The sequence below is a fragment of the Sciurus carolinensis genome, chromosome X (assembly GCF_902686445.1).
Source record: "Sciurus carolinensis chromosome X, mSciCar1.2, whole genome shotgun sequence".
Classification (NCBI taxonomy): Eukaryota; Metazoa; Chordata; class Mammalia; order Rodentia; family Sciuridae; genus Sciurus; species Sciurus carolinensis.
In genome coordinates, this window is record NC_062232.1 from 31038954 (window position 1) to 31183132 (window position 144179).

The 144179-nt window shown below is 39.6% G+C and overlaps 2 protein-coding genes and 3 pseudogenes across 2 annotated transcripts; 3 read left to right on the forward strand and 2 right to left on the reverse strand.

Annotated features, from left to right (window-relative positions):
• Positions 1-22378: 22378 nt before the first annotated feature.
• Positions 22379-22861, reverse strand: LOC124972583 (60S ribosomal protein L21-like; annotated as a pseudogene).
• A 19519-nt stretch (positions 22862-42380) lies between these two features.
• Positions 42381-42712, forward strand: LOC124972581 (anaphase-promoting complex subunit 16-like; annotated as a pseudogene).
• A 1186-nt stretch (positions 42713-43898) lies between these two features.
• On the forward strand, positions 43899-86428 carry LOC124972580 (cytochrome b-245 heavy chain). Its single transcript, XM_047537071.1, has 13 exons — positions 43899-44040; positions 46973-47068; positions 49222-49332; positions 59728-59812; positions 62370-62515; positions 64667-64857; positions 69632-69758; positions 72797-72889; positions 77389-77642; positions 78724-78886; positions 80766-80912; positions 84230-84354; positions 86173-86428. Exons 1-13 carry the CDS (start codon positions 43996-43998, stop codon positions 86297-86299), a joined length of 1710 nt encoding a protein of 569 aa, XP_047393027.1. The 5' UTR covers positions 43899-43995; the 3' UTR covers positions 86300-86428.
• On the forward strand, positions 45186-45279 carry LOC124972755 (uncharacterized; annotated as a pseudogene).
• A 15268-nt stretch (positions 86429-101696) lies between the features above and the next one.
• Dynlt3 (dynein light chain Tctex-type 3) lies at positions 101697-113653 on the reverse strand. Its single transcript, XM_047537183.1, has 5 exons — positions 113537-113653; positions 110949-110990; positions 105144-105267; positions 103912-103989; positions 101697-103573 (listed from the first exon to the last, which is right to left on the reverse strand). The coding sequence occupies exons 1-5, from the start codon at positions 113564-113566 to the stop codon at positions 103497-103499; spliced, it is 351 nt and encodes a 116-aa protein (XP_047393139.1). The 5' UTR covers positions 113567-113653; the 3' UTR covers positions 101697-103496.
• Between the last annotated feature and the right edge of the window lie 30526 nt (positions 113654-144179).

Genomic DNA, 144179 nt, shown 5'->3' on the forward strand with positions numbered 1-144179 from the left:
TCATAAGTGGCAGGATCTCCTTTTTTAGGGATGGATAATATTTCACTGTATGTTTATATCACATTTTATTCATCTGTTAGTGGACATTTGAATTCTCTTCATATCTTGGCTATTGTGAATAATGCTGCAATAAACATGTGAGTGCAGATGTCACTTAGAGGTCCTGATTTCATTTATTTGGAATACATGCCCAGAAGTAGGATTGCTGGATCAAATGGTAGTTGTATTTTTAATTTTTGAGGAGCCTCCATTATGTTTTCCATGCTGGGTACACCATTTTATATCCCTACCAACAACGTACAAGTGTTTCAACTTCTCCACATCCCCCCCAACACTTATATCTGGTTTGGGTTTTGGTTTTTCTAGTAGCCATCCTACCAGGTGTGAGGTGATATCTTGTGATTTTTTACTTGTATTTCCCTGATGACTGGTAATATTGAGCTCTTTTTCATATACTTGTTGGCTATTTGTATGTTAGTTATCTTTGGAGAAATGTCTATTTGAGTAATTTGCCCATCTTTTAATTGGGTTGTTGTTGTTTTTCTTTGCTATTAAATAGTAGGAGTTTCAATATATTTTGGAGATTAAACCCTTATCAAATGCATGGTTTGGAAATATTGTTTCCCATTCAGTAGATTATCTTTTCATCCTGTCAATTGTTCCCTTTTCTATGCAAAAGTCTTTTCAAAGAGATCTCTTGGTGGTAAGAAAACTGAATGTCAGCCTGGCAAGATGGCACACACCCATAATCCCAGCCACTGGGGAGACTGAAGCAGGAGGATCACAAGTTCAAATCAGCCTTGGCAACTTAGCCAGATACTGTCTCAAAATAAAAACATAAAAGTAAAAAGAAATGGAGATATAAGTCAATGATAGAGTGTCCCTGGGTTCCATCCCCAGTATCAGGGCAAAAAAAAAAGATTCAAATAAGAAAACTGAATGTCAACAGGTATATAGTTCAAGTAGGCCAGTCTGAAACTACGATTATGTTGGCAAATGTTTTATTTTGAAATAATTTCAAATGAGTAGAAGAGCCTCAGGAATAGTACAAGGATTTTTAAAACACTTTCATCCAGATTTATCTATTTTTAATGTTTTCCATGCCTGCTTGATCATTCTTACTTTTGTCTCTCATTCTTTCATGATCCATTTGAGATTATGCTACAGACATTACACCATATTTTATCCTGACCTCTTATTTACTTATTTATTTGTTGACATTATGCCCTTTTATTCCTAAATATTTTCATGATTTTTTCCTAAGAATAAAGGCTAAAGTGGCCACAGTACAATTATCACTCTGGGGACACTGGACATTGATATGATACTTGTATCTAATAGAGTCCATATTCCATTTAGCAACTGTGCCTTTCACACCATTTGTCTTTACAAAGTTTCTGCAACCACTTAAATCAACTTAGTTTTCCTCTGTGGGGTTCTCTTTATTTAAAATGATGAGTAAGGTTTAACTTCCCTATGAATACTTGAAAAATTACAGCAGACTTTGAAAAGTTACTTGAAGAAAATACATACATGATATCAGTACTGAACAATATCTTAAAACTATAGGTTTGAAATGTTTATAGGCAAACTGGATAATTCTTTCACAGCTACTTTTTAATTATTTATTTGTGTATTTATTTATTTATTTATTTGATACCAGGGATTGAACCCAGTGCTTAACCACTGAGCCCTATGCCCAGACCTTTTTATATTTATTTATGCATTTATTTATTTATTTTACTGTGAAACAAGATCTCTCTAAATTGCTTAAGGCTTTACTAAGTCGCTAAGGCTAACTTTGAACTCGAGATCCTCCTGCCTCAGCCTCTGTGTCACTGGGATTACAGGTATGAGCCACCGTGCCTGGCCACAGCTACCATTTTAGGCTGCACATATTTGCCACTGAATATATGAGTCTGGAATTCATTCCCACTGTGACAGCTCTGTAAAATAATGTTTTGTCCCAAATTTATAAATATCAGGAACAAGGTGAGGGAAGTAGATACTATTCTGCTATGATCATATTTCTCTGGGTGTCCCCCTCCTAGAAGAGTATATTTTTCTTTATATAAAATTATATAAAAATTTTTTAATTGGTGCCTAAGAATTATATGTATTTATGGGGTACCATGTAATGAATGTTCCAATACATGTATACACTGTTATGATCAAATCAGAGTAAACATGTCTCCTCAAACATTTATCCTTTGTGGTAAAAGCATTTAAAACCCTTTCTTATAGCTTTTTTGAAATACATAGTACATTACCATCATCCACAGTTACCCTGCTGTGCAATAGACTACTGGAATTTATTCCTCCTATCTAACATAACTCCAGGAGACTATGTTTTCTATGAACATCTTTTCAACTGAAAAAGAACTCAGAAATCTCAATTTTACATTGTCATTAAATGAATGACTTTTGGGGGGTGGTACTGGGTATTGAACTGAAGTTGCTCTCCTGCTGAGATACTACTGTTTTATTTTAAGACAGCACATTATTGCTGAGGCTGATCTTGAACTTGTGATTCTCCTGCCTCAGCTTCCCAAGTCACTGGAATTACAGGCATGTGCTACCACACCAGGCAAATGAATAACATTTTGGACATTTTCTCTTTTCAGGAGAAGGCACTTGGTAGCAGCAGAGATTTTTGGATAGAACTGGACATTCAGAAACCCCTAAGCCCTTCCTCCCTAGCTCACAACAAGCCCTGGTAGCCTAGGCCCTAGTGTGCTAACAAGGTGAGTCTGCTGCAGAAGCATGTTCTAGGGAATGCCTCCACCTCCTGTTACCATCTTGGCATGGTTGTTTCTCTGGAAATTACTACACCAAAGGGACTAAACCAGTGTTAGTTCAAGCAGATTTTGGAACCAAGAGCATCTTCAAGGAGTGTACAACAGCATGTAACAGCATCTCTCTTGCAGCACATTATCAGAAACCTTCCCACTCAGACCGTGCTGTGTGGCAACTCACCTCTGTGAGGGACTTGTAGGGTTTGCCTCCTCCTAAGGAGGATCCCCTCATTCAGACTGATTGGGAGATTCTGCCTGTGCTTTTGCTCTCTGCCACCCTCCCATCCTGAATTAATTTTCTCTCTCTGAATGATGAGTTCCTGATTGAAACCTGATTAGTCTGCTTCCTAGAGCCCTGGAAATATCATCCTCCTTAAACATCTGAATTATGCATCCTGGTTTAATTTCTTATCAGTTTGCTTCCAATCTTAATTACCTAAACTCTACAGTTAATGAGTCAAATTTTCAGGAGAGATAGCACTCAAGAAACAAAACAGGATTTCCAAATTCTATTTTGGAGTGGAGCTTCCAGACCATGACCACCACCAGCCCAGCAGAGAGGAGAAAGGCTCCCTGCTGTCACCTCCTAACAAAAGGACCTTCCTAAATGGAGTGGCAGAATTGTTTAAAACAGTAGTGCTCAGTGGTAGAGCAAAAGCAGTGCAAAGATACTGTCATCCTCTCCAGTAACTAGAAATGTCTGGCACGTGCTTGAGCAATTATTTTTCAAACCAGTGGGCATGCTGTTGTGATAGGACAGGACAACTGAAAACTCTCATTGTAGTCAAAGTAACTTTGTTATTATCCTCTCAACCTCCACCATGAGCCAATATTAAAAATTGAAAATTCAACCATTGTCATATGGGGGGGGTGACTCTAAAGATGTCCTTTGCAACTGAAACTCTTGGAAACAACTACCCTAGAAGGTTTTTCCTCTGTTGGAATAGTTTCTTTTCTGTACTTTTAGTTATACTCTTTTCCACACAAATCACTTGGCTTCTCTCATTTTCAGCTTGATACAAAAGATGAGGAGAGATTTGTGTTTTAAAAGTGGACGGTGAATGTGCACCAGGGTGCTCGGAGCTGCATTTTGTACTATATGTGGTTAAAAGTGGCTTAAACAATAGGACTGTTCTTTAACCTAACAAGAAGTTTGGAGAGAGGTGATTCTAGCAAGGCAAAAAGTGTTCAGGTGCCAGAGGCTTCCCCCTTATTCCTTTCTGCCATCCTCAACTTGTTGCTTCAACTTTGTGCTTGTCTCCTGATCTCAAAATAAGAACCTGAGCTCCAGCTATTACATACCCAACCTGAATTCAAAATCAGAAATGAGATTTCTCTCTAGGTATCTTTATTTCAGTGTGGGAAATCTTTCCTAGAAGCCTTCCACCATCCCTAGCAAAATTTCCTAAGATTTTTACTGGGCAAGTTTGGGTGACATTCCCACCCCTGAAGCTGCCTCTGGCAAGGAGAATGGAATTGACACAGCTTCCTTTGACTATGTGACATTTACTTCTTGAAGCTGGCAAAGGGGCCACCATCATCCCTGAGCACATGGAAGGAAGAACACCAGTAACATTAGGGGCCTACTGGCAATGAAGAATAGGGAAGTGGTCATTTGATGGGCAACCTGTAATGTCTTCCACTGACACTTTAGACAAATAAAGGCCCAGCTGAGCTGATAAATTGGGAAAGAATGTGAAAGCTCCCTATCCTCTCTTTCCAAGGAAAGAAAAAAAAATCCCATTACTTACCCCATCTCCTCTTGCATTATAAGTCTCTGGTTAATAATCCTAAGAAGTCATTCACTGAATAAATAGAGACAATTATACTTAATTATGGAAAAATACCTTCTAGTGGGGATTTTCTCTCTCTCTTTATTTTATTTTATTTTTGTACTGATGATTGAACCCAGGGGAGCTTTACCACTGAACTACATCTAACCCTTTTCATTTTTCATTTTGAAACAGGGTCTCATTAAATTGCTGAGGGTCTTACTGAGCCTGATCTTGAACTTGTGATCCTTCTGCCTCAGCCTCCCGAGTCCCTGGGATTACAGATGTACCCCACCACGCCCGTTCTAGTGGGATTTTTCTTAGTGTTTCAGGATTGATAGTATGGAGCTGTGGACATCTAGAAGGACCAGGGAGAATTCTAATTCTGGAGAATCAGGGATTCCAGAGGTTCAAATTGGAAAACCAATTATTTGCATTACTTCAACGGATATTTAGAGTCCTTCTGTAGGCCAGTTGCTAAACTAGGCACTGAAGGTAGACCGACAAATAAGAAACTGGCCCTACATTTCCAGAATTCATAGTCAATTTGAAAAGACAGACATCCAACCTGGAGATTTTGATGCACAGGGATAAGAGCTATGATGGTGGTATCCCAGGTCACAGAAGATTCACAGAGAAAGTGACTTATAGCTGGTTGTGGTGGCACACACATGTAACTGTAGCAACTTGGGAGGCTGAAGCAGGAGGATTTCAAGTCAGGACCAACCCAGGCAACTTAGCAAGATTCAGCAACTTAGTGAATCCCTATGTCAAAAAAAAACAAAAAAAAAATTTTTTTAAAGGGAGAGCTGGGGATGTAACTCAATGGTAAAGGGCCCCTAAGTTCAATCCACAGTATCAATAAATAAATAAATAAATAAGACTTCTAATCTTAGATCAGAGGCAAACTCACCCCAAAGTTTAAGCTTCAGGGCTCCCAGTGAAGGCTGAGGGGTGTAGCATGTTCCAGGTGGGAGGGAGAAGCCAGAATGCAATTGGGAAGCATGTCTAGTAAATGTTTCTACCATGTCACCTGAAAAGATTAGTGAAGGAAGGGAACTGAACCCCTAGTTTTTTAATAATCTCTTGTGATTTCCTTTTCATTGTGAATTGATGTCCTTTCATGTTGTAGCTAATTTTGAGTTCATGTTTTATTCTCATTTTTTCCAATACCTCTACCCAACCAAATTTCTAAGCTTCAAGTTCCATAAAACTTGGAACTTCCCTGCCCAAATCTTATGTATGAGTAGGCCTTGACCTTATGAAGGCCCTGGGTAGTGTGTTCCTGGCAAAGGGAACAGTATGTACAAAAGACTAGCTTAATAAGGAGGATATTTATATTCAGAGAACAGCCTGTGGTCAGTGTTGCTGGAACATGGGAGAAAGGTGATACTGGAGATGTGATCAGGGGCCACATTGTAAGGTGGAGCAGAAAGTGATGGACATTGTGTTAAACATCATATAAGCATGATCATTTTTATTCCTCACAATAACACTATGCAATAGTTACTGTAATTATTTCCATTATACAGAGAAGAAAGCTGAGGCTGAATAAATTCTACCATGGTTGCATTGTAAGTAGTAGGGTTGGGATTCAAGCCTAATGTTGTCTGATGCCAAAGCCCCAGTACTTATCACTAGACTCTCCTGACTCCCAAACTTTATCCAGTTTGCAGACGTGTCTGAGTATGGCAGATACTCAGGAAGAAGGGAAGAAGCACACCTGGTGGCACTGCCCTATTATGAAGAGGCAGGAACTCATACAGGGCAGCCCTTACTCCAAAGGGGGAGGTGGTTACTTTTAGAGAGTCAGATGGAGGAGAGGGGTGTCCTCTGTAGCTCCCAGAACTGTAGCTTTGCTCTGAAGAGCCACAGGGAGGCCACTGAACTGAAGGCACAAGGGTCACAAAGGAATAAACCCCAGGGCTTGAGATCCCATCATTGTACAACAATATTTGGTTCAGGGCCACTCTCTTCTTCCTGGGGGGAAAATTATAGGGCTTACCAAGGTCAAGTGGTGAGTTAGAGCCTAGAACCTGGCTTCTCATATCTTTTTTTAATTTTTTGGATCAAAAAATTAGTACAACTTTTTTTTTGTGTGGTGCTGGGATTTGAACTCAGGGACTTGTGCATGCAAGGCAAGCACTCTACCCACTGAGCTATATCCCCAGCCCAAGTTAGTACATCTTAAATACATAAAATAGAAAAATATTTTCCACTAACTGAAATTTTAGGGAGTGTCTATTAAGAACTCTCACTGTGTCTTGATTAAGGGACCACAGAATTACATGACATTTGATAGTGTCAGGTTAAGGGTCAAAAAAATACTTCAGATTCCACCCAGACTATCCATGTCTTCCTTCAATGTCCCCAAGGATGATGTTTGTTGAGAGAAAGAAGCAAGAAGTTTTATCATGTCCACCAACCCCTATGTGGGAACTCCAGTTACCTTCTCCAGTACTAGTAGAATGATTTTTTTTCCCCACTTTGGGAAGGTTTAAGTACTTTCAGTGTTTAAAAGCAGGCTATAAAAACTATCAGCAATGTGAAGGGAGAGCCTACAGAGTGGGAGAAAATGTTTGCCAACCATACTTCAGATAGAGCGCTAATTTCCGGAATCTATAAAGAACTCAAAAAACTCTACACGAAGAATACAAATGATCCAATCAACAAATGGGCTAAGGAAATGAACAGACACTTCACAGAAGAAGATGTACAAGTAATCAACAGATATATGAAAAAATGTTCAACATCCCTAGTAATAAGGGAAATGCAAATCAAAACTACCCTAAGATTTCATCTCACCCCAATTAGAATGGCGATTATCAAGAACACAAGCAACAATAGGTGTTGGCGAGGATGTGGTGAAAAAGGAACACTCATACATTGCTGGTGGGGTTGCAAATTAGTGCAGCCACTCTGGAAAGCAGTGTGGAGATTCCTCAGAAAGCTTGGAATGGAAACACCATTTGATCCAGCTATCCCACTCCTTGGCCTATACCCAAAGGACTTAAAATCAGCATACTACAGAGATACAGCCACATCAATGTTCATAGCTGCTCAATTCACCATAGCCAGATTGTGGAACCAACCTAGATGCCCTTCAGTTGATGAATGGAGAAAGAAACTGTGGCATATATATACAATGGAATATTACTCCGCAATGAAGAATGACAAAATTATGGCATTTACAGGCAAATGGATGAAATTGGAGAATATCATGCTAAGTGAGATAAGCCAATCTCAAAAAACTAAAGGACGAATGATGTCGCTGATAAGCGGATGAGGATATATAATGGGGGGTGGGAGGGGTTAGCATTAGGTTTAGGGTTAGGTTTAGGGTTAGGGATAAGGAGAGCGTTAAGAATGAAGGAAAGAAGGACTGTATAGAGGGGAAAGAGGGGTGGGAGGGGTGGGGGGGAAGGAAAAAAAAATAATCAAACATCATTGCCCTATGTAAACGTATGATTACACAAATGGTATGCCTTGACTCTATGTACAAATAGAGAAACAACATGTATCCCATTTGTATACAATAATAAAAAAATAAAAAAATAAAAAAAATTTAAAAAAATAATATGTAATTACAAAAAAAAAAAAAAAGCAGGCTATAAGACCTGCCCTTTTATAGATATTTTATTTATAGATATTTTCTATAAATATCTCGGTGATATTTGTCTTACCAAATACAAATATACATTTATATTTAGGTAAATATAAATATATATTTATATATAAATATATAAATAAATATAAATATAAATACATAAATGTAAATTAAAATAAAAAAATTTATATAAATATATTTATATTTAGGTAAATATAAATATATTTGTATGTATTTATATTTATATTTCTTCTCACTGCCAATATTCAACTCTTGAAATTAAAAAGATCAGTGGGGGCTGGGGTTGTGACTCGGTGGTAGAGTGCTTACCTAGCATGTGTGAGGCACTGGGTTCAATCCTCAGAACCACAAATAAATAAATTAATTAAGGTTCATCAACAACTAATAAAAAAAATCAATGGGAGCCAGGTGCATGCCTGTAATCCCAGTGGTTTAGGAGGCTGAGGCAGGAGGATCACAAGCTCAAGGTCAGCCTCAGCAACTTAGTGAGGCTCTGTCTCAAAAAAAAAAAATCTAAAAAGGACTGGGGATGTGGCTCTGTGTTCACCTCCAGTTTCAATCCCCATTACCAAAAACGAACAAATAAATAAAAGATCAGTGGGAGAGAAAGTTCAACCTCCTGTACATAAGGGCATATCTTTCACTTGTGAAGTGCCTAATGTGGACTAATCCTGGCTCTGAAATCTGACCAACTGGCCCCATACTTTTCCTTCTTAAGTATGCAAAGGATGCCAGAAGTTGTGTAAGCAGGCATAGTTGTCTTTGTTCAGCCTCCAGGGTCATACATTTTGTTAGGTAGAAGTTCAGGGATGCCAAGATGGTAAAGGCAGGGTATAAGAAAGATACCATTGGAGAACAATACAGGCAGATGAGTCCAGTCCCTGTTTATGGTAAGTCTAATTACCGTGACAACTCCTGACACTGAGGACTCATCACCATGACAACTCCTGCCACAGGTTCAATATTTTTAAATGACCAATGGAGGTACAGTGGGCAGTATTCTAATTAGGTTTTCCAAAGCAACAAGCATGTGGGGGAGTGGATTGGAGAATATTCTAATCAGGTATCATAAGGTAACCAATGGGAGAAAATGGGTAGTGTCTTCAATCAGGTCTCTACAGGAGAGAGAACACCTGACAGCTCAATTTATAAGACACTAGTTTCCAAACATGGAGGTCTTGACCCTCTCTCTCCCACTCAATCCACTCCCCTCAACCTTTTGGAGTGCTACCTTCACCTTCGGTAAATCTGTACTTTGCCTGTTACTTGTGTGTCTTGCTCAATGCTTTGTTCAGGACACCAAAGACCCAGACCCCAAGTGGACATCCTAATGATAACCATTTCACTCAGTACCATGGGTTACAGAAAAACAGTAATAATCCAGATTCCTCTGCCTGAACATTGACCTCATTTTCTAGGTCTTAGAACTCCTTGGCACTGCTCTACATTCCATTTTCCACCTCCCAGACTGAATTCACTCCCTCCTTTCTCTGGAGAAGGAAATTCTGAAGGAAAAAGATAACCAAGGTTTCCATTAAACCCCAAAGACCTACTCAGATATGGTAACGCTATGCATCCCTAACAGAGATACCTGGGATGACAGGAGAAAACAATATGATATTCTCAGAGCCCTGATAGAATCTACATGCTTCCAGAAAGAAAGAAATTTTATGGTAGAATGCCATCTACATAGATAGCACTTGCATTCAGGATCAAATTCAAATGAATGCCACCATGTCTACACCAGCACTGTCCAGGATGGCAGCTACTAGGCATGTGTGAATACTGAACACGGGAAATGTGGCTAGTCCAAATTGAAATGTGCTGTGAGTATAAAACTTGCAATAGATTTTGAAGACTTAGTACCCCCCAAACGGAAAATATGCTATTAATAATTTTTACATGTGATGACAATGCTAAAATGGTAATATTGGGGATATATTGGGATAAATGAAAGTTATTAAAATTAATTTCACCTCTTTCTATTTACTCTTTCACTGTGGCTACTGGGACATTTAGAGTTTCCCATGTGGCTACCATTTGTGGTCTATTAAAGCAGACAGAGATGCACCAGACCTTTGACCTGGTGGACACCCACATCTTTGTAAAGAGTGATGAATGTCAACTCATCTGAGATCTGCTCCTTGATGGCATTTTCCCTCTTCCAAGTCAGGAAAAGTGTTTACAGTAAGAAAAGACACTCTTCATCCTAATTTATCATTTGTGTGTTCAGAGAATATCCTGAGCAGTGGGGGAAATGTTATTCTGTGTGTGGTTCCCAAACTTGCAGGCCCATTAGCATGACCAGGGAGGAGGATTGGGCTTAAAAACCACTGATGACAGGCCACACCTCGGTCCGATTAACCCACCCATTAAGTCCCAAGTTTTTCAATTCTGCAACTATTTCAATGAAAAAAGACACAGGTGCATTGAGAGGTTGGAAATCATTATGTAGGGCTTATATATATTACTATATTATTCAATATTATATTATGATATAATTTTATTATATATTATATATCATTTAAGTTTTTATGGTTGGAAAACATAACATAGGGTTTATATAAATTATTATATTACTAATATAATAATATAATTTTATTATATATTATATATCATTTCAGTTTTTATAGGTGTACCACATCTGGGATAATGGATAAAGATGGGTTAAACCAGCATCTCCTGGGGTGAGACCTGAACATCAGGATTTGCACCATAGCTCTCTAGTGTTCTAGAAATCTTCCTTCATAAGCAAAGGCAGGTGCTTGGGGCTTAACAACAGTGGGCCATTCATCAGATGAAAGTGTGGAAAGGTAGAAGAATCACTGGTTTCCTCGCACTGTGCTCCGGTGTCCGATTAAGAACCCCTTCCTTGTACTCTACAGTGGATTCCAACCTCCTCCCATTTCCCCCCGCCTTGGTTCCAGGCTGCAGGAGGGTCCTCTCATTGCCAGCACAGGGTGGCCTCACCCCTCTAGGATTTGTTGGAAGGCTAAGGGAGAGCAAAGGGAACTTGAACAAGGTTTCTCCCTCCCAACAAAGCCTGGCTTTCAAGATGGGACTTCAACTCAAAATATCTTGCTTTTGCCACTCCGGAGTGGAAACACCACGTTCCTCTTTCCAGTTCCACCCATCTCATCCCTTTGTTCCTCCATCCCAGGCAGATGATGCCTCAGGGTGACCAGGGACAGGGACAAGCAAATGAGAAAGGAAAATCTCCCTCATCTGTGAGAAATAGGAAGTCTGGTGGTCCATTTTCAGAATACAGTATCCAGCCTAAATTGGAACAAATTATAGTCGTTTTAATTATAACCCTTCCCTTTGTCCGCCCCAATTTTAAACTTAGCCAATCACATAGATTGTATTCCTGGGCTCCTCCAATCACCACAAAGGGTACCGCTGAGTGAGGTATATAAACAGGCAGACTGCCCGACCATGCGTGCTTGCTAGCCAGGTTTTGTAGCATGCCCTTCTGTCAGAAGTAAAGGTTTGCCTTGCCCACCCACTTTCAAACCCATGTTTGCTTTCTTGGGGCACTTGGTATTTCTAACAATACACATCTTAAGAGGATTATTATAGGGACAGTTCACTGATTTCCAGGCTCTGATCTAGGGACTTTATAGGAGTCAAGGCCTCTTAATCCTGACCACAACCTAGTGGGAAAGTGAGCACAGAGAGGTTAAGTTACTTGCCCAAAGACACATAGCTGTCATATGCCAATCAGGGATTTGACTCCAGATGACTCCAAAGTCTGTGCTCTTAACCACTGAGCTCTTGTCTACCCATGTGGCCCTGTCCCCTCTTCTTTCTCCACGTCTCTCTTCTTGGGCTACGCAAAGATGAAGAAGCTATAAGAAAGCAATATTTTGATATGGGAAGTCCAGGACATTCACTCTGGTATGCTTTTTGGAAGCGGTCGAAGTACGATATTTGAAAAGTAAATAGGAGACTACTTCAACTGTGCTTCTCATCTGTCACTAAAGTCTCTCCCCTGACGGTATTCACTCAGTCACTGCCAAGTCCAGGTCCTTTCCATAGGCTCTCTGAAATTCCAGACACTTCCGTGGACCCAGTGTTGCTTCTGTCATCCCCCATCCCCTGCAACCTGGTCCCTGGCCTCACTCACCAGAGTCCTGGTTCCTTGCTCCTCTCCTCTCTACCCTGCAGCATATGACACGCCTCCGTGCAGTTCCATGGTGCCTTCTGACTGCTTCCACATGTGTGTTTGAGTGTTCCAACTTGACTGGCCTCCTTTAGGCCAGAGACTACATCCTGTAACTGGTTGACAGCCCCACAGTGTTTCATGTAGTAGGGGACACATAGTAGGTGCTCAGGAAATATTTGTGAATGGATTCACATGGAAAGGTAAGTTATATCCACATCTTCTCTACGAGTTCAGCTCTTTTCCTAACTTATTTGCCCTCCAAATCTTTGAAATTCACATTCAATCTCTTGTTTCCTTTATGTTGCACATGTGTGCATTGGGCTGTGAGCTCAGCTGCCTGGGTGAACATTTCAGCCCCGCCAGCCGCTTGCCTGAGGACTTTGGGCTAGGTGTATTCACCTTTCTGTGTTTGTTTCCACAATGTAAAAGTGTGTCTCAGGAAGTCACCATGAGAAGTAAATGGGACAGTACACGTGCAGCCGCCTGGGACACTGTCCAAACGTGCCAGCTATGAAAACGGAACGGGTTTGCAGGGTGCGGTGTCCTGGGCTACTCGGGAAGCTGGGGCGGGAAGATCCCTTGAGTCCAGGAGTTCCAGGACAGCCTGGGCCACATGGCGAGACCCAGTCTCAAAGCAACAACAAATGGATTCATGTTCTTCATTCGCCCTATGATCTCACGTCTGCTCCCTGGCTCCTGTTCCCCAAGGACCGATTTGCACACGCATGGTAAAGCGCTACATCGTCAGTATTTTGCTTTTTCAGTCTGTTCACCCATTTCATCACATTGTTCAAACATTTGTCCTTTCCAAAAGCACCCCTCGGCTGTCACGTTCTCCCTGGCCAGCAGGCGGCGCTGGCTGCTCAGCCAGGCTCAGACTACGTCCCCGCCTCCGCGCTAAGGCAAGCCAGGCTCTGTGGCTGTTCTGGAAGTTGCACGTGTTCTAATATTTTCTCGCGCGCTCTTTTCTTATTCTGTGACTGGATGTTTCCTCCTTCCACGTCTCCCCTCTGCTTCTGCCTCCCCTCTATACGCGTGTAACCCCTCCTCAAACGCGCTTCTTGTGGATTGTGGCTTTTCCTAAACGCAGTGACGCTTTCCCCCCACCTCCCACGCGCAACAGGTGACCAGAAACCATGCTTTTAAAAACAGCCATCTTCAAAGGTCTGCAGAAGTCCAAACCACTAAATATTAAAACCCGGAGAGGCAGGAAGGGCGAGCACCGAGCTGACCTCCAACGCTGTCCCCTGCAAACCCAGGCCAGGCCAGGGGGGTCAGGTCTGAAGCTGTGTCACCACATTGGGGCTTGCCCTGGCTTCAGAGCCCTTCTCAGCAGAGTCTTCCTCTGAGAGGCTTCCATAGAGTGACCAACAAGTAAGGTAGATGGAGGTTTTGGGTCAGTGTGTCTCCCAGATGCTCCGTGGTGCATTCAGTTGAGTCCCAGAGGCCACTGCCTAGGTCTGGTCACCAGGTCCTCCTCCCACATGTGCTAGTGACAGCAACATACTAATAACAGCAGCTATCATTAATGAGCCGAGCCACGTGCCAGCATTCTGGCATTCACATGCATCACCCTGATTGATCCTCAAAACAGACTGAGAAGTAGAAGTTTAGCTTGGGTGAAGTAATGGGTCACGTTCGTGCAGCAGCTCATTCAGGGGAAGAGCTGGGGTGGAGTTCAGGCCACCGACTTTCAACCCCTGGCCCTTACCCTTCCACTCCCTCGAGGGTCTCCTAGAGGTCACGTGTGGTTACTCCAGCAGCTGCAGGTGGAGCAGTGCCTTCCCACCATGGGTCCCAGAAGTCACTGCTCTTCACTACCCCAGCTCACAGCTCTGCAGAGAATCACACCTGGCCATGTGGTCTGCCACCCTGGGAAGACAGTGTCCTCTCCTTGGAGTCCATCTCCAGCCAGGTGGGAAGAGGCCCCACAGTACTCAGACAGGCACAGCAGCCCAGGGGCAAAGCACATGGCCTGGGAAATGACATTGTCTGCAGGGATGCAGAGCCCGGGTGGACTTGGGCACATGGGGGGACATGAAGCAAACAGGAACGGCCTGTCCCTTGATTTAGAGCTGGGGTTTGCTCCTCTGAATTCTGTTACCCTCCACACCGGGAGAAGGACCAGTTCTGCTGGACCCACAAAGAAGGAAAGAGAAGGGGTCAGCTCTCCTGCAGCCTGGGAGAGGGATAGAGAAGCCACTTCCAGGACCTGAGGTTCCCAGAAGGCTGGCCTGGTTCCCTGTGAGAGCACAGCCCACAGCCCATTCCTGCCACTTCACCTGGGGGCTGCCGTCCCAGTTCTGAGGAAGAGACAGGAGCAGATTGCCCTGATAGTTTTGGTTCACTGCATGGTTGACATTATAGGCCTGAAAAATGGGTAGTCATGGCAACTGTGGAAGCTTGTTCTGGAAGGGTCATACTTCCTAGCATTTGCATATTATTTGTAACTTATATTCCAGAATTCTTCCACTTCTAGGTTGCAAACCATTTATGGACCCCCCTATTGATTTAGTGGGGGAAAACATTCATTAAATAGAACTAGACTAAAACTGAGTATGAAGGAAAATAACAAAGTGTAATACACATTTTCAATGAAGTATTCTTTGGGAAAAATTTGTTTCAGTTCTATAGACTAGTGAGCGCCAAATATAAAATGTACTCTTTCTGTGGCCGTGGGCAAAAAACTTTGTAAATTGCCAGCAACCCTAGTTTTACTCATGGCCCATGAGGAAGGAAAAGCCTATTTTTCTTTGAGAGGAGGAAATGGTTTCTAACAGGTAAAAATAGGACACAACCAAATGATCATCAATAGCAGGACATAATTCACATTTTATGATTCAATTTATGTAAAATCTTACAAAGGCAAAACTAAATTCTATGGCTTACCCATGCACCCATTGGTGGCAAAATTATAAAGGAAAATCCTAATTACCTAAAGTCAGCAAAATGGTTATCCCTGAAGGGAAGAGGGGCAGTGACCAGGAAGGGATATTCTGAGTGGGGGACTCTAGAGGACAGGCAATGTTCTGTTTCTTAACTGGGCTAGTGCTTATGTGGGGATTCACTTTATAATGATTTGTTAAATTGTACATTCATGCTATATGCCCTCTACTGTAGGCATATTTCATAATAAAAAATTCTAAATAGCACATTTAAATAGTATATGCATCATACCACCCTGAACACACAATTCTGGCTCTATATCTATATAGACATATAGATATAGATAGATCATTTCTTGCAAAACATCTTGCTAATGAAAGATCCACAGAAGTGATTATGCAATTATCCAATTAAGCTAACATCAGGCCTACTTTTAGAGCAGCACTATCCAATAAAGCTTTCAGTGATAATGGAATATTCTATATCTTCAATGTTCAATACAATAGCCTCTGGTGACAAATTTGTCTATTAAGCAACTGAAATATGTCTAGTGCAATTGAGGAACTGAATTTTAAATTATGCTTAATTTTACCTAATTTAAATTGAAAGAGCTAATATGTGACCATTGGCTGCGATATTGGAAACACAAGTATAGGCCCATTTGGTGGTGTACTTAGAAGAACATATATGCCTTGCTGCTGAATTTGAATCCCAGATCTGTCACTATGAGCAAATGAGGTTTTAGGTGGGTTACTTGGCTTTTCTGATACTAATATACTCACCTATAAAACAGGGATGAAAAGAGATACTTCATAATCATGATGCGAGAACTGTAGAAAATTAATGTATAGAAAGGGACTAACTCAGCACCAGATAGTAATTAGTATTCAAGAAATGTGGTCTTGTTCCCCATACCTATGTGGTCATATCAAACCTCTGCAATCTCCTTCAGATAAGAACTGGGTGAAAAAATTCAGGTAGTTTTGTCTACCCTGCCTCCCCAACATCCGAAGGACACATCTGTAGGCCTGGAGCATCATCCCTACACCTCTAGGGCGGGGCTTTTTCCAGAATGAACTGTAAAGCACATTCATGCTCACATTTCCAGGGAGGAACACATGGAATCTGAAATAGAAAAAAGGACCATTTTCTCACATTATGTTGTTTTGTTTTATTGCAGTCAAGCTTATACATTTTACATTTAGTTAGCATGATGCAATACCTATGTTTTCCTTCAGTGAATAATTTTTTCAGTGTTTTCCCCCTTTCCAGTGAAGAGGCACCATCTCTTATATCACTGAAACAATTTACAGCACTTCTCAATTTTTTTTCCCACTTTTTCTTTCTAATGTGTGTTAAGATGTGATCAGAAGTTCTGAAAAAGTTTCCAGTGTGTGGAAAATGGAATTCTCATTCACTACCTTTCTTCACATGAAGCATGTCAATTTAAATAAATATATGTGTGTGTGTGTATGTAACATACCCTGCTAGTTATTTTTTTAATCAGTTGCCCTGACTCCGTTGCTATAGCTTATATAAAAATAAGAACTTCACTTCAGCAAAAGATATCATTTAGAGAGTGGAAATACAAGCTGTGGAACATGAGAATATATTTTAAGACATATACCCAACAGGGACTTTTACCCAAAACTTGTAGAGTCCTTCTGGTATGAGAAAGAAATTTTCAACTTTTAATGTAAGTGTCTTCATTGGTTGTTGCAAAACATCTTGTCAATGAAAGTTTCACAGAAGTGATTAAATGGTTAAATTCTAGCAAGGCCAGTTAGTTCCAGGTCAGTGCATTCCAATAAAACTGAATGGGGAGGGTGTGTTCTGTATCCACGCAGTGGAGTACATGAAATGTGCCCAGTGTGATTGAGGAACTGAATGTTAAATCGTATTTTATTTCAATTCATTAGAATTGAAAGAGTCACATATAGCCAGTGGACACCTAGTTGAACAATACTAGTGGAAAGTCATTTGGTAGATAGAATCGAAAGTACTGGTAGGTTGATAGGTTTTCTCTTTTTTCTTTTTTCTTTCTTTCTCTCACTCTCTATCCCTCCCTCCCTTCTTCTTTCTTTCTTCTTCTTCTTTTTTTTTTTTTTTTTTTTTTGGTACTGGAGATTGAACCCAGGGTTGCTCTACCACTGAGCTATATCCCAGCCCTTTATTTTTTATTTTTTTAGAGAAATCTAAATTTGAATTCTACCTGTTACCTCCGTGGTGAAACTTCAGGTGGGTCACTTGCATTTTCTAATCCTCAGCCAGTGACAGCTGCTCCATTAAAATGGAAACGTTTCCAGAAGACCCAGCCATTGTCCTGCTAACTAGCTCTTTATTTCTCCTTCTTAGCTTCCTATGGGCAATCATCTCCTGCTGAGAAGGGAAACTGGAGCGGGTAACGCCCCTCAAAACCGGGGTGCCTGGCGCCAGGAGGGTGCCCACAGGACCCGACAAACCAGGTCTGCAACCGCACACAGCCTGGGACGTATGCATATTCTGGGCCCCTGATTCCGTTCTTCCCCGTTTAATCCTAACGCATCTGTGGGGTGAAGGGAGGCAGATTAGTTGTCTTCTCTCCATTTGGCCAGCCTGCAAATAAATTCATTTTTTTAAATGTTGTTTTTCTCGCACTCCCAACGCGGGCGGGCCATCAAACCCAGCCTGTTGGGACCCAGGGCCGAGCCTCTGGCCGCCCCCACCCTCAGCAGAATCCCAGAATCCGGCCGAAGCGCCCCCTGGTGGCGACATTTGGATATGACGCCCCCAGGGGACGGGGAGCAACCCGGTGCCCAGGGGGCTTTGGAGGAGAGGAACACATAAGCTGGTCCTTGATAGTTTTGTTTTGTTTTGTTTGACTGGAAAATAGCTTCGTTTCAGGACCTTCATTTCTTTCTCTCCAGGCCAGTACTGACTGCCCTTGCCTCTTTTGATGAAACAGAAAGAAATTTTTTGGAATCATTTGTTTTCCTTACTCTGGATGTTGGTGGGTGCCTGAATCCAGCCTGTTGGGACCCCCAGCGCCAAGCCGCTGGCTGGGGTCCCAGTAACAAACATACCCATGTAAAATAGGGATGAGAAGAGATGCATCTTAATCAAGGGTGAATACTCTATTAAAACTCATGAATGCAAACCAACTATCACAGAGACTGCTAGCAGTTGATGTTCAAGAACTATTGGCTTTTCCTTCCCCTCCCAATGTGGCCTTGGCAGTGTGTGACTGGTGAGAGAATCCTGATGATTTAGTGCACTCGACCCAGCGTCTCTAACAGGAAGTGCCAGCACACATCTGCAGGGCGGCGGCAGCTCTGTGGCTCTGCAGCAGGGTTTCCTCCAGACACACACCCGCGCTCCTGTTCCTAAGGGGAAACGCACGGCCGAACACCCACCCAGCACCCAAATACACAAAGATCCCTCTCCCTATCATGGAGTTTTCTTTGTTTGTCTTGTTTTGTTTCTTAGGCTCAACAGTTTACACAGTCTATTCTTAGTAAAGAAGAGACATTATTTACTTCACTTGGTAACAAATCTTCAGAGTCTTCCTTTGGTATATAGAGGTCCAATCTCTTGTTACATGTTACTGAAATTCAGTTTGCATTCTCTCTCAGCTTTTAGATATCTTTGGGTCTTTCTAACATGTGTTAAAATGAGACAATAAGTCTTGACAAATTTGTAGCATTTGAGAAATGGAATTTTCATTCACAATTGTCAGGGTCTGAATCATTTCCCTATATTCATATGTTGAAATCTTAGCCTCCAGCACCTCAGAATGAGGCTGTATTTGGGAGTAGGTCTTGTTAGGTCCTTAGGCCAAAGTAACTCCATTTTGAAAATCAGCACCTACCCACTCAGGCATGACCTTCCGTTAGGCCTGCCCCCAAAGAGTCCCTAACTATAGAAACCACAACAAAGAAGTTAAGTAACAATCACAGGACCAGATGGGTTATTTTTCAACTACTCCGTGGTACATGACTATATAGTTAAGAAGGTTTTTTTAGCAGGCTGCTGTGCCTTGCAGAAGGGCAGCCTGGCAGACTTTCTCTGTCAATAAACCTTTGCTTGAACTCAGAGATGTTTCTCTCGTGGCTATTTGCGCCAGCTACCCTAACAGGTCTTTAAAGAGGCAGTTAAAATAAGTCTTGAAGGTGGGCTCTAATCCAATATGACTGGTGTCATTCATGAATCTAGTTTCATCTCATGGTCTTCGCATTTGAAAAAGGCCTTGATGGGGCCCACTGATATTTCTACAGGTTAGCCTCTTGGTGTGGTCTTTACATAAGAACAAGACCTTAATTGGGCCCATTACCCTGACTACCTGACCATTGGTTATTCTTATTCATTTATAAGTAGAGGAGGTTAGGATGCAGCCATGCACACACAGAAAAAATGCCCTGTGAAGATTAAGGAAGAAGACTATCATCTATAAACCAAGGAAAGAGGCCTAGGAGTTGAACCAGATCTGCTGAATGAAACCTTGATCTTTAACTCATAGACCCCAGAACTGTAAGAATAAAAATTTCTGTTGTTTGAGTCCCACAGACTGAAGAACTCAGGTAGGGTGACCCTGCAAACTAACAACAAAACTTCCTTCCATGAAGCTTTTCAATTTATATATACTTGGGCAGATAATTTTTGTCCATTATACCTATTCAATTGCTATAGTATATATAGAAAGTTCTGGTGGTTGTAGTTGATTGCACACTTCTCTATGAGCCAATGAAGGGAGGCAAGTCTTGAAAGGGTAGTACAGTAGATCTGTGGTTATACCATGGCCATGTGGTTTCCACAGAGGAAGTTGAAATCCTCCTTCACTCTTGACCACTCAGGTCTTACTTGGAACATTTTCTCAATTCTGTGTAGCAGTAGATAAGGAGATCAATCCATGCATTGTGCAGTGACCACGTGTGAAGTACTAGGGTCTGTGCATTGTGCATACTTAATCCCCTCTCCCATTCTTCAGATGAGGAGACCGAGACTAAGAGGGGCTAAGTAGGTTATACAGCTGGTAAGTGCAGGGTCAAGATTCAAACTCAGTGTAACTTCATCAAACCATTTTTACAACTAAAGGGAGACAAGAAAGACTTTGGAGCCACCTGGGAAGATTGAAAAGGTTTGCATGTTTGCTGAAATATGTTTTCAGGATTTTTGTGAGGAAATAGTATCAAGGGAGGTGAGATCTTCCATGAGCTCCTCTCTTCCAGTCTCCTAACATATCTGGGCTCCATGGATCTTCTGCTTCCCCATTCCCACAAAACCTTTATGCTGAACTCCTGTCTGTACTTCCTATCCCATGGTAAACAACACCCCCTTCATTCTCACCTCTTCTCTGAACATTTCTATTAGTTTATGGTGTTCTTTCCTCTTAAAGGACTGGTTGATCTGCAAACAGGCTAGCTACAGAAGTTGATTCTCTCACAGGCCATGGTTAAAGGAGTGGGAGGAGTGGGAGCTGGGGTTGCGTTGCCCTAGCAGCTCATTGTCATTTCTAGATTTTCATTCCTCCCCCTACATGCAAATTCCTGTGCTCCTTTGGTGTATGGGGGGAGCACTCAGTGGGACCTCCTCAGCACCTCTTCTTTGAGGTCATGAACTGACCTCCCAGTGCTTTCTTGAGAACACATGCCCTATGCAGCCCAACTCTCCATGCTAACACTTCTTTCTGTATAACTTTCAGAAAGTCTTCCTTGGCCTCCTCATTCCAAGATCTTCACCTTCCTCCACTTCAGCCACCCTCTCCCAGAGCCACTCACTGGACCCTGTCATCTGTCAGAAGTTTATCACCTCTGAAGTCTCCATCTCACATGTACCTTTCCACCGTCACCTCTCGCTCCTCTGACTTCCTCATTCAGTCATGCCCAGGACATGTCCAGTCTTCAACTTCATCATGACCTTTAGTTTCATTTTGGACTACTCAAATGTCTTTCCTTCTGAAGGACCGGGGTGGGACTCGAACCGGGGTCCTGCTGATTGCTAGGCGAGCGCTCTCCTAGAGCAGTCCGGGCTTCAGCTGTTAGTTTCATTTTGATCCCTTAGCTTTGCTTCCCTTTTGTGTTCTCTTGGTGTTCTACCCATCTTAAACTCTGTCATCTATCACTTCAGTCATTTTCCTGCAATTATCCTGAAGTCTCTCATGCTGGGTCCATCTGTCCCCTATGTCAGAAAAATGCAACTATGACCAACTCATCTTCCCTCCTGTATATTTGCACATGGGTTGGTAAGGAAAACTGCAAAAGTTACCCACAGACTCATACTACTATTAATTTATGCTCTCTAAGTTCACTCAAGTGGGTCTTTAACATGGCCTGGAAGCCATTTTGTATTTCTATAGTCAAGACTCCCCTTCTGAACAGCAAATACAGTATCAAAAAATATCACCGATTTCCTGAAATATCTGCTCACCTCTTCACTTTCAACAGATGGCCCTGCCCTCTCTTTCACAAAGAAAATGGAAACCACAAAGAGGAAGTCCCTCACTCTCCTGATACCAGTTCTTCAAACCCTCCTGCATCTGCACCCTCCTTCCCCCTTTCAAGAAAGAAGAGGCCCCTCTTCCTGTCTCATACTCAGTTGATTGTCTTCCTTCTCTGTGCTCAGAGAACTTGCTCTATCCAAGTTCTTACATATTTAGCTGCTCCCTTTGTCCAAATTCCTCTATAATATTTACAATTTCCTATTTTTGGAAAGCAAAACCAAATCTTCTGGTGCCCACATGCCCTCTCTATTCCAGTCAAACTCTCTCTTTCCTATCACAGCTTCAACCACTTTGAGGTGACTCACTCCCTCACTTCAACCCATAACATCTGGCTCCTCTCTGTGCTCTCTAGTGAAACCCCTTACTGAGGTCACTTATAACTTCCTATTGCTAACCCCAGGGGTCACTTATCAGTTTGTTTTGTACTTAATTCTTGGTATCAAATGACTAGTACTTGAGACTCCTATGGTTGCCAGGCCCCGTGTATCTCCAGGTCTGCATTCTCTTCTCTGATGACCTTTCTCTTCTCTACTTCAGATTCCTCCTCTCCTACTGTCCCTCAATCCAAGGTCCTCAAGAAATGTTCTTCCTCCAGGCCTCCTCCTTTCTTTCTTTCCTTTTTTTTTAAGTTCACAGGCTTTTATTTTTTTACATTTATTATGCCATAAATTCATAGGGAATAGGTTCCAGCAACTCAGTCTCCTTTTCATTTGTTCTCACAAAATGTGCTTCTCTGGGTGGAGCAGGCTGGTGTTTCAGCTGAACCCAGGTACCTTTCTCTTTGGCTTCCTTCTTTTTCTGATCATTTTCCTTCACATGTTTCAGGAAGCTCTCGGCTCTTAGAGTGTTAATATGCTCAATACGTACATTAATTCTCTTGTCAAGAATCTTGCCCTTAACTTGCTTATTCACAACAATGCCAACAGCATGCTGGGTAACATCATAGACTCTCCCAGTTTTGCCATGATAACATTTATGGGGCATTCCTTTTTGAATGGTACCCATTCCCTTAATGTCTACAACATCACCTTTCTCGTAGATTCACATATATGTGGTCAAAGGAACAACTCCATGTTTTCTAAAAGGCCTAGAGAACATATATCCGGTTCCTCTCCTCTTTCCCTTTGTGTTCGTCATTTTGGCGAATTACTGGAAGATGGTGGTTCCGGTCGAAAGGCCAGGCCTCCTTCTTTCTTACTGCAGAACAAACGCATGACTTTGTTTACCTTCTACTTACTGATCACACCCACTCCTGTGTCTCCAGGCAGACTTCATTATCATCCTCCATACTTGTACATACAATTAGCCACCCAACACTTCCACTTGGGAAACTCTCCTCTCCAACTCATGTAAACTTAGTCCTGTGCAAAACTGAATTCATTTTCTGTCTCCATGTGACAGATTTTCTTCCTGTGAAGTTCTCCCAGGGAATGGTATTAACTTAGATGTCCTAACCTGAGGTTGGCCTAGATTGCATTCTGTCCCTTAGCACCATTTAAGGTTATTCCTTAGTAAAAGTGCCTATTACTTCCAAATCCTTCCATTTATCTTTCTTGCCATTTACTCTAGTCTGTTCTAGTCTAATTCACACTCACACACTCTTTCAAAGTGGTGGCATAATGTATATTTGTATACTGTTTGAGAATATTCATTCTGCTGTAGAAGACAAGAAAACAAGAGACAAACATGGAACCCATAAGATGTGTTTGGCACAGGTAAGTATCTTAGTCAGTTTGGACCGCCATAAAAAAGTACCATAGGCTAGACAACTTCAACAGGAATTTATTTCTCACAGTTCTAGAGACTGCAACTTCAAGATTAGTGTGCCAACATGCTTGGGTTTGGGCGAGGGCTTTCTTCCTGGTTTGTAGACAGCTACCTTCTCACTGCGTCTTCATGTGATCTTTTTTTCTTTGTGCATGTGCTCAGAGAGAAGAGATTTCTCTCTTCCTCTTCTTCTTCTTCTTCTTCTTCTTCTTCTTTTTTTTTTTTTTTTCGTACCAGGGATTGGACCTAGCGGTTCTTAACCACTGAGCCACATCCCCATCCCTTTTTAATATTTTTATTTAGAGAGCGGCTGAGATTACAAGTGTGTGCCACTACACCTGACTCTTTCTTCCTCTTCTTATAAGGTCACCAATTTTATAGGATTAGGACCCAACTCTTATGACCTCATTTAACCTTAATAACCTCCTAAAAGCCTTTTCACCAAACACAGTCACTATAGGGATTAGGACTTCGACATATGATTTTAGACAGGACACAATTCATTTGATAACAATAAGTAAATTTCTCATCTAAAAGGCATTTGAGAGAAGAAATGTGGGTTAAACATACATATGTGAACAAAGATAGAAAAGGATGGAAAGACCAAGGAAATACTAACACTGATAAATATACATGGGGTACATGAAGCATACTGTTTTTATTTTGAGATAGGGTCTCACTAAGTTGTTTAGGGCCTCGCTAAATTGCTGAGGCTGGCTTTGAACTTTTGATCCTCCTGCCTCAGCCTCTCAAGTTGCTGGGATTACAGGCGGGCGCTACGTCACCTGGTTTCTTTCCTTTTGATTGTTATGATCTGTGTTAAATTTTATTTGATAAACTGTGATTCAAGTATCTTTACTTGATCTCTGAGTCTTTTCTGTGCCCTTTGGAATGGCTTATCTGGTAATGTACTTGGAGGCCACCATTGCATCAAGGTAATTTCCCATATGACAGTTGGATTGCATTAGCAATATCAAATTTTCACCCCTCCCTGTATGTACACTCTTTACCATGTGACTTTACATGTCCTCCCATCAAGGGGCAAAATGGATTTTCCTCGTCTTTGAAACTGAGCTCAACCATGTGATATACTTTGCCCAATGGGATGACAGCAGACGTGATGCTGGCAGAGGCTTGACAGACTGCTTGTGTGCTTTTGGCTTGCCTTCTGTGAGCAATCTACCATCTCTGTGAGAAGTAGGTGCCCAAGTTCTCTCACTGTTCCCAGGAGGAAGGTAAACACAGGTGTGAAGCAGTTCCCAGCCAAACCCAGTCCAGGTCAGCTGACTCAGCTTGCAGCAGATGCCCAGGTACACCCAGTTTAGATTAGCCATCTATCAACCCATCTGCACACTTTTGAGAAGTAATATTTGGATGTTGTTTTAAGACACTAAGTTTTGGGTATTTTCTCACATGGGAATAGGCAACTTATATGCTCACCTGGACAAATACTGCAGCCTGATTTTTTTTTTCTGCCCATAATATTCTTCTTCAATCTTTTTCCTACTAAAATCATAGTGGTCTTCTAAGACACAACTCTGATCACTTTATTTTCCTTCTTAAACTATTCAATGAAACTTTTATTTATTTATTTATTGGCACTGGGGATTAAACCCAGAGGTACTTTACCACTGAGTTACATGAGTTACATCCCCAGTCCTTTTTAGTTTTTGAGACCAGATCTCACTAAGTTGTTGAGGCTGACCTTGAACCTGTGATCCTCCTGTTTAAGCCTCCCAAGTAGCTGGGATTACTGGCACTGAGCCACCACACCCAACTCAATGAACATTTCTTTCTTTCTTTCTCTCTTCCTTTCTCTCCATTTCTCATGTTTCTTTCTTTCTTTCTTTCTTTCTTTCTTTCTTTCTTTCTTTCTTTCTTTCTTTCTTTCTTTTCTTTCTTTCTTTCTCTTTCTTTCTTTCTTTCCTTCCTTCCTTCCTTCCTTCCTTCCTTCCTTCCTTCCTTCCTCCCTACCTCCTTTCCTTCCTTCCTTCCTTCCTTTCTTTCTTTTCCCACTGGGAACTGAACTTTACCACTGAGCTACACACTCAGCCCTTTTTATTTTTTATTTTGAGACATTATCTTGCTAAATTCTTGAGGCTGGGCTGGAATTGTGATCCTCCTGCCTCAGCCTCCTGAACAGCTGGGATTACCAGTGCGCACCACCATATCTGGCTACTGGGTGACTTTAAAAAAATAAATTTATTGGTTCATACTTCTAGGAGTAGAAGTCTGAACTAGGTGACACCAGGACCCTGCTCCCTCTGAAAAAAGCACTCATCCTTCTTCTTCCTGGCTTCTAGTACTTGCTGGCAATCCCAGACATTCCTAGGCTTGCAGTTGCAACACTTTTGTTTCTCCTATATTATCACATGGTGTTCTCTTGTGTCAGCACATCCTCTTTTCCTAAGGACAACAGTCATGTTGGATTAAGGGTTCATCCTACACCAGCATAACCTTAACTCTGCAATTACCTTATTTCCAAAATTCACATTTTGAAGTGCTAGTGTTTACGATATCAATATATCTTTTGGGGAAACACAGGTCAACCCATAGCAGCACACTCTTCCCTTTGGCTATTTCCAGCCAGCCATTGATCCTACTCATCCATCAGATCTCATTCTTTTTTTTTTGGGGGGGTGGTGCTGGGAATTGAACGCAGGGTATTGTGCATGTGAGGCAAGCACTCTACCAACTGAGCTATATTCCCAGCCTCCAGATCTCATTCTTTTTATCAATTCTCCTAGGAAAGCTTTCCTTGTCTCCAGGACATAGATAAATGCCACTTCAGTGTATAAACAAAATGTCATAAGTTGCTGAATATGGAACAATCACATTATAAAGAGATTTAGTGGCTTTCAAGTGAATGGTATCTTACTTTATTATGAATGTAACAGTGATACACCAAGATGGAATATGGATTTTGTCATGTATTAGCTATTTGTCTTTAAGAGAAATTATGAAGACAGGACAAGAAATTCAAACACTTGTGACTTTCCCTCCATTTCTCATGTCTGTCTCTCTTAGTAAATCAGTATCATTTCTTTCCACATGAGACAGGTTTTCTTTGCATTTCGTGATTTACAAACTTATGGCCATCCCATTGCCCCTGAATTTAGATATAACTGGTTCAGTCACTCACTGGGACAGAGATACAGTATGCAGAAATCCCAGGGAAAATAATCTAGGTGACTCAGCTTGGGTTAGTGTTAAACTATTGAACAACCAACTATGTTCTGGGATAGGGTTATGAAGTTCAGACATGATTTCAGAGGGCATATTTCTGTGGATCTGTGGATGGCAGGGTCCCCTGAAAGATGGGATTCATTAACTGGTGATTGGAACCACACCTCAAATGAAATGGTGCTCATTATAGTGTAGTTGTTTAACAGGCTGCATTTGCCTACTTACCACTAATAGTGCTAATGAGACAAAGGGTATAAATTCCATTCCAGGATTAGTCAAGGAGATTTGCTGGGTTCTTTGCCAAAAAGCTCACTGAGCTCTGAATAGTGTGCTTTGGGTAAGTTTCCTTCCATTCTTTCCCTGGTTCAACTTCCATCAACCATAGAAAAGAAATGAGAAATAGGAAGTCACAGACTCCAAGAAAATAAAGATGAAAATAGCCCCATAGCCCTTGAATTCACTAGCAGCAGTTAAGTATATTAATTTGTCTTTTTCTTCTTTTCCCTCCCAAGGAAAGAAAACATTTCATGACCCATATGAATCTTATAATGGACTGAATGAAAATGGTTTGGCCAGACCATTTTTCATTTCAGACACAGACTGATTTGAACAATATTGAAATCAATGTATAAGCCAAATGTTATGAGTTACTGAATATGGAAAAAGTACATTATAAACTTCCCCTGTTACACCACTTCCCACCTGGTTTGTTAATTGCTTATGAACATTTCTGCTTCATCCACTGTGTGATGAGTTCCATGAAGAATGTGAGGACCAGCTGGGTATGGTGGTGCACACCTGTAATCCCAGCTACCCCAGAGGCTGAGGCAGGAGGATCAAAAGTTCAAAACCAGTTCAGCAACTTACTGAGGCCTTAAGCAACTCAGTGAGATTTTTGTCTCTAAATAAAATATAAAAAGGGCTGGGGATGTGGCTCAATGGTCGAGTGCCCCTGGGTTCAATCCCTGGTACAAAAAAAAAAAAAAAAAAAAACTCTTAAAATAAATTTGTTCAACCAAAAATTGTCTTAATTTTTTCTTCTGTTTGTTTTCATGAAATTCTCCCTCTTCACCTATTCTTGGCTACCTTTCTCTTCATCATTTCCCAGAACTGATCAATGTCTGAGCCTTGATCTTGAGTCTAATTTCCTTCTTTCCCATTGCTAATTTCCTAAGTGTCTCCCTTTTCTTTTTTAAATTCATAAATATATTTTTATAAACAAAGTATCCTTTTTTAATTTTTCTTTCCACAAGTACCTTTTAGAAATTTTATTTTTCATCTTGTATCCTGGACCTTATCTTACTCTTACACAGTATTATGCCAAATTCATCTCATATTGGCTCATGAAAGTCAATTGTTAAATTGTCAGAAATTATATGAACTGAATATTAAATATGTATATCCTTGGAATCAGCCATGATGGGATGATATACACCACAGAAATTAGCAAATGCTGCAACTAAGGGCTCCCTTCCCAAACCCAGAGAGTCAGTTACTAAATATTTATTAATGCACCATTGTCTAGATTCTTCATATTTTATTACTGAGATCCACTGTCCTCTCAACTTCTATCAGAGAGGCAGGTGTACAGCCTGAGGGGTTGGAGTGCTGAGGGGAGGCAGGCAAAGGTGATAGAATCTTTGGACACAAAACATCCTGCCTCTGCCAGGTATGGTGGCGCATGCCTGTAATCCCAGCAACTTGGGAGGTTGAGTCAGGAGGATCGCAAGTTCAAAGCTAGCTTCAGCAACTTAGCAAGGCGCTAAGAAACTCAGCAAGACCCTGTCTTTAAATAAGATATTGAAAGGGCTGGGAATGCAGTTCAGTGGTTAAGTGCTCCTGGATTCAATCCTGGGCACCAAAAAGAAAAAAAAAAAAAAAAAAGAAAGAAAAGGAAAAAATCCTGCATCTCAAAATAAAAAATAAAAAGGTCTAAGGATGTGGCTCAGTGCTCAGTGGTTAAGCATCCCTGGGTTCAATCCCCAGCACGCACACACACACACACACACACACACACTACACACACAAGAATTAAAATTAGGAGAGTTTAGAATTCATTCTGTTACTGGTGTTGGTGGCAGGTGCCCCTTACCCATATGTGTCCTCTGGCATCACCTTGACTTTCTGGCACCTCAGTGTCCTCTGTTCTTGTCTCTTTTCCTTTCCTGGGTCCCTAGGCTTTCCATCAATTCTTCAAGACATTCTATAGCTTTTCAATCAGTTATGTTGGGTGGAGTTAATCAGCTTCTGTTATTTGCAACTCAATGCCCTGACCAAAATAATCGACACTCTGGGAACCCCATGAGGGCTGCCAGGGATTGGTAGGGCCTTGAAGTGGCTGTCAATGCTGCCACCTGGATGTTGGTGCCTGGTTTATACAGTCATACTTGCACTAAAGGGATTAACTCACTTGAGAGGAGCTTAGGTAACTGAAATAAAAAGTAAAGCATGTATATTAAAATAAGAGAAACAATTTAGAGAAAGAGATATAGTCACTAAAATGGAAATAAATGAGGCAGATGTTTTTCTCACTAATTTGTAAGTATTCTCAATTGGAGCCTGACCTGATGATTGCCCCACCTCCCGTGCTGAGTTAAAGAAAATTTGTATTTCTTAACTACTCCATTTTTGGGTAGTAGTCTGGGGGTTCTGATCTCTTAAGTAATTTTGAATCAAAAGCACTGGTACAGTGAGGCAAGGTGGCACACACCTCTGATCCCAGCGACTTGGGAGGCTGAGACTGGAATCACAAGTTCAAAGTAAATCTGGGCAATTTAGTAAGACCCTAAGCAACTCAAGTGAGACCATGTCTCAACAAGTAAAAATGAACTGGGGATATAGCTCAGTGGTAAAGCTTCCCTGGGTTCAATTTCCAGTTAAAAAAAAAAAAAGCCTGGCATGGTGGCTCATGTCTCCAATCCCAGTGACTTTGGAGGCTGAGACAAGAGGATCATAAGTTCAAAGCCATCCTCAGCAATTTAGTGAGGCCTTAAGCCACTTAGGGAGCCTGTCTCAAAACAAAAAAATTAAAAGGGTTGGAGATGTAGTGGTAAAAGCACCCCTGGGTTCAGTCTTCAGTACCAAAAAAGAAATCTCCAGAACTATTATCCTTTGATCTAGTAAGAAGGAGACACAATAATGGCTGCCTTTTCTTAATATCTGGGCTTATATTACAGAAATGGCCCAATCTGGTTTTTGTGCGATGTTTCTAAGAAAGTAGGATTCTGGATATCTCTCTTTCTTTAGGTCTTTCTTTTTCCACAAGGAAGCAAAATCAAAAGAAAATGCACTTGGAGGCAAGGTCTTTGTGAAAAACACAGGAAGTTCTTGTTTTCTAAACAAAAGGGAGTTCTGTTACTTAGGTTCATTCATTTCACTTTGATTTTTAGATCTTCCTTTTAAAACGTAAATTAGTTTTGTTTAACAGTTATATAAAAAAGTTTTTTACTTAAGTCAAATTAATAAAACAAGGCATAGTCAGAAAACCCTAGATTTGATTCAGTCCCTTTTCATAGATAAATGTTATCATGTAATATTTATATATATGTGTTATATATATATGCTTTACATATATGTATACTAATGTGTGTTTCTCTATCTACACATAACTTTTAAAGTTAAAATGATACTTATCTTCAACTACAAAAATTTTAAGCAGTAAAATAAAAAACCTAAAAAAAAATCCAGTGAAAACAATACATCATCAGTACTAAATTTATATTTATTTATGTGATCACTTTTATTGATGTTCTTGTTTCTTCATGTGACTTCAATTAGTGTTCTTTCAATTCAGCCTAAAGACTTTTTAAATATTTCTTGCCAGGTGAGTCTATTAATAATTAATTTCTTCAGTTCTTCATTATCTGGTAATGCCTTTATTTTCCCATTTTTGAAGAATAGTTTTGTTGGGTATAGAATTCTTGGTGCACTGATTTTCTTCTGTCAGAACCTTAAATATATTGGCCCACTTGGAGATTTTTGAGTTTCTTGAGATTATTGGATGTATAGATTCTTTTATCAAATATGGGAATTTTAAAACTATTATTTCTTTGAACATTCTGTTCCTTTCTTTTAGGATTTCTACTGTGTATATTTATTGTGTTTGATAGTGTATGACAGTTTTCTTAAGCTTTTCTTTGTTCTTGTTTCTTATTGTCCCTCAAATGAGATAATTTCATTTGATCTATATTCAAATCCACTGATTCTTTCTTTCTTCTGTGCTCAGATCTGCTGTTTAATCCCTCTGGTATATTTTAATTTCAGTGCTTGTATTTCTCAGACTTCCCAATTTTACTTGGTTCCTTTTTTATGATTTCTATCTCCTTATTGGTAGACTCTTTCTTGATATCATTTTCCTTTCATTCTTTATCTATAGTTGCCTCTAGCTCTATGAGAATATTTTGAGATTGTTGATTTAAAGTCTTTTTATAGTAAACCCAGAAACTGTACTCCCTCTGGGACATTTTCTGTTAACTTCTTTCTTTTTTCCTATGCATGGGAAATAAGTTTTTTTTTTTTTAATCTTTGCATGCTTTGTAATGTTTTGCTGGAAATTTGACGTTTTGAATATTATGATGTGGTTAACTCAGATTGTCTTCTCTCTTCAGGATTTTGTTGTATGTTTAGTGACTTTCTAAACTATTTTTGTAAAGACCGTATGCTCATGAGTGCTATATGAAGTCTATTCTCCTTTATCTGAATGGTCAGCTAGCCCTTTGACAGAGATATCCTTAAAAACCTAGAGGCAAAACTTTTTTTGTTTTTATTGTAAACAAATGGGATACATGTTGTTTCTCTGTTTGTACATGGTGTAAAGGCATACCATTTGTGCAATCATAAATTTACAAAGGGTAATGTTGTTTGATTCATTCTGTTATTTTTTCCCTTCCCCCCACCCCTCCCGAGGCAAAACTTTTTTTAAAAAAATTTTTTGATTGTTGATGGACCTTTATTTTATTCATTTATTTATATGTGGTGCTGAGGATCAAACCCATTGCCTCATACATGCTAGGCAAGCACTTTACCACTGAGCCAAAACCCCAGCCTCTAGAGGCAAAACTTTAAAAAAGAAATGAGAAGGAACATATAAGAAGAAAAGAAAAAATAAAAGAAGAGAAATATATTCTCCAGGTCATTGAAGATTGGTTCTGCATTAACCTTCACTTCCTGATTTCTCTGAGCCTAGAAATCAGTCAAAGGTGGAAGCTTATGGTCTTTTGGTGTTTTTTTCTGAACATATACCCTGCCCTGGTCCTGTGTGTGGTCTTCTAGTTTAGTTGGTCTACATGGGAGCTCTTCTAAGCCCTTATTCTCCCTGCCCCAAAGAATCTAATACCCCAACTTTTCCTAAGAGAATTTCAGTTGTCTATTATTTGCTCCAACTGAGTGGGATTTTTTGGTAGGATTTTGTTTGTGGCAGTGACATTCTTCCTCAATGTTTTTGAGGAAGAATTTCATTTAACCCTCTTCAGCCTGAATTATTTGAAACAAATTCAAGCATCGTGTGTCTGTTCTTCTGGGAACTGAAGACAGGTCACAGCAGAGAAACACTACTCCCTGGGAATGATGTGTACTTTTCTCTCTTCAGAACCAGGAGAACAAAATGGCTGCTGTCTTCAAGATCACTGCCCCACCCGGAAGGGGTATGAAACAAGGGTGCATTAAAATGCCATAAAACTTTCCTAATGTGTTTTAGTGGCCTTTTCTCCTGATTGAGTAAAACTTTCATTGCCTTCCAGAATTCTGATAAGTTTATCCTGTTTCTCCTACTCCTTTCAATGATTCTGGGAATGAACAAGCCCCAGATTTCCTTGCTCTACCTATATAACTATTAGCACAGGCTGTCAAAACAAAGTACCATAGACTGGGTGATTTAAAAACGAAAAATTTACTTTCTCAGAATTCTGGAGGCTAGAAGTTCAAGACCCAGGTGCTGTCAGGATTGGTTTCTTCTTAGGCCTCTCTCCTAGCTTACAGTTGGCCACCTTCTCACTATGTCCTCATGCAGCCTTTGTGTGCGTGCGGAGAGAGAGCTCTCTGGTGTCTCTTCCTCTTTTATTCTTCTTCTTTTTTTTTTCCTTGCATTGCCAGGGATGGAACCAAAGACCTTGTACATGCTGGGTGAGTGACCTACCACTGAACTACACCCCAGCCCTCTTCCTCTTGTAATAAGGTCACTAGTTGTATCAGGTTAGGATCCCACCGTCATGATCTCATTTAACTTTAATTGCTTCCTGAAGGTCCTATCTCCAAATATAGTCACATAGAGATAGAGGGTTAGGGCTTCAACATATGAATAGAGGGGGACACAATTCATTTTATTCATTTTATTACACTACCATATTTGCTGACATCATCCTTGACATTATTATTATTATACCAGAGATTGAATCCAGGGATGCTTAACCACTGAGCTGCATCCCCAGTCTTTTTTATTTTTTTAATTTTGAGACAGGATCTCACTGAGTTGCTTAGGACCTCACTAAGTTGTTGAGGCTGGCTTGGAACTCAGGATCCTCCTGCCTAGGCCTTCCAAGCCACTGGGATTATAGGAGTGCACCACCATGCCCAACTCACTTTGCCATTTTTGATAGTTCATTCCTTCCTTCCTTCCTTTCTTCTTTCCATACTTCCTTCATTTCTTTTTGGTACTGGGGATTGAACCGAAAGGAGCTTTACTATTGAGCTACATCCTCAGTCCTTTTTATTGTTTTATTTTTTATTTTGGTACAGGGTCTCTCTAGGTTGCAGAGGGTCTTCCTACGTTGCCGAGGATGACCTTGGACTTGCCATCTTCCTGCCTCAGTATCCCTACTTGCTGGGGATTACGGGTGTGAACTGCCATGCCAGACTGGGCATGTTTCATTTTTAAGTCCAATCAGTACTTTGAAAATTGAATCACACTGACAGGAATGATATATGTTCAGTTATGTATGTATAAGATAGATACTTAGATTTCAAAAGTAAACAAATCTTAAATGTCATTATAATCATCAATTTTTAAAAATGTTTTCAGTTTGGTGTGGAGGAACATACCTGTTATCCCAGTGGCTTGGGTGACTGAGGCAAGAGGATCACAAATTCAAAGTCAGCCTCAGCAACTTAGTGAGGCCCTAAGCAACTTAGCAAGACTCTGTCTCAAAATAAAATATAAAAAGGACTAGGGATGTGGCTCAGTGGTGGGTTCATTCCCTAGTGCCAAAATAAATAAACAATAAAATATGTTTTCATTTCCACCAAAATGTTTGCTTTGTTCACAATTTTTAAATTTTGAGTCCTGAGAAATTTAGCAAGGAAAATGAGTGGTCTCTGAATTATAGAAAAGTCTGGTTTGAGTCTGAATTTCCTCACTTCCTGGAACTGACAGTAATATTCACACTTCATGCCTCTGGTTTTAAGTTTAGTGTGCGCAGATGTCTTCTCATATCTGTGAGAAAGTAAAACTTTGTGGTTCATTTGAAGTCCTACTAATTGTCTTGGAATTCTTTAATTGCTTACTTGATCTCAGAAAGCAACACTATAAATCTCATGGAGAACCACAAATTAATAATCTCAATGCATTTAAATAAAATATTCATTATCTGCTTTAATTTTTGCTTTTACACATATACCATAAATAATAGTGGAAAACATGCAGATAGGAAAATTCTTATTCTTAATCTACCTCATCTGCACTGGCTAACTTTGCCTTGCTAAATTGTTACTCTAAGAATAGTTGGAGTAAAAAGTGGACACACTAATCCTCCTTTGAACCTGAATAAACCATTGAAACTTTTTTGTTTGTTTTTGGTACTGGGGATTGAACCCAGGAGCACTTTTGCATTGAGCTAAATCCCCAACCCTTTTTATTTTTATTTTTTTAATTTTGAGACAGAGTCTTGCTAAGTTGCTTAGAGCCTCACCAAGTTGTTGAGTTTGGCCTTTGATCCTCTTTCCTCAGCCTCTTGAGTTGCTGAGATTGCAGATGTGCACCACTGTGCCTGGTTGATACCTTTTAACTTTTACTGCATGTGACCAATATGTGGCAAATGAATTCTGGTTTCCTGGATATAATCAAGTTCTCTGGTGTTCTGCAGTTTTTCTCCCTTTAACACACAAATCACTACAGTTCAAAGCCCAGAGAATGCATAAAGTCCAGTGTCTTTCCCAAATATTTCCAAGGTTTTTCAGACTGCTTCTATCCTCCTGGTTGTCTCCTGGTATTTCTCTAGGTCACCTTTGCCTGCTCATTATCACTCTTTCCTGCTGCCTCAGTCCCCTGTGCAATACTTTACCCCATGGCCAACTTCTGCCTTCCTGCATGATGATCATTCATTCAGGGATGGTGCTGTTATGCTTGTTAATTAGCTTTACTGAAAACACACAAACACAAAGGAATTATAATATAGGAAAGGGAAATCTTGATTGTGTATCTCTGATCTCTAATATCATCACATGAACAGGAAAACCCTTTATTGACGATATCTTCTCTTGGGCCAGACAGTCTGTCTTATGCTGGGACCTAGTTCTCATCTCTGTGAGAACCCCTTGTAAACACCAAGAAATTACCAAACCTTTTAATTACCAAAAGCCCATCAAAGTGTTTTCCCTAACAAAAGAGCAACAGCATCCCCAAACTAATTGTCTCCCCAATTCCTAGAGTAATGTGCTCACACTGGAGATAGCTTCTGATATGTCAGATTTAAAAAAGAGTTTTATTTAAAAATAACTTCCAACATACAGAAGATTTAGATACAAGAATACTACAAAAATACTCAGTGTACTCTTGATCCAGATTTATTAGCTATTAACATTTTATCACATTTACATTAACAGTCTCTCTCCATATTATTTCTTTCATTTGAGAATCAGTTGCCCACATTTATTTTTAAACACTTCAGTGTGTATTACCTAAGAGAAAGACCATCAACAGTAATGTGACAACCAGTCTCATGTGCCTTCTGATATGATGCAATGAGAATGACTAATATCATTTCTAGAATGTGTCAAAAATGCATAACATGAATCTAATCATGAACAAATATCAGACTCATCTCAAATGAGAAACATACTGCAAAATAACCACTCTATATTCTTCAGATGTATCCATGTCATGAAAGAAAACAAAGAACTGGGCCAGGTTAAAGGAGGCCACAGATACATGACAACTGGATTCCATGTATGATCTTTAGATTGGATTCTGAATCAGAATGAAAAAAATTGGCAGTCTGAATGTGATCTCTAGATTAGATGATAACATTGTAACCATGTTATATTTTCTAATTTGGACAATAGTGCTATGGTTACATATGCTAACAGATTTTTTTGCATGTGAACATATGTGTTTGCTTGAAGCATCTTCAGTTTCTCAAGAGCAGCTAGTCAGACTCCATTAGTTTCAGGCCAGATATTATGTGCTGGAAGTTTCAAGGGTGTTAGACCTCAGGGATAAATGATATGCATAAACCTTTTTCTTAGAGACTCCTAATAAAGCATTCCTAAGAAAGTTGAAAGTTGAAGCTCTTACCTGGATAATACCTAAGTTACTAGTTAACATCTTCACAAGGATAAACCTTTGCCACCTGCCTGACGGGCTTGTGAGAGCTCAGGTACATCCTGGGACGAGGTGATGTAAGAGACACAGAGACAGAACTTTCTTCCTCTGTCAGGTCCAGCTGAAATACACAGAAACTGGTTGTTAGGAACCTAACACCTGTTGTTCAAGAGGTATCTTCAGGTTTCTTGGACTGAGCAGGCGTCTGCAGACATGTGGTTACTGTAGCAACATCTGGGCTCCCAGGATACTGGAAACCAAGGGCTGTTGTGATCAGCTTAGGGAGAAGACTTATATTACATATTGCAAACTGAGAACCAATATGGCAGAGTCCAAGCCAGGGGCCTTCGGAGAGCAGTTGAAGTTCACACAGGGACACCTCAGACTGAGACTCAAATCACAGTGTTGGCATCAAGTACTCATGCAACCCTAGGCAAGTTACTTTATCTCCCTGGATTGTATCTCTCATCTGTATAATGGTGTATTAACTTCCTACAGCTGCTGTAACAAATCACTACAACCCACTCACTTAAAACAACACAAACTGATTCTCTTCCTGGAGGTCACAGGACTAAAATCAGTTCCACTAAACAAAAATCAAGGTGTCAGCAGATCTGCATGCCTTTTGGTGACTCTAGAGGAGAATACCTTTCCTTGTCTTTTACAGATCCTACAACTCCATTCCTTGGCTCCTGGTCCCTTCCTCCCTCTTTAAAGTCAGCAGCACAGCATCTTCTATTTCTCATGGCATCTGTTTCCATTCTCATGTTCTCTTTCTCTGATGATGGCCCTTCTGTCCCCCTCTAAAAGGAGGCTTCTAGTTATATTGTGCCCATATAGAGAATTCATGATAATCTCACCATCTCAAGCTCCTTAACTTAATCACATCTGCAAAGCCTCTGTAACCACTGAAGGTGACATACACAGGTTCTAAGAATTAATACCTACACATCTTTCAGAGATTAGCCTTTACTTACTATAAAAGAATGTAATGGTTTTATATACCTTATAGAGTTGTTGTGAAAAATAAATGGGAAAAGCATATAAGACATGTATAAAATGCTTTATAAATGTTAGCTATTACTACCAAGTTAAGGCTATAAAAATAGATGTTTTCAAGAAAAAAAAAGGAAGTAAGCCAATTTACCACAGGAGACATACTGAAAAGTTTTAAATTCAAATCAATGTTTAGCACTATTTCCCCATTCTTCCTCATTCTGATGAATTAATATATGCAAATCATATTTAACATTAAGAACTAAAAATAAAAACTTCATCTCTAGACATTTTCACTTTCTTTTTTTGGGGGGTATTAGGGATTGAACCCAAGAGTGTTTTACTAATGAGCTATATCCCATCCTTGGCCCTTTATTTTGTTGTTGTTGTTTGTTTTATTTTGAGAAAGGGCCTCTTGAAGTTGCTAAGGCTGACCTTGAACTTTTGATCCTCCTACCTCAGCCTCCAGAGTCACTGTGATTACAGGTGTGTTCCAGCATAACTGACCTGAAACATTTTCACTTTCTATTAAGTGAAATGCCAATTAAAACCATGTTTTTCCTATCTCTACTTGCTGAAGTCAGTAAATTTCCCTTCCTCCCTGAATATCTCCTTTTTTGCCTTGCTATTTTCTCTTTCAAACAGGAGACCAAATATCTGGATCCCATTCCAGAAATATTGTTGGATTTTCATTAACCTTTGAGACTCTGGTTATGGAATAAAAGTGGGTTTCATAAGAGTATGCATTAGTAAGAACACTCCTTCAAATTAGCAGTAAAAATCCAGTTCAAACTGTTTTTTTTAAAGTAGGAAGTGGTGGACTGGGGCTGTAGCTCAGTAGTAGAGCACTTGCCTTGCATGTGTGAGGCGCTGGGTTTGATCCTTAGCACCAATTAAAAATAAACAAACAAAGTAAAGTCATTCCGCACAACTACAAAAAAATTTTTTTTTTTAAAAAAGTAGGAAATGGTAAGTATTGGGAATTCTATCTTAAGTAACTGGGTTAAATACCAAAGCATGCCCACCAGGTTCAACTTCAAAGATGAAGGATGTATTTCCCTACTGTTCACACCTATAGGGATTGTCTCAGTGAAGAAAACCATATTTCCCAAGCTCACTCAGGGTAATCCTAGCTTCAGGTTTCCCTCCAGGATTGCCAAGGTCTTAGTGTGACCACATGATAATTCAATTTTTCTTTCAGCTAACTCCTACTTTCTTATTTTACTTCCTTTCTACAGGTCTTTACCTCCCCAAGAACATTCCCTACTAGAACTTCTGCACACTAATGTCATCTCAGAGTCTGCTTCTCAGGAAACCTGATCTGTAAGAATAACTGAGATGAACAAGTATCTCAGGCAGATGGGACTTAAGAATTCAAACTGCCATTGTATTTGTCTCCAAATAATCTCATGCCTTTTCCTTCCTTAAGTATACTGATTCTCATTCTGTTTATGTTAACAATTATCTTTTTCTGATACTGGGGATGGAACCCAGAGGCATTTTACCACTGTGCCACATCCCAACCCTCTTTTCACTTTTTATTTTGAGACAGTCTCACTGAGTTGCTCAGGGCCTCTCTAAGTTGCTGAGGCTGGCTTTGAACTTACAATCCTCCTGCCTCAGCCTCCTGAGTCACAGGGATTACAGGTGTGCGCCACTGCACACAGCTTGGTGTGTGTATCTTATGTTCACCACTGTCTAGCTTAACACTATCAGGAGACAATGGAAGCCAAAGTGACTGGGAGAAGGTAAGCCTTAGCTACTGCAAAGAAGTTCAGGTTTCTTCATCTCCTTATCTAGTCAATGCCAGTCAACCCATCCTGTTGCTCCTTCATAAACCTTTCTTCCTGCCATCCTGAGAGCAGTGCACACTACATTTTTCTTACATAGTGTTCTCAAAAGGAAAGTTACTTTCCAAAGAAGGATTTTTCTCTTCATTGTAACCGATCTCTCTTCTTCCAGCTGTGAAACTGATTGAGCTTCTTAAGGCTCTCAGGAAATCACTGCTCACAGCCCTGTGATGACTTTCAAGAAAGAAAAAAAGCAATAGGAGGGAAAGGTTGATTACCCATGGAAAAGAACCTTTCTCTTTTGAATTTTCTTCTGAAATTGAAGAGGGAGGGAAAGGGAGTGGGGAAATGTTTAAGAAATTGGTTTTATCTATTTATTTTTTGTACTGGGCATTGAGCCCAGGGGCGCTTAACCACTGAGTCACATCTCCAATCCTTTTTTGTATTTTATTTAGAGACAGGGTCTCACTGAGTTGCTTAGGGTCTCTCTAAGTTGCTGAGGCTGGCTTTGAACTTGAGATCCTCCTGCCTCAGCCTCCTGAGCTGAAGAAATAGGTTTATATATATAACAGGGAACACTATTTCCTAGTGTAAGTGTGATGGCAAAACCAGTCCTGGGTGTGAAATGAAATTACAAAAACGTTATGGTAAGAGTTGAGTGCCTGGGGAAGGAGTCAGTTCTCTTTCCCTCTCTCAGTCTTTCTCCAGGAAACCTAATTAACTATGGGTCCCTACCTTTTGCATTGTCAATAACTGCCCTAAAAGTCTGACTACTCCCTCCTGAAATGTAATAGATGTCTGTGAAAAGAGCTGTTTCTTCTTATCTGTTCTGTGAGCATGCTTTATGTTAGAGACCCTGCTCAGGCCTTCGGCTGCATGAATTAGGATTTTTTGTAAAAAAGACGAAAAAGCCCCAATGATAGGAAGGGTCTAAATGATGTCACATAACCAATAAATATTGTGAGAAACTTGGATCAGGGCTCAGAATTTTGGAGTGCTGATCTCCTCTGGGCCTGCTGGCTTAAAATAAAGTTTTGTTTCTCCTACTTTCCGAGTGCCTTCTTATCGTTTCCAGAACATAAGTAGTCAGGGTCTTCTTCTCATTGTCTTCCCCAGACAGTAGAAGCTTCAGAAGGTAAATGAAAAACTGTGGGAAAAACGTGAAGATTTAGATAGGCCAAAGGAAGATGAGCCATTAGGTAGGGACACAGAAAAACGAGAAGAGGTACAAAAGAGAAGACTTCATTGAGTTTCAAAGAGCTGGATGGAATGGCAGTCATCCCCATAGAAGAGTTTGAAAAAGGTGAAAGATCAGGATGGAGAACAGGTTTTTAAGGGGTTTTGTGGCTCTTTAGGCATCTACGCCTCAATTCTTGAATTACATGAGAAAATGAATACATATCTGAATCACTTTTTGTTTCATAGTCTGTTATAAGAACAGAAACCACCATATTTCAACAGAGGGAATTTCATGCCAGGAAATTGTTGCATGTATGATGGAAAAATGGAGAATCCCAACAGGGCGTGCAGAGGCAACATAAAGATAAAAAACAGGAAATGGTTACCACCCTCAGGGGTAGAGGGGAACTGGGAGGAGGTGGTGGAACTCCAGCTCAGCCACCAGGATCTCGGTAAAATCCAGAACTAGAGTGGTTATTGGCTAGCAGGAGCTCTTGGCACAGAGGGAGGGACTGACTGGTGGTAACTGGAGGTTCAGTGGAAATGCAGCCACTTGGTGCATGCCACTTGAAACAGAAGCTATGAGATGAAACACTCTGGCTTCTCCTATGCTCCCTTTCCTCCAGTTTAGTTAAACATACCAGAAGTCAGAGGGCCAATGAAGCTGTTAAATATAATTCTCTCTGAAACACAGCAAGGCAGGGAAAGGTCAGGAATAGATCAGAGCAAAGAAGCAAATAACTGGCACATGTATTCACTGTATTTCTTTGAATTCATCTCTTTGTGGAATGGAACCAGGACAACTTCCCTTTATATGGTTTATCCATGCTCCAAAAGCAAGGGAGAAGGTCAGAGTTGAGTGCCTTTTTCTGAACATTACAAAGTGAAAAACAATACTACTTTGCTTTTTGTCAATTCCAGAGACTGGCCCAAGTGGTTTGTAGACAGCAACCAACAGATTCATACATCTTTTCTTTTATTCTTCTTTTATTCCCTCCAGTCCTCCAATTTCTTTTTAAAATCTCCCTATTAGCTGTATGTGCTAATTATTTTGTGCAATTAGTTAAATTTGATCTTGTAGTGGAGGGTACCATCCTACTTTTTTATTTTTTGGTACTAGAGTTGAATCCAGGGGCACTTTACTACCGAGCTATGCCCCTCTCCAGTCTTTTTTATTTTGACAGAGGGTCTACTGAGGTTGACCTCGAACTTTTGATCCGCCTGCCACAGCCTCCCAAATCACTGGGATTATAGGCGTGTGCCATCGCACCAAGTACCATCCTACCCTCTGGTCTCTTTCCTTTCTTAAAGACTGGGTAGCAGCTGTGAGTGGGTTGTTATATGTAGCTTTGGCATCTACCATATCTGACATACTTTTGATCTGACTGTTTATACACTTAGCACAGAGGATGCCATATTTGCCTGGATACATGTTTGCCACTGAACATTTTGGCATTTTGTTATATTTTCATTTCCTGTATTTGTGTGTGGAGTGATTTAGGGTGGGTTTGGCACAGTTAGGGTATTTTTTTTTCTGGTATTATGGTTAAAAGTACAGACTTTGAAGCCACATTGTTTAGGTTTCAAATCCTAACTTCCACTATTTACTGGTTATGTGACAACCCTGACCAAGTAACTTAACTGCTCTTGGTTTTCTCATGTGTAAATGCAGTCATAATAATAGAACCTGTTTTATATGGATTGAGTTGTGAGAATCAAATGAATTGATGTACATGTGTATGCATGTGTGTCTGTGTGTATGTACAAATATATTTATATGCATGTTTCAAATCACAGACACATGTACATGTGTGTGTGTGTGTGTGTGTGTGTGTGTAATAGAAAACTGGCACATTCTATAAATATGAGACACCAGCCTGGTCCTATAGCACAAATCTGTAATCCCACCAATTTGGGAGACTGAGAGAGGAGGTTTGCAAATTTGAGGCCAGCTTTGGCAATTAATTTAAAAAGACCTTTCAAAAAAAAAAAAGGGCTGGGAATGTAGCTCCATGGTAGAGCACCCCTGGATTCAATCCGTACTACCTCCCCCGCAAAGTTATAAATATCGAGCATCATTACTGTTACTTTTTTCGATGAGGCTGTAAATGCCCTATAAGAGCCTATCAAGCTGTGTGGACCCAGCCTTTCTGGGCTGAAGGGGAAAGTGCTAAAGCCACTGAGTGAAGTGAGAATTCTACTAGAGGAAATGGCAGCCTCTTCATCCTCCTCCTCAGTCGGTGGGTCAGTAGAAGTTCTGTTGCTGCATCAGGTCTCTGTCTCAGACCTCACCCCACCACAGAAAGCCCTTTTCACCTTCCCCAAAGGAGCTGGAGAGGTGTTAGAAGATGACTCTCAGAGACTGCTTTGTGAGTTCGTTTTCAGTTCTTAAGAGGCATCCACGCTCAAACAGGTGAAACCTGATCAGCAAGTTGCTCTGATGGAAAAACTAGCTGGTTTGGTAGTAGAAGAGCTAGAGGCCAACGAGCAGCGGTTGAAACCATCCAGCAGCTGCTGGGGTTCACACCCTCCTCAGGTTGATGTTGCCCGGATGGTCACCTCCAGAGCCCACTCACAGCAGAGCCGACAAGAGACTTTGATATAGCTTATACAGCCACTCAGATTCATGGCTGTATCACAAACTGCTAATTCACGTCCATACTTGGTTTCCCTGTATCTATCCACAGTCACAAGTACTTAAATATGTGATCTTCCAGGGAAAATGTTTATTTGTTTAAAAAAGTATTGGGAATCAGATTAAGACATTTCAGAGAACCAGGAGGTTTGGGTTTAAGAGCTATTCTTAAAATTTTTACAAGCCAAGTAGGATATGTGCCAGAATTAGCCAACTAAATGGCATGCATTCTGTTCATCACATAGAGCCTGGAAATTTTCACCAGTGAAATTCAAGGTGAGGATCTGTATTACACCTTTTTTTTTTTTTGTGCTGGGGATCGAACTCAGGGCCTTGTGCTTACAAGGCAAGCCCTCTCTACCAACTGAGCTATCTCCCCAGCCCCTTGTATTACACCTTTATAACCTCAACATTTCTTTTCACAGATGAGTGTGATTTCAACTCAGGACCTAACCAAATGAGAAATTTTTAAATGTTCTTTTTTTTTCTTTTTCCTATTTTTAGACATCTGATTCTATAGAGTCTACTTTTTTCTAACCCCTCTAGACATGCTGGCAAAAAAATTTGTGTTTTTGAATGTTGCAACACTTGTAAAAATATAACAGTGAGCTAAAAAAAAAAAAGCATGTCCAGTGCAGTGGTGCACACGTGTAATTCCAGTAACTCAAGAAGCTGAGGCAGGAGGATGGCAAGTTTGAGGCCAGCCTCAGTGACTTAGTGAGACCCTATCTCAGAAGTTTAAGAAAAGGGGCTGGGAATGTGGCTCATCACCAGTACAGGAAAAAAAAAATCATACTTGCTGAATGTGTTTTGCCCAGCACCAAGAAATGGTTAGCTGAGTAACTTGAAAACGGCCAGCAGATAACTGGTTAGTAAATGTGAGTTCATGCTGTAAAACACATCCTATGAATTGCACTATTTGTCTCTCAGCTGTAGAAATTGGTTTCATTTTCTCATATGCTTAGTTGTGATTGGATCATTATGGCCCTTTCTTCTGTACTTTTTGTGGTTTAAAGATTTAAATTTGTTATGGAAACAGGCTTTTCAGTTGACCAATGATTAGCTAATTGCTGATAGTAGAAAAGGAAACATATTGCCCCAAACCTGCTGTTTTCATTTCCTCCTGGGAAGAAGCAGCACAGTATAGAAAAAAGGCAGAACCACATACTGAACCAGAACCTCTGCCACCATGGGGAACTGGGCGGTCAACGAGGGGCTCTCCATCTTTGTCGTTGTAAGTACGAACAAGAGATCAATTATGCAGTGTCTGACATGTTTGCATTCTCTTGGAAGCTAAAATAGAACAAAATCTATCCTTAATAGTACTAAGTTCATTTTCCAAATTCCTTAGTAGAAAGAATGTATCTGGGGTGCTCATTTCTCCTAGTTTATTTCTGAGGTCTTAGGAGTACTGTTTGCCAGCATTTCAGAGAGGGTAAAAGATATTTCATGCTAATGATCCTTCATTCTTAGGGTTTATTCATTACTCAGAGGTAAATGTCCCTACTTTCTGTGTTTCAACTACCTAAAAATGACCAGTGGAAACTTTGTACTATTTTCCAAATAGAAGACTGGCTTATGTAAGAGAAATTGGCTCTTCCTTCAGTAATGACACTAGAAAAAAAGTTCTCAAATTTCTTTTTAAAAACAAGCACCTTCTTTTTTTTCCTGTGGTCTAAACTTGAGTTATTTATAAAGTTTATTAAAATTCAAGAGAAAAGAATTGAAATAAATTGTCTACAGTCACACATATGTAGTGCGTATACATATAAAATTATATATATATAAATCTGTATAAACTCTTTGGAGAAACAATTTTTGTAAGTAGAGTTATGACTGATTTCCAAGTAGACATTGATGTTTTTCTTTTTTTTAATAAAGAATATAACTATGATCTTAGATGGTTGTCTCAGCAAAGCAGTAATGGACGAATTGGGTAGAAAGAAATGTGATTTCTAAATTTCCTTTTTGAATAGCTGATAGAAGCAGGATGTTAAAAAAGGAATACTTATGAATGGAACTTTTGTAAGAATTTATCACAGAATTTATGGAGTCTGAGTTTTAGAGATACAAAGAAGTTAGAGGCACAAATCAAATAAAGCAACAAATATTTGCTATTAAAACTATATTTTGTAGCACTTGTGTGTGTGTTTTTTAACTTGTGGATAAAGACTGGTAGACAGGTGCAAAAAATAAATCCTTGGTAGGGTGCGGCAGTGCACGCCTATAGTCCTAGCAGTTTGGGAGACTGAGGAAGGAGGATCACAAATTCAAAGCCAGCCTCAGCAACTTAGCAAGGCCCTAAGCAACTTAGCAAGACCCTGCCTCAAATAAAAAATAAAAAGGACTGGGGATGTGGCTTCAGTAGTGAAGCACCCCTGGGTTCAATCCCTCATACCAAAAAAAAAAATTCTCTTTTGCAACTCAGAACTCAATGCTTGAATGAGTTTTGGTACATATAAGAGGAAATATTATGAAACCTAAGACAGCTTAAAGTGGTGAGGGTATTGATAACCATTAAGGTTGGTTCCAAGACTAAGAGTTGATAATAAAAATGCATAGGTGATGAGAGAAATCTCAGTTATATCATTACTCCAATTTTCATGTTGTGACATAGAAAGATGGCCTTAGAAATCATATTTTATGCCAAACCAACATTTTAATGCAGTATAGAACTCTGCAGATTTGAAACTATAAACTTGACTTCTTATCACCATTTTAAGAGCAGAGTACTCCTATAGAAAACAAGTTGAAATTGTACTTTTAGCTCTCTCTGTAATTTTCCCCAAGAAGTGAACTCCTTTGAAATTATATGCTCATGTACTTGAAAGTGAAGACACTGTTTAGAAAGCTGAAGTTAGGAAAAATGACAAAGTGAGGAAATGGAGACGTTGCACCTTCTTCTTTGTAAAGCAAAGTTGTTCTCAAGTATCTATGGACATTTAGTAGTTAATATTAAGAATAAATAGTAATTTTTTTCTGTGATAGGGAATTGAACCCAGGGGTGTTCTACCACTGAGCTATCTCCCCAGTCCTTTTCTTTAAAAAATTAAATTAATTTATTTTTTGGTATGGGTGACTGAATCCAGGGTGCTCTACCACAGAGTCACATCCCCAGCCTTTTTATTTTATTTTTTTTAACTTTGAGACAGGGACTTACTAATGTCCAGACTGGCCTTGAACTTGAGATCCTCCTGTCTCAGCCTCCCGAGTCACTGGGATTACAGGCATGTGCCACCTGGTTAATAACTACTAATTTAATAGTTAAGAAAATATCATGATGGAGCTGAAAGTACATGACTGGGTAGTGTCACCAATTGATAAAGTCAATGTTTGGGATGAAAAAAGAGGTCATAATCTAGAACGCTTCCTTTGCTTTTAAATCTCATGTCTCTTACCCCTCGCTCATGGTCTCTATCCCCTCCTTCGAAAGTTAAGTAAAACTTATTGAGTAGAATAGAATCTTGGCATATTAGCTGATGAGATTCCCACTAGCTGGAGTAGGATGCTGTGTGGTGCAGAGAGGTGACTGGCACCTGTGAGAGCAGAACACAATGTCCTACTGGTAGGGGGATGGCAATAGTAACATATTTCCTTCCATTCTCATTTTGCCAGTCAACCCCTGCTATCTACCTAAGCTTAAGAAGAAAAGAGATGGACCAGGTGCAGTGGCACACGCCTGTAATCCCAGTGGCTTGGGAGGCTGAGGCAGGAGGATCACAAATTCAAGGCAAGCCTCAGCAACTTAGCGAGGCCCTAAGTAACTCAGTGAGACCCTGTCTCTAAATAAAATACAAAAAAGGATTGGAGATGTAACTCAGTGGTTAAACACCCCTGGATTCAATCCCTTGTCTCCCCCTCACCAAAAAAAAAGAAGAAGAAGAAAAGAGGTGGAGAAGAGGAGGGGAGGACAGATGGATAATTTGGCATACTGTCCAAGTAGTAAAGCAATCATGGGGAACAGGAACAACGCAGTGTGCAAAGGTTAATTACAGAAAAGTGTAGTGACGCTCTTGTAGGCTCTAAGCTAGTTTCCCCGGGCTTTGTAACCCACCTTTGTCAAAGGCTGGACTTGGGGAAGTCCTGACCTTCGTCTGACTCTGATCTTTTGGGGAATCTACCTATTGAGACAGGAGAAATTCACATGACTTTTTCTGTTTGTGCAGCTGGTGTGGCTGGGGATGAACGTCTTCCTCTTTGTCTGGTACTACAGGATTTATGATGGTGAAGAAAAGTACTATTACACTCGAAAACTTCTTGGGGTAAGTATGATATCTGTCTTGTGCAATATTGGCCGGCTCACATTTCTAGTCAGACATTCTTATTTTTATTTCCTTTAATATTAAAAAAAAATAAATTTGGACCAATCCAGGCAACACCATCAACCTCACTCCCTGCCTTGGAACTTCTTGGGCAAGAGTTTCTTAATGACTGTCAGAGTGACAAATGAGGATGTGGCAGAGGGTCCCAGTGGTATCCTCCCCCTCCCAAGAACCATGGTACATTGTTTAGCTTAAGGGAGAAATCTAATACTGACTCTGGAAGGGGAAGGCCAGGTTGAAGCCATCTATCTAGGGGTGACACATGTAGGACAAGTGGGATTTTCCATATTTTCCAAGTCATTTGTTTCCTACCACTTTTGTGTATAGAGAGCCCTGCTCCTGATGACATGCTATGAAGTGACTTTCAGGAAATCAGCCTCTCTCTACACCTGGAAACTTTGAGGAACTTGCTTTAGTGCCCCATCTGTTCAGTAGGCCAGCAGAATGAGGCCCTTGTTTCCTTGGGTCCTATGGAAAGCTCAGTTTCCTTGAACCGTCAGTCCTCTTCATCAAAAATGAAAACAATTATAATTGTGCCTGCTCCAGGAACATACCATTTGTTATATAATGCTGAAACTATGAATTGATTAATTATTATTTGGTATATTATAAATCACATGTATAAATACTTATGAAACACAATTTGCTACATTATTATAATTGTTGTAAACTTATTCACATTGATGATTTCTCCCTCCAAAATATGAAACTTCTTTTTTTTTGGTGGGGGTACTGGGGATTAAAGCTAGGGCTAGGGGCACTTTACCACTGAGCAACATCCCCAGTTATTTGTTTATTAATTTATACTGGGGATTGAACCCAGGGTTGCTTAACCACTGAGCCACTTTTAATTTTTTTTATCTTGAGACAGGGTCTGACTGAATTACTTAGGCCTAAATTGCTGAGGCTGGCTTTGAATTCGTGATCCTCCTGCCTCAGTTTCCCAGATCTGCGGGGATTATAGGTATGCGCCACCACGGCTGGTTATTTATTTATTTTTGAAACAGACTCTCACTAAATTGCCTAGGCTGGCCTAAAACTTGTGATCCTTCTGCTCAACCTCCCAGGTAGTTGGGATTATGGACCTGTGCCACTGTGCCCAGTTTGTAGCTTCTTTAAACATTACAAAGCTAATAATTTTAATGCCAAAACATCATGTCATCGCAACTTCAGTTACTGTTGAAGTCTAAGTGCTGAAAAAACCCTGTTTAAAATCTTTAAAAGGTCCAGTTTTATACCTGGTGTGGCTGCATACACCTGTAATCCCAGGGACTGGGGAGGCTGAAGCAGGAGGATGGCATGTTCAAACCAGTCTCATCAATTTAGCGAGGCCCTAAGCAATTTAGTGTGACCCTGTCTTAAAATAAAATATAAAAACGACTGGGGATGTGGCTCAGTGGTTAAGTTCCCCTGGATTCAATCCCCAATAAATAAACAAATAAATATGTAAAAAAGATCCAGCTTTGATACTGAACTCTAGTTAATGATATGCATGCTTAAGTATTTAGGTGGAAATGAACTGATGTTTGCTATGTACTTTGAAATGTACCAAAAAAAAAAAGAGTTGATGAAGGGGGAGAGAGGAATGGAAAGATAGATATGCGATAAAGAAAGCGTTGTGGTCAGGTGCGGTGGCACACGCACACCTGTAATCCCAGAGGCTTGGGAAACTGAGGCAGGAGGATGGCGAGTTAAAGCCAAGCCAGTCTCAGCAACTTAGCAAGTTCCTAGGTAATTTAGTGAGGCCCTGTCTCAAAGTAAAAAACAAAAAGGGCTGGGGATTGTGGCTTAGTGGTTAAGCACCCCTGGGTTCAATCCCTGGTACAAAAAAAAAAGCTTCATAAAATGTAAAAGGTGCAATCAAAGTAAATTTCTTCCACTACACTTCTCTTTATTCTTTTTCATAATGAAATGTTGGGTTGAGTAAAGGGCTAGTTTCACATTAAAATAAGGGGTCTCTGCAGGCCCTAAAAGAAAATCCTCTGGTCTGAAGGACCTTCCTTTCCAGATCTCTTGGTCTGGTGTGACCTCATACTGGGAATCCTGGGAAGTGCTCATAGGAGTCACTCTGCTCCCTATTCTGCCTCTTCCAGTCAGCTTTGGCCTTGGCCAGGGCCCCTGCAGCCTGCCTGAATTTCAACTGCATGCTGATCCTGCTGCCTGTCTGCAGAAATCTGCTCTCCTTCCTCCGGGGTTCCAGTGCGGTAAGAGCAAACATCTTACTGAGCTCCTCAAATTTTCAAAACCATCATGCAAAATGCCCTTTCTTAGGAACAGAAAACCACTGGTCCGTGAGGCTTCCAGCTTCCATAGAATATTCATGAGTCAATCTATGTTCATTTTTTTGTGTGGGGGCAGGTACTGGGGATTAAACTCAGGGGCACTCAACCACTGAGCCACATCCCCAGCCCTATTGGGTACTTTATTTAGAGACAGGGTTTCACTGAGTTGCTTAGTGCCTCACTGTTGCTGAGGCTGGCTTTGAACTTGCGATCCTCCTGCCTCAGCCTCCTGAGCCACTGGGATCAGAGGCAAGCGCTACTGCACCCGGCTACTTTTTTGTTTTTTGATTTGTTTTGTTTTCCTGTACTATTTGTGGATGGAACTCCCTGGGGCAACCATTTCACACTGAAAAGAAATTTAAAAAAAATCAACCAAACAAACTGTATCTCAACAACAGCAATAAAGTAAGCACATGTGTGTATGTGCACATGCACACACATACATATAATATATGCATATATACACATATAAATGTATGTGTATATAAATAGGGCTTTATGAGACTGTCATGTGATATTTGGGAAATAATCTTTCAGTGTACTTTCAAAAACTTAAGTCAGAGAAAATATATTTTATGTGTAAAATCCCAAGCAGATGGAGTCAATGGGTAAAGAGTCACATTACAATAATATGTGACTAAGAATCATTGATTCCATGAAATGATGGAACTGGGGAGTACGGATCTTTCTAAAGGTCAGGGCTCCTTTCACCTTCATGTCAACACTTTCATGACCTCTAAATGTACTACATTAAAGGGAAAAAAATTTTTTTTCAGTGGGAAGAATATTTGTAACTGATAAAATTTCTTATGGGTAAGAATCAATGAATTTACCATCTGTATATATATTCAAAAAGTATGATACAAAGCATAATATGATTGGTTATAAATAAAGAATTATGGGGAGTCTGGTGAGTGGCACATGCCTGTAATCCCAGTGACTCAGGAGACTGAGGCAGGAGAATCACAATTTCAAGGTCAGTCTCAGCAATTTAGGCCCTCAGCAATTTAGGGAGACCCTGTATCAAAATGAAAGGTATAAAGGGCTGGGGATGTGGCTCAGTGGTTAAGCACCCCTGGGTTCAATCCTTGATATTCCCCACCAAATAAAAGACCTAAGGAGGATCAAAAGACAGAGAAATTCTATCAGGTGGCCAAGGAATGAAGAAAGACTTCTGAGTGAAGGTCACATTAGAAACGGGCATATGAGGATAAATAAACGCTTAGAATATGTAAATGAGAGATGAAGACATTCTCCATGGAGAAAATGGCATGAGCAAAGGAGCAGAAAATGGCAAGGAAATCTTATTCTTGTCAATCCAGTATCAGTAGGAATTGTGGTTTTGCTTTGGATTATTTGCTATTCCTGACCATAACAAAGAAGGTAGTTGGGAAAAATTTGGGATCAGTGCCTTAGTGGCCCATTAGTGACTAGCAGCCTTGGTTTGTCCTTTGAACAAAATGTCTGTGCTTTATATTAACAAGCTTTAAAACACTACTCTTTAAATTGAGATCATTTATGGAGGACAGTAGCGAGCGAGCTACTTTTATTAGAATGTGGTATCACACAGGGCAGGTGTTGGAGGTAAGGTTGGAGAGGAAAGCTGGATGTTACTTGTAAAGCAGAACTTTAAATGTCCAGCTGAGGAGTGAATGCTTCTTTTGGCAATCACAGAATATTTGGAGGGAGGAAGGTGAACTAAATGGTCAATAATAAGTATAACTTGCCTTCAATTTTGCCGGGTTTTCCCTAGTTATATTAAATTCACATTCATCCAAAGAAAAAACAATTTCTTTAAGAACATACAACGCTTAATTTATTAAGACAGATTAAGAAGCTACAATTTCTTTTACCTAACTCTTTACAAAATGCCATATCATTTGAAGTCCTGGGTATATAAAGAAGAATAAAGTTCAATGGGAAATTTTTAAAAAATGCCATATCATCTTAAACCTATTGCCAAAATTGAACTCTCTCACATCTAAATTTAATATAAGAGCTGGACTGGGTGTGGTGGTGCACACCTGTAATTGCAGCAGCTTGGGAGGCTCAGGCAGGAAGATCGTGAGTTCAAAGCCAGCCTCAGCAACTTAGTGAGGCCAAAAGCAATCTAGTGAGACCCTGTCTCAAAATAAAAAATAAAAAGGGATAGGGATGTGGCTCAGTGGTTAGGTACCCCTGGGTTCAATTCCTAGTACCAAAAAATAAAATAAAATAAGAGTTGGGGAATGGGGATACAGCTCAGAGGGAAAGCACAGGCTTAGCATGTGAGAGGCCCTGGGTTCCATCCCCAGCATTGCTAATAAATAAATAGATAAATAAGTGGCAAAAGCAGGTCTAACGCCTTCACCTTTGCTTCAGTAGAACAATAGCAGCAAAGATCAAAAGAAAGAAAGAATGTTGGCAAACATTTCAAGATACTCCAGAAAGAGTCATGACTTTTTCCTCTGAAAAATACTGTGAAGAAGTTCCTTCATTTAAGTCATAAACTCTATGTTGCACCATGCTGTCTTGTAAACTGCCAACCAAAACCCCAAATTAACAATAGCAATTGGTATTAGTCATTGATTACAAGGATTTTCAAACCATCTCTTCAACCTAAGAAACCACAGAGTTGAAATTCCACTGCTGGAAAGGTGACTGGTGAGCCACCTACCAACACCTGCAATGTTCGATATAGAGTGGATACCCAGTGAGCACTTGCTAAACCAAGTCCGTGGATGTTAGCTTTTTGTTTCCACAGAGACAAAATTCTTTTTCATTTTCCCTACCCCGATTCGAATACTTTCTATTTAGAGGAAGTAAAATCTGAGAAACAGGCAGTGTTTTCACCAGGATGACCAGTTAAGAAATCCTGGTTACCCCACAACCCCAAGTTGCACTGCCGTTGAGCTCCCATGTCCCATGAACAACACGTGTTGTAATGGCAGCTTTTAGGCTTCTTGTGGCTTGGCAGTGAAGATCTTGGTGAGGAACTCTAAAAACAGGGGTGAAATGAGCTGCTCTTCAAATTTCAGAGAGGGTCATCTCTGTAACTAGAAAGATCTTTATCTAAATATATAAAAGAATATATATTTTTAAATAGCATCAAGCAGCATTCTGTTAGAGACTGTTCTTCCTTCCACAATTCCTTACCTGTTATGCAAACTTTGCACACAAAACTTTGCAAATTGGGATTAAAATAAGTGAGGATAGCCAGATGCATTGACTCATGCCTGTAATCCCAGTGACTCAGGAGGCTGAGGCAGGAGGATTGCAAGTTTGAGGCCAGCTTCAGCAATTTAGGGAGGCCCTAAGCAATTTATTGAGACCCTGTCTCAAAATTAAAAAATATAAAAGTCTGAGGATATGACTCAGTGATAAAGCACCATTGGGTTCAATAACTATTGTGATTTCCAACATTAGTCACAACATACTTACCCCCCACTTCTTTTTTTTTTTTTTTTGGTATTGGGGATTCTACTTCACAAAACTCACTTAGTAAATCTGCACATCAAGTGAGTAAGGTGGGAACAAAATTAAATGGGAGTTTTGGGATTCAAACCCAGATCACTGTGCCCCCAGATCACTTTTTTTGGGGGGGCAGGGGTATTGAGGATTGAACTCCGTGGCACTAAACCACTGAGCCACATCTCCAGTCCTATTTTGTATTTTATTTAGAGACAGGGTCTCACTGAGTTGCTTAGGGCCTCGCTTTTGCTGAGGTTGGCTTGAACTTGTGGTCCTCCTGTCTCAGCCTCCTGAGTCACTGGGATTACAGGCATGCACCTCTGCACCTGACCTATTCACTTTTTTTATGTCCCCTAAATTTCTTGAAGCTGCTCTGTTGCTGTATTTTGGTTTTAGAAATGCAATGTGTATATAAATGAGCATTCAGAATAATCTAGACTAGAAATGACAAAGATGTTGTAAATTTAAGTTGTTTGTGTGTTTGGCACTGGGGATTGAACCCAGGGGCACTTTACAACTGAGCTATATTTACAACCCTTCTTACTTTTGATTTTGTAGCAGAACCTTGCTAAGTGGTTGAGGTTAGTCTCGAACTTGCCATCCTCCTGCCTCAGCCTCCTGAATTGTTGCTCTACCAAGAGGCCTGGTTGACAGTTCTAATCCTAAGATCAGAAAGAAACAGGAAGGTCAGAGGGTGAGGTCTTATCTGTTACCTTATATAGTCTGCGGGGTGGATCAGAAGATCTCAGTGTGGCTCTATCTCTAGACTTGTGGCCTCCATTAGTGTGTCCTTTATGCTTTCTGTCTCACAAATGTCTTAGCCAAAAAACAGGCCAAATAATGCATATGTAAGAAGGAACATGGCATTCTAGCTGAGGATTTACTCTGTGGTAGAGCATGTGTGTATGAGTTCAATTCCCAGCACTGAAAAAATAAAGAAAGAATGAATATATTCTAGTAAAAGCATGCTGACTGAGCCTGTCAATCAATGAATTGTCAGCCAATAACTATTTGTTAAGGTCCATCTATGTGTTAAGCACAGGGGGCACATGATAATAAAGAGTAAGCATGGTGCTGGGTGTGGTGGGGCAAACCTGTCATCCCAGCAGCTCCGGAGCTGAAGCAGGAGGACAGTGAGTTCAAAGCCAGCCTCAGCAAAAGTGAGACCCTAAGCAACTCAGTGACCCTGTCTCTAAATAAAACACAAAAAAGGGCTGGGGATGTGGCTCAGTGGCTAAGCGTTCCTGGGTTCAATCCCTGGTTTAAAAAAAAAAAAAAAAGAGCAAGGATGGATAGGCCACACGGTTAAGGAGTTTACAGTCTTATAGAGCAAATAGTGAATAAACATGTGATTTCAAAAGTATAAATAATGCTATTTAAACAAAGTGGTATTCTTTATATTTATTGTATGTGCTACTGCTACCAGGTGCAGACATTCCTGTTGGCTACTTTACCTGAGTTCTGTAGAAGTGAGGCTGGTGTTTGCCACTTCTCTCACATTGTATATAAATATCTAATTCAGATGCATTAATGGCACAAGTGGCAACAGCAAATATACATAAAACAGAGCTACAGACTCTCATGTTACACCCCATTAAATATACACTTCTTTTCAGTTCCGCTTCTTATTTTTTTTTTCAAATCCAGTTTCAATAGAGCATAGAAATCTGCCAAGGTGTCTCAATGATCTCCCTTGCATTAGAATGATAGTGCATTGAAATTGGGCAAGACTCTCAGCAACAGTAACAGAGAAACTTCCCTTTAGAAGCCAATGGTAGAAAGGAAAGAGGTTCAGTGGCAAAGTTGTGGGACATGATGGCAGCTTGGTTGATTGGTGCTATTCAGAAGTGACTCAGATCTCTTTGGGTTTGCTTTGTCATTCCTGACCATACCCAAGTGGGTAGCTGGGGGGAATTAAAAATTAGTGCCCTGATGGAACCCATTCCACTGGCTCACTGGTGACTATTAGATCTGTTTTATTTTAACTAGCTTCACAGTGAATTTCACCATTGTGTACATCCACAAGAAATTAATATAAAAAATAACTATGGGTAAATGGTAGAAAGACCAATAGAGAGAAGGGTGGGGAAGGGGAAGGAGCGGTCCTGGGGTCTGAATTAGAACAAGATGTATTCCATACTTGTATAATTACATCAAAATGGATTCTACTGTCATGTATAACTAAAAAGAATCATTAAAAAAAGACAGCATGCTGGGCTCAGTGGTGCATGCCTGTAATCCCAGCTGCTCAGGAGGCTAAGACAGGAGGATTGCAAGTTCAAAACCAGCCTTAGCAAAAGCAAGTTGCTAAGCAACTCAGTGAGACCCTGTCTCTAAATAAAATACAAAATAGAGTTGGGGATGTGGCTCAGTGGCTGAGTGCACCTGAGTTCAATCCCTGGTACCCCCCAAAATTAAAAAAGTGTGAAAAAATTCATACTATCTCATTGATAATATTTTATATGGATTATATGTTGAGATGATAGTATGTTGGGCATATTGTTTATGTAAAAATAGATTAATTAAAAAGATAAGAATATTGTGCAATGGATGTTATATTTCCATTACTCTTCTCCATTATTCTATTGTTCAGTTTATTTTTCTCTGTGTTTGTTGGAAAGGCTGTCAAGGGCCATCAACCTATATTGTTTCACATTTTGGATCATCTATATTGATGATGATGATAAATACAGAAATACGGACATAGTGTAGGGACCATAACCAAACCATATTCCTTTTCCTTCAGATTTATCATGCAGGAGCCAGTGAGCTCTCCCTTCCCCCACAAAGTTTCAAAAAACTTTGTTGGGTAGTAGAAAATAATGTGGCAAATGAAGATATGGGAGTAAATGCTTTCTGCAGACTTAGAACAACCAATCTTATTGTTCTAGGGTGGTGAATATGTAATTCATTTGTGCAACCAAATACTTACTAAGGGAGTTTTGAAAGTATCTGACATACTGCTCTCATATAGGAAGCTTGCCCTCTAGCTGGGGAACCAGGCCATACTAGCTGAAAAGTTAAATAATGATATGAAATAACCTCAAATGCTTATTAAATACATCTCAATGAATCTATGCAACAGTATATAAGGGAAGAACTACAATAATTATACAGGTGAGTAAACCGGAGACTGAGTGCATCATTTAGTGTCACGTGATTAAATGGTAGGGCTAGGACCTGACAGGGTTTCTGTGAAATGTAATTCAGTACTGCTTTGCAGCTCTACTAATTCCCATTCTCTTATTCTCAGGATTCCAGTCTGGTTTCACTAATCTAGTAGGGACTGCATTAGTTATCTCTTGCTGTGTAACAAATCACAAGTTCAGTGGGTTGAAACAACCCTCATTTATGAGCACACAGTTCTATCGTTCAGAAGTCCAACACCCTGTGACTGGCTTCTCTGCTCAGGGTGTCAAAGACTGAAATCAAGGTGGCTGCTGGACTGAATTCTCATCTGAAAATCCTGGGTAAAAATTCCCTTCCAAGCTTATTCTTGTTGGCAGAATTCAATTCATTGTGTTGGTAGGTCTGAGATCCCTGTTTCCTTAATGGCAGTTATCCAAGGGCCACTCTTGGATCTTAGAGTCCCCTGTATTCCCTGCCCTGTGCCCCTTTCCATCTTCGAGCCAGTAATAGTACAGCAAATCCTTCTTGGGCTTCAAGTCCCTGACTTCCTTCATCTCAGACTTCTAGACCCAGATTTAAAGAGTTTGCGTGATTGGGTGAGGCTCACCCAGATAATCTTCCTCTTAAAGTCAGTTTGGGACTTTAGTTACTTCTGCAAAAATCCCTTTTGCCATATAATATAATAAAATCACGAGAGTGATCTCTCTTCATAATCACAGGTTCTATCCAAACTCGTGGGGAAAAGATTATATAAAGTCACAATAGCACAAAGACTCTTAGAAACTAGGGAGGAATGTGGCAGTTGGAAAACAGGAAAGGGTATTTCCTTAAAAGTGCAAAGAACACAAAGTAGTAGAACAACTTTCAGCACTTGATAAAAAGCACAAAAGACTATGAAACCATACAAGATAACAAAGATGGTCGGGGTTTTCATTTTTTAACCAGAAGAAATGGAAAATAAGTTATTTCAGATAGGAAACCCTTCTTCTGAGGGCTTGAGTCCCTGCTTGGTTCCACTGTGAACACTGAGTCACTGCTGATGTGGTTGGTGTTCCGCCATTTTCCCTAGGCACTGGCAGTTCCAATAAATGGGCAGCTGCCTTCTGCTAGCACCAGTCATTCTCTGCCTGGGAGTTTTGCTTTAGCCTGCTCCTGGGGCAGGTTTGAAATACTAGGGAATTGATCCCTGAGAGCATCCCTCAGGCAATGATGGGTGAAATTTGTTGGATGAACATCCAAGTTTCCCAGTTCCCTGGGTAAAAACCAAAAAAACAACAAACCCCAAACCAAAAAAACCTCTGGGACAAGGTTTATAGTCCCCTCAAGTTCCCTGGTGTGTTTGAGCCCACTCATATGGGACAGTGATAGCTGATATGATAAAACATCCTTTATTGGTTTCTCCTGAGGTCTTACTTCTACTGTTTTTACTGTGACCACCTTCCAGATAAAGTACTTAAATTTAAATTCTTGTCTCAGGTTTTTAGGCACTTAAAACAATAGTGACTATATCCTTGTATTTGATTTGATGGAAAAGGGCATTAACCTTTTACAGACAAATAGACTTATATCCCAGTCAAAGTGAGATTTTAATTTTAATTTTCTTATCTATAAAAATAGGGCAATAAAGGATTGAGGGTGTATCTCAGTGGTAGAGTGCTTACCTGGCGTGTACTAGGCCCTGGGTCCTATCCCCAGTGCCACAAAAAAAGACAATAATACTTATGTCATTGCATCAAATGAGGTAATAGAAGAGACACTTAATAAGGCCTAATTCTTTTTCTCCTTTTTCTGAAATCCTCGGTGTCTTCCTTCACAGTACTTCTTCAGTTCTCAGAATCAGCTCTCATGGTTTAAGCAGCCTGCCCTCCCTGGGTGTGGCTCACTGAGACATAGTGGAGGAAGCATAATTTTCCATGCAATTCTATTTTTCTATAAAATCAGAATATTTTATTAAAAATAAGTAAGCCAAATAGTCAACACTCCCTAATTTTAATCAAATATGACATTTAGATCCAGATATTTAAAATATCTAAGATACTTTGGTGCTTTACTCTCCCTTTCTCTCTCTCTCTCTCTCTCTCTCTCTCTCTCTCTCTCTCTCTCTCTCTCTCTCTCTTTTTGTTGTTGTTCTGGGGATTGAACCCAAGGGTGCTTAACCACCAGGCCACATTCCCAGCCCTCTTTCATTTAGAGACAAGGTCTCACTAAGTTGCTCAGGGCCACACGAAGTTGCTGTGGCTGGCTTTGAACTTGCAATCCTCCTGCCTCAGCTCTGCAAGCCACTGGGATTACAGGCATGTGCCACTGTACTTAGCTACTCTCCTCTTCTCAAAGTCCTTTGCATCTCTGTGGCAGCACATTCAGATTCTGGAGCAAAGCAATCAGAACAAGCAATTGGCCAATTTTCAGGAGGCAAAGCTCTAATTCAACCATCAACCAAGTTTTAATTTCTTCTGCCTTGAGCATTGGTCTGAATCCAGATTCAAACTCACATCCTCAAGGATGCAGGTAGGACAAATAAACTAAATCATGGACCAGAATGCTATTTTTAATGTCAAGGTAACCATGTGAGGTATGAAATATTGGTATATTGATATAAATTCTATTATCAGATGGCTGAAGTTTAAATCTCATTTCTGCCACTTACTGGCTGTATGACCTAAGGCAAGGAAATCTCTCAACGCCTGTTTCCTCATCTGTTGTGTAGGCTAATACTGACATCTCCCTAACGAGACTTTTTTTCCATGTACTGAGGAACCCAGGGCACTTAACCACTGAGCCATATCCCCAACCCTTTTTTAATTTTTATTCTGAGACAGGATCTTGCTAAATTGCCAAGGTTGGACTCCAACTACTGATCCTCCTGCTTCAACCTCCCAGTCACTGGGATTACAGGTGTGCGCCACCATGACCAAATGTTCTTGTTATTTTTTGCTATTATTATTAGGTCAATGATGTTCCTTGTGATATCTCTGACCAACATGGGCAGGTGGACCCCTTTTTCTCCTCCCATACCGTGGATGTCCTAGAACCAGTGTTGTTTTTCAACTATTCATTTGCTGTAGAACTTTTGACTTGTCTGTGTCCTTACTAGACTGTCAGGTTTGTGAGGGCTGGCCCACTCTTTATTAACTTCTATATTCCCTGCTTATCATATAAACTAATTGGAATTGGAAACCATATGGTTTGAAATGTGTCATATCCAAATTAACATTTTTATACAATTAAGCAATGGATTCCAGGTGAGACTGTGTCACTGGTATAAGAATAGGAAACATATTAGTTAAGCCAGTCACATCAATTACTGGCTGCTTGATAGGGAAGATGATTATATCTCTCTGAGCCTTAGTTTCCTCATCTATCAAATGGATAGAAAGATATAGTTTATAGGGTGGTAGTTAAAATTAAATGAGATGATGCAGTTCAAATGTCTGGTGCATACAGAAACTTCTTCTTTTTCTTCTTTTTTTGTTTTTTGGTATCAAGGATTGAACCCAGGGGCACTTAACCACTGAGCTACATCCCCAGCCTTTTTTATTTTATTTATTTTTTATTTAGAGATAGGGTCTCACTACATTTATTAGGGCCTCACTAAGTTGCTGAGGCTAGTTTTGAACTTGTGATCCTCCTGCCTCAGCCTCCAGAGTCACTGGTATTACAAGCGTGTGTCACCACGCCTGTCCTACAAAGGCTTCTTGATAATAATTTCTATTCCACTCTTTTCTCCTTAATCCAAAGTGCTGCTCAACAAGAATCCGAAGACAATTGGACAGAAACCTCACCTTTCATAAAATGGTGGCTTGGATGATAGCACTTCACTCTGGTAAGTTTCTTAAGACATTCGAAATTGGGAAGAAAAATCAGAACCAGAGAGTTCCCTCTGTTCTTGGATACCTGCGTAAATGAGATCAGCCTTTACAGGTTGATTAGGCTGTGGTCAGATATGCTGTATGTTTTAATAAGTTCTGTTCAAAAGTATTCACCACTCTTTCTGGTATCCTGCTATTAGAATTTATTCCTTTAGGTTTAAAGCTTTTTCATCTTAGGATCTTCCTGTAAAATGAAAACATGCCATAGGAAAAGTTGATCCTGGTGTCTTCACCCTTTCTCAACATTTTTAGTTTCATAAAAGTTTGTTGCTGGGAGTGCTGGTGCATGCCTGTAATCATGGAGAATCAGGAGACTGAGGCAGGAGGATCACAGGTAGAAAACCAGCCTCAGCAATTTAGCAAGGCTGTAAGCAACTTGGTAAGACCATGTCTCAGAAAAAGGGGGGACCTGGGAATGTGGCTCAGAGTTTGAGCACCCTTGGGTTCAATTCCTGGTACCAAAAAAAGAAAAAGTCTGATAATCCACATATAACAGCTTTTATTCATCCTACAAAATTGCCTGGCTATACCTGTCAATTTTTTGTAGTAAATGTATGGGATCATCAGCTCATAAATTGAGAATCCCTTAAGAAAGCCCTTATCAGCTAAATATCTTCATTATTGTTATTTTATTACCATATGTATGCATATATTAGATATATGTATGTATATATATTATATGTTACTATAATTATTAGGGTGGTAGTGGTACAAGAAAGGATGTGTCTAGGATCCTTATGCAATCTCCATTAATTCATTTAATAAATAATTCATGTGCCAGACAATAGACATGCACAATATTGAACAAAACAGGCTTTTACTGTGCCCTTAAGTTTATCCCTAACCTGAGCAAAAGAGGCTTCGTTTACAAGCATTGGACGGGGTTCCTCTTCTCCTACCAGGTCATATGAGCTTTTTGAGTTACAGAAAATGAAATCATTCAAAAGAAATGCCTGCCAAAATCCTGTTACAAAGGTTAGGAATCAAATTGGTAGGAAAATTGGTTTTATTCAAAGCTAGCTTTGAGGACTTGGTGACCACAGGCAAGGTTTTGTAACAGTTTATGCTCCAGTTTCCTCATCTGTAAGAGAGGCTGGTATTAAGTGCCCCTACATCACCAAGTCAATGTAAGGATTAGATAATCGTAATGCACTTATAACAGTGTTTGGCATCTGGTAGATGCTGTGGATGTGACTATGAAATAAAAAATGCAATTAGTTTTTTCTTAAGAGGTTCATACTGGTGGCCATTGGTTTGTATCAATGCAATCACATTTGTCATCTCTCTCTAGATGTAATTACAGAGTCAGGTGAATGGGCCAGCCACTGGGCATACATTAGAGTTCTCTTGTTTGAGCACAGAGATTGAGGGCATATTAACTCCCTCAGAGACTGAGGCTATTTCGTAGTGTCATGGGGGAAGAGGTGTCTGGGAAGAAGCGTCTGAGCAGCTTCCAGAGAGAAAGGAGAACTCAACTCAAGACCAGTAGGATTCTTGGCATACATAATAGAAAAGAATTTTAGCACATGCCATTCAGAGGCATAGACAAGTTTATTTATGAAAATAGGTGCATATTCAAGGGAGAATGGGAGCCATCTCAAGAGGGAGATGCATTTGGGGGTTCACAGTTCTTCTTTCAAGGAAACTTGGAGTGGAGGGGTGGTATGGGAAGGTATGTAGCAATGATATCAGTCCAGTGATCTCAGGATGGGTTTTTGTGGTCTGATCAATCTCTATATCCTTCGGTTAATGTGGTCTTTGTTATCTGATCAGCAAACAGCTCAGGAAAGTGCCCTAAGTTATAGATTCCTTATATCATATATCTCTCTTTGCTTAACCTAATTATTGGGGAGTTGATTAGCAGTGCACAGGTAGATTTACAGATTTCTCAGGAATTTGGAAGTAACAGGCCAGGAAAAGAGACAGGCTTATTGAGTGACAGGCCTGAAAAAGTATGTGGAACTCTGAATTAAAATCCTATTTTCTTGTCCTTCCTTTATATCTCCTTTCTATATATTTCTCATTTCCTCTATCCTACCTCAGTAGACTCTCAGAAATTGATTGAACCTTTAGGAGTATGTAGCTCAACACCTTTATTTTACAAACGAGGAAATCAAGATCAGAGATGTTAGGTGATTTTCCCATAATCACAAAGCAGAAAGGAGCTCACCCCTGTTAATGGGCAGTTCTATTACCACCCTGGGGAAAGAGGCTAGGTTCTACTGCTTGCTTGTTGCTCCACAAATATTCAGGGTCAAATTGGCAGGAAAAAAGGTTTCATTCAAAGCCAGCTTTGAAGGAAGGAGCTTCCAACTTCATGGGGAATCTGTTACACCCCTAGAATAGCTTTGCCTTCCTGGATTAGGGAGATTCAGTTTTTGTTTATTAGCATCCTAGGCCACCCCTGTGTCTCTGTGACTTATCATAGAGTCAGAGGCTGTGGCCAGAAACCCAAATTATAATACATTTGTGTAAATGCCTCACCCTCTGCTTCTCTTCTCTGCTCTTTAGCAATCCATACCATTGCACATCTGTTCAACGTGGAGTGGTGTGTGAATGCCCGAGTCAACAATTCTGACCCTTATTCAGTAGCACTTTCTAAAATTGGGGACAAAGATGGTGAAAGTTATCTCAATTTCGCTCGAGAAAAAATCAAGGTAAGCCTCTTTTTCCCTGATTCATATGTCCCTAAGCTGTTAAAATAGGATTTCGCTGAGTGAAGAACTCAGCTGGGCTGGAACAATAACAACATCTCAAAATAAAAATAAGTAAATAAAAAGGGCTAGGGATGTAGCTCAGTGGTTAAGCATCCCTGGGCTCAATTCCTGGTACCAAACAAAAAACAAACCAATAACAAAAAAAAAAAAAAAAAAAGGATGGAGGACAAATCTGTCCTGTCTAGACTAATTTGAAGAATCCACTACAGATTACTATTCCCCCAGATTACTATTCCCTATCCCAGATATTGGTGTTCTACGAAGTTCTTTTGTGAATTAGGAACACCCTGGCCTAAGTGTTAGTGTCAGGCCAACCACCAGTTGACTTTTGACAGTGATCCTTTGTTCTTTTTTACCTGCAGTATCTGAGGGGTGGCCTGCGTCTACTGTTTTGCATTCCTTGGTACACTGAGAGTAGTTCAGCTATTTTCCTGGGCAGCCATGAGGGTATCCAGAGGCAAGGACTTCTCCCGTCCCAGCAGATGTTGAAGCTTATTAGAGAAGTTCCAAGTCATGTTCACATGTCCGATGGCTTGGGAAGATGGCTAAATCTCATTACTATGCATTAAATTTCAAACACGTTTCCTTCTGTTCAGAAACGATCACAAGAGAAGACCCTTAATTTTGCTCAAATTCATAGTCTTGAAGTGACATGAGAGAAAAACTTGCCTGATCTACTTAGGGACAGAATTAAACAGCACCAAACAAAACAAATTCTTTTCCTATGATATCTTGAATAATTTTTCTTTTCCTTGTTCATTGTTTGCCCAGAAATATATAAGGGTCACAAATGTACACACTAGTGAGCTAACAGTGCCACACTCTGCCCAGATCTCCTTGGGTCACCCGTAGGTGTAACTGTGCTTCCTCAGAATGCTTTCATTTCAATGACCTGAACTTCCTCCTACAAGAACTTCCCTGGGGCTACTGCCATCATGCCCCAAAGTTCAGAGATCTGGAAGGACCTGGAAGGTTGCCTCTCCCTGGGCAACCCTTAGCCAATAACTGATGAGAGCAGACCATGAAAGTCCAGCTTCTTCAGGATAAACTCCAAGGTGTAACTTCCTCCAGAGTTCCCCTGCAGGATTGGGCTGAAGTTTTCCCTGTGTAACTTGGTCTGAGATCATCTCCTTGCCTAGCTTTTTCCTTTATCTTGTCCTATTCCTTGTTCCCTTACCAGTTTCTCTTGAAGTCCATTCTTCATAATGAACTCTTTTTTTTTTTTTTTTTTGGTACTGGGGATTGAATGCAGTGGCACTTAACCACTGAGCCACATCCCCAGCCCTTTATATATTTTATTTAGAGACAGGGTCTGGCTGAGTTGCTTAGGGCCTCACTAATTTGCTGGAGCTGGTTTTTGAATTTAAGATCCTCCTGCCTCAGCCTCCCAGAGTCACTGGGATTACAGGTGTGCACCACTACGTCCAGCCATAATGAATTCTTGTTCATGAATTCTCATCTCAGGATCTACTTCTGGGGAACCTGGCCTAAGATGTTAGGCATTCCAAAAATGTATTTACAAATCTATAAGGACTGTGGCCCTTTCCAAATCAAAAGGAGAAAGAGCTTCAGAAATCTAGGTCATTTTTTAGTCAATTATTTCCTTTATTTTATATTCTCTTAAAACTAAGATGGGCACAGTGGCATCTGTAATCCCAGTGGCTCAGAACGCTGAGGCAGGAGGATCACAAGTTCAAAGCCAGCCTCAGCAAGGCCCTAAGCAACTTAGTGAGACCCTATCTCAAAATAAAAAATAAAGAGGACTGGGATGTTGCTTAATGGTTAAATGTCCCTGTGTTCAAGTCCTAGTACCAAAAAACAAACAAAAACTGTCTAATTATATCAATTCATATTTTCTATGATTCCTCAACTATGTAAGCTTCCTTTAAAATTTGGAGTTATCTACTCCATATCTCTATCTCTCTGTGAGGGGTGATTAGTATTATCCAAAGGGTGGAGGATGAAAATACCTATTGTCCAGTATACTGGACATTTTGTGAATGGGCAGTCTTGCATCTGGGAGCCTACAATAATATGTGTGTGTGTGTGTGTGTGTGTGTGTGTGTGTGTGTGTGTGTGTGTATTTTACAGAACCCTGCAGGAGGTCTGTATGTGGCTGTGACTCGCTTGGCAGGCATCACTGGAATTGTCATCACACTGTGTCTCATTTTAATTATCACCTCCTCCACCAAAACCATCCGGAGATCTTACTTTGAAGTGTTTTGGTACACACACCATCTCTTTGTGATCTTCTTCATTGGTCTTGCCATCCACGGAGCTGAGTAAGTTTTAATTCTGCTGCCAAGGACTTTATGCCCTTCAGTTTCTAGGTTAGTACCCTATTAGACACTGTGACTTCCTTGCTTATGTGTGGTCAGCCTGTCTGCTGAGGGAATGTGGGAGGACAGCCAGCAGGGGTTGGTCCAATAGAAACCAGTTGGCAACACTTTTAGTTTCTCTTTTTTTTAAAATTTTTTTTTAGATATTGATAGACCTTTATTTTATTCATTTATTTATATGTGGTGCTGAGAATTGAACCCAGTGTCTCACACATGCTAGGCAAGTGCTCTACCACTGAGCTAAAACCCCAGCTCCACTTCTAGTTTCTTACATACAACTAATTGCTACTTACAGTGCAGGTATTTACAGCAAGCTTGAAAAGTACACCAAAGTCTGAGTGTCTTTGCCAGTGAATAAAACATATTGAGCTGGATGTGGTGGCATATGCCTGTAATCCCAGAGACTCCGGAGGCTGAGGCAGGAGGATTGCAATTTCAAATCCAGCCTCAGCAACTTAGCAAGACTCTAAGTAACTTAGCTAAACCCTGTCTCAAAATAAAAAATAAAAAGAGCTGGGAGTGTGGCTCAGTGGTTAAGCATCCCTGGGTTCAATCCCTGGTACCAAAACAAAACCAAAACCAAAAAAGTAACAACAAAAACACACAAATAAACAAACAAAAACATATTGAGAGTGTTGGTAAGGTCTATAGCATTGTCTCCTGTGGCTCAATCATTAGTGAATTAGACAAGCCCCCAAGCTAGAGTGATTAACAATGAGTTAGTTGAAGGGGTTTGCTCTAGTTCAATGGGTTTTGGTTTAAGCCAACCATTATTTTTTGGTTGCCTACTGCATATGAGGACCTCTCTCAGGTACTGCAAGTAATAGTAGCCAGAAAAATCCGTGGGTCTCACCTTCTAACATTCTAATATAATAAAGGTAGCAGTTAACTTCTATTGAACACTTGTTCTCTAACAGGGTCTATGCTAATAATTTGACATAAAATGTTTCTTTTAATCCCCCAAATGTGTAGTTGCTCTCACTATCCCCGTTTCTGGGGAATAGTAATTGTAGATAAGGAACCTAAAGATCAAAATGGTAAAATATGTAGGTCAGCAAGAGTTAACAAATGGAATGGGCATCAAATGAAAAAACTTCTGTATAGTAAAGGAAACAATTAGGATTGTGAAGAAAGAAACTACAGAAATGGGAGAAAATCTTTGCTACCTACTCTCTGATAGGATTAACATTCAGAATATATAAAGAACTCAAAATACTTAAAACACACACAGACAAAAAAAACCAATTAATAAATGGGCAAATGAATTAGACACTTCTGTAAAGAAGAAATACAAATGACTAACAAATATATGAAAAAATGTTCAACATCATTAGCAATTAGGGAAATGCAAATCAAAACTACACTGAGATTTAATCTCATATCCATCAGAATGACAATCATCAAGAATACAAATAATCATAAATGCTGGAGAGGATGTGGAGATAAAGGAACACTTTTACACTGTTGGTGAGATTGTAAATTGGTACAACCATTAAGGAAATCAGTAGGAGGTTCCTCAAAAGACTGGGCATGGAACCACCATATGGCCCAGTTATACACTCTTTAGTATTTATCTGAAAAAATTGAAGTCATCATACTACAGTGATGCATGCATACCCACATTTATAGTAGCACAATTCACAATAGTCAAATTATGGAACCAGCCCAGGTGTCCATTGATGGATGAGTGGATAAAGAAAATGTGGTATATTTACAGAGTGGAGTTTTATTCAGCCATAAATAAGAATGAAATAATGTCATTTGCAGGAAAGTGGATGTAACTAGAGACCATTATATTAAACAAAATAAGCCAAACTCAAAAGGTCGAGGTTATATGTCTGCTCTCATATGTGGAAACTAGAGAAGAAAAAGGAAAACAAAGCACAATTCACAATAGTCAAATTATGGAACCAGCCCAGGTGTCCATTGATGGATGAGTGGATAAAGAAAATGTGGTATATATACAGAGTGGAGTTTTATTCAGCCATAAATAAGAATGAAATAATGTCATTTGCAGGAAAGTGGATGTAACTAGAGACCATTATATTAAACAAAATGAGCCAAACTCAAAAGGTCGAGGTTATATGTCTGCTCTCATATGTGGAAACTAGAGAAGAAAAAGGAAAACAAAGGTAGAGGGCAGGGATCTTATGAAAATCAAAGGGAGAGCAGTAGAGGAAAGGGGTCAGGGGGTGGGAAGTGGGGAGAGAGGTGAAGTACTGGGGAGTGATGTGGGCCAAATTATATTGTCATACTCTGTGTATGGATGAATGTGTAACAACAAATTCCATCATTTTTTTTATTTGGAGTTCATCAACTCAAGGTTTTTTTTGTTACATATTAAAAAATTATTTATCAAGGAGTACATTTTCAAAGCCTTTCTAGAAGTTGGACAGCTGAATCCAATTCCATTGTAATATTTTGAAGTTTTTCCCAAAAGTGTTTACATTCAAAATAACATTTTAACTACTTGCTGATTTCAACTCACATTTTAAACCTTTAACAATATTGTATTTTGTCCCGTGATTAACATTGTTCATTCACTAGTTGTGGAATAATGTACTAGTTATGTTGCACAGCCTTTCAGATTTCCTATGAGATTTCTTACAGTTGTGGCCTGAGGAGCTTCCATCCATAAGTCACACCTAAGAACATAGCTATCCTGCCTCAGCAGAACTTTGGAGTCACAACAGCCATCAGACCCATCTGATTTTTAGCCATAACAGATGAAGAATGCATTCCATAAATGGATCATGAAATTCAGGTGGCATTGAGCTGGAATGGCCATCCAGAGCCAGTCATATAAATACAGTGAATAGGGAGCTGCCTCTTTATTGGGAATTGAAATAACATTGAAGAATCCACTCCCTAATCATGACTGTGAAGCATTTCCTCATTTGATAATGCTATATTGGCTTAATATGTGTTATTCATTTCTTCAAGTTATGTTATGAAAAACTCCACTAAAATGCATATTCTTAGGGAGAGGTGTCCATAGGTTCTTAGTTCCTCTGGCATCTTTGGGTTATTCATAGACTTTATCTTGAAACGCTTACCTAAAGTGACTTACTCTTTGCTTCCATGCATTTAAAAAAAATTTTTAAATTTGTTCTACGAGTCCCATCATTTTGTACAACTAATATGCAGCAGTAAAAAAAATGTGGAAATAGGCCACCTTGGCTGGTAAATGGCCCAGAGTAGCAGTGGCTTAAAGGGGACTGTGATGAATGCCCTCATGGAGATACAGAGTTTGCTTGGGAGGAATCCTCTTTACTACCAGGGTTCCTTTTCTGCTATTTCATACCACCTGCACACCAAGGCGGGCCCAGGGAACTTCCCTGCTGGGCATAGGGTTCCAGGAAAGTAGGAGTAGGGGAAGTAGATACTTGAACAGTCTGCTCAGAGCCAAGTCAGTCTGGCTGTGGTAAAAACTTAAGTGTGAAAAGGGGAAGGGTGGGGAGAAGTACCCTTGAGCAACATCTGCATATATTCTTAACCCACTTCCTCACTCTGATCCCTGATAAACTCTTTCTAAGCACTGAGAAAACCATAGACAAAAAAAAATTTTTTTTTAAAAATCTCTCGACTCTCCTAAAGCAACTGAATATCTTTATTTATTTATTTATTTTGTTACTGGGGATTGAACCCAGGGGCCCCTCACCACTGGGCCAAGTCCCCAGTTCTTTTTATTTGTATTTTGAGACAGGGCCTCACTAAATAGTTTAGGCCCTCACTAAACTGCTTAAGGCTTCACTGAGAGGATGGAGCTGGTCTTAAACTTGCAGTCCTCCTACCTCAGCCTCCCGAGCTGCTGGGATAATAGGCATGTGCCACCTGCCCGGCAGTTAGATGATTTTTGAACCCACACATAAAGCACTTCTACTAAGTTTTAGGGCCACTATGTATGACTGTATGGGTTGTCCACTACGCAAGGGTGCCTGACCAAAGAGAGGAAGGGTAGCTGGCTAAATAAACCCTTTGCTGCAGGACAGCCCTCACAGAAGGGGAGTCTTTTCTAATATACATGAAGGCACTGTATACATGTAACCACCCTGTAGATTTGCAGTTTTTCGGTTTCTATTTGTTTGTAAATGAAAATAATCTCAAGGCAGAAGCACATATTCTCCTCTTAAGAAAACTATATTGATGATCCAAGATCTACCCTCTATGGTACATGGAAATATTCTTTCTGCCATTGCATTTTTTTTCTATTGCTCAGGATCACATATTTTGCTGTTGTGTGGTGGCACATGCCTTAATCCCAGAGACTTGGGAGGCTGAGGCAGAAGGGTTACAAGTTCAAGGCCAGCCGCAGCAACTTAATGAGGCCCTAAGCAACTTAGCAAGACCCTGTCTCAAGATAAAAAATAACAAGGGCTGGGGATGTGACTCAGTAGTAGAGCATGCCTATGTTCAATCCATAGTGTAAACAAAAGGAAAAATCTCATATTTTCTTTCTTCTGATCTATTTAGGGGGTGGGGTTATGATGAGATACAGCTTTTAAGTGAAAAGTACAGGACCCATGTTAGGTACTTCAAATATGCAGACTATCAGACTAGGGACATAGTTCATTGCCTAGCACAGGTGGGACCCTGGGTTCCATCCCCAGCCCTGAAAGAAATAACGAAAAGAGAAAAATTCAAAACCCAGAATTTAAAAACATACACATCTTGATTTCTTGCTACTAAATGGACTGGATGCATGTTTTTCTCCTAGACGGATTGTACGTGGACAGACTGCCAGGAGTTTGAATGACACTCAGCTACAATTATGTAAAGACAATTTCTCACAGTGGGGAAAAGCAGACTGCCCAGTCCCGGAGTTTGCCGGGAACCCTCCTATGGTATGTGCAATTCATTGTTGCTATCAGAGTTTTATCACTGGCAGTCTTCAAACTATGTTTAAGATGTGCGCAAATGTCATAGAGTTGTCTATTACAAATGTCACAGAACTTCTAGGATGCTGAATCTACTTTTCTCTACTCTATTTATTGGCCAGAATTCTTTCTTGAAAGAAATTCTTTGCATTAATCTATTATCAATGTCCTGATAGAAAACTTGGCAAAGCAGTGTTTTAAAATTGTTGTTTGGTGACATGTGCAAGGTGGGGCACCAGCAATTTAGAAGGCGAAGGCAGGAGAATCACCAAGTTCAAGATCCACCTCAGTATCTTAGTGAGGCCCTAAGCAACATAGCAAGACCCTGTCTCAAAATTAAAAAAAGGGCTGGGGATGTGGCTCAGTGGTAGAGCTCCTCTGGGTTTAATCTCCAGTACCGAAAACAAAACAACAACAGAAAAAGATTATGGGTTCAAAAAATTCCATCTCTTCTCTTTTGGATGTAAAGACCACAATAACATAGTTAGTGATTTTCACAGGGACTCTTAAGGATTCCATCCCAAGCTGAGTTGAGTAGCTCAGATAAATCACTTATAAGCAGCTAAGGGCATCTTCAGGTACCAGGAAATAAGACCTTCTATAAGACTTTCAGAACCGGGAAGAAAATTGATGATGTGGCACATTGGAATGTCTTTAGGGATCAGGAGGTCCAGTCTATCAGATCTGAAGGAGGCTGGAAAACCAGGTTCACACAAACACCCAAGGACACCATGTGATGGAACAGGAGTGTGATACTGGTGACTGAGGGCCAAAATACTTCCTTTAGCCTATAAGGAATTCTGAAGGGCTCCTTTTTGTGTTTTCTCAAAATCTCTGCTCCATAAAGTGAGAAGCAGGACTTGTAATTTTCATATCTTTCCCCTCATTGACAGACAGTATGCTTTATTGGTTCTTGTGCTAGTCATTTGTTATGGTTTGGATATGAGGTGTCCCCCAAATACTCCTTGTGTTAATGCAGGAATATTGAGGTGGAATGATTAGATGTTGAGAGCTGTAACCTCATCAGTCCATCCTACTTTGAATGGACTGACTGGGTGGTAATGTAGGTCAGGGGAGGGGACGTGACTGGAGGAGGTGGGTCACTGGTGTGTTTCGAATGGTGCCTCTCCCCTGTGGTCCATACCCCTTTCTCTGTCTCTCTGCTTCCTGGCCACCGCGAGGTGAGCAGCTTCCCTCTGCCATGCCCTTCTACCATGATGTTCTGCAGTAATGGACTTGGCTGACCACATACTAAACCTCTGGAACCATGAGCCCAAGCTTTCCCTTTTATGAGTTACTCTTGTTAGGCATTATGATCACAGTGACAAAAAACTGACTAAAACATCATTGCTATAAAACTGGACAAAAATCATCATTTTTTATATAAGGGATTCTGAATAAGATTATTATTTTTTTCTTATACACAGTATGACATAAAGGCATATGTCCCATCCCATTTTCTCCTTTTGTCCTACTCTCTTGGCATAGGAATACCCTTCCCCTAGATGCAGCATGCTGTGATGTCTTATCTTTGAGCATCTCTGTCCATCAATAAAAGCAACCAGACATGTCAGTGAACTGCCCACATGGCTTGCAAACATCAATTGAAAGGACAAAAAGGGAACCATATTGCCAGTCTTATGGGCTGCGGAAGGCATATTTCCTCGATGACAGCTAGGGTCAGAGTACTTCTATCTTAGCAGACATCTGCTTCAAAGGAGCTTCTGGTTTTCTGGGGTGATTAGAGGTAATACACAAACCTGTTTCCATTCAATGACACCCCATGGTGGCACCCAGGAAATAGATGGATGACTCAAGACTGTTTTAAATACCTGCTCCATGAAAATGAAGACTAGCAGCAGAACATTCCTGACCTCTGGTGCAAATATTGTCCAACTTTGGCTGGAGATGGGAACACACAACTGCTCTCACCTGGAACAAAGTGTCATAAGAAAATAATTTAATGAAAGATCATATGTGAAACTATGGGGGGGTGCATTCCTGATTTTTTTTTCCTCCTTGAAATCTGTTCTGGAAAGTCATATTTCATATGATATTGACTTCTAAGATTTTTTACTACTTTATTAAACTGGGAATCCAAGTGGTGGAGTCTCAGGGTAGATTCGTTTGGCCTAAATGTTTTTATGTAGTCAACAATACTGTGGAGTAATTCCAGTGTACTGAAACACTGCATATTGTGGCCAAAGAGTATCTAGAGAATTCTAAAAACCTTTGGGTTTGTTCCTATTCAGCAAGAGCATTGCACAGCTCCTAGAGTTTACCAGGATATTGAAGAAACAACTAAATGCTTGCATGAAACTTTTCATCTTGCAAAAGATTATTTTCAAGCTACATGGCTGAGAAAAAGCAATTGCAATGTTGTATTAAAAAATTATGTTGTTGAAATGCTATCCTTTAGAGAAATGTTAATTCTGAAACCAACCTTGCTTTACTGGAGGGTTATTGCAATTGCAATTGTGACACTGAGAGGGAAAGAGGAAATCTCATTCTTGTGGGTAGTTCCTCCTTGGAAAGTTTCATTCTGTAGATATAGCAGTTCTCCAATGTGGCTAAGGAGAATTTTTCTTTTTTTTGTACTGGGGATTGAACCCACCTGCGCTTTACCACTGAACCACATCCTCAGCCCTTTTTATTTTTTATTTTGAGACAGGGGCTTGCTAAGTTGCTTAGGGCCTCACTAAGTTGCTGAGACTGGCTTTGAATTTTTGATCTTACTGTCTCAGCTTCCTGAATAGTTGGGATTACAGACAGATTATAGGTGTGCACTACCATGCTTGGTGAGAATATTCATTTTTACATGTTCAACAGTTTATCAAAACTTCAGATATTTTTCATACATTCTGTGTAGGGATTTATTTATCCTGTGTCAAATGCAGCCAATCCTATGAAGATCAACCTGACTCGTAAAACTTTTTTCACTCTCTGAATCTTTTATTAGCTTTACCCCTTAACATATCACATTTTCATTTTTGCTCCGATTACAGACTTGGAAATGGATAGTGGGTCCCATGTTCCTGTATCTCTGTGAGCGGTTGGTCCGGTTTTGGCGATCTCAACAGAAGGTTGTCATCACCAAGGTATTGGTTGGCTTAGGAATTACTAGTAATCGGTGTCTAATTGTATCATGGATAATTCTACCCAAGTTCTTTATGTCTCTATGAGCTGTCTGATTAAACTTAAAGCAGAGAAGAGACCTATAGTTTATTTCAATGTACTTAGCTCGTTAATCAAATGGTTGGTTCTTTAACTGGAGAAACTAGAAGATGTCACTTTCTCTTTGTAAATGAAGCCGGGTGCTTTGTGTACATGAAAATCTCTCTTTTTTTCTCTCTCTCTTCCTCTTTTTCTCTCTTTTTCTCTCTCTCTCAGAAGGACGTAGAGGCATTATGTGGTTAGTTAAAAGTGGAGAAGGAAATGTGAGTCTTAAAATTTTCAGATGCCAAAAGATCTAAGGAACCAAGGGTAGGTCTAACTGAGGCTGAGATCATTTCTTAGGTCATTTCTGCCTCTTCTGTGCTTTATATATAATCATAGAATATCAGAGTCAAAGTGCCCAAAGTCTCAAGCAAGTTATTAATTAATAAGCTGCAGCTTAAATTTGCTTTCCTAACCCCAAGTGTAGAAGAATTTCCCCCACACTCTTCTATTTTTTTATTGTTTGTTCTATTTAGTTATACATGACAGCAGAATGCATTTTGAGTCATTGTACACATAGATGCAAAAATTCTTTTAAAAATTCTGGCAAATTGCATATAAAAACATATTAAAAGGATATTGCACCATGATCAAGTGGGGTTCATCTCAGGGATGCAAGGTTGGTTCAACATCCGGAAATCAATAAATGTAATTCACCACATCAACAGATTTAAAGTTAAGAATCATGATTATTTTAATAGATGCAGAAAAAGCATTTGATAAAATACAGCATCCCTTCATGCTCAAAACACTAGAAGAAATAGGGATAGTAGGAACATACCTCAACATTGTAAAGACTGTGCTAAGCCCATGGTCAACATCTTTCTAAATGGAGAAAAACTGAAAGCATTCCCTCTAAAACCTGGAACAAGGTAGGGATGCCCTCTTTCACCACTTCTATTCAACATCATCCTAGAAACTCTAGCCAGAGCAATCAGACAGAACAAAGAAATTAAAGGAATATGCATAGGAAAAGAAGAACTCAAACTATCACCATTTGCCAACAACATGATTCGACATTTAGAGGATCGAAAAAATTCCACTAGAAAACTTCTAGAACTAATAAATGAATTCAGCAAAGCAACAGGATATAAAATCAACACTCATAAATCTAATGCACTTCTATTCATAAGTGATGAATATTCTGTTTTTTACCCCATAGATAAACATTCACCTAACTAAATATAAATGGAAACTCCTTGTTACGGTTTCTGGAAACACCAGGCAAGACCATTCTTATCAAATAAAATTTAGTTCAATTCAACTCAACAAGTATTTACCAAAGGCCTGCTATGGGTCATTTTTGCAAAACATACAAGTTCCTTCTGTCCTCTGTCCTAACATTTTTCATTTGATGTTTGTGAAGGGTCATAGTAAAGCTAGTCCTGCTGGAACTGGAAGTCTTTAATATAGGAAGCCAAACAGTTCTCCTTTTATGCTATTTATATTGTATTATAAGAAAATGCTCATAGATCAGCAAAATAAGTGGCCACAAAATTCCCCTTATTGGACAAGAGATGAGTGAACCAGACAAATATGTCTCTTAAAGATACTTGTAAGGAAGTCTTGTTTTCCTGTAAAAAAAAAAATAGATATTCCTTTTCTTCTCAGACCAACAAATATAAAAAAACAAGGTGTTAACTCAGAATATTCCAGTGAGAATGTTGTCCACTAGTACATCTTATTTAGTTAAATCCTATTTGTGCCTGTGATGGCAAAATTGCGATATGGTAAAAATTTTTTTCACCACACAAAATGATGACATGGCAAACAATTGTCAACCTAATTTTCTGAATGTGAAATGATTCTTTCCAACTCTGTATTTCAAAGCAGAAGGGAAGTTGGATACAACCACATCATATAAGATGTATTTAAGTCACAAGCTTCGGAAATGTGTGACAACTCTTTGTTTGGCACTGGGGACAGGATCCAGGGCCTCACCATGCTAAGCACATGCTTTAACACATGCTACACCTCCAGACACATTTTTTTAGGGAGGGGAGAGTATTGGGGATTAAACCCAGGGGCACTCTACCACAGAACCACATTCCCAACCCTTTAAAAAAAACTATTAAAGTTCATTTTGAGAAAGGGTCTCACTAAGTTGCCCAGGTTGTCCTTGAACCTGTGATCCTCCTGCCTCAGCCTCCTGAGTTCCTGGGATTACAGGTGTGCACCACCATACCTGGGTCAACCAACAATTTTTATTAAAAGAATTTCCCACTCTCTTACAACTCTCTACTCATGAAAAGAGAAGCCCAGCAATATCAGTCAACATTAAAAACCCACTATTTTGTTTCCATTGATTTCATTTTCCTTTGATGGCCCTTGGGTTTGTCTTTAGTTATACATATGAAGTTCTTCTGGGCATCTTAGAAATCATGAAAGAAACGGTATATTACTTTTTTTATTCTTATTTTCTTTTTAATTGACACATAATTGCACAAATTTAGAAGGTACAATGTAGTGTTTTGATACATTATACTTTGTGTAATGATCAAATCAGTGTAATTAGAATATCCTTCACTTCAAACATTTATCATATCATTGTCATGAGAACATTCAAAATCCTCTCTTTTAGCTGGGCATGGTGGCACATGACTAAAGTCCCAGCCACTCAGGAGGCTGAGGCAGGAGGATCTCAAGTTTGAGACCAGACTGGGCAAATTAGCCAGGTCCTAAGCAACTTAGTGAGACTCTGTCTCAAAATAAAAAAGAAAAATGTCTGGGAGTGTGGTTCAGTGATAGAGTGTCACTGGGTTTAGTCCCTATTAGCGTGTGCGCGCGCGCGCACACACACACACACACACACACACAATAAATAAATAAATAAATAAATAAAAAGAAAGATGGTCTCTTTAGCAATTTGAAATAGACATTATTGTTACCCATGGCCACCTTACTGTTCAACAGAACATCAGAACTTATTGTTCCTTGTTTGTTTGTATGCAGTACTGGGGATTGATCCCAGGGGAGTTCTACCTGAGCTATATCTCCAGCACTTATTTTATCTTGAGATGGGGTCTTGCTAAACTGCTTAAACTGGCCTCAAACTTGCAATCCTCCTGCCTCAGCTTCACAAGTCACTGGGATTACAGGGTTGCACCACTGCACCTGGTCTTATTTCTACTATCTGTGATTTAGCACCTGTTAACCAACCTTTACCCCTCTCTCCCTCTCCACTACTTACTCCATCCTCTGGTATCCACCATTCTACTCTCAACTTGTACAAGATCAACTCTTTTAGATTTTGCATATTCATGAAATCATGTACTATTTGTCTTCCTGTGTTCAGCTTATTTCACTTAACATAATCTCCTCTAGGTTCATCCATGACAGGATTTTCTCCTTTTTATGGTCGAATAGGTTTCCATCATATATATGTACCATGTTTTCTTTATCCATTCACCTGTTGATGGACACTTAGGTTGATTCTGTATCTTGGCTATTGTAATTAGTGCTGCAATGAACATGGGAGCAATGAACATAGATAGGTCTTTGACAAAAAATAGTATATTGCTTTCTGCATAGCTCTTTATTGGGTTCTATTTTTAAAGTAGTTATCCACTTACTAGTTGATGGACATTTGGATTGTTTTAATTTTTGCTATTATGAATTAAACTGTTAGGAACATTTGGATATATGCAGAATGAAGATGGCGGTGAGTAGGTCAGCCCTAGCTTGGGGAGAGATGAATCATGTATTCTCCAAGTAGGGAGAAATGTATTACGTGGAATAGGACAGGTTCCAGGTGTGATTCAGGATAAGTACAGATGGTAGAGTTAACTTGGGATCTCCAGAAGGATTCTGTCCAGATCTCAAGGCCCTCTCTCATCCCCTGGGGAGATAGGAAGGCTGAGCAGGAAAATATCACATTCTTCCCCTATTTTTTGCACCTTCCTTGACTTCTGACAGAGAAAAACAACCAGAATAAGCTGATGACTTAGGTTGGATTCCCTGGTAAAGACTCTGAGACAGAGAATTGCAAGCAGAAATTTGATAGGGATGTGTTCTCAGGAACTGCACCCATAAAGAAAGTACAAAAGGTGAAACTGGGGAGAGGGAAATGATGACCCTGACCCACAACGTACTGGTAACTGTGGTCTCAGTTGATTCTACAAGGGGTGCTGGAGTTGAGATTGTCCCTTGAAGTTGTCCCAAATTTGGGAGAAAGGACTAGGTCTTTGTATCCCTTCAACAGTCCATCATTGGCTATGGACTACAGCTAAGGGCAATTCTGAGTGACCAGAGAACTTTCCACGTTGGGCCTGAAGTAGAGACCTGGATGGGACACCTTAGCTCAGCCTTTTATCCATATGAACACTGAAAGGGCAAATATTTGGGAAAAGTATCATTTCTAGAGACATGTTTTGTTCTATAGGTGGTCACTCATCCTTTCAAAACCATCGAGCTACAGATGAAAAAGAAGGGATTCAAGATGGAGGTGGGTCAGTACATTTTTGTCAAGTGTCCCAAGGTGTCCAAGCTGGAGTGGCACCCTTTCACACTGACCTCTGCCCCTGAGGAAGACTTCTTTAGCATCCATATTCGCATCGTTGGGGACTGGACAGAGGGACTATTCAATGCTTGTGGCTGTGATAAGCAGGAGTTTCAAGATGCCTGGAAACTACCTAAGTGAGTACAAGGCACATATTACAAAGCTATAGTTGTTCAGGAAAAATGACACTCAGTAGCTCCTCTTCCCCCATTTTTATTACACTATCTCCTGAGTCTCTGACTAAACACAGAGGTCCTAACAATATACAGAACTTTCTCTCTGTGTTCCCACTGAATGTGTGTGGTATGCTTATGCATATTTTTAATAAGTCTTTATGTGAAATTTAAAACATTTGGATCAAATATTAGAAATAAATACTTTCAAATTCCTTTAAGTATATAATGGTTAATACCAAGTTACATTAACTTTTCTAACAAACAGAACTGTAGTATATCAAAACGATATTTTGGGTATTTTTTGGTACTGGGGATTGAACCCTGGGATACTTTACCACTGAGGGACAACCCCAGCTCTTTTTATTTTTTATTTTGAGATAGGGTCTTGCTACATAGCCAAAGCTAGCCTCAAACTTGCAATTCTCTTACCTTAGCCTCCTGAGTTGCTGGGATTATAAGCATGAGCCACTGTGCCTGGCCAAAAATATTCTTAAATTATAATTGGCACCATTCATTTGAGGGTAAATGCCATATATTATTTGCTTTGCATTGTTCTCCCCACATGCCTAACACAGTGTCAGGCATCTAGTAGATGCTGCAGAAAAGTTTGTTGAATAACTCAATGAATACACAAATGAGAAGTGGGAATATTAAATCTATAGGATGTTATGATCTAGAAAATTCTTACATCAATGTGCCATGTAAGTAGTAATTTTAAGTGTAGAATGGTCTGGCAAGAGACAGAGATATGTGTGTGCATATATGTGTGTGTGTACAAAGAAGGAAAGGAGGATGGGAAAGTGAAACTATACCCTTGATGAGTTACCATATGTTTTCAATTAACTAAAATTCCTCTTCTTACTTTCCATCCCTATGTTGGCACTAAGTTGTTTACTTGTAAATCATTTCATGGAAGAAAGTGCCCCATAGATACATTGCACCAGTTTAAATTGCCATATTGCTAAGCTCCAGTAGTAATGAACACTTCATCTTACTGTGAAAAGCATCTTACTGTAACTACCTCCTCTTTGCTTCCATTCAGGATAGCTGTTGATGGACCCTTTGGTACGGCCAGTGAAGACGTGTTCAGCTACGAGGTGGTGATGTTAGTGGGAGCAGGGATTGGGGTCACACCCTTCGCATCCATTCTCAAGTCAGTCTGGTACAAATATTGCAATAATGCCACCAATCTGAGGCTCAAAAAGGTAAGTTCCTTTACTTTTTGGAGGGTCTGGAGTAGCCATTCATTGCCAAATGAAGTGTGAAAGCACCTTCAGGGCAAGGTTGGCAGGGAACATGGAAAGTAAAGAAAAACTTTTGGCGGTTCAGAGAGCCAGACTTAGCCTATTTGATAAGGTATACGTGCTTCTATATAAGCAGGCCTATTGGTAAAAATAATTTGAATACAGTATTTATATAGCATTACCAGAAGTTTACAAGAAAGAAACTTGGGAAAAAAATATTCACAGCCCTAACCATCCTCTTTCCCCTTCTCTTTCTCCTCCTCCTCCTTCTCCTTCTCCTCCTCCTCCTCCTTCTGCTGGGGATTGAACCCAGGGCCTGTGCGTGCTAGGCAAGTGTTCCACCACTGACCTATACCTCCATCCTCTTGTATATAATCTTTTTTTTGTCTTAAAAGAGTTTATTAAAAATCATTCCATTTATTCCCCACATTCGAGGATGAAAGTGGGATTAAGATTAATTGATTTACATCAATGCAAACCCTTTTTTATATTTTTATTTTTGGTGCCAAGGATTGAACCCAGGGGCGCTTCACCACTGAGCCACATCCCCAGCCCTTTTCTTATTTAATGACAGGATCTCAGTAAGTTGCTTAGGGCCTCCCTAAGTTGCTGAGGCTGACCTTGAATATGTGATCCTCCTTTCTCAGCCTCCCAGCTGCTGGGATTACAAGTGTGAACCACCATGCCCAATGAGGCAAACCTTTTTTTCATTTGTTTTTTAAAGAGTTTTATAGTTATACAGGATGCAAACCTTTTAAATAAGGTTTTAATAAAAGCAATAGTCAACATGGATGTACATCTTCTTTTCTAATATTCTTTTCACAGGCTTACATATTTTGGGGAGGTTGTAAATTTCAACTATGTACAATTTCATATCCTGGTTTTCAAAACAGAAAATGTTTTTCAGAGACATCACAAACTTCAAAATGATGACTTTTAATGATTACTTCATATTCCATTGGGAAGATGCAGACTAAGTTTTCTACCATTCTGGATTATAAATTGACATTGATTCAATTTTCTGGCCTTCAACACTTTTCTTCGGGGGGGGGGGAGCAGGAGATGTGAAACTTTTACTTTTTAATGGATATCTCCTCAGGATAAATTCCCAGGGGAGTGTTACATGTAAATTACCCAATGAAGGACATCCTCAATAAACACTGAATCATTCTAGTAACTGTAAAGATAAATTCTCATGGGTACAGTGAACCTACTTTGACTTTTTTTTAATGTTATGTAGTTATGTTTTTTTTTTTTGTTTCATTTCATTTTGGTTTTTATTCTCCCTTTTACCTCCTTTCTATGTGGAGGAGGTATGGGTAGAACTATTTATTTTTTCCTAAGAACTCATAAGTGTCTGGAAATAGCAGCCACTGCTAGTCTAGATTCCTCATGTCTTTCTGAGAGGGGGAATAAGGAATGTCAGGGCTTCTGGGAGAGAAGCAACCAGCCCAAGATGGAAAAGTAGGTGGGCCAGAGACTTGTTTTTTTCTTTGAACTATGTATTTCTGAGGCCAAGTTAGTTCTTTTTTTTTTTTTTTTTTTTTTTTTTTTACGGTGCTGGGGATTGAACCCAGGGCCCTGTGCTTGCAAGGCAAGCACTTTACCAACTGAGCTATCTCCCCAACCCCCAAGTTAGTTCTTTATTGCCCTGACAGTATGAAGTCCAGAGCAGACTGATGTGAATTAGCCTGTGAAATGTCCAGAGTCTTCTGAAAACCCATGTTGCTAGGCATTCTGAGCATCAGCAAAAAAGTTAGGGGAACGGTAGCAATGCATATGTTAATGCTGCTAGAGCCCATGCCAATACAATCTGCTCTGTGGTCCATCCCTCTTTCAGATCTACTTCTACTGGCTTTGCCGGGACACACATGCCTTTGAGTGGTTTGCAGACCTGCTGCAGCTGCTGGAGACCCAGATGCAGGAGAGGAACAATGCGGATTTTCTCAGCTACAACATCTACCTTACTGGCTGGGATGAGTCTCAGGTGAGGATGAAGATCCAGGTCTCAAGTCCTTCCTTTAGTGTCCAGGGCTTGCCCACTTTCCCTTGATTATTGATGTGTGTTGTCTATTGGTTTTTTTCCAAGAAAGGTCAATGGATTCAAGGGATCTAGCCTATTCACTTTCACTCAGCATTGCCACATGGTAGATTCTTGAGACTAGATTCAAAGCTAAGGAGTCTAAAAGGGGATAAGGTCATGAATTTGACATTATTAAAACAATATTCCCATCAGGGAGTCTAAAACCAAATGGATAAAATTTGCCAGAGGATAATGGGGAAAAAATGTGTGTGTGCCTTTCATTCATGTATTTATGCATATTTTATAATACTTAATATGTTTATAGTTATTAAGTATGTACAGTCAGCTCTCCTTATGCTTGGGTTCTACATCTGTGGATTCAACCAACCACTGATAATAAATATTTGGAAAAACTTGCATCTGTTTTGAACAGGTACAGGCTTTTTTTTTTTTTTGGTCATTGTTCCCTAAACAATACAGTGTAGCAACAGGTGCATAGCATTTAAATTGTCTTAGGTAATATTAGTAATCTAGAGATCACTTAAAGTATATGGGAGGATGTGCACAGATTTTTTTTTCCTTCCGGTACTGGAGATTGAACCCAGGAACATTCTACCATTGAGTTACATCCCCAACTTATTTTATTTACTTTTGAGACAGGGTCTCACTTAAGTTACCCAGACTAGCCTTGAACTTGCATCCTCCTGCCTCAAACTCCTGATTCACTAATTTCTATATAAATACTACACCATTTTACATAAAGGATTTGAGCACCATAGATTTGGGTATTCAAGGGGGAGGGATTTAGAACCAATCCCCTGCAGACATGGAGGGAGAACTGAACTACTTGCCAGGTATTATTGTTAAAGTTTACACAGATTGTCTATTTTTATGCTCTCAACAACCCTGTGAGAGAACTACTATTATTATCCACATTTTACTTATGAAGAACCAAAGCCCAAAATAGAGTTGGTCATTTGCCTAAAGGCACCCAACAAGTAACCCACACAGTTAGAATGTTCCAGAGCCTGCAGTCTGAGTGACTACCTGTAGTTTATGATTATTAGTAGTAAATAAATCACTGTATATCTAAAGAAGGTGAGACATATGTGTGTAGTGTATGTGTATGACAGTATGCTTTCAAAATCATTTAGAGGGCACTATAGTAAAATAAGTGAGTTGTTTTCAACTCGGGGTGATTTTGCCCCTCTCCCTTCCCCCACCAGGGACATTGGCAATGTAAATATCTTACAATTGAAAAGCTCCCCAAACAGTACGTGAAGCCTCTTATAAATGTTCTTAATCCCATTCACGAGGGAGGAACCCTCTTGACCCAATCACCTCTTAGAGTTCCCACCTCTTATTGCTATCACATTTAGAAACACCTGAAATTTTGGAGGAGGTACATTTGAAGCACAGTAGTTGGCTATAGCTAGACATTGGCTGCTTAACCCTGGGCATCTTTCACTTGAATTCTGTCACTGTCAAAATTGGCATTTCCTTTGGGTTTTGTTTTGTTTTGGTACCAGGGATTGAACCCAGGGATGCTTCAGCACTGAGCCACATCCCCAGCCCTTTTTATTTTAAATTTTGAGACAGGGTCTCACTAAGTTGCTTAGGGCCTCACTAAGTTGTTGAGTCTGGCTTCAAATATGTGATCCTCCTGCCTTGGCCTCCCAAGTCATTGGGATTATAGGTGAGCACCACAGTGTCCAGCTCATTTGGGTTTTTAAATTATTGTCTATCTTAGATTCTTCAAGTCTTAGAAGAGTCTTGCAGCAAATGTAGATCCAGGGACACATGACCATGAGAACTGCTGCTTCAGAAAAAGCAGTTTCAAGATACCACTTCTGCAATTTAAAAACAAAACAGTAAAGCCCCTTTGACAAAAATAAAACCCAGGGGAAAATCTATAATTTATAAATTGCTTTACAGTTTTCCTATTTTATTTAATTTATTTATTTTGGTATCAGGAATTGAACTCAGAGGCGCTTTATCACTGAGCCACATCCCTAGTTTTTTTTTTTGAAGTTTTTTTTATTTTTGAGACAGGGTCTTGCTAAGTTACCTAGAGCCTTGCTAAGTTACTGAGATAACTTGTGATCCTCCTGCCTCAGCCTCCTGAGTAGCTGGGGTTACAGGCATGTGCCACCATACCTGGCTATAACACTTTTACTATTTTAAAAAGTCAGACACTTATTTGCATTGAAAAAAATTATGATTTTGCTTTGGAAAACTGATCCCATAGCATTATGAAAAGAGTGACCATCTTTTCTTTTTAAAAGTTTTTTGTGCCATTTTACTATTTGCTTATTTTTGTAGTACTGGGGATTGAACCCAGGGGTACATCATCAACCCTTTTTCATTTTTAAATTTTGAGACGGGGGTCTCACTAAGTTTTCCAGACTGGCCTTGCATTTGTGATCTTCTGGTCTCAGCTTCTGGAGTAGATGGGATTACGGGTGTGCACCACGACATGTGGCTGTGGCTATCTTACTTAATCCCCTCCATCTCCATCATCCATCCCCTGCCTAGTGGATTTAAGATAGGATTTATTTTAAAAACACATTTAATTAGCCACTTTTATGAAAATACCTTTTGTGCAAGCTGAGCCCCCCTAGAATGGTAGCAAGAAAAGAACACATGTGTCCACACATGTACAGCTTCAGATTTGATTTGATGTCCCATTAAGTTACAAAAATAGTACTACATTTTAGTCTGTGATTATGTCAGTTCTTAGTGATTCTCCCAAACATGGAGTACATTAGGGTGAGGAGAGAAGCTCAAACAGGAGAGAGAAAAACAGTGAGCTGGGTGGGGTGGCATATGCCTGTAACCCCAGTGATGCAGGAGGCTCAGGCAAGAGGATTGAAAGTTTGAGGCCAGCCTCAGCATCCCTGGGTTCAATTCCTGGTACACACACACAGAAAAAAAAAAAGACAGAGAGAAAGACAGTGAGACAGTACCCACACTTCAGTGCTTGGCTCACATGCTATGACCTTAAACTTCCCCTTAGCCTCCCATTCTACTTTCCTACTTTGTTCTCATGAGGATGCTTGTGCCTCTTCATGGCATTCACCATAGCCTATTCTACCAATTATATTACTTACATTTATACTTCAAGGTCTCCCTTTCTGGAGAGGAAATTGCTAGAGGAGTGATCCAGTTTGTTTATCTTTGTTTTTCTTCTAGTCTCCAGCATGGTGCTTTGTAGTGTGCAACTCTACCTGTGTGTGTGTCTTACAGTGCTTCTGTTTCCTGAATCCATGTTTTTGCTGTAGGCCAATCACTTTGCTGTGCACCATGACGAGGAGAAAGACGTGATTACAGGCCTGAAGCAAAAGACTTTGTATGGACGACCCAACTGGGATAATGAGTTCAAGGCAATTGCGAGTCAGCATCCGAAGTAAGGAGTCCCCCGCCAGGGTGTGCATTTCACTCCCTTCCTTCCTTCCTTCCTTCTCCTTTGCTACTGGGGATTGTACCAGAGGTGCTTTACAAGTGACCTACATCCCCATTTCTTTTTTATTTTGAGACAGGGTCTTGCTAAACTGCTGAGGCCGGCCTCAACCTTGTGTTCCTCCTTCCTCAGCCTCCCCAGTAGCTGGGAATACAGGCATGTGCCACCATGCCCAGCTCATTAGGGTGTTCTTAAGGCTCTTCCTCTACTTATAGCAGCAGCTCCCAAGCATGGCTACACTTCTGTATTCTAGAAACTAAGATACCCATGTTACTATATGGGGTTGAATTCATGTCCAGCTGAAGATTCCTAATATCTGTGACTTTAGGAGGGAAACTTTAAATCACAGCAAAACTTACCAGGGGTTACCACCACTTAAGAGCAATGAAGAATCTCAGACTCCTGCCTCGGATTTTCTCAATTGCCTATCCCAAGCAGGGTCATGTTTTGTTTTGTTTTGTTTTGCTTGAAACCTAAATTTCACTAGGATATCCACTTCTTTTAAATATTCAATATAATTTATTCTTATACTTAAGGAGACACCACTGTCCTCACTTTCAGTTATAGGTGCTGCTGCTCCTCCTCTTCTTTCTTTTTCTAGTCCTGGGGATTGAACTAGGTGCCCTCTACTACTGTGCTATATCCTCAATCCTTTTAATTTTTTGAGATGGGGTCTCCCTAAGTTGCTTACAGCCTCACTAAGTTGCTGAGTCTGGCCTCTAACTTGCAATCCTCCTGCCTTAGCCTCCCAAATTGCTGGGATTACAGGCATGTGCTACTGTGCCCTATTTAGTTACAGCTTCTAAGTCTAAAATTATAAGTTGATAGCTGTCCAAGGCTCTTTCTGCCCTCACTAAAACTTTATCCATCATGAGGCCTTGAGATCTCCTATCTTGCTTGAACACATGAAAAACTCAAGAGCTCACCATAAATATATACTTTCCACCATTGCTTCTTATACTTTAATGAGCATATAAATCAATCGGTTATATTTTTTAAATGCAGGTTCTGATTTACTTGTTCCAGGGTGGGACTCAAGAATCTGCATTCTTAAAAAGGCAATGATGGAGCAGGACCCAGTGGCACATGCCTTAATCCCAGAGACTCGAGGGACTGAGACAGGAGGATCAAGAGTTTAAAGCCAGCCTCAGCAACTTAGCAAACCTCTAAGCAATTCAACGAGACCCTATCTCTAGATAAAGTATATATAAAAGGGCTGGGGATGTGGCTCAGTGGTTAAGTGCCCCTGGCTTCAATCCCTGATACCAAAAAAAAAAAAAAAATCCAACCACCCCCCCAAAAAAAAACCAAAGTCAATGCCAGGCTATTGATCTGGAACCACCACCACTTAAAAAGCAAGGTCTTAAACTCTTGGAGGGAGCCACACTGAGCTGTTGTCAAAGTTGGGGTACCTAAAGAGGGTTTGCTATTGATTTTAAGGTTTGAAAGAGTTTGGGGGCACAGAACCCTGAAAGGAAGTAGCTCACAGACTCACAAATTAACCACCATTTCTTTGTGGTAGAAGTTTCCAGAAACCCTTCTTAGAATTCATTCTCTAGGGAAGTCAACTGCCATTTGAAGGATCCAGCTGTCCCCACAATCAGGGCTGAGCCCGACCTGCAGAGTAATCTGTAGAAAAGATAAAGAAACAGAGAAGACTCTGCCCTGGGGCCTCAAATCAATAGGAAATCCCCCACCTGCACTGTAGTCCATTTTATTCCAAAGTCTGAAACTGTCTTTTTGTTTTTTCTTCTTCCCTGAAAGTACCAGAATAGGCGTCTTCCTCTGTGGCCCTGAAGCCTTGGCTGAAACCCTCAACAGGCAGAGCATCTCCAACTCCGACTCTGGCCCTCGGGGAGTGCATTTCATTTTCAACAAGGAAAACTTCTAACTGGTGTCTTCCATAAGGAAACAAATTAGGTTATGCTGTATCAAATGCCAAAATAATGTTGGTTGGATGTAAGTTCCCTCCTCTTAAAAAAAAAAAGGGTGGGGGAAGAAACTATAATGTAATGGATTCCGTGAAAGGAATGTCAATAATTGTTTGGGAGTGAGAAGTTACATTTTTATGGCGCTTTTTGGTTTTCAGAGCACTTTTACAAACATTATTTCATTTCTTTCCCTCCATAATGTCAGAGGAAGGTGGGGCAAAGATTCCTGACTCATTTTTAGTCTAAAACAATGGGGCTTTGAAAGGGTTCAGTAGGTTCCTTAGAATTATGAACCAGAGGAGCCAGTGGCAATAGTATGTTCTCTGTATCCATCTGCAAAGACTAGATCTAGGCCATCTGGCTCCAGGTTTGGTAATTTTCCCACAACACCAGGTTGCCTCCAAAATCAGTTTTTATACCCCCCCACCACCAAAGAAGCAGCAAATCAATCCTTTTCCTTTTGTGTCATATTTTAAAAAATCATTATTGACATATTGAAGATTTTCCTGTTAGTTAGGGGATAATATACACTGAGAGTGATTTAACACTTCCTCGTGACAGTTTTGACATCTCGGCGTACCACAGCTTTCCAACACAGCAGCTTCATTGCATCAGAGATTCTTCCTACAAATGAGTATTGCAGAGATTGAAATTAATAAAGTATCTAGCATTTACCATGGTGCTTGTCAGAGAGTGAATACTCAAGAACAGTTTGTAGAATGAATGAATGAATGTAAAGACATTTAGAACTGTACAATGCCAGAGTAGAACTAATTTAAGGACTTAAACAGAATTACCTATGGAAATAACTTCTGTTACTCTCATGGAGCAAAGGATGCTGATTCTCCTGAGGGTAGAGAACAGGCTAAGGATACTAACCAGTAGGATAGCCTGAAGAGTTCCTTATGCTTTTATTTGAAGCAAGGAATGAGAAATGGAGGCAAAGAACTGACTTCTTGCCCTAACTCAAGCTGGCTCCTCTAGTACCAATTCCTATCCTCTGAAAGAAGGGCATGCTGATTTACTGCTAGAAACTGTCTCCTCTAGTCAACCTTTGTGAATTTTGAACTTGAAATTTGTGACAAATATGTATTTGATAAGGTGCATCCATCTTAAATACAGCCTACCCCTTGTTTTACTTATACACACACACACACCAGTGAATCTTATGTGTGTGGCTAATGGTTTATTTTTATTTCTTCTTCTTCCTCCTCCTCCTCTTCCTCCTTCTCCTTCTTTTTCTTCTCTTCCTCCTCTTCTTCCTCTTCCTCTCCTTCTCCTTCTCCTTCTCCTCCTCCTTCTTCTTCCTGAAATGTATATCCTAAAAACTAAAATCCCCAGTTAACTATGTAGATATTGAATTCACACCCATTAGACTGTTTTGGATATCCATGATCTAAATCACCTGAGTCTTTTTAAAGAACTGTTCCCATTTCTGGAAACTAAAAACTGCTTTATTTGCCCCACTCCCTGGTACTGCAGATATTTAGAACTCCTTAGCTTTGGTAATGAGGAAGAAAGAGAAGAAAGCAGGGGAAGGGAAAGAAGAATTCTTTAAGGGTGAGGAAGAGAACAGGAGAATGAGAGAGAAAAATAAAACCTCCGAAACAAACAAGAAAATCCAAAAGGGGCAGGGGATCTCACATTGGTCACTTCTTATCCCAGATTTCTTTCTTTTGGTACTGGGGATTAAACTCAGCGGTGCTCTATCACTAAGCTACATTCCCAGTCCTTTTTATTTTTTATTGAGACAGGGTTTTGCTAAGTTGCTGAAGCTGGCCTCAAACTTGAGACATTCTGGGGCTGGGGATATAGCTCAGTTGGTAGAGTGCCTGCCTTACAAGCACAAGGCCCTGGGTTCAATCCCCAGCACCACAAAACAAACAAACAAACAAATTTCAGACATACCTTCCTTAGCCTCCCAGGCCTGTGCCACCGTGACCAGCTACCCCAGATTTCTCAATTTTGTATGTAATGAGTATAATTGAAGAAGGCATACATAGATTCATCTTATGTTGATTACATATGATGTTGAATCTTTTAAATTCTGGTCACAAATTTTGATGCCAAGTGGGCATATTCAGGAGACTGGAATGAAGTAAGAAAGTTGTTCCTTTGGTCCCCCAGGATTTCAAGGCACAGAGGGTCAGTTGTGACAAATAAGGCCCTCCTGAATGAGTGAATGTTGCCTCCAAGAAATGTACGGGGGTGTTTCCCCTTGGAGAAAGTTAGATCCAATCTAGGTATTAGTTCATTCATTCAACACATATTTATTGTGCTATTGCTATGGCTCGCTGTGCACAGTTGCAGTACTTTACATCAAAGTGTGAGCAGGAAGGGGAACCTCAGTTTTAAGGACACTGCTCATATTGGTCTTTAGGACACTGCTCATATTGGTCCTTTCTAACCTAGATGTCATAGGTCAAACCAGCTCCATTTATTGCTCTGAGAATACTTCTCTGGGGTTTTCTACCTTTGACACTAACACAGTTAGCAAAATAGATCTGCCCTGTGTTATTCTGGTTGTGAAATGAAAAATGAATGTAAAAGTGCTTGCCATTATAAGAGCTTCCTTCCCTATTCTTATGCCAAGCCCCTAGCCATCAGCTGTAAGCTCGCCAGCACAGCTTTATTTAGTGTTTAGTATTTAGCATTAAGTAACAGATCCTGAGAGAAGGATGAAGCGTTGTTTTTAATCTCAAGGTTATGAAGGCTTTTCTTAGTTCTCCTGCTTTTGCAATATTGTGTTTATGAAATTTGAATACTTGCAGGCATTGCGTGTGAATAGATTTTTTGGGGGAGAGGAGCTGGGAGATAGTTCCTAGGACAAACTATTAAAACTGTTGTTAACCATTAAAAATAATGAGCTCTCCCTGTGTTTGTGTTATTAATCTTGGTACTAAAGAGTGAATGCAGCTAGCAGGGATTTTCTCTGCTGGGTAGGGTTGAGATTCTCTGTTTCAGTAGATGACATACCACACATTGCATAGTGTTATGGATTGGGAAGGGAAAACTGAGGACTAAGTTATGTGTCAATGTCCCAATGATCCCCATAGCACTGGTGTGAGGGAGTGCTGCTTCCCATCATGGATAGAATTTTGAAGACACAGAAGCCCCAGTATGACCTCCTTTTTCCATTTCCACTGATCTTTCATGTTCTAATTTCACAATTGGATGTCATCAAGTCCAACTGTGGACATATGAACTCATGGTTCTGTTCTAAATAAGTCAACCACTTATGATCCTCACTATCTAGGAAATGTATAGGCCTGTGGCTATAGGTTCCAGTTGGAGTCAGTGGATGTTGCCATGGAGGGAAAGGACATTACCTAAAACAAATAACAATAATAGAAAGAGCAACTGTTTAGTGAATACCTCCCACTATGCTAGACATTTTACATACACTTCAGTTAATCCCTCAGCAATGCCTGCAGGTAGCCATTTGGTCACAACTTTGTTGATAAGAAAATTGAGTCTGGGTGGATATCAAAGACAAGTAAAGGGGATGGGGCTGTAGCTCAGTGGCAGAGCACTTGCCTAACATGTGTGAGGTACTGGGTTTGATACTCAGCACAGCATATAAAATAAATAAATAAATAAATAAAATAAAGGTCCACTGACAACTAAAAAAAGTTTTAAAAAGATAAGCAAAGATCCCATGATTAGTGGGTCACTCTGTCAGCATTAAATCCACACTTTTCTAGCAGCAACATCCATGTTCTTTATACGCCACTAGCAGATTAGACAAGGTATAAGTAACCAAGAATATTCTCAAAGTTATTGTGCTAGGTACAAATTATGCACTGGATAACAGTGGTGGCACTGACCAAATGTCTTGGTATTTTAGTTTAGAAACACTGAATAACGTGATTCAAGCTAATTTTGACTCTTCAGATAAAGTACAATCTATCAAAAAGTATAATTATTTTGCTTGGAGAAAAGAAGATTCTAGTGACTCACTTGAAATTTACTTGCTATATTTACTTTATTTGTAAACTATTTCTGTCCTTCAGGGAATGGCCAGTTATTGTCCAGTTCGTCCAGTGGGGTGTGTGTGTGTGTGTGTGTGTGTGTGTGTGTGTGTGTGAGAGACAGAGAGAGAGAGAGAGAGAGAGAGAGAGAGAGAGAGAGAATGAATAAATAAAATTGCATCCAGCAGAAGTCAAATCATATGAGGACAGAATTTCTCAACTCTAAACGTGTTGGGCAAAACACAAATTGCTGACAGAGGATAGGAAATCTGACTACTAGAGATTTCTAAAGTGAGGGAAAATAATCCACCAGATGGCCTGAGATTCATTTAAAACTGTAGTCTTTATTATCTTGTCATGGTGTTTGGGGAATGAAATAGTCTAAGCAATTGGATATTCCAGTTAATAATTATTGCTGCTAGGTTAGCAATTTTCAAGGAATTATGAATTTCAAAGTATAAGAAAAAACTGAATCCCTCAATACACCATTTTGTAGATAAAAAGAAATACTAGGAAAGGTAGCACATGAGCAGAGGTCACTCTGGGTTTATTTTCTGGATCTTACTCCAAAAAGTAACAACATGGAGACTGTACTTATTTATCTTTTGGGAAAAGCCCAAAATATATTCAGAAACTTCATCCTTCTGAGGAGACCACTCCGAAGGTAGCAAACTTGATTTATACAAAAAAAAAACAAAAAACAAAAAACAAAAAAACCAAATCAAGCTCAAAAGTTCTTCATAAATCTTAAAAATACCTTAGAATAGTAAGTAATCACCAAGTTTACCAGTATGTTAGATCACTTGATTGCTAAATGTTGCTTCCTCTTTTTAGTTATGTAATTTCCAGTTAAGTAACAATAAAATCACTAACCCACCCATGTTTATGGAAAAAGCTAAACATTGCTCTTTGGGGTCAGATGGAGACAAGTCAGGGCAAGAGATATTACAGCAAATCTCAGATACCCTTGTGTTGGCTGAGAAGAAAAAAATCGAGCTGTCTAAAGATCACCCAGTGGTAGTGAATGTGTTTGTATTGGCTGAAAACCACCAGGGCACTTTAATGATGTGGCAGTTAATCCAGATCTAGCTATTGAAGGTCTGCAGAGCCATCTGATCATCCTGTTTTCCAGTTGGGAGCTCTGCATCATCCATGGCTAAACCATCACACTCAGACATCTGTGTTGTCAACTACCTACTGCGCTCATTACCTGGCATTCCATTCTGCTGGGGCCAAAGTGCCTGTTGCTTTCAAAGTTAACAGCACGTTGGACCATGTCCAACTCACAAAGAAGTAAGTGGTAAGACAGCCTTTAAGAAAATGAGTTTTTGCATTTTTTTCTTTGGAGAAATTAATCAACAAATTTTACTTGCCACTTGGTACATTTAAAAATACATTTTGAGACAAAGAAACTCAGTTGCCTACTTCCCCTGTGGCCCTCTGAGATGAAGAAACTGAAGATGCCTACCTAAATTTTGGTCTCAGCTTTGTTAAATGGTCTACTTGGAATGAGATGTTCTGACTTTAAATTCCTTGATTACACGGTGGCTAAATAGATTGGATTGAAAACCCCAGTGTATACAAGGGCCAGAGCTGGGACTGAAGCCAGGGCCTCACACATACTATGTAAGCACTGTACCACTGAGCAACACTCCCAGTCCATAACCATGGAGTTTTAAATTTGAAGTATTCCAATATTTCTTTATTTTTATTTTGAGACAGGGTCTCACTAAGTTGCTTAGGGTCTTGCTAAGTTGCTGAGGCTGACCTTGAACTTGTGATCCTCCTATCTCAGCCTCCCGAGTTGCTGGGATTGTAGGCATCCCTAATATTGAAAACTTGGACAAAATAAAAATAAGAACTCTGTCCAGATGAACCAAAACTTGAAGATGTCTTCTACATTAACCAGAGAATGGATAAATAAATTGTGCTGTATTCTGCAAGCAAATGGTGTGCCCTGGTTAAAAAGTAAATGAGCTCTTACCCGGCATGGTGATGCACACCTGTAATCCCAGCAGTTCAAGAAGCTGAGGCAGGAGGATCACAAGTTCAAATCCAGCCTCGGCAACTTAGGGAAGTCCTAAGCAACTTAGCAAGATCCTAAGCAACTTAGGATAGTGAGACTCATCTCAAAATAAAAAAATAAAAAGGACTGGGGATGTGGCTCAGTGATTAAGCAGCCCTGGGTTCAATTCCTGTACCTAAAAACACAAGTAAATGAGCTCTAACACATATATTAATATCGACATGGATAAATACAAAAAATTAAGTGAAAAAGGCAAATTGTAGGAGGATTAAAAATACATTTTGAGAAATCTGCTTTTTCTTTAAGATATGGTGTGTTAGAGCTCTGTGCAGAGCTGAGAGAGATGCTCAGCTCCAAGCAGCATTCCAGGTGGAGGAAACCACTACAGAAAGCTGGGCTCCTCACAAACTTGTTCCCGAAGCTGCACAGGGTGTGGTGGAGAGGAGCCTTTTGAATGTAACACTGAGTGATTTGTTCTGGTCTCCTGGTGCAGGTGATAGTTCTGTTGTCTGTCCTCTAGGTGGAGCCCTAAGAAATTGGGAACTGGGGCAGCATGTAGAGAACCGGTTCATTTTGAGACCATCTCTAACACTTGGGGGAGGGGGGACGCTTTCCCAATCCAGCAAGTGTCAGAAAAGCCTACTGATGACAGGGAGACTGTGAGGCAGGTGGCATTTGTAGTCACAGTTACGGCCAGAAGGGATATCATCTGCCTCAATGAGGGTATGTTCTCGTTGATCACTGTCTATTTCTTGCACAACTTCCTTCACTCTGCTTTCAGATTCCTCATGTACTCTTCTAGTTTTCTTTTTATTTCACTGCCTGTCTTACACTCTTTTCCATCCCAGTAAGTGGAAACTCCACTTGCTTAGGACAAAACCTTAACATGTCCTTGACTTCCACACACCACACGAAAATTATCTAATCCTGTCAACCCTACTTTCAAAACACTGCCAGAAATCGAACCACTTCTCCCAGTAGCCAGGTTACCATGTCACTACTCTGCTCATAACCATCAGTGCTGCATAATCTCACAGAGATTGTCCTAGATGACCAGGTCCTGTATTACCTACTGGTCCTATTTCCCATCACTGTCTCCCTTTCTGAATTTCAGTAATCCTGGTCACCATGCTGTCCTTCAAATGTACTGATATTGGTTCCATCTCAAGATCTTTACATTTGTGGCCTCCCTGACTGAAATGCTCTTTTCCCATGTATGTGTGCAGCTTGCTCCCTCACCTCCTGCAGCTGAAACAGTATCTTTATTGGAGAGATCAACTCTGACAATCCCATCTAACATAGCAGCCCTGCCACCATCCTGTCCTTCAGTCCCTTCCTGTCCCCCTCCCCAGTGCTTTTTCTTATTTCTGTATGGTACCCATCACCATCTGGACATATGTGTTTATTGTCTGACTCTCCACCAGAATGGAAGCTTGATGAGGGAACAGTTTTGTTTGTTTGTTTACCCAGAGCTTGGAATAGTGTCTGGCACACAGTGAACATGAAGTAAATAACATTGCATCAATTACTGACCTAACTCTATGTTGCATGTGGAAAAAGACCAGGGAAGGAGAATGGGTCTTGGAAGTTTAGGCAGCAGAAGCCTTGGAAAGGCCACTGAGGAACACACTGAAACCCAGCTGAGAGGCTAAAAAAAAAACCAAAAACAAACCAGGAAGCATTAGTATTCTGGTGTTTTCTCTGCAGAAGAGTCTCTACAAACCAGAAACTGCTGCTGGTCCTGGGAAATGTGGTTACTCGTGTGATGAGTTTAAGGTTTGACATATTTTGATCACATTAACGAAGGAATAGGTTTTATAGGAAAAGCTGGAGATCTATGAGCATTCCTCTTGGGCAAGGGGACAGACAAAATGGGCAAAGAGCCAGCATTTTGAATCTCAGCACAAACTTCAGGTTCTTCAATGCACAATCGATGGCACCATTCTGACCCCTGGTGGTGGCACAGCTAACTTGCATGGGGAGACAAATACCTTGAAGATGAGAAAGCAAAACCCAAAGTTCAAAGCAATATCTTTCAAAGTCTGTTCTAACTGTTATCATTGGGGTGTCCAGTTGGGGTCCAGGTCCTTACTGTCCTGAACAAATAATTTAGCAAGACACACACAAGTAACAGGCAAAGTACAGATTTATTGAAAGTGAAAGTGAGGGTAGCTCTCCATAAGGTGGAGTAGAGTGGGTCAAGTGAGATAGGATCAAGGCCCGGATGTCTGGAAATTAGTCTTATAAGCTGAGCTGTGAGAGGCGTGCTCTTCCTCATACCGACCTGATTGAAGACCTTACCCCATTTGCTCCCATTGGTTACCGTATGATCTCTGATTGGAATAGTATCCAATTTTGCCCCCATTGGTTACTTGAGAAAACCAAATTAGAATATTTTACCCCCATTAGTCAATTTAAAATACTGAACCTGTGGTGGGAGTTGTCATGGTGATAAGTGCTAGGTGGCAGGACTTATAATAAACTGGGACATGACTCATCTTCTTGTCTTGTCCTCTAGTGACATCTTTCTTATGCCCTGCCTCTGCCATCTTGGCATCCCTGAACTCCTACCTAACACAACCATCATAGTGCGTTCAATGTGTGTGTGTTTTCTTGGGATAAGATCTCCCAAGGGGGCTGGGGATATAGCTCAGTTGGTAGAGTCCTTGCCTAGCAAGCACAAGGCCCTGGGTTCAATCCGCAGCATTCCCAGGGTTTCATTTCCATGAAATCTGACCATGCTTCTTTAATCTTCTGAGATGAACATCAAATGGGACCAGCTGAATGGAAGTCACCCTGGCAGGTATGTGTGGCTGTAAAACAGCCTTTTGTCCAGGTTCCAGGCAAACTGTTCTCATAGCCCTCTACCAAGTGTGTTTGTAGAAATGACTTCTGTTGTGTCTGGGAGGGTGGTGGAAGAAACCAGGAAGTCCCTTTCGACTTTAGGATTCTACTAGTTTATGAGGAGCCTTTCTCATTCCACTCTATAAGCCTTGGCATCCCTAACTTTCCCCCTCCAGACTTTCACTTGCTGGAGACATCCACATCCTCCTTGATTCTTCTCTGTGCACTCTTGCTTCTGCCTAACAACACCTATTTTTACTCCTGAATTTGTAACTGGAAACCTTACACTTCAATTGTGTCCTGGTCACAGTTTGTTAGGTAGTAGTTAGTAATGAGCAGTGAAATGTGAACCAGTAACAGCAGGGTCACAGGGTTTCTTTGAATTGCCTTTAATGAATAATCAAGTAACTTGTAGAACAACAACAGGTGAACTAACCCTGAGAATAAACAGGTAGAAACAAAGAAACTCAATAAGCAATACTTCGAGAAAGAAAGATCAATGGGGCTCACTCCTGGCAGGGTCTACCGACTTGTAGGATTTATGGTCTTAGGTTTCTCAATGTATTTTGGAAGAAAAATTTAGTAACTCAGGCACACTAAGGTAAATTATGTCTAGTCACTGATCCCAAAATGCACCTTAACATAGGATTGGCTTGTAGGTGAAATCTCTCTGGATAGGTTGGTTGCCATGACAGTTCCAGAGACAACCAACTAGGGTCAAAGATGAAGTCTGGGCATTTCCTTCCTTCCTCCCTCCCTTCCTCCTTCCCTCCCTCCTTCCTTTCTCATTCTTTCTTTTCTTTCTTTCTCTCTCTCTCTCTTCCTTTCCTTTCCTTCTTTCTCTTTCTTTATTTATTTTTGGTACTGGGGGTTGAACTCAGGGGCACTCAACCACTTAGCCACATCCCCAGCGCTATTTTACATTTTATTTAGAGACAGGGTCTCACTGAGTTGCTTACTGCCTGGCTTTGAACTCATGATTCTCCTGTCTTAGCCTCCTGAGCTGCTGGGATTACAGGCGTGTGCCACCATGCCCAGAACTAGGGCATTTTCGATTTAGCTGGTACTACACGTCTCCCGCTGTCAGTGGTCCCTGGACCTCACTTGGGAAGCACTGGTCAAAGTGGCAGCATAACAGAAGAGGATTCTCAAGTCCTGCTCTTGACCCTGCCCTGAATTCTGGAAAGCAAAGAGTCAGGAAATTTGCTAATGCCATATGCAGAGGTTGGCTTTCTTATAAGGTATATCCTGTATACTAATGTGGAGAAGAATATGTCCCAATGTTGCAAAGGATTCTGGCCTAAGCTGCTGGTTACTTTGGTTCTGAATCTGGATTTCAGGACCAGGGCCAGTTTGAGCCAAACTTATTGTTTGAACCTGCTTCCTTATTTGGTGCCAGTCTTAAACACTGGATTTTTCCATTTGCCCTATAACATATACCATCAGGAAACACATACCAAAGAAGTTCCTGGACAGATGGAAGATTTAATTTAGTATCAATATCTGTAGTATGAAAGATATGCTGATTTAGATATGTTGTAATAGATCCCTAAATATCTGTTAGGTTCTTGGTTTGGATTTTTTACTCCATAGCATTAAAATTAAAAAGGGTTAGTAATTAAGTACAGTTTAGAAAGGTGAAGTGGTTATTTAAAAAACATAACTTGCTGGGTACAGTGGCATATGCCTGTAATCCCAGCGGCTTAGGAGGCTGAGGTAGGAGTATGCAAGTTCAAAGTCAGCCTCAGCAACATAGAGAGGCCTTAAGCAACTTAGTGAGACCTGTTATCAAAATTAAAAATTAAAAAAAAAAAGCAGGGGATGGCTCAGTGGTTAAGAGCCCCAGGGTTAATATATAAAAGGTATATATCCTATCACCCAATAATTCTACTTCTAAGGTGTTTTAGAGAAGCATCAGGTACATGGACACCAGAAGGTTTGTGCAAAGGTTTTCATCGCAGCATTGTTTGTGAAAGTAGAACATGGAAACTACCTAAATGTTAAAGGAAAATGAATAAACTATGGCCTATCCATACCATAGGATACAAGAGAGCAGTGAACTCAACAAGATAACTGTTTATAGTAACGTGAAAAAAATTCCCAAGGAATGTTGGTGCATAAAAGGAGCATCTAGAATCATGTTATATATAACAATAAAAATACATTTGTATGCGTATATAAATGCAAAACAAGAGCCTAGAATCATGTACATCAAAATGGTAGCAGTTTTTACCTCATGAGAGTGGATAGAGAGATGGAAGACAAAGAGAAGACAAGATGGGAGCACAAAGGACAGATCTGACTTTTATTATATTGTAATGCTTTACGTGAAAAACTGTATTCAGTGTTGTGTAATTTAAATTGTTTAAAAATTAATATTAATTATATATTAATTAATATATATTAGTTGTATGTTAATGAATATATAATTGCTTAACTATTTCAAACCATATAAGACATAAAATGTAAAAAGTGATACTTCTGTTTTCTCCTCCATAATTTATCCCTACTTTTGGTGGATATTTTAGTTGTTTTCATTTTTTGTTATTACAAACAACATTGCAAGGAAAATTCTTGTTTGCTTTTATCCTTCTTCCACTCATGTGATTATTTCTGTGATATAGATCCAAAGAATTGTGGTCACTTGATATAAGCAATTAAAAATGACAGATGCTGCCAAATTGCCTTCCAAAAGAGGTACTAATGATTCATAGAACATTATTTCTATGCTAACTCTCTGGTCTAGGTTATCATGGGTGCAACAATAGCAGCCGCACCCAGACATATTGTCTTGGCCTGAAGACCAGACCATAGCTGACTTCATCTCCTACCCTTGCCTACTGGCCATTGGTGGAACAAGTACAACATATGGCCAGATTAGCCCATCAATAGAGGAGGTTGGGGCGGGGAGGGTGGTGATGGAAGAAGCCTAGATCTGCAGAAACTTAGAAACTGAAACCGGGACAAACTGAAGGCCCTTGGACTATATGGAACCCACAGACATGTTTTGGTTTTGTTTGTTTGTTTTTGCCTACATAATGCTAGGTATACAGTGTTTTAAAAATTGAAATCAGTGCTAAGTGTTAAGGGAGCAGGGCTAAATCTCCACTTACGATGTTTTCCCTCATGTAGTTCTCTATGTACAGGATAATCAATTCATATAATATTCTTGGTATTTCTTTACTCTCTGACTCATACCTTTCCTGGGAGGTAGAGGGCTTCTTCTTCCCTTCTTCTTTGTAGCTGGCTCCTTAGAGAAAGCATGTTCCTACCTTCAACTTAAATTCTAATTCTGGAGTTTATAATGAGAAAGATCAGTTGCCTTTAGGAAAGTCTCACTCTAGAACAGAGGTAATATTTAATATTAATCTATTTTTCTCCTTATGTTTTCCTACTCAAGTAGGAAACAAGCATACTATTTATTGGGCCTCCTTAAGCCTAAACATCAGTGTTTAAAAAGATTGAGATTCCACAGGCTGGGGTTGTGGCTCAGTCGTGGAGCACTTGCCTAGCACGTGTGAGGCACTGGGTTCGATTCTCAGAACTGCATATAAATAAATGAATAAAAATAAGGGTCCATCAACAACTAAAAAGATATATCAGAAAATAATTTTTAAAATATTGAGTTTCCAGAGAGATTTTTTTCATGCCATAATATTTCTGATCTTTTTTTTTTTTTTTTTTTTTTTTTTTTTTTAACTGGAAGATTGGGCAACCCTGAGCCTTTGTTTCTAACTAGTGATAATGGCTGGAGCTGAGATGTAGTTTCCCTTCTGGAAGGGGCATGTTATCCAACTCATCACTGCCCTAGCTATTCCCTTTTGTTTTTCTGATGCTTCCACTGAAAGTCCACTGACATTTAGCACCATGTGGTGAGAGAGTTGTAGTATACTGAGTAACATCCCCTTCCCCAAAGATATTTGCATTCTAATTCTTGGAACCTGTGAATATGTTCATTTCAAAAGGAATTTTGCATAAGTATTAAAGACTTTGGGGTGGAATAAAACCCTGAGTTGTGGCCAATGTAATCACAAGAATAGTAATAAGGAAAAGATGGAGGCTGGAGGCACAGAATCACATAAGCAATTAGAAGTTGGAGAAGAGAGAAAGCTGAAGATGCTATACAGCTGGCTTTGAAGATGTAGGAACAAATGACCCACCAAGGAATGCAAGTAGATTCTAGAAATGAGAAAAGACAGAAAAAGGATTCTTAGAGCTTCCAGAAGGAATGTGACCCTGTCCACACCTTGATTTTAATTCACTAAACCATTCTGGACTTCAGATCTCCAGAACTGTAAATGAATAAATTTGTGTGCTTTTGGTCACCAAGTTTAAACAGCAAAGGAGACTAATCCAAAAGCAAAGAGGAAAGTCAAACAATCTTATACCCGTATCTCTATTACAAGAAGAAAAGCTAGATCAAGATGGCTACATATTTCACTAATGTGCGAGGGCATTTATTTGTGGATGAGTAGTAGATATCGTTGTTTACCCAGCACCCACTCACCTTTCATTAAAAGTACCCTGATTTTTGTTGAAATATTCAACCTTCTCATATGTCTGATGTACTTTCAGGAAAACTAACCCTTCTCTGATCTAATTGTATTTCTATCCTTGCTAGGATGAATCATTTAGGAGCTCAAATTTAAGAGAGTCAATATATAGAATTTTCCAGATAATGAAATTGACATTACTGGGCATGTGACCTAAATTTGACCAAGGTGTCAAATTCCCTGACACGAACAGGGGGAACTTTGAAAGAATTTTTCCATATGCTCTGATCTTTTAAGAATCATAGAGTTGGGGTTGTTGCCCATGTTTTGCTTCATACATGGAACATACATCCAATACCTGTGGTACTGCAAATGTCTGTACAAAGTCTCAGCTTTATCTGAAACCCTTTGAAATGATTTTGGGAAGAGACATTCTTCATGAAGCAATTAGGGGCCATTTCTAGCTAAGCCTAGATTGTTGATATACTGTACATATCCAAGTCTCTAACAGAGAGACTTGAAATGGGACCATAGAGAGAACTAAGGTGTATACTGGACAAGGTGACCTAGAATCTTCTGGCTCATTGAGGTTAATGCATATTGATGATGGACATCTAAATCTTCTAAGGAATGAATGTTTAGGATCCTTGCATAGAAATTTTCATAAGTGTGTAAACCCAACTTTACAAAATTACTTGACACTGGACCTATAATCCTCTTCAGTTAAAAATATAGCTCTACCTTCTTAAACAAATTAACCTTGGATGGTTTTGAGCACATGGGGTAAATATTTCAATTAATCTCCCAAACTTTGGCTTTGGTATGTGCCAAAAGAACGACCTAATTCCACTGGTACTTCATGGATTACTCACCTGTAATCCCATGGATTACAGGATTCAGGATTACTCACTTGTAATCCCAGGATCCCATGGATTCATGGATTACAGGATTACTCACCTGTAATCCCAGCAGCTCAGGAGGCTGAGGCAGGAGGATCACAAGTTCAAAGCCAGCCTTGGCAACTTAGCAAGGCCCTAAGTGACTTAGCAAGACCCTGTCTCAAAATAAAATATGAAAAGAAGGGCTGGGGATGCGGTTCAGTGGTTAAGTGCCCTTGGGTTCAATCCCTAGTAAAATACCTAATTCCTTTACCATAAGCCATAGGTTTTTCTTGCACTTTTAAATAACTGTTATCAAGAATAGAAAACTATTTTTACTCAAACTTTGAAAATACAATCCAAAACATTCTAAGATTATTTTAGAAATATGATGATTAATGGAGGTGGTAAAAATATATTCAGTGACTCATAATTAGATTACACCCAACTTGAAAAGAGCAGAAAAGTACTTTTTACTACAGAAAATGTAATGAAATGTTGCCATCATTGAGGCAGTATACTGGTATTTACAAATGTAAAATTATAGGTTTACAAAAATCCCAGTTAGTACTTACATTTGAATACCCTAATTTTACATGCTTAAAGTTCTTAATTAAAACAAACAAACAAACAAAAAATAGTAACAACTCAATTGCAAGTTGAGAAATAGGACAAAATTCTTGGCCAAAAATAATCATTAAAAGTTAATCAATAGTTACAGAATAAATTTTGCGATAACTTCTTAAAATAGCAAAGGCATAAAATAGAAGCTCTTAGTGATGTCATAATGGTGAATATTGGATTTGGGTTGCCATTTTTAATTTTTTTAATTTTAAAATTATATATATATATATATGTGTGTGTGTGTGTGTGTGTATGTATGTATGTATATATACAGTCAATGGATCTTTTTTATTTTATTTGTTTTTATGTGGTGCTGAGGATTGAACCCAGGGCCTCACATGTGCCAGGCAAGTACTCTACCACTGAGCCACAACCCAGTCCCTTGGGTTGCCATTTTAATGGCATAATAATTTTACATGGCCCCTTATTCATTTTTCTTCCCCATTTGTTCTGTTTAGAATTTCTTAGAGTTAGCATAATGTTATTTCTTTAACTACTGAATAATCAATCGGAAACAAAAGTATAGCACAGGAAGATAATCTTTATTACACTTTAACTAGAAATAGAGCAGATAGCAAGATCACGAGGTATAATTTGATTTGTTTTTTTGAAACCAGGCTTCAACAACAACAATCAAAAACAATCCTTAAGTGCACAGATATTTTGGTCACTATTATAATCTTCAGGGGCACAAAAGCCAGCAGCATAATGTAACACAAAGGTAATGACTGAGAATTTTTGATTGCCAAAAACACAGGTTACTGCATTAAACTCTATCCTTGTACTTTTTTGTGGTGCTGGGGATGGAACCCAGGTTCTTGCACATGCTAGGTAAGTGCTCTACCACTGAGCTGTACTCCTTCCTAGCCCTTATCCTTGTATTTTCTTAAGCTTCTTCTAAAACATTGAAGTTATTCAGCAAAATATCAACCATGCACAAAGCATTCCCAGAAGAATATTGCCTTAGTATTCCTAGAAGAATACCACCTTAATGCTAAACTTTTCTTTTCCCTAAAAAGTCACTGAATCATGACTCCAGTCTCTATGTATTAGTGTTAGTGATAATATGCAAAATTGAGTTTATTTTCAAGGTTAAATAGCAGATTGACTTCGCATTTGGTGGCCAGCTGTGTACCCTAATTCTTCTTTCATTTTAACTATACGTCATAAGCCCTGAGATATTAGATAACCTGCTAATGATTGTATAATTTTAATTTGTACTTTACTTCTCTCAATTCATATCCTACATAATAAGTATTTAAAACTATTTACAGATATTTGTAACTAAAGCAATGATAAAATTTACTACTTGTATAGTTAAGACTACTAATAAGGCCTTTAACAAAGAGTTGCATATTCTAAGCATTTTTAATTTGCTAGGAGCAACTCTTAAAATGACATCTATAATTCTGTCACCAATAAGTGCTTTGCATTTTGCTTACTTCCACATGGGTAACCAACCTTGGTTTTCTCTCCTCTTTTAAAACAACTCTTTTTTTTTTTTCATCCCCAAACAAATGCTACTTTTCCCACTGAACAGCTGCCAAAAAAACTTTGCATGTGAACAGCACATTGGTAAGTGTAATGCCCAGTAGAGAAATAAGCTACTAACAGGCATGCAGTAAATGCTTGTTCTACATGGAAAGAGTAGATTGTAAGGCAACTGTCTGAGTCATATGCTGTTCCTCATATGCTGTTCCTAATTTTGCTTAACTAGGAAATTCAGGTTATCAGATTGATTTCAACCTTTAGTGTAAATCCAGGAAATTGAAATTAAAAAAATGGATTCACCAGTTCTCAGAAAAAGTAGACAGGTAAATCATAATTGCTAATATAACATTAGTTGATAGGAAAAAAAAGAGCCAAACTATCTTCCATTAAATATTATGTACAACTAAGCAAGGGGAAGAAATAAAGAACTAAGAGGTGTTAGCTAATTCATTTCTTTTCTACATTCATCCTTGTAGCTTTTTTGCTCAAATATTTATCCCTGTTAAGTACTCTAGCTGAAAGATACATAATAATGTTAGTGAAAAGCTGGTGTAAGTATAAGATTATATTTTTGATGTCATGCCATATTTCTGCATTTACTTTTTGCTAACATTCAATTTTTCCTATGTCAATGATGCTGTATGGAGTATAAGATAATCTGCCAACTTATAATGAGACTGCTTGCTTATAATACTCAGTTTTTGTTGATAGCTTGGAAGCATATTGCACACTTGTATCTAGCACATGAATAAGTAACTATTACTCTTGTTTAGAAAGGATAGGCTGACAAATTCTTAAGTGAATGGCTTTAGCCCAACATTTTTAGCTGGTTAAAGGACAATTGCAATCGCAAAAACATTGACAATGCAGTTCATGGTTCGGTTCTCCCATCTTACAGTACAGGTTCCTGAAAACACACAAGAAAAGGTCTTTGATATATCAGTAAAATGTCCAAATTACCAGGGAGCAGGGGAAAACACACACACACACACACACACACACACACGTGTGCACGTGTGTGCATGCACACACGTTTCATAGACTTTAATATCATTTATTTCCTTCAACCTGTTATATCTTCACATTTCATACTGGTCTGAAGTCATACTTGTGAGTAGGCACAAAACCATTCTGTTGATGAGGTCTTTTCAGTATTTAATTAGAGCTAAATAAGCATTTGATAAAAAGTACCGTTTGACTTTGCTGGCACTTTGATTCTATATGAATCAGCTTAAGATCTCTTACCATCAGATGTGGTATCCCAAAAACATGAGCTGGCCGTGTGAAAGCCATATGCACTCCTCTGGACCACTGCACAGGTCACTACAAATAAAGTCACAAAATGAGGACACTTACAGACAAAGGGAAAGAACCAAGATTGAAGTGATTGACTTCAAAGCTCTAAACACTGAAAAAAAAAAACAACAGAAAATGATGCAGACAGTAGACTAGAAAAAAAAATGTCTCTCATCCTGATTATCTACTCTCATGATTTTAACCCCACTGGATTCAGTCAATTTGTGGGTCATTGCTATAACAATTAGCAACTATATGATAGAGAAATTCTGGGTCAAGTTGTGTGCTTTATATCATGGGCAGAATTTGGACACAGAAATATAGGAAGTAGGGTGCGGTGGTGCACACCTGTAATCCCAGCAGCTCAGGAGGCTGAGGTAGGATTGTGAGTTCAAAACCAGCCTCAGCAACTTAGCAAGGCCCTAAGAAACTCAGTGAAATCCTGTCTTTAAATAAAAATATTAAAAAAGGGCTGGGGATGTGGTTGAGTGGTTAAACACCTCCAGGTTCAATCCCCAGGACCAAAAAAAAGCAAAAACAAAAAAACAAACCAAAAAAACCCCAGGAAATATTTCACTTTGCAGTGAATACATGGAACTTCACAGTCCTACATAGAGGAATGGAATTACTGGAAGGAAGACAGTCGAACTCTGGGGGCCTTGGTGGAAAGAGAATTGATGCAAATATTAAGGGCAGCTATCCAGGGCAAGTATGCTTTTGCATAAAGAGCTCCATCTTTTAGGTATACACACACACACACACACACACACACACACACACACACGTGTGTGTGTAAAATATATACATATTGTGGGGGGGTTTACCGGGGGTTGAACCCAGGCACACTTTACCATTGAGCTAAATCCCCAGCTCTTTTTAGTTTTTATTTTGAGATAGGGTTTTGCTAAATAGCTTGGAACCTCACTGAGTTGCTAAGGCTGGCCTGAAATTTGCGATCCTCTTACCTCTGCCTCCTGAGTCAATGGGATTACAGGCGTGCATCGCCATGCCTGCCTAGGCATTATTATATACTATCATTAAAGGAATAAGTCAGAATCCCTTCATACTGTATTAGTAGCCATCCAACTTTAGTGCCTGCCACTCCTATACATTCTCAAAATTCACAGAAATTCCCAAGGACAAAGGTATGTGAACTAGCAAGGAAGGACATTGATACTTACCAATGTATTTATAAGCCTTTCCCAGCTTAACCAAATGTGTTAGGGATTGCTCCACTATGCTTGCAGTCCACTGGTTGATGTTGTTCTGATTATAGTCCTCACCTCCTAAGACCCCATCCACACACTAGAAGGACAGAGAGCAGCTAAATTAGCCAAAACCAACATGTTTTACACAAATTGCAACAATTTATTCAAAGCATAAAATACAGGTAAGACCCAATAAGGCATCTTAGAAAACATGCAGCTGTAAATATTTATTAGGCACTATCTTTAATTGCTTAAGGGTTTTGAAAGCATTTCCACAAGCATTATCTCACTCTATGATATACTATGGGTCATATGAAAGATAAATATGCCAAGGCTCTGTGGTAAAGAATTTAATCTTGCGGAAACACTAATAAAAGTAATCCAATATCTATAACACAAGAAAGACTAATCATAGATGATACGTTATGTCATAAAAGGATTACAGGGTAGAGAGGGGATTAAAAGAAGGTGATATTAATTGGTTGAAGAGTGGCTTTGAAACAGCTGCGACTTAACTAGGACCCAGATGCTAGAAACAAAGAATGGGACTAATTTAAAAACATAATTCTCATGTATAGTAATTATATTCTCATTCATACTATGTAATTGCTTAGCTATAAAGCCACTAGTACACCTGCCAATGACAATAAATAAAGGTGCTCTAGAAAGAGAAAGTCCAATAATTTCCCATAGTGCTTACTTGCATCCACTTCTGACACCTGATTAAGAGCACTGGCTTTAGTATCACAATTCTAGGTTTTAAAGCCAGCTCTGTACCTACCCATTTTGTGACTTATAGCAAGTGACATCTCCAAATCCCTATTTTCCTAATCTTTGCAGGAGAGATAACAGCATCATCTTATCAGGTTGCTGAGAGGATGAAATGAGACAATGAACATTAAGTGCTTAAACACAGTGCCTGGCACAGAGTATGCACATAAATAACAATTATTATAATCATTATCATTATTGTTGCAATTGTTTTTGTTTTTTGGAACCGGGGATGGAACCCAGGGGTGCTTAACCACTGAACCACATCCCTAATTCTTTTTTTATATTTTATTTTGAGACAGGGTCTCTGGCCAAGTTGCTTAGGGCCTTGCAAAATTGCTGAGGCTGGCTTTGAACTTGCGATCCTCCTGCCTCAGCCTTCAGAGTTGCTGGGATTACAGGCGTGCACCTACTATGCCCAGCTCCATTGCCATTGTTTTATATTCAAGTATAAGACTCTGGAACATAAATCATTCATTTACTTTTAGAATCTAACTTAACACGCACACATGTGTTTGTGTCTTCATTTACAACTGCTAATACAGAATGCTAATTAAAATAGAATTTTAGGCTGTACAATATAAAATCTTTGAAGGATTGTGAGTTCAAAGTCAGCCTCAGCTACTTAGTGAGACCTTGTCTCAAAATAAAAAATAAAAAGGGCTGTGGATATGGCTCAGTGGTTAAATGTCCCTGGATTCAATCCCAGTATCAAAAAACAATAATGACAACAAACAACAAAAATCTCATTACTAATAATAAGATGGAAAAAAGGAAATTAAATAATTTAAAGTTGCTGACAAAAGGAATGTGGCCCCCATTATTCTCCTGTAAAGTTCAATCACATGACCGAGTAGAAGGGACAGTAGCCTAAGGGTCAGCAGACAGGGTTTTAATTCTGGTTTTACCATGTCCAAAGCTGATGATCTTTGGGCAAACTTTTTCCTTTCTTTAGATGGCCTTTCCTTAATGGGAAAGTAAGAACACTCAATTTTCTTTTGGGTTATCTCATAGAACCACTCCAATTTTAGCTCTAAACAACAGAAAACACCATGCGGATGTGGGTTCTACTGTTAATAGCCCTGCTAATTACTATTAACTAATATTTAGCCTAACTAATTACCAGGAGGCCCATCAGACAATGAGGTCCTTAAACAGACCTGAATTCCCATGGTCAATCTTGGGCACATAGCAGGTACTCAATAAATGTTTGTTGTTGTGTTATGGGCTAATTTGAAAATTAAGCCAAACTGACCCCATTTTGTACAGACATCTCACACTCTGTAAAATTGGCTCCCCTTTCCTCATGAGCCCACTCACACAGACGTTGACACCTCCACCCTCACCCACTTGCACCCTGACCACAATGTCTTTGAACTATGGAGCTAATACAAGCTTGCCTTCTTGAGTTTATAAAAAAGGTACAGTTTCTGAGAATGTTCTTTCCACTTTATGAAATACAACTTGTGGTTCTGCCACCCTCTCTCTCCCTTTCTTTGTGGTTTTCCAGCTTTTAAATGAGTTGACCCCCATGCAGGTGTTGGAGACTGCAGAGCTGTTTGGTTTCTGCTTCCCTGGCCCTGGACAGAATAAATCCTTTGTCTTTAGATTCAAAAGGACCTGGAGTTTTCATCTGGGATATTGGAATAGCACCTTAACAGTTGAAGCAATATTGGCTTTGATATACTCTCTGGACATTCTAAATCAAATATACCTTAGACTAAGTTCCAACTTATTTTCATTTGTAACTCACTTTTTCTTTGAGGATTTTTTTGGGGGGGATTCTATTCTAACAATAAATAAAATGTATGCATATTACCAATAAATGAGTGGCTTTTAGAGTTCAGTAGGAAAAAATATATTAACATAGGGGCTCAGAGCAAGGAATTGAAGAAAAAATAAGATGAGCAAGAGATAAGGAAAACAGAAATAACTGCTGAAATTGTGTAATTGTCTAGGAAGTACTAAAATGTTTTAATACAGTGCTACTTTCTCAAGCTCTTCCAGTGCCTCAATGGAAATGTTTCAATGGCAGGAAAAAGCAGGCTCATGGGAGGAAAGGATAAGGAAAGAGCGGAGACACATAGCTTCAAGGAACATGTAGTAAACCTGAGATTTCTTCAAAGTCTCATCTTTCATATAAAAAAATTCAAGTGAAGCTTGCTTTTGACTCTAAACATGCTTTGTTATATTACTTATATTGCTCAACTTCTTACAAGTATTTAAGTAAAATTCATGCTCTAAAATGTATCCAGTGTTGGGCTGGGGTTGTGGCTCAGTAGTTGAGTGCTTGCCTAGCATGCATGAGGCACTGAGTTCGATCCCCAGCACCACATTAAAAAAAAAAAAAAACCTAAATAACAGAATGAATCAAACAACATTACCCTATGTAAATTTATGATTACACAAATGGTATGCCTTTACTCCATGTACAAACAGAGAAACAACATGTATCCCATTTGTTTATAATTAAAAAAAACTAAATAAACAAAATAAAGGTATTGAATCCATCTACAACTAAAAATATTTTTAAAATAAAATAAAATGCATCCAGTGGTCTCTAGTATCACCTAGCTAGAGCCAAGTATCTATATCCCAGTTTAAGCAGCATGGTTCTTCTGATTCAATAGGATATTAAAGTAACACATACACAAAGAGTGTCTTCTCCACCCTTTCCTTTCCAATCTCTTTTCCCATTTCCCAGGGGAAAACACCTTCAGTGTATAATTGTGTTTATTTCTTCTAAGAGTTACTTATGTTATTTCCAAGTAACATTTGTATCACTCTTTGCCCGGGAGATACTGGGGATTAACCCAGGGGCACTGTACCACTGAGTTACATCCCCAGTCTTTATTTACTTATTTGACAGGGTCTCACTAAATTGCTGAGGCTGGCCTCAAACTTGTGACCCTTCTGACTTAGCCTCCCAAGTCACTAGGATTACAGGAATGTACCATGGCACATAACACTATTTCTTCATTTATGAATTACTGACAATATCCACAAGAAACCCTGCCATGATAGGTGAAAATTTAATTCCCCCAGACCAGCTGGCATTTTCCTTCCATACCCTTCTCTCCAGATAGTGAATTTACTATTATAATTCAATATATGTATACTGTTAGGAATAAGTTCCTTTTCCCTTTTCCACTCTTGACAGTTCCTTGCACACAGAGGATTTTTTTCCTTAACATTCCTGGCCTTTTATCCCATCAGTTATTCTTTCCCTGGGAGATGGAGTGAGTTACCTGCTTGGTGGGGGATGACCATTGTTCTGCCATTCTCAATTGGGAAAGCCAATCCTCCAAACATGTTGGACTTGGGGTTTTGCTTCTCCTTCCTGTCCACCCAGACCAATGAAAGGCATCAGCTTCTAAGTGTTTTTCTCTACCAACTCAAACTTTGCCTTGGATGTCTCCAGCAAGGTCTGAACTGAGTAAGAGTTAGTAAACAAGCTCCACCATCAACCTGTTTTTATCCATAATGAAGGTGTTGTGTTCTCTTCTAATGACTCTTTTGTCTTTTTATCTGGTTCAGAACTTAGGTATGGAAGAAGGCACTAATTAAAGGGACCCTGCCAAAGACCTCACATCCTTTCTTTCATGTTCCATTGACTAACTGACATTCCATTTTGAAAAATGAGATTATTATCACGCCTGTCCTCATTATCTCCACCTCCAAATTTTTTCTCATTTCTTTTTCTATTGTCAAGGTACTGAAAACATTTACATTTAATTTTTATTGATTAAACATTCCTGGGTGACATGGTTCTAATACATGATTCTGAACTGTTAACATATAGTAGGATTTTCAGGTGCCTGTATAGCCCTCTCAGATCTTGAGTTGATCCTTGCTGTATAAGGACAGACCTGCAGGAGCTCGAGGGGAGCTGGTGCACCCAGAGCACTCAGGCAGGTAAGGCATTGTCTGGAGGACGTACTGAGGGCGCTCCCAGAGGGCAAAGCCAACCCAGCCCAGACTTAACTCAGTCAGGGCCTGCTAGGAAAATAGGCTCCAATAGTCCTACCCACAATTCAAGCCTGCTTTCTGAGCCATCTTTTTTTTTTTTTTTTTCGTACGCCTTGGCAGAGTTTAAAGATGACTCAGGATGATTAAAGTGTTCATAAGTACCTTTCCTACCATGTAGTCTGTTTTGATACCACTAGAATAATTAAAGTTCCTCTGCCAGAATTGATTCTCAAAGAGAACTTCCTTTCTATTTGTTTAATAAAGGACCAGATTTCATGTTTCAAATAGTTTTCTGAAGATTTTGGTTTACTATCATATCAGTGTCTAAAAGATGCTAAGTGATTATTTTCCCTAACATATTGCTAAAAAGTACACAACAGTCAAAGGCAGACATTTCTAAGGGTTCTTTTTGTCTATTTGATATAACATACATATAAATTTTACATATACTTTACATTATAAATATATACACATATTTTATAGCATTTTTATAGCATGAACATCTAAAATAATGGTTGGTCTTCGAGGAATAAAAGTTCTTTTATTCAAAAGACAGGGTATCAATTTCAGTAGAGAGCAAACCACTTTTCTAGACTAAGAGAGTTTTTTTTAAAATCTTTTTTACCAGGGACTGAACCCAGGGATGCTTAACCACTGAGCAACATCCCCAGTCCCCTCCCCCTGCTTTTTAAAAAATTTTTGAGACAGGGTCTTGCTGAGTTGCTTAGGGCCTCACTAAGTTGCTGAGCCTGACTGTGACTTGTGATCCTCCTGCCTCAGCCTCCTGAGCCACTGGGATTACAGGTGTGCACCAGCACATCTGGCACTAAGACAGTTTGTAAGCATCTCTTTGAGGAAGCTCCAAGATGCCTGACAGCATGTGAGAAAACAGAGGCACTCCTTTAAAGTATTGGATGAAAAATTCAAAATCTTGTGTTTAACACTACAGTTTCTAACTTTTTACTGAACCTCAAAATATACATTTAAAAAATTCCCATCAATGCAGCAAGGCTGAGACAAACAACATGTATAACTCACCTCTTTGACGATATTGTGGGCTTCATCAGCATTGAAACCAACCTAAAAGGAAAACCCAAGATAATACTGCTTTCAATACAGGTTTTCTTTTATTCGTAGATACGATAATACACACAATCCCTTGGCTGTCCTGGACAGGGGTTAGCAACAGGAGACTGTAGTGATAAATGGCACTTAAAAATACAAATGTTCTCCCCACTTTCCTCCCTAGAGATTCTAAGTCCTTAGATCAGGGCAGAGCCTGGGCAACTATATTTTTTTGAAAAGTGCTTTGTACTAGTAATTCTGATGACCATCATAGGTGGAGAATCATTGTAAAGTTTAGGAAATAAGCAGGTGGTGCCTATAAAGATACATGTGTTATAATGACATTGTATTCAGTCATAAAGAAAAATGAAATTATGTCATTTGCAGAAAAATTTATGGAACTAGAGACCATTATATTACCCGGTACAGGCCAAACCAGAAGGTCAAGGGTCATATGTTTTCTCTCATATGTGGAAGCCAGAGAGGAAAAAGAAAAAGAAAGGAAAAACTATTTGAAACATGAAAATTGAAAGGAGACCAGCACCATAGAGGGAAGGGACCAGGGGGTGGAAGGAGGAGAGGCAGGGGGGAAGTGCTGGGGAGGGATATTGGCCAAATTATATTGTTATTTTGTGTGTACACTAACATGTAACAACAAATCCCACTATCATATACAACTATAATGCACAAATAAAAATGTGGAGGAAAGAAGATATATGTGTTATCAGTATGTAAAAAATGGTTTCAGCTAGATGAGAGAATAAAGTGGTCCGTGAGAAAAAAATGCTTAACTGGTTATTTTCAATTTTGTTTTTAACTTATGCTAGGCCAAAATGTGGCTTTCCTGAATTAAAAAATTATAACAAAACTTGATCATTCAAAATTATAATCACTTTAATACTATAAATTAGTCTGACAACTTAGTCTTTTTGGGGGAAGCAGCTTGTAAGAATCCTTAATTAATGACAATGATCAGTGACATTCAAGTGTCCTCAAGTACAGAACTAGGTTATGTGATAAGACTGAAATCTAAACCAAGATACTTCAGGTAGTACAAGAATTGTTTCTATGGAGACATTTTTTAGGTGCTTTATCATATCAGCATTTTTGTAAAAACCATTATACAAATTAAGTTACTTCAAACAAGTAAATTCTGAAATTGACTGAATATATATTTAATTTTTTTTCAACTCATTATCCTACAGAACTCCCCAAAGAGAAAGGAATAAAATACCCTATACATTTAGGAGTATTATTGAAAGAGTTTGGCCCCACTAAAAATGACCATTTTACTTTAAAATCACATTCTTATCTACTGTCAAAATTGGCCTATGAATCAAAGGATGCCAACTTTGCTTCAGTTTGAAAAGTTACCTAATAATAATAATCTGGATGTACTGAGTGACCATGGCAACCCATGTAATTTTATTTCTTTTAAAATATATGTATTTAGAAAGCAGTGCAGGAAAGAACCCTTTGCCTTTGTTGGGGGATGCCAGCCATGTCATTTTCTTGTGTCTCCAGATCCTCCCAGTCCTCTCCCCCGACCAAGGGGGATGCTGAGTAAGCACTCTGTCACTGAGCTATATCCCCAGCCCTCAAGTCCTTATCCCTAAAGTTAGAATATTTTACCACTGACCTCTAATTATGCATGTTACCTGGAACAGAAGTAATCCATTTAAATGTGGTTTTAACTTCTGCAGCAGCCCATATCCTAAAATATCCTAACTTAGTCCCATTGGACAAGAAACCCCTTCCAAAACATCTGAGTTTTCCTTCACTGTTCCCTACCACTGGACAGAAAATGTCTTCATCTGCTCTGCCCTTGCAAGCTGTCACAAGCTAGGCTGCACTCCAACAGGCCTCATCTTCCTAGTGTTAATAGTGAAGCGAGAACTGGAGCTGTAGAGTCAGAGGCCTGGGTTCAAATCGACCATGCCATTCCTGGCAGTTTTAATTTGCTGCATGTCACTTAGTGGTCATGAAAAGTCAGAATTCCCATCAGCAAAAGGAAGGTAACAACTGACATCATGGGATTTCTGGTGAGGTTTAGGGAAGCCTGAATCAGTAAGCAAGGGCCTGTAATCCATAAAGCATCGTCTTTCCAGCCCACCCAGGAGTCTCCAGGAGCCGGAGCTGCAGGGCCACCAGGGCTCCTCAGCCGCGGAGCTGCAGCACCTGCTCCTAGGGACGCACAGGGGTGGAGGAAGCAGCGGGAAGACCGGTTTCCAAGGCCCGCCCGGCAGACGGGCGACGCCCTCCACCCATGACCACCCCGCAGGCCTCTTTCCTATATTCCCGCCCGGACCCCGCCGCCTGACCATAGCGCTTCCGGTCGCCTCTGCCACCCAGACAATCGGTCCACCCTCAGGACCTCAGGGGCGGGGGGAAGGGGACAGGGAAGGGCGAGGCAAGTCCCCGGCCTCGCGGAGAGGGCTCGGGTTCGGAGGACACCGCATCCTAACTCTGCCGATCGCTGGGCGATGGAAGACCACCCGACAGGGACCCCGCATGCAGGCGGGCGGGACCTAGGGCGCCTCCCGGCGCCCGAGGGGCGGTACCTCATCGCAGTGGCGGTGGTACTCCTCCATGGTGGCGCCGACTCTCCCCGGGGGTGGAGCGACGCGTGGGTCTAACTCCGCGGCCGCGCACTGGCCTCCTGGGAGGCCCCGCCCCCGTTTATGGCCTGGGGCCTTTACCCACGCAGGCCCCGCCTTTGTGCGGTGCTGGTGCCTGGAACTCGAGGCGGGCTAGGGGTTACGCGAGTCGTCTGGCCGGGAGAGAGGGCCTCCTGGACAGTGAGTGCCTATTCCTTGCTACCTCCATCTGCCCTTTCTGAAAATAAGGGATGGATATTAAAAGGAGCTAGGATTGGTGCCACTGTAGAGCAGATGGGCGACCTAGTGTCATCCAATCTCGACCCGCGCAATTGGTTTAGTGCTAAGTGCTGTGGTTATTTTGCACATGATTTGTTCATTCACGGTTATCCAGCAAGTAAATGTAGTTAATGTAATCGCGACCGAGCAACTTTGATCGGTCACTTCCTAGCTCTGTTACTTAGAAAAATTACCCCCCCTTCAGTTTTCTTACATGAAAACATAATCATAACTATTTCACCACTGGTTGTAAGGATCAAATGAGATGCTACATGCGAAACTCCGGAAGTAGATGCTTCTACACCCTTTTTTCTCCAAGACTATGTATAAAGAAATATATTACTTACGAGAGAGAAGGAACAAATAACCTAAATTATAAGCCTTAGCAGATGCACAACGGCTACATTTATTTAAAATTTTCTAAGTTCCAGATGATCCTAAGGATTTCTTCAAAACTTCAGTAATCCCGAAGTTTTGATTTTTTTTTCTCTTACTATTTTTTCAAGATGAACCTGAGGTACAGAGAATTTAAATAACTCGTCCAAGGTCATGTATCCAGCAAATGGTAGAAGAGAGGCATAAACTCAAGTACTTTAGTCTGATAGCACAGACCAAGTTCTTTACCACTGAATGAGCTTTCTATGGCTGCTCTGACAAATGACCACAAATCTAGTGGCTTCAAACCGTACAAACTTACTATCTCATAGTTCTGGAGGTCAGAAGTCTAAAATGAGTCTATAGGGCTCTGGTCTTTCTGGAGGCTCTAAGGGACACCCCATTTCCTTGATGTTGATAGTTCCTACAGACTTCCTGTATTCCTTGGCTCATGATTCCTTCCTCCAACTTCAAAACCAGAAGCATCTTCTCTCTTCTCTGTATGATTCTAATTCACATCTGTAAATTGTTTTCTGCCCTGTATGGTGACATGTTCACAGGTTCTGGGAATTCAGATGTGCATATCTTTTTTGCCGGCAAGCAACATCTATCCTACTATAAATGTTTTTCTATTTTGCTCTCCAGTATTAAAGTTGGAAGGTTCATTAGTCTTCTAGTCCAACTCTCTTATTTTACAAGTAAACCAGGAGCTAAGAGATGAAGTCATTTGTAAAGCACACATAGATGTTAACTAGACCCCTGGGCTTCTGAATCTCAGGCCCTTCCATTTTTCTGCTCTCCTTTTATGAGCTTAGATAGAACCAAATAGGGCTGTTTACTTGACAATGTGCAGTTTGTTACTGGTTCTTCTAAATTGTGTGCTGTGAAAAGTTACTGCAGAAAAGTTGTGATTGCAGTTCACAGAGGAATCATATCCTCTTTCAAAACTTTTTGCAAACCAAAGTTATTTTTCTATGAGCAATGTCAACATTCTGATTAATAGAGGTCTTAGTGATGGCTTTGTGAGCACCAAATTTACTTCCCTAAAGACCACATAGGTCTAGGTGGGTCAAACCCTGAAGTTAGCTTGTCTGAAAGTTTTAAGAGCCATATTATCACATCTCAAGTTGTGCTGTGTGGTAATTCATGATAAATATAAAAAAAGGTGATGAAGTGTTGTTCCAGTTACAATCTCTAATAAACCACCCCATAATTGAGCAATAAAATTTATTTATTTTATTGCATTGTATTCATGGATTCTGTTGGTTATAAATTGGAATAAGGCCCAGCAGATACATCTTCTCTCTGTTCCATGATATCTAGAGACTGGACTGAGAAGACTCAGGGACTGTGAAGAACTTGATGATGCAGGGTGGGGGCCGGAATCCTCTGAAGATTTGTTGATTCACCTATCTGGCATCTGGGCTGGGATGAATCAAGTGTTAGTACTGCCACCTGGAACACCAAGGTATGATCTCATCAAGTGACTTGGCTTCCTACCATCATGGAAGCTTTAAGGTAGTCAGACATTTTATGTGATGACTCAAGACTCCAAGCATGAGTTTCCATTGAGCATGGCAGAAGCTGCATGCCCTCCCCAACCTTTTTGTTTTCCCAAAGAGACAGGGCCACTTTATGTTAACCAGGCTGGCTCCAAATTCCTGGACTCAAGTGATCATCCTGCATCAACTTCCTGAGCAGCTGGGACTATAGGTGTGCATCACCATGCCCACCTATATCACCTTCTATGAACTAGTTCCATAAGCCACACAGCAGTCACTTCCTCCATATTCTGTTTTTTTAACTTTTCACAATTATGTTTACACACACACACACACACACACACACACACACACACACATATTTAGTTGTGAATGAGCCTTTAGTTTTATTTATTTTTATGTGGTGCTGAGAATTGAACCCAGTGCCTCTCACATCCTAGGAAAGTGCTCTATCACTGAGCCACACCCCAGCCCTCACAATTAAGTTTTTAAAACATTTTTGTAAAAGATCTTAAGCAAGATATGACTTATTTTTCCATTTTATTAGTAATACTGATTTCAAAGGGGTCTTTCACTCTCTGATGCATGTGTCTTGGTATATCTACCATGTTCTAACCATTGAAGCAGTCACAACCCTCTCAGACTCAAAGGGAGTGCATAGAGAATCCCCTTTTCAATTGGAGAAGTGCCAAATGATTCGGGGACTGTGCTTTAAAATCACTACATGTTTATTAGTAGCATTCTTTAATGCAAATAACAAAAGACCCAAGTAGGAAGAACTGAAATAATGACATTTATTTTCTGGAAATAATGCAGAATTACATTAGTAAAAATGTTCCAGGTTAATTTAGTTGCTCAAAAAAATTTGGGAGCCTCTGTGTTTTCTACCTTTCCATACTTGTTTTAATCAGCCTTTTCCCTGCTGTGACTTAAAAACCTAATGAGAACAATTTTAGAGAAGGAAAAGTTTATTTGGGGGTTCGCAGTATCAGAGGTCTCAGTTCATAGAAAAGCAGCTCTATTCCTCAGGACTTGAGGTGAGACTGAGCATCTTGGCAGACAAGTGTGGTGGAGGGAAACAGCTCACAGATGATCAGAAAACAGAGAGAGAGAGACTCCAGTCCCCAGATACAAAATATATACTCCAAAGGCACTCCCCCAATGACCCACCTCCTCCAGTCACACACTACCTTCAGTTACCACTCAGTTAATCCCCATCAGGGGACTAGTTCACCAATTGGGTTAAGGCTTTCATAACCCAATCATTTTTCCTCTAAACCTTCTTGCATTGTCTCACTCATGAACTTTTGGGGTACACCTCACATCCAAACCATAACAATACTACTATCTATGGAATGTCAGCAATATTTGACCTCATGATCACACATGGCTGCATTGGTTCTAGTACCACAGAAATAAAGATACCACAACCAATGAAAAAAATGAATGCTGCCTTGGGTCGATCAATTTTTCTTAGGAGGACAAATGTTTCTTTTAGGTTCCCAGGAATCTTCTTCTCAGGTCTCATTGGCCACAATTTAGCCATATGATTCCCTGTTTGGCAAAACATCTGAGAAAACATATTGTTTTGTGTTTTCATCTTCTTAAGTGAAAAGTGAGTTCTGCTAGGAAGAAAATTTGGATGTGAAAAAAAGGTTAGCAGGTCAGTCCTTTCCAACATTTTTCATGTCATGGCCCGTAGAGAAGTTAATATTTATATGGTACCTTCAGGTAAACTAGAGGAACTTTGTGGGCATCTTTATGAATTTGGTTCTGTCAGATAGAAAAGGTGCTAAAAATTAAATTTGCAAAACCTTCCAAATAAAGTCTTTTCAAATGTCTTAATGAGACTTTCAGTTTTGCTTTTATAAATTTAGAAATTTATATCTGAATTTGCATTTTAAATAGCTATAAGCTAATCCTGTTCTGTGGTTTTTAGTAATTATTTCCCACAAATCTTAATAGATCTTGTTGAGGAATCTTCCTCATAGAAGTAGCTGATAAACATTTAGACATATTCTAGAAGCCATTCAAATTTTATTTAAAGGTTTCTCTCTAATAATAGACTAAGTAATTAAAAAACATTCTTTTCACTGACAGAAAGACTGGACAAAATATAATAGATAATTGCTGAAGGGAATTGTAGCTTTAAGAGGATGATGAAGAAGTATGGATGTAAGACCTAGAAGAATGAAAGCAAGAAGTTTAAGCATGACTTTTGGGACAAATTTTTACTTGGGGGTGAGAAGATGTTAAGTCTTTTGCTTATGGGCCAAAGGGTGAGATGATCAGATTCCATGGCCTGCCAAGATGGGAATTCTGGTAAACAACATACTTAGAGTTGAAACCTCAAGGGTTAAGCCCTGAAAGTAAAACACCAAAACTTGATCTTGGAGGGACTGAAGCTCAGTTTTAAATCACCTCAATTCCTGAAATTGCATTAAGGTGATCTGGAATTGCTAATGCCTCTGGCCAACTTCCAGAAGCAAATATAAATTCTTTCTGGAGAAAGAAAACATTATGTTAGCACTCAAATTATATATACATAATTTTGTTTTTGGTACAGGGGATTAAACAAAGGATGCTTTGTCACTGAGCCACATCCCCAGCCTTTAATTTTTATTTTGAGACTGGGTCTCCCTGAGTTGCTGAGGATCTGGCTAAGTTACTGAGGTTCACCTTGAACTTGCAATCCTCGCACCTCAGTCTCCTGAGTGCTGGGATTGTAGTGTGGGCCACCACGCCCAGTGATAAGTAATTTTTTGGATACATTAAATGAACAACTAGGCACATAAAGAGACAAAAAAAACATTGACAGAAACCAATAGACAATGGGGAAGACCCAGCTGGGGATCCAGGTTGTAGAGCTAGCAGAAATAGACTTGAGAAATAACCATGTTTACTCGATTCAAGGAGGTAAACATCAAGATTGAGAATTTCATTCAAAAACTGTATACTATAAAAATATCCAAGTGGAATTTCTAGATGGAAAAAGTAGAATAGCAACAACAAAACAAAACAATAAAAAATACAAAACCTTAAAGGAAGGTTTCTATAGTAGTTGAGACAAAGCTGAAGATTTACTTAGTGAAGTTTAAAAAATTGGGTTGAATAAAATATTAAAAATGAAGCAGAGAGATATAAATGAATGTAAAATGCAGAAGAAAGCCCAGAGACAAAAAGAGTACAATGAGAAAGTTTAACATATATAATTGGATCTCTAGAGAGAGATGAAAGAGATAGGACAGAAGCAATATTTACTGAAATAATCATTGATGATCTAAAGTTGATGAAAGAATTTCATTAATCATCTCCATGGGAAGCTGAGGAAGAGGAAACCTCCCAAAATATAATATTCAGGAAGCGTTTATTTACAGTGGTATGCTTTGGGATGATAGGTATATGAGATTTATAAGATTACCATTCCCCCCCTCAACATCCATTCTCTTGCCCAGCTCCAGAGGCAGGGACTATAGCAGCTATTCCATGGTACTTAACATCCTCCTTCTTTTAATTTTGCCAACTTTTATGAAGGACACTGGTCATGGCTAATGTTTTTTTTTTCCCCAGGTGGTTGTATGATCAACTCATTCCCATATTTAAATAATTCAATAACAGATGGGCCTCCTCTATATGTCAAGTAGTACATTTTAGGCTCCATGTCTATTACATTTCTAGGGACCCTGTGATCACAGGTTCAATTAATGTCATCAATGTAATGGGACAATATAAGGTAAGAGGGACTCCTTCAAACCTTCTGTGGAGGCCATCTCATTCTTTGGCTCATGTTCCTCATTTTTTATTCATAACTATTAATTCATATTTTCCTTGTATGTACTTTATAATGTAATAATAAGGGACCAGGTGATTCCACAATCTTTATTATAAACCTTGTTGCCATAGAGACTAAGTGCTACAGCCACTCAACCCGCAGTGCCTTGTCCTCCACCTTCTCTGGTGGTGAGATGAGTAATCATGCCATGAATCACTTATGCCCCATTCTCAGCAAGATTATCCATGTGCTCCTTGAGTATATGCACAACCCATTCCCAGAATTTCTACTTCCTAATGCCCTATATTAGTCAGGGTTCTCCAGAGAAACAGAACTAATAGGATGAATAGAATGTATGTGTGTGCATGCTTGTGTGTGTGTGTGTGTGTGTGTGTGTGTGTGTGTGTAAAGAGATTTATTTTAAGAAATTGGCTCACATAATTGTGAAGGCTTGGCAAGTTCTAAACCTGATGGGGTATGCAAAACTGGGTGACTCAGGAAAGAATTGCAATTAGAAGCCAAAGGCAGTCTACTTTAGAACCAGGAAGAACCAGTTTTGCAGATGAAGTCCAAAAGCTGTCTGATGGAGAATTCCCTTTTGTTCTATTCAGGTCTTCATCTGATTCAATGAGGCCCATTCACATTAAGGCGAATAATCTGCTTTGTTAAAAGTTCATCAGTTTAAATGTAAATCTCAACCAAAAACATCCTCCCAGAAACATCCAGAATATTTGACTGAATATCTGGGCACTGTGACCCAGTCATGTTGACATGTAAAATTAACCAGCACAGGCTACTTCTGGTACAAGTTACTATATCAGTCAGGTTGCCATGCAGAAGCATATGATATACTCAAGTTGGCATAAATTGAATAGTCCTCTTTTACAAAGAAGTGGCAAGTTATAGCACAAGAACCTGGCCTTTGCAACAGTGGAGCTGCCGTGACTGTTAAGCACAGAAATTTGAAGGGAAGGAGATTTAAACAATCATGTAGACAAGACCATTTTGAAAGGAACAGTGACTGTTTGTCGAGGAATATACCAAGCCCAAGGTGACGTCCCAGATAGGGAATCAGGGGAATGTTTATCCTAACCTCTTTTCCCTCCCTCTGATCTTTTAGCCACATTCCTCATTGGCTGAACTCTACTGGAAACTACAGGGCATGGAAACCATCAGGAACCATATAGGTCAGGATGTGGGTATAGCTCAGTGGTAGATTGCTTGCTTAGCAAGTGTGAGGCCCTGGGTTCCATCCCCAGTCCCACGAAATACAAAACCAATCAAAAACAAACAACGACAATATCAAAACATGTAGGTCAACTTCCCAAGGCAGAGAACAGGGTGGACTGTGGATATGGAGAGGCAAACAGAGTGTACCTAAAAGCAACCATAAGCCACAGATCCAAAAATCACTATGAGCTACAAGTGGAATGAATAAAATAAAATAAAAACATTTTGAAAAAAAAAAAACACATTTTAGCACATTGCAGTAGAATGGTTAGAACCCAAAAAAAGTTGTAACGTAGCACCCCCCCAAAAGGACAAATTACCTTCAAAAATGAAACAAGATGACTGACATCTGACTTTCCACAGAAACAGTGAAAACTCAAAGACAATGTATTTTGATACCTTCAAAATAATGACTGTGAACTTAGAATGTGTACCTACCAAAAATTTTTCTTCAAAAATGAAAATTTGGGACAAATAGAAATGGAGAAAATCAGTCAACAGCAGAAGTACTCTTCAAGGAACATCTATTCTTTTGGCAAGAACCAAATGATCATAGAGTCCTAGAGAGAAATTTGGAAAAATATAGGAAGAAATAAGGATTAACTAAAGGGATAGATCTGTGAGTAAATGAATGATTATCATCTCTGTGAAACAATGGCAATAACATCTTACGGGGTTTACAAAATATGTCAAATGAAAATACAGGATAACTATAACATATAAATTGAGAGGAGGATAAATTGAGTTAAAGTGTTCAAAGGTTCTTTCATTGTCCAAGAAGTGGATAAAAACACAAAATAATATTATGCTTTGATAAGTCAAAGATGCATTTTGTATAGAAGAAGCATCAAAGGAAAATATTTTTAAGTGTGTAACTACCAAGCTAGCAGAGTAGAAAAACAGAATTTAAAAAATACTCTATTACCAAATTGAAGGAGAAGAAAAAAAGAACATAGCATAGGTGGGATGAAGAGGTAAAACTAAGATAATAGATTTAAACCAAAATTTACCATAACTATAATAAATGTAAACAGATTATATATTCCATTTAAAAGACTATAGTCAGGGTCAGGTATGGTGGCACACACCTGTAATCCCAACAGCTGGGGAAACTGAGACAGAAGGATTGTGAGTTCAAAGCCAGACTCAGCAACTTAGTGAGGCCCTAAACAACTCAGTGAGACTCTGTCTCTAGATAAAATAGAAAAAATGGGCTGGGGATGATGCTCAGTGGTCAAGCACCCCTGGGTTCAATCCCCGCTACAAAAAAAAAAATACTCTAGTCAGAATCTTCACCATGTGAACATAGGATCTGACTCCCTTAATAAGACTCCTAAAGTACAAGAAGTAAAATCAAGAATCAATAAACGGGATGGATTCAAACTAAAAAGCTTCTTCTCAGCAAAGGAAACAATCAATAACGTGAAGAGAGAGCCTATAGAATGGGAGAAAATCTTTATCACATACACCTCAGATAGACTATTAATCTCCAGGATATATGAAGAACTCAAAAAACTTAACAACAGCAAAAAAACCCCAAATAACCCAATCAATAAATGGGCTAAAGAACTGAACAGACACTTCACAGAAGAAATACAATCAATCACCATATGAAAAAAAAATATTCATCATCTAGTAATTAGAGAAATGCAAATCAAAACTACTCTAAGGTTTCATATCCCCCCAATCAGAATGTCAATTACCAAAAATACAAACTGTGATGGGCTGACAGATCTGGCTCCATGAGAATACTATAGGCCAGACTCTAAGGGAAATGAATAAACAGACTCCATTTTGCTCTGAGACTCCATGTTATGTAGGAAATAAGCTTCTCCCATGGGAACACCCCACCTCTGTACCCATCATCAGTTACTTAGTGTGACATGTTTAACAATACAAAATGACAATTCCTATGTAAAAAAAACTGCTCTCTTTTGATTCCTATTGCTCCTAAACAATGTACCAAGTGAACAGTGATTGTGTGTGTGTTAGTAACCATTCTTTAGTTTGTACCTAGGTAAGGGTCGTTTTGACCCACTTCCCCCTCTGTTGATGATCTCATGATGTTAGTTTGTAATTTTGAATCAGAGCAACAGACACTTATGACTGATGTGATTTTTGGTATAAGAACCCCTACAACCCTGTGGTCAGGGCTGTTCTCCCAATAGCCATTTTGTGGGGCATTGTGTGAGACAGTCAGCCGGCCGGCTTAATAAAGACTCTCAAATTTGAACTTCTCAGTGGTGATCTGTCTGTTCTTAAGTTGCGCCCCATAACAAAACAACAATAACTGTTGGCAAGGATGTGGGGAAAAGGGTACACTCATACATTGCTGATGGAAACGCAAACTGGTGCAACCATTATGAAAAGCAGTATGGAGATTCCTCAGAAAACTTGGAATGGAACTACCATTTGACCCAGCTATCTCACTCCTCGGTTTATATCCAAAGGACTTAAAATCACCATATTACAGTGATGCACCCACATTATTGTGTATAGCAGCTCAACTCACAATAGCTAAACTATGGAACCAACCTAGGTGCCCTTCAACAGAAGAATGTATAAAAAATGTGATATACATATATATATGATGTAATATTACTCAGCCTTAAAATAGAATGAAATTATGGCATTTGCCGATAAATGGATGGAGGTGGAGAATTTCGTGCTAAGCAAAATAAGCCAATCCCCCAAAATCAAAGGCCAAATATTTTCTCTGATATGTGGATGCAAATTCACAATAAGGTGGCAGGGGTCAGGGAATAATAGAGTTACTTTAGAGTAAGTAGAAGGGAGGGGAGGGCGTATGGGAATAGGAAGAATAGTAGAATGAATCAAGCATTATTATCCTGTGTATATATATAACTATATGACCAGTGGAATTCTACATCATGTACAACCAGAAGAATGAGAAATTATACTCCATTATATATGATGCATCAAAGTGCACTCCACTGTCATATATAACTAATTAAAGTAAATAAGAAATTTAAAAAGACTATAGTCAGAACAAAATATTCCCCATCTGTTATAGTTTAGATATGAAGTATACTCCCACAGTGCATGTATGAGGCAATGCAAGAAAGTTTAAGGGTGAAATGATTGGGTTATGAGAGCTTTAACCAAATCAGTGCATTAATCCACTTGAATGGATTAACTGGGTAGTAACTACAGGCAGGTGGGGTATGGCTGGTGGAGGTGGATTATTGGGGCATACCTTTAGTCTATATATTTTGTCTGTCTGTTTTTCTCTCTCTCTCTCTGCTTCCTGGTGCCATGTTCTGAGCTGCTTTCCTCTGTTACATTCTTCTGCCATGTTTTGCCTCACCTTGTGCCCCCAAGAATGGAGTTGGCCATCTATAGACAAAGACCTCTGAAACCATAAGTCCCAAAATAAACTTTTCCTCCTCTAAAATTGTTCCTGTCAAGCCTTTTGGTCACAGTGGCAAAAGAGCTGACTAAAACACCACCTATATGCTGCTTATAAAAGACACAAAAATGTCAAGGATGTAGAAAATTTTAAAGTAAATGGATGGAAAAAGATATACCATACAGTTTATCCCAAGCACTAAGGTAAAAGATATTACTAGAGGACAGGAGATACATTTCATAATGATAAAAGAGTCAATTCACTACACATAATAATCTCAGATTTTATGCACTTAATTCACTTCAAAACATGAGAAATTAAAATAAATAAAATTAAAGAATGAAGTATATAAATTTATAGTTGTATAAGAGATTTTAATGACACTCAGTAGATGACACAGTAAACAATCAAAAAAAAAGCTACCAGAAAAGATATAGATTTGAAGAACATGACTAACACATTTTATCTCAATGATATGTGTAGAACTCTGAATACAACAACTGAAATGCTGGGCATGGTGGCATATGCCTGTAATCCCAGTGACTTGGGAGGTTGAGGCAGGAGGATGGCAAGTTCAAAGTCAGCCTCAGCAACTTGGGCAGACCCTGTGTCAAAATTAAAAAGGCTGAGTATATAGTTTAGTGATAAATTGCCCCCTCCCGGGTTCAGCACACTTGCCAAAATAAACAAAACAACAACAACAACAATAACAACATAAAACCCCAAAACAACAACTGAAGAATACACATCTTTTTGAAGTACTTTATGTGAAGTAGATTATCTGGCTAAGGTACTTAATCAGCTAATTTATTTGAGAAGTGCATACTCCCAGAAGAAACCCTTTCTAGAATTTGAAAGCATTTATTTTGTTTTAGAACTAGAATTCATTTATCATGTTACAAGGTGTGAATGCAAAACTTTGTACATTTGAACAAGATACTTAAAATCACATTTATTAATATCGTCACTAATAGACCATCATATGTTATGTAAATATATGGACATCTTCATTTTATAATGCTAATCTTGCTTCCCTACAGGTTTTGTTCCAGGCCTTGGCTTCTATAATCCTTCTGTTTTTTAGGATGCTAACCACTATAGTCAAAACTCACACAGTACTATTTCAAGGCCTTTGTAATACCAGGTCCCAGTATGACAGAATGAGGGTTTTTTTTTTCCCATAGCACAAACCATTATTACAAAGAAAATTGCAAAGTAATACAATTTTTTCTAATTACCAGAACTAATTATCAAGACTAGCACACTAATTTTTAAATTACCTTACTTAGTAGGAACATGGATCAACAATGGGGCAGGGAATAGAAGTTAGTATGCTGAGATACGCTTTCTTTCATTTCAAAAACACTGATCTCTAATGTAGATGTGGGAGGAGAAATGTCCTAATGATGAAGATTGCTATGCCATGGAATTAGTCTTTGGAGTATTGAAAAGAACAGGGTTTTAACCCTGCCTGCAAATCAGAATCACAAGAGGAGGTTTTTAAAAATATCTATGCTAGATTCTACTCTTTGAGATTCTGCATCAGGTTTTCAGATTATAACATGCAGGTTTTCTAACTGTTGGTGCAATCTCCCTCACTCTGGGTGTCATAAAAACAATATAAATTAATTATATATACATATATATAATCTATACATGTGTGTGTGGCATATACACATCTGAATGTATATATCTATATGAGTGTTATGATGCAAAGTAGTTGTAAGTGTTAGAAAGATGACTTAAGCAAAATAAGGCTACACAGAGTGCTGGGGTGAGGCTATTTTGTAATGAGGGAAGGTTTCCCTAAGAAAATGTTTAGGCAATTGTATTAGTCAGCTTTCCATTGCTGTGACAAAATATCTGAGAAAAACAACTTAAAGGAGGAAAGTTTTTTTTGTTGTTGATTTTTGTTTTTGGTTCACAGGTTCAGAGGTTTTGTGCCACCTTTGCTTGGTCCCATTTCTGTGATCAGGCAGAACATCATAGTGGGTGTGGTGGAGCAAAGATCCAGGAAAGGGCAGGGAAGCAGCCAGGGACAAAAGATACCCTTCCAGAGCATACCCACAGGGACTTATTCCCACTTAGGTCCCACCTCCAAAAGTCTCCATCATCTCCCAACATCACCAGCATCTGAGGACCAAGTTTTCACATGAGCCTTTGGGGGACATTCCAGACCCCAACTATAATAACAATCGTTTGAATAATGTAAAGAAGTAAGATGAGAATTGGAAGTTAGAATAGACAGTGGAAGTCAGATGGTGGATGTTAGCACAAAAAGACTGGGCAGGATGCAAACCTCACGAATCATCTCAGCTCTTTATTCAGGGTGATGAAATGGTGCCCATGGACCCACTCTCCTGGTGGAAAATAAGCCACTGAACAAAGAAATGGACTGGGTTTATATGGGTTATTTTGAGGAGTGATCTAGTGAACATATGTCAGTTTTGCTTAGACAGTCAGGAATGTGGGCCCTTTCGGTCAAGGTCTGTGGACAGTGCCAAAAAGGATTTTGCTTTGGAGGAGATAATGCCTCCCAGAGACTACTTTCTTTTGAGGATGCTAAAACATCTTCTTTGCCTGCAGCCAGCATCTGGAAAACATTTGTCTTGGGAGATGAAAGCTGTCAATGCATGGCCTTCATTTTTACTCCCTTTTCTTGTCCCTAGTTTTCACTATTTTGGGAATTTTTATTCTCCATGTCCATTAGTGGAAGGACAATATTTTTTTTCTGAGTGTGGGGAAGGAAATAAATTAAGAAAACATGGTAAGATTTCAGGCAACCCAATTGGGCTTTATGGTCATAATTTTAAATTGAAACCATTCATCAAGATTGTAGACTCTAGCTACCCTTGGCTTTTGGAAGCACGTGCAGAAAAGTAGGATTAACCAAGGTTGGAATTTCTCCACATGATTTTGACTAAATAAAATTTTTCTTCATAGTTCAATGAGACTTTGAAAGCATTCTTCGGGGAGGGATTGTGTGGATAGATTGTGGATTCTAAGCTATGTGAGTAGTGATGGACAGCATAAAAATGACAGGGTCATCAGATTCAAGGCCCAAATGGAATCAGAGAATTACTGAGGAGAAGGTTCTAGAAGAAGGGAGATGGAAGTAAAGAGACTTAGGATCAGAAAACAGATTATTGAAGATGAAATACTTTTGAGGCCAACAATCTAAGCAGCAAGAAGAATTCTCTCTTCCTGTTTCTTTTTAACATCTTACTGTGAGCATTGTAGCCAGGAGAGGACAAAAAGTTTTGTATCAGTGTCACAGCTGGGGGACAATGTTTTTATCAGGTTCTATGATTTTAACTTGATGCCTTCCCATGGCTTTTTGGTATATAGGTTGGTATGAGTGAATAGAGACAGCTGAGTAAATGTCTAGAATTCAGTACCATGATTGGTCTATTGGGTAGGAGCAAGTAAACAGCACCAGAGAAGAAAAGGAAGATGACTTTTTCATATAGGTGGATCCTAGTCTTCCAGAATCTCAGAGATTTTTTATAATACATTGTTTATCCTGTCTTCTTTTTTTCTGCCCTTGTCTCTGCCATAAATTTTTATTATGATTTAGTATTAATTCATGTAGAAAAGGGTGAAATTACATTTATGTCTTTGGCATGCTTTGCTTGTTCACACAATATAATGGCATGACAATAGTAAGAATATTTGGGGCTCCATTTTAGTTGGTCCATTCTATTTCTGCCATGTCTAGCCAAGGGTGTAAATTTTGAGCCACTTGTTCGACTAAAAAATTCTACTTGTGCTATGGGTACTCCATGTGGATACTTCATCTACACATTACAGACTTTAAACAAATATCAAGTCTTGGAATATTTCCTTCCCTTGAAGAGAAAAAAAATTCTTATTTAGTATCTTTTAGTGGAAAGAAATGCTGACCTTTCGATTTGGAGCATATAATCTGACCCTGTTGACTATGATAGTTTTTTATTATCCTGAAGGGAACTATAAACTAGTTGAAAAATAAATGTACTGCATGAATCAGTTCTGTACTGTTTCAGGGAAAGAACAGGTGCAAAGAGACCCATTTAGTCTCACCAGCTCTTAATTTCTGTGATTCTTCTAACCATGTCTCATGAAGGACATTTCTTGGTGTTTTTGAAAAGCCAGAGTAATGTATTTACAAGCATAAAATGGCTTCATTAAGTTTAGTCATTTTGCTCATCAAAAATCTGCAGCCTTATAAGAGGAAATCATTTATTGTCTAAGTCTATATGCTAATGACCCTTTTCATAGTCAAAGCACACTTTAAGTATTTATTCATAGGCCAGATGAGGACTTATAAAGTGGTTAATTTTAAAACAAAGTGACTTTTTTTTTTCCAGAGGGAGAGAAAACACTGAATATGAACAAAATGAGCACTTGTGTCATGGTTTCCATATAATAGAGCATTAACTAAGCACCAGCACCAATCATGTATGTTTATTCAACACATGATGCAATCCTGGTTTTCAAATGCATAATCAAATATAAACCTATGCCCACATTAAGGGATTGTGCATAGATTTTTCCTTGTAACAAGCATGGTTATATTCCATCTTCCTTAGGTAAAAACATGGATGATACAGATGTTGAGCATTGCTCTGAAGCAATATGATTAACATCACATTTATCATTCCTTAAGGGACCATTCCAAGGTACAAAAATTTGGAATCAACTCTGAAATGTCCAAGTCCCAATGATCTTCCAGACATAAGACATAGATGAGAACTTAGAGAATAATACAAGGTGTTTGGGAAGGGTTTTCTGTTCACATAGTGTCACCTCTATATTATCCCTGGTTAATGTTTGCTGGGATAAGGGATTTGGAGCCCAGAAATTGCCAGTCATTGTAGTAAGGACATCAGGTCAATGTAGTGGGCTTGTGTTCAGATGGGAAGGAGTCCCTCACTGGGGACTTTTCTCAAGGAACATCTCTTGGAGTCATTTTGGCATTTGGTTTTTGGAATCATCACAAAGTGAATAAGGCTATCATTTTCCCTCTACTTATAGAAAAAGTCCCTCAGTGAATAATTGGGACTTCTGTAACTGGTGTCTAGTCATAATGGGATTCTCAAATCAGCAGGAAAAAGTGATGATGACTTATGCTCTGCTCAGCTGTGGTCTACCATGACCATTTCAGACATTCTTCCACTCTCCAACCCTCTGACTCCAGAATGCCTGTCACTATCAGTGCATAAACTTCCACTTTACCAAGAAACTGAATCCATCACATGAGGGCTCCTTGAACTTCTTCCCATTGAGTGTATCAACACACATCCCTAGCTATTCTTCACTTCTCTTATAACGGAAGTGGAAATTCCTCTATAGGTTCTTTGACATTTATCCCTTCCTTCTTATTCAGACCATGGAAAGACATTCTCCTTCTTCTTTCTTCTTTGTTTTTAATCCACTTTTCTCAAGGTTTATTGTAAGTGCCACACTGTTTGTCTGGTATCTCTCAAGTGAAATCTCATGAGAGGCAGAAAACTGGTCTATCCTCTTCATCATTGTATTTCTGGTGCAAAGATCAATGCCTGATGCAGTTAATTTTTTTTAATCAAAGAATGAGAGCCAAAAGGGGTGTGTGGTGAGGCAGCATGGTGTTATGAACCCAGAATATTTTATAGTTCAATTTCAATAGTTTTGTCATTTTCAGGTCCTCTATAATAGTCTATACTGGTAAGTAGTTGGGTTTTTTGCAGTGCTGGGGATTGAACCCAGGGCCTTCTGCATGCTAGGCAAGTACTCTACCACTGAGCCCATCCCCAGCCCTGATAAGTAGTACTTGATCAACAAAGCAGTGATGCTATTAGATGACTTATCTGCATCTGCTTCTTTATTTCTAACTCAACACCAAGTCTACATCCTCAACTGGTTGTAAAGTTTATGGAATTCGTACAGCACCCTACTACCAAGGGACTAATGATTCATAAATTTCCCAGTGAATTATTTATCAGAAAGTTAAATGATAAGATTAAACCTGGGAAGGGGAAGCTGGATATGAAAATGTTTTGATAGAATTATGCTGACTTATTCTATGACATTTATCAGAGTATTGCATAATAGATATTAGATACCAATGACATGATTGAACATACAATGCTTTTCCTAAAAAAAAAAAAAAGTACTCAGCAATTTACGTATAAAAGTGAAAGTACAAAAGGTTAACTCCAGAAAGCAATGTCATCCACTAAAGATTAAAAAAAAGTTATTTAAGGACTGTCATTTAAAGGTTATGTTTCAGGTCTAAATAAAATGAATCATTCACTCCAAGTTAGTACTTAACACGTTGTAGATCTTTACTGAAGATTAAGAGGAAAAAGCAGCATAAAGTCTGGTTGTGTATCACCTTTCACCTATGTAATCTCAAACAAATTTTATTTTATGTATTATTTTTTTATTTGTTCCTTTTAGTTATACATGACCGTAGCTAAAATAACTTTTAGTGTTATGTCTTTGTCCATGACTTTTTAAAAATTTTGGAACAAAGTTAAATGTATGTGATTTTTTAATTTTAAATAGCTCTTTCAATAAATGTTTGTTGATGACTGCTGTGTTCTAACACTGGCCTGAACTTTGAGACAAGGCGGAAGAAGCAAAAGTGTTGCTGAGCTGGACTGATTCTTGTAAGAAGGGTAGCAGCTAAAGAAGGTGGAAGTGCTGGGAAGAACAAACAGCACGTGCCAAGGCACAAAAAGGCACAGTGTGTGTGCAAAACGACAGATTCTTCAGTTTGACTAAATAAAGTGTACATGTGGAGATATAAATGTGGGCATCCCCAATATATATGGGGCAGGTAGATTGCCCAGGGGAAGGATGCAGAGAAAAAAGAGCACAGATATTGAAATACTAGAAGACACTCAGATTCAAGAGATGGACAGTAGCAGAGTCCACAAGAGACAGAGAAGAGTTATGGAAGTGATAATACAGGCACACATAAACACAAGATAATAAAGTAGGTAAACTGCATTCATGACTAATTTTCACCCCTTCCTATATCCACTCCCATTATTATGGACATTTTTAGTGCTCTCCCACTCTGATGTTTTTTGTTGCTGTTGTTTTTTGGTACCAGGGATTGAACCCAGGGCACTTAACCCCTGAGCCACATCCCCAGCCCATTTAAAAAATATTTTATTTAGAGACAGGTTCTTCCTATGTTGCGTACAGCCTTGCTAAGTTTCTGAGGCTGGCTCTGAACTTGTGATCCTCCTGCCTCAGTCTCCAAAGCTGCTGGGATTACAGGTGTAAGCTCCAGGCTCCACTCTGATTCTTGACTCAATCACGTAACATACTTTAGCCAAAGAAATATTAATAGATGTGGAACAGCAGAGGTTTGAGGAAAAGCATCTTGCACAATGGGACCTGTACTCTTGTGTCTCTGCCATTAAAAGGACAAGCTTGGGTAGTTGCTCATAGCAGGATATGTCACTCCCAGCTGAGCCCAGACTAGATCAACCAACCCCCATCTCTCCACAGACTTGTATTAAAATAATAAATGATTGTTATTTTAAGTTACTATTATGCTTTGGGTATGAGGTGTCACTAAAAAGCTCCTGTGTTAATGCAGGAATGTACAGAGGCAAAACGGGGTTAGGAGCTGGAGAGTTGTAACCTAATCAGACCATCCTAGTTTGAATGGACTGAGTGGTAATTATAGGGAGGTGGGTCAAGCCAGGAGGAAGCAAGCCACTGGTGTGTGCATTAGATGGTTTCCTCTGCCCTGTGGACCCCCTCATCCTGCTTCCTGGCCACCATGAATGGAGCAGCACTCTTCCATCACACCCCTCTGCCGTGATGTTCTGTCCCACCTTGGGCCCAGAGCAATGGAGTTGACTGAGCATCGTCTGAACCCCTGAAACTGAGTCGAAATAAATTTTTCCTCCTCAAAGTTGTTCTTGCCAGGTATTTTGGATGGGAATAAATAAAAATGTTTCTAGGAAAAAGGGGAGAGGAAGAAGATAAGTGAAACAGGGAGTTCCCATATTACGGCTTCTATACAAAGTGCAAGGTGATATTAAGCAGAGGACTCGATAAAGTCACATTGAAATGAGTGAGAAGAGCTACCATGAGGTGAAGAGAGGGTAGATTTGTTCTCTCGTTGAGAAACAGCTAACATTGAGGATTATAACTTTAGAGTGATAACAATATATGCTTGTATGATTTCTCTAGAGGAGCTTTATAATTCAGGGCTTGGAAAAGGTGGGCAGTTGGAAGGGTTCTATTTTGGAATATTTCAGAATAGTGTGATAGAAGGCAAGAGATATTGAATGCAAAAGAACTAAACAAAGAAGGGAGCTGTATCAGTAGAGCTGCATTAGTATAGCCATGTGCAAAAAACCCTTGCCATATATAAGTTTAAATAAAGGATGATTGTTCTCACATAGCAAAGATCCTGAAAAAGGGGTCTAGGGGCATGCTGTGACTCCACAGTATCAAACTGTAGCATCAATATATCATTTCTCTTCCTCCTCCTTGTTATATGACTTTCTTTGTTATTGCAATATAGCTGCTAACAAGGTTATCTTTCCATCTGAGTTCCAGGCAGGTAAGAAGAGGAAGGACCTAGACAAAGTAGACAAAGGACTTTTTTTTTTTTTTTTTTGGTGCCAGGGATTGAACCCAGGGATGCTAAACCACTGAGCCACGTACCCAGCCCTTTTTTGATATTTTATTTAGAGACAGAGTCTCACTAGTTACTTAAGGCCTCATTGGATTGTTGAGGCTGGCTTTGAACTCTCCATCCTCCTGCCTCAGCCTCCTGAGCCGCTGGGATTACAGGCATGTGCCACTGCGCCCAACTGGAAGGAGTCTTTTAATGAAGCTTTACTTGGGGAAGGGAAATCTTCCACTGGGACTCCCCCCACTTCCCTACTCCCACCCTGTTGCAAAGGAGAACAGATTCAGAGCTTTAACTCTCCAGCTAGGAAGGTCCAGGAAGAAGAGTTTGATACTGGAGTTAAGTGAGCCAATGCACAGTGTCTGTCAAGTGTGAGACCAAGAGGGAGCTGACACATGGCAAAAAAATAAAAAACAAAACAGAGGAACCAAAGATAGAAACTTTCCACAAATCTGAAAATCAGATGTGGTGAGACATGAGAGGAAGCTAAGGGATATTAGAGGTAACTAATTCTGATATGAAGCCATTTAAGCAATAAGAAATTATTGAAGAGGAGTCACAGTGGTGAAGTTTTTGGAGTTGAGAAGTTCCAGAAAACATCAGACTAGAAAGGATTTTCCATATGGATATTAACATTTTTTACTATGATGAAGAGACTTGGAGTTTTAGTAAAGTAAAAAGTTGACATAAGTAAAGAAAACAATATCCTTTTCCATGGATATATCAGTAATGAAAACAAGTCCTATTGCATATGCTTAAACCCTAAAAAGAAATCAGGATGATTCCAAAGAAACTCAGACAGCAAGTCCAAGAGAAAGTTAATATTCACAGATATATTAACTCTTACTTCATAATAAACAAATCCAAAATGTCATAAATTAAAATACAACCATCTATAATTTGTCAGAAAGTTGTTAGTTGACTGGGGAATCTTGGTTTTGCTGATTTGTCCTGAGCTCTGCTGACCATTTATCTGTGGTCAACTGGCTAGTTAGCTGGTGGCTGGCTTGTCTAGCTTCAGCTGGGATGACCAGACTCTGCTCCTCCTGGTAGCTCATCTTCCAGCAGGCTAGCCTGGACTTACTTTGCTACGGAATAAAGAATCCTAGAGAGAAAGCAGAAGCTTGCAAGGTTTCTTGGTCCTTAGGCTCAGAATTGGAATAATATCATTTCTTCTGCATTGTATTGGACAAAACAAGTTATAAAGCTAGCCCAGATCCAAAAGTCAGAAGAAATCTCAGAGAAGCTGAAATATCACAGTGCAAATAGATAAAAGAGGGGAAGGAAGTATAGTGTGTAGATACAGAAGGGGAAGAATTGGAGCTATTTTTGTTATCAAATTATCACATTGTTTATTTTCTTAAGTCATTATTGAAATTCATGACCATGGGAATTCTGACTATATCTACTTCATGAAGACAAGCATAAATGCTTAGAGCATGACTGAATGGCTTCTCTCAGATTAGTTCGATTGGATGATTTGAACTGTCAAGGAATGGTAGTCATAAATATGGATGGACTTATGTCACTTAGAATTCCATATAGTTCTTTTCAGATTGAATTGCTAATCCTAGTAGCTACTATGCATATTCTACTCCTGCCACTTATTTAATTATAGTTTTTCCCCTCAGTTCCCCAACCATGCCATAAAGTACAAACTCACCTTTGAATTGCTTGGTTATACAGTGCCTGATATATCAAGCAACTTGTTAGAACACTATTAAAGCTCAGGCACACAGTAATAGCTTTCTACTATTTTCATGAGAGTGATGGAAGAGAGGGAAGAGAATATTTTGTAATTCCAATGACCCTTTATACATCTGAAACAAATAACAGCAAGCCTGGTGTTCTCAAAGCTGTGACTACCAAATATTCTGACTGTGATCGTCCACATTCAGAAATACACATATCTATCCGTGTCAGTGGGGCTCATTCTCTCCCCTCTTCTTTCTTCTTTCTCCTCCTCTGAGTTAGGTCTACATGAATACAAGGCTGGAAAAGAAAGAAAACCCAACACTCAGCCTGTTTTCTCTAGATGAGTGACTTTCTCAACAATGATGCTCCCGAATGCCACAAAGAAGCTGTTATCAAGTCGTGAGACCTGAGAGGGAACACAACTCCCTTACCAGTTGTTCTTTGATGTATCATTTCAGGAGTCACGGAACAGAGGAGATTTAAGATCCATCATAGCTCTTTACACAGTTTAATAAAACAATTTTTCCCTTGAAAGTCACTTTATTTCCAGTGCTACTTCCCATGTCAGGGTATTAAAAAATGTCACTGAATCAAGGTTTTTATTAACTTGTCAGTGTAGCCAGAGTGTTCCACAGAACCTCCATGGGGGATTTTCTAGTCTTTGAAACCTACATATTGCCACATAGACTTTCCTCCCTAATTAACACTGACAGGTTCTCTTTAGTGGAAATATCCCACTCTCACAGTACAAGAGGGAGCAGATGGGTGGAAATAGATTTGGATCATTTGCTAGACACGGAGAGGGAAACCAACTGGGCTAATGACATATGACTGTGGAGGGAATATTGAACGAATGGGTCCCAGGCAATGAAGTAATACAAGTCAGCAGTGGATTGAAGTCGTACACAGGCCGCTTGCCCTAAGTGAACTGAAATGTCTTAGAGTGAGATTTCTCCCACCTAAAGGTTACATTGCTAAGGCTGCAACCTCAGATGACATTGTTGGGGTCTGAGACTGTTCTGGAAACCATGACATTACCCCGTGGCCACCAATATCCTTTCTGTGGAAGTCTTGACTAGTCAGCTTCTTGGTGTCTGGGTGGTCTCCATGGTACACATTCTTCCTCAATTCTACTGGTTTTTATGACCCCAAATTCTGTACATCCATTCTGTTTCCTGTTTCTTTCCCCCTCCCAATAGATTCAAATTTTCAGGAGACTCAGAATCTCCCCTGATAGCACTAGAAATTTGCTTACCCTAAAGTGTCGTGACCAAAGCGACCAAACTCTCGGGTCTGGTGAGGGGCGAAGGGGGATTGGAAAAATAAAGATTCACAGACACAGATCTTGAAGATTAAGCTGGGATCAAGTGGAGCCTACACTCTGATGGAGATGCAGGTCTAAAGAGTTACACCAGCAATCTTTATTTATATATGTATCATTATCAGGTTAAAGACTATGCAACCATTATTCTTTATATTCAGGAAAGTTACAGAAACTAAGACATCCTATGTAGCTTTTCCACAGTTGCAATCCATAGTTGCAAAGTGAAATGTTAGGAGCTTTGTGTGGCTCTCAAGAAAGTCCATTGTTTAAAGTTACTCTAAGGTAGGCAGGAACTGGAGAAGTGGAACTAGTGAAACGTTGTGGTTGTCTAGCATAAGAATTCCTTTCTTCCCAGGAGCTGTGTGCCTGAGATCAAGGTTAGAACGTATAGGGCTCTTGCACAGAGCCTCTTCATGCAGGACATCGCTACAGTAGCTAGGCATCCTGTGCCCTTGCACAGAAACATTCCCAGGAATCCGGCCTGCCACAGTTATGAAGGCATCAGAGACCCCTGATCTCAGTAACTGCTCTCCCATCCTCCGTCACCGCTCTCAACAATAAAGTAAGATTCGAATTCATCAGGCATCCGTAGAAGTAGACCAAGAACCTGCAGGGCGGTTGTATTAGTCAGCCCTGTTCTCTGGCCCAGGTTTCCATGTATATAGCATAATATGAGATGGTAGACCCTGCCCACCACCCAGATGTCTACATGAACAACTTGCCAGAGAATCCAAACATTCTACTATTAGAGTAACAATTCCTTTTGGATGGCTCCAAGTTTCAATTAAAAAAAAAAAAAAAACTTGTGAATTCCATTCAATTTCAAAGTAACATGCAAACATAATATCAAAAGTTAACACAGCATGCTTTTGGACTTCTAGTTTTAGCTCCAACATGTAAAGAACTTTGAACTTGTGATTTCCATTCTTATGAAAACAAAACTAGTCTGGAAAACCAGGATTGGGTCCTATTCCCTTGGTGCTAAAGACTGAACACCCAAGAAACGCCAAAGCAAGAGGGAAAATTTTTATTTAAAAGATAGAACAGAGAGAGAGAGAGAGAGAGAGAGAGAGAGAGAGAGAGAGAGAGAGACAGAGAGAGAGAGAGAGAAAGGAGGAGGTCCAGAGCTGGTGCCCCAGGGAGTTGGGGTGTCCTGTCCCTTTTATAGATCTTAGATTTCCTTTCTTCTCATGTCCCCTTCTCCTCTTATCTTGCCTAGATGATCAAAAGGTGGAGTGACCAAGGGCCAGAAAGGAGCTGCCCAGGGAGTACCTCTCCTTATTTTCCATATCTATCCAGAAAGGCAGGAAGGGAGCCACCCAAGGGATACTCATTAACAACTCCTTTCTGGGAGGAACAATGCCCTGGAGGCAGGTGATCTTGGCAATGAGTGGGAGGAGGAGGAAGAGTTTGGAGATATCAGCATTGTATTTCCTTTTGAATCAGTCATCTTCCTGACCCCATCATTCATTATCTGCACTAACGGTCCTTTTGCCCTGGTCTCAACAAGAAAAGGTAAATCAATGATTTTTTTTTAAATCCACCAGATGCAGGACAAAACACTACCCTGAAATCTGGAAACATGGGTATCCTCCATAGAGTCACAGCTCAGGTCTGTTTACTCAGATCAAGAAGCAACTAGAGTCATAAAGTGGTAGGAACTCTTAAATGGTAATTTTAAGGCTGAGTGTAGGCTAGGATGAGAGGTACCAACTCCTGGGGATGCAGTCTTGTGTGGATACTTGTACTTTCTCAGGATTTACCTTCTGGAACCTCACTGCATACTCATGGTAAAGAGCTGAGAAAGATACCTTGGTGGATCTGGCAGAAGAAATGGAGGAGTAACCATTGTGAAATACACCAGAGTATTCTCCATGACAAAAGCCTACTCTCCAGCGGAATAGAGGAAGGCCTTTCTCCTAGTCATCCCCCTGCAGTCTTCTTCTTCTTTTTTTCTTTTTTTGGACCAGGGATTGAACCCAGGGACATTAACCACTGAGCCACACCCCCAGTCCTTTTTATTTTTTATTTTGAGACAGGGTTTTGCTAAAGTTGCTTACAGTTTCACTAAGTTGCCAAGGCTGGCTTTGAACCTGCAATCCTCCTGTCTCGGCCTCCTGAGCTGCTGGGATTACAGGCATGTGCCATCGTGCCTGGCTCCCGCCCCCCCCCCAGCCTTCTCTCTCACTTAGGAGAACAGTAAAACAAGCCAAAGACACAGGTCATTAGAAGACAGACCTTTCATTGTAAGCTTGTAAAATGTTTCCCCTCTCCAACACCTACCCCCACAACAACATCTAGCATAGAGACAATGGTTTTCAATGGAAAGAGCAGCAAGATGCACACTCTTTGAGGAGAATTAGGGAAGCCCAAAGTCAACAAGGGAGAAAATAAAGACACTCAAGGCTGGGAGTGCAGCTTGGTGGTAGAGTACTTGCCTAACATGCATGAGACCCTAGGTATGATCACCAGTACCCCAAATAAATACAAAAATAAATAAAGACACTAGAAGAATTCAAAACCTTTGGCCTCTACAGCTAGAGTGAACACTATACACAGCCCAACTTCTTGTCAGATTAAATTGAAACCTTACACTAGAGGTCTGTGTTCCTATTATATACTATGTCTGGCTTTCAATAAAAATGCAAATCATTCTAAAAGGCAGTAAAAATCATAGTACAAAGAGACAACATCAGAACCAGATGTCAAAATTATCAGGCAGAGGATTTAAAAGAACTAGTTAGCTAGGCGTGGTGGTGCACACCTGTAATCCTAGCTACTTGGGAAGCTGTGGCAGGAGGATCAGAAGTTCGAGACCAGCCTCAACAATTTAGGGAGACCCTGTCTCACAATTATTAAAAAGACTGGAGACGTAACTCAGTGGAAGAGTACCCCTGGGTTCAATCCCCAGTACTGAAAAAACAAACTACAATTAATTCTTTACATTCTTCTTTAAGGCTAAGCATTAAGGGATCTAATAGATAAAACAGAAAACATTTGAGAACTGGTAGGTAATTTAACTAGAGAGGTAGAAATTCTAAGACAAAATAAAAAGGAAATGCTAGCAAACCAAAACTGTAACAAAAAGGAAACATGCCTTTCAACTGGACTTGGTTGAGGAAAGAATGAGCAAAACAGAAAATAGGTTAGTTGAAACTTTCCAAAGTGAAATACAGAGAAAGAATACTGTCTACAAACCTTCAGCAACATATAAAATAGTAATTTTACCATGACCATATGCAGCAAACCATTAAAACATATTTCAAGAAAAAAATGAGGTTGCATAGGGGTCATGCCTTTCAATAGAAAAACTGTATAGGTTCATAAAATGCTTATAATCAATTCCTTCTGAAATAGGAGGAGGTTTCTGGCAGTGGTGCCAGTTAGTGTCTTATTAGAGACTAAGGAAGCAACCTATGTATATTGGCTAAGCTGTTTTAGCAGAGACTAAACAATGGTTTTAACATAAAGATTTATTTCTCTTCCATATATCAGAGAGAACATTCAGCCTTTGCTTTTTTGGGATTGGGTTATTTCACTTAGTATGACAGTCTCCAGCTCCATCCATTTACCTGCAAATGCCATAATTTCATTCTTCTTTAAGGCTAAGTAATATTCCATTGTGTATATAAATCACATTTTCTTTTTTATTTATTTATTTATTTATTTATTTTTATTGTAAACAAATGGGATACATGTTGTTTCTCTGTTTGTACATAGAGTAAAGGCATACCATTTGTGTAATCATAAATTTACATAGGGTGATGTTGGTTGATTCATTCTGTTATTTTTTCCCCTTCCCCCCACCCCTCCCATCCCTCTTTTCCCTCTATACAGTCCTTCCTTCCCCCATTCTTGCCCCCCTCCCTAACCCTCACTCTAACCCTAAAACTAACCCCTCCCACGCCCCATTATGTGTCATCATCCACTTATCAGCGAGATCATTCTTCCTTTGGTTTTTTGAGATTGGCTTATCTCACTTAGCATGATATTCTCCAATTTCGTCCATTTGCCTGCAAATGCCATAATTTTATCATTCTTTATGGCTGAGTAATATTCCATTGTATATATATGCCACAGTTTCTTTATCCATTCATCAACTGAAGGGCATCTAGGTTGGTTCCACAATCTGGCTATGGTGAATTGAGCAGCAATGAACATTGATGTGGCTGTATCTCTGTAGTATGCTGATTTTATGTCCTTTGGGTATAGGCCAAGGAGTGGGATAGCTGGGTCAAATGGTAGTTCCATTCCAAGTTTTCTAAGGAATCTCCATACTGCCTTCCAGAGTGGCTGCACTAATTTGCAACCCCACCAGCAATGTATGAGTGTACCTTTTTCCCCACATCCCCGCCAACACCTGTTGTTGCTTGTATTCTTGATAATCGCCATTCTGATTGGGTAAATCACATTTTCTTTATCCATTCATCTGTTGAAGAGCATCTAGGCTGGTTCCATATGAAATTCTAAGCTGATAGACCAGAAGGATAATTATGCTCTGTTCCAAAAAGTCATTAAGAGATTCATGTTCCTTTTTGTCACTCTTATCACCCCTAGGTTATTTTCCTCTTCTTCTAAGTGAAAAGTGATTCATTACCATCACATTTGTTTTAACACATGGGAGAAAATGGGAAAAAGAAGTAGAGTCTAGGCATCTTCCTTTTTTGCCCTTTGGTGGTGCTGGGAATGTAACATGGCTTCTGCCTGCTAGGCAAGTGCTCTACCACTGAGCTACACATCCAGCCCCTGTAGGCATCTTCCTTTTAGGAACATGATCCAAGAGTTACACAAATTACTTCTGCTCAGATCGCTTTTTTTGTTTGTTTTGTTTTGGGTACTAGGGATTGAGTCCACAGGTATTTTATCACTGAGTTCTTTTTACCTTTTTTATTTTGAGACGGGGTCTTGATGAGTTGCTGAGGCTGACCTTCAACTTATGATTCACCTGCCTCATCCTCCCTGGTTACTAGGATTACAGACATGTGCCACCACACTGGGCTCACATTGCTTTGGACCAGTACATTGTGGTCACATATAGCTGTAAGGAGTCTAGAAAAAGTAGTCCTTAAAAGGCTGGCTGGATACCTGCCATGACTATTAATTCAGAAAAACTGGCAAGGGGTGATGGGGGATTGAGAAAAGACAAACAAACACACAGAAAGAGAGAAAGCTGAGACTAGGTAGGACACTGACCTCTGATGGAGGAGCAGTGACCAAGAGTTAGCTCAGCACATTTATTATATAGGTTTTTATAATCAAAAGCTTATTTGTGAGAAAGTTTCAGCAAAACAGGCAATCTGAAGAACACAGAACTGGTGAGACATCAGAGTTATCTTGTTATGCTCAGAATTCTCTAGCCCCATCAGTTGCTGCCTGAACTCAAGGTCCAGACTGATATTGCTCTGTGCCTTTTCACAGAGCCTCCTCAGGCCAGGCGTCACTATAGCAACTGGGCTGACTTAACTTGTATCTTTGCACAGGATGTTCCCAGTGCAAAAGCAGCCATGAGGCAGTGAGAGAGACCATGATCCAAATCACTGCTCTCCATAGCCACCCAGTTTAAAGTGGAAGTTTCTTGTATTAAAAAGAAGAAAAAGTGAACACTGGGGACATTTAACTGTACATGTCACAGTCTACTCTTTGGACATCTAATTTTATTTGAGTACCATTTTCCTCAGGAAAACAACCCAGCAGTTCCTTATCTAACTCAAAATCCAGCATCCCTGGTGACACATAGTTCTGTCAGACCAACAATTTTGGATATAGTTTCTCACAGTCTTGCAATCTATAAACTTAAAGACAAATTATTGGCCTCCCTGCCATCTAATGTCCCATAATAAGGAGGAGTAGGATATCCACATTTAAGGCTCCCATTCTGAAAATGGAAGCCTGGGAAACACATGACTCTTGTTCATTGCAGTTACTCATTTCTGCTGCATAGCAACTGTGAAAAGCTCCTGGTGGAGTGCCATCCAGGTTCTACCGTGAAATAATACCCTTGTCTCTTATTCTGCATGATCATATTTGAAATGGATGCTGGAAATGTGAGAAATAGAAAGTTGGGTGGTCCATTTTCAGAATGTGATATTTAGCCTTAATTGGTAAGAGCCAATTGTAGCCATTTTAACTATAGCCCTTCCCTTTGTCTGTCCAATTTTAAAATTAGCCAATCACGTAGATTTTAACCCCAAGCTCCTCCTATCAGGGCAAAGGGGAGCACTGGATTAGGGATAAAAGCAGAGGACTGCCTGTTCAGGTGCTCTTGCTAGGTGCCCTTCTGACAAATAAAGTTTGCCTTTCCTACCCATTTCTGAGCACGTGTTTGATTTCTTGCAGCACCTTGATATTTCTAACAAAAAGTAGAGTTGAGGGACTAAGGGTCATTTTAAGGTTTAACTTGATTATGGCATCATAATTCCACCAAAATATTTAATCAGTTTCTAGTTTGTTTGCTTTCAATTAGTTCCGTGTAAAAGTAACTAAAGACAAGCAGTTCTTTGGTTTGCCAACACTCTATTTACTAACTTCTGTATTCAAACCTTGTTTTTTTTCCTGCTTCCTCTGTGTAATGATGCCTTGAAAGGCACCTGAAGCAGCGAGTTTGGGAGGAAAAGCAAAGCCTTAATCTGAACTTTCCTGCTGGTCTGGTTTCTATCGCCTGGTCAAGAACAATTATGTCAGATGCTCTTGAGAAGGGTTTAGAAAACACTATCTTAACTCTGTAGTGTTGGGAGTATGGAAGCATTTGGCTTTTCCAGACTGCTTTTTCAGAAACCCTCACACCATCAGAATCTTAATCAACATAGTTGTAGACTATAGGCTGAGAATAACCCTTAGTAGAACTGTATTCCCTATCATCTTTTCTGTTTGTTTTTTACATGGTACTTGGGATTTAGCCCAGAGACTCTCTACCTTTGAGCTATATCCCCAGCCCTGTTTTTATTTTATTTTGAGACAGGGTCTCACTAAGTTTTCAAGTCTCGTCTTGAACTTGTGATCCTCCTGCCTCAGTTTTCCAAGTAGATGTGATTAGAGGCATGTGCCACCATACCTGATCCCTATCATCTTTGTTTGCAAACTGGTTTATTCTTGTCTCTGTTTAATATTTGACTGCAGTACTTTGCTGAAGAAAGCCAAGGTACATCGATAAAGTGGCTTTTCAAACCTGGCCTATGAGCTACCTACAGACTCAGTAGGCAAATGACTTCCCTTCAAATACACAGACAACAGGCTTACCAAATGTTTGATATGACATAATAAGGGTCACTATCTATCCTGTCTGCATTATCTGTTTCCTCACTGCCTACTCCCCAAGTGTTAAGCAAATATTTCAGGTTCTGTTAAATCAATTTCACTTCTGAGAGTAAATTCAATGTTAGTCTGTTCAGCTGTGTTAACAGGGCATAGATAACAATAGGATATATTTTTTCCACTCTCCCTTCCCATAACAGTGCTTTCCCCCCACACTGGGGATTGAACTCGGGGGTGCTTTTCTAAGTTGCCAGCCTGGCCTTGAACTTGTGATCTTCCTGCCTCAGCTTCCCAAGTCACTGGGATTACAGGCACATGCCACCACGCCCAGCTCATAACAGTACTTTTAACAAAGGTAGACAACTTATTTCTTCCTCACAGAAAAGTCTGACCTTGGGAAGTAGACTGAGGAGTTGGGAAGCTCTGTTCAAAGAAGTCATTCAGCTTTCTTTGGTTTTGTTGCTTTATAGTCCCCTAGAGTGCTGTCCTCATGTGTTTGGTTAACAGTGGCTCAGCAATATTGTATTTGTGTTCTGGACTACAGAAACAGGGCAAAGGAAGTGGAAGGAAAGAAGCTTCTTTTTGAGTATGTGACACAGATTTTACACAACAGTTCCATTCAAGGATGTACCAGAGTAGGCTCATATCAGCCCTTAAGAGGTGTCTGCTAAAGTTTCAAGAATTTTGTAAGCTTGTTGTTAAATACAGTCATTGTTAAAAAATTAAGTTCTATAAACTTATCATTGCACAAATTTTATTAAAAATAAGGTCAAACTTCACAATATATTTTCTCTATTATTTTACTATTTTCTATATTGTTGAGTTCATTTGCATCAATGTTATCTGCATGGTAGGAATACTATTTAAGGGTGTGCTACTGCAAATATTTTCCCAAGTCTGCATTTAGTGATATTGTAGCCTGAAATCAGATGTGGGGGGATTATTTACATTATAGAAAGGGGAAATGCTATAAGTCATATCCCCACAACTGAGAGCTGGTTGTTAAACATTTACCAGCACACCATTGCTTCCATTATCTTTTTGGCTAGAATTTACTCCATGTCCATACCTAGCTGCAAGGGAGGCTAGGATATGTAGTCTTTAGCTGGGTGGTCACATGCTCATCTAAAACTTAGGAATTCTATTAGCAAGAAGAAAGGGAAGATGCCTATAGAGGACAATC

Excerpts from the sequence above, each read along its gene's own strand:
- LOC124972580 (XM_047537071.1), top strand. The coding sequence starts at position 43,996 with ATGGGGAACTGGGCGGTCAACGAGGGGCTCTCCATCTTTGTCGTT. Across the intron at positions 49,333-59,727 it reads TCCTCCGGGGTTCCAGTGCG|TGCTGCTCAACAAGAATCCG; the intron begins GTAAGAGCAAAC and ends CTTAATCCAAAG. Across the intron at positions 62,516-64,666 it reads TCGCTCGAGAAAAAATCAAG|AACCCTGCAGGAGGTCTGTA; the intron begins GTAAGCCTCTTT and ends TGTATTTTACAG.
- Dynlt3 (XM_047537183.1), bottom strand. The coding sequence starts at position 113,566 with ATGGAGGAGTACCACCGCCACTGCGATGAG. Across the intron at positions 103,990-105,143 it reads AAAGGCTTATAAATACATTG|TGACCTGTGCAGTGGTCCAG; the intron begins GTAAGTATCAAT and ends CTTTATTTGTAG. Across the intron at positions 103,574-103,911 it reads TTGGGATACCACATCTGATG|GAACCTGTACTGTAAGATGG; the intron begins GTAAGAGATCTT and ends GTGTGTTTTCAG.